Source organism: Pelecanus crispus, chromosome 5 (genome assembly GCF_030463565.1).
Source record: "Pelecanus crispus isolate bPelCri1 chromosome 5, bPelCri1.pri, whole genome shotgun sequence".
Classification (NCBI taxonomy): domain Eukaryota; kingdom Metazoa; phylum Chordata; class Aves; order Pelecaniformes; family Pelecanidae; genus Pelecanus; species Pelecanus crispus.
In genome coordinates, this window is record NC_134647.1 from 81,885,261 (window position 1) to 82,000,927 (window position 115,667).

Below are 115,667 nucleotides of genomic sequence, written 5' to 3' on the forward strand. Positions count from 1 at the left end.
CTTCTCAGCTTCCCCTGCTCTGCCAGGGGCACAAGGAGCTGGGAGGGGGCACAGCCAGGAGAGTTGATCCCAACTGCCCCAAGGGCCATTCCATACCATACGGCGTCATGGGCAGTATGGAAACTGGGGGGGTTGGCCGGGGAGCAGCGATCGCTGCTCGGGAACTGGCTGGGCATCGGTTGGCGGGTGGTGAGCGATTGCATTGGGCATCACTTGCTTCGTGTATCATTATTATTATTATCATTATTATACCGTTACTATTATCATTACTATTTTACTTTATTTCAGTTATTAAACTGTTCTTATCTCAGCCCAGGAGTGTTTCTCACTCTTACTCCTCCGATTTTCTCCCCCATCCCAGCGGGGCAGGGGCAGTGAGCGAGCGGCTGCGTGGTACTGAGCTGCTGCTGGGGCTGAGCCACGACAACGTACTACCTGTTTTAACTTATCCTCTGATGTGGAAATACCGACTAATTAGATATACCGGGGGCTCCCGGCACTTACTGAGCACCGCCGTGAACCCTGCTACCACTGCAGGAGCACCGCGCAGCCCGGCCTCAACAACCCAAGGGAGGAAAACAAGCCACGGGCAAAACAGAACCATCTCTGCAGCTGCTTTCAAAAATTTCAGTTTTCTGCCAAGTGTTTTTAGCTGAAAACTTTCTGACTTTGTGTTTCAGCCAACTGTGAAACTCCCACACACAAAGCCACTTTCTCAATTGTTCTACTGAGGAAAAAAAAAATTAGGAAAAGCGTTGTTTCTGGCTTCCACTTTGTGTGGGTATTTATACCTCTGGAAGTTAGCGCATACTAATATGCCTGAGGAAATTTTTCCCTTTGGTACTTTTTTTCAGTTTGCCTTATACAGACCTTCCTCTGTTCCTTGCTAACTCATTCCCTTTGAAATAAAGTACTCAAAGATTCCCCCACCGCCCCTTCGTTTTGGCCCCTTGAAGTTGCTGCAGCAGCAGAAAATTGTGAAGTTTTTAACTCCAGTAGCCAGTGGGGAAGTTTAAAACACGAAACAAACGGAACTATAAGCAAAAATGAAAGGAAATAGAAAGAAACTTAATAAATGTTTTTATTCTCTTTTGGGGGGGCTGACTCACGGTGTTGGAATGAACGAGGCCAATAACAATAGTAAAATATTTCACTGTCACTCTATTAATAGGACTAGAAAATTTTCAATTCTAGTCCTACCAGACCAGAGCTCTTTGATACATTACTGCTTTTCTGCACTTAAATATGTGAGATTTCTGAAGAAGTTTTAGCATAGTAGCACAAAAATTGCTTAAAGCGCTTGCCAGATGTTAGAAATAACCTTAAATATATAATTATATATAATTTATAGATACATCAATTATGGTTTTGTCTTGCTTAAAATATATAGAATTTTTATGTATCCTATAGTAATACATGCCCATGTGTTATACATACAGATACATTGTATATTTATATTCATATCTATATATATATATTTATATCATATCTATTTGTGTCTGTTTAAGGGGAAGTTACCATAATCTGACCCATAACCTTTAAGAGTATCTTGGAGTCCATCTAAACGTATAGGAAATAACTAAAGATGGTGTCACAGTTATGCAAGTGTCATAGTCGTGGTGAAAATGTCGGAACGCAAGCATTCACCTCCACAGCACTGGTACAGAAGGTTTAGGGTGACTTAATAGAGCCTTTCAACACCTGAAACAAGGTTCTTGGGAAGACAAAGCTTCCTGCGGAGATGCCTGGCAGGAGGATGAGAGACGACAGACATGAACTAAAATGGGAGGTTCTGACTTGACATTAGGCAAAGAGTTTGTGAGTGAAACAGGTTGCCCAGGTACCCAAGAAGTCTCCACACTTGGGGTTTTTCAAAACGCTGAGGAACCTACTCCGAACTCAGTGCAGACCTGCTCTGAGAAGTGGGCTGGACTGGATGCTGGGTCCCATCCAACCCGCATGAGTCTGTGAGTCTGTGACATGCCTGTGTGAAAGCCAGAAGTATAATTTCTTACGCGTATAGATTCCGAAGCATTCCAGACTCTGGACTTTCGAATTTTTTCCCTATAAGTCTGATTTTTGAAATGAGAAAGAAACCCAAAGGATATAGGAGAAACATACTGGAAGTGCCTGGCTGCTGTGGAGGAGAGCTGGCAGATGATCACAGTCACGCCATCACGACAGAGTTGCTGACTGCTGCGCCGCGGTCACTTCCTGTAAACGCGTTCTTCACTACAACCCACCGCCACCCAAAAGCGGTGGTTTAAGCTTTGACGGTGCAGAGGTCCGTGCTAAGGTTCGCAGTTTCAATTCAGAAGTGGCGAAAGAAAGAAAGAAACAGTATATGCCAGGCCTCCATGCAGTTATTGACACCTCTGAGCACTCACACCTTCCACATCTGTTTGTATTTATTGTAACTACCTGTTTGACATAGTTGACCTACCTGAATAACTTCTCTCTCAAGCCAAACGCAACGCCGAAGCATAAAGTTTAAATGAAAAACTAAAGCTCCAGAGATACTCAAGTTAGTGGAGTCTTTAATTACAGGTCGTAAAGAGAACCTCTTTCTGTTAAGCAAGGGTAACGGGTAGCTTTGCTGGTGACTGCTGAAACACATTCCTTAAGACTGGGAGATCCCTCAGCAAAGCTAAGCGTGCTGGCAATTTCAAGTTGCTTTTTCACGGCCAGAGTGTTCCTATACAAAGCTATGATGAATGAAAACCCAGTTACTGTCACGGCGGTTTCTGGTGCCCGGTGATTTATACCTCTAGCAGCACGCATGTAAAATCACGGCTGTGAGCAGCCCACAGGTAACAGCTACAGGCTTCGCGCCTCAGCTGTAGATTTGGAGCGGCCTGGGAACTAGCTGATACTCTTCTACTCTCAGATGATTCACCTCCTTTTACAGATATTAAATTCTGTGGTGTAATTACTAAAAAGTCTTTCACGATCTTCTGGCTCAGAGATGAGTACTCAAATCATCTGGGATTAGGCTATAATTAATTATGAAGAGCATTCCTTACAAGCACATCCGCTTTTATGAATGAACCTAGTTTTTGCAACGGTTTTTGCTCCTCACAGGTATTTGACTTACGGTTGGGCTGAGCAGGCTTTCGTTAGCGGTCCCCTTCCATCGCTGCGCAAGTGGGTCGCTGCGGTATCTGAGAAAGCAGCCTGCCCTCTGCATTGTTCCTAGACACAAGAAACACTGAAGATGTCAGAGTTCTGCTGTAATTGGGCACGGCATAAGCCTCAGGCTCCTGCTACGTCGTTTTTACAGAGGACAATATAATGCTACAGTGCTGAATTGCAGTGTCTAGGATTATCTTCAAACTGTGTTTAAGAAAAATAAGAGCTACAATGTTGCAAGAGGGGATTTAAAACACCACTGGTTTTTTACAAGATGGGAAACGTACAGATTTATTTTATAGCTTTATATAGTTTAAAAATGCTTCTGGAAATAGCTCATGGGACTTCTGTTTGCGAGGACATACAGTATCTCAGAAGCAGCAATACACATATATTCACTGAAGCAGAAGCCAAGCATTGTTTCCATAACCCCGCCCAAAAAACCCTGAAGACCTGCTTTCACTCAGTCATGCAGCTGCGGAGATTGTGCTTTTGCAGAAATTGAAGCGCGGGGGGGATTAAAAGCAGGCTGTTGGGGGTTTTTTTCCCCCCTTCGTGCTCCTTAATTTTTGTCTCGCCCTGCCCCCTGGTGGGAGCAGAGCCCGCGGGCCCGCCGGCGTCACAAAGGCCCGTTTGTACACCGCAACCCCAAATTACACGGCATTTCGTGTACCGCCATCGCTGAAACAGCGCGTGCACAGCTTCACATGGGAAGGATTTCATTAAATACTACGGGGAACGCAATGTCGTTATCATTTAATAAAGGGCTGTGTGCTGATTTATCTAAAAATTAACAAAGCACCTGCAGAATTTTCACAACGTTGCAATAAATACCCTTTCTATTCTAGACAGATACTTAATAGTCACAATTAAATGAGACTGGATAGTAAAAATATATATATAAACATACAATGTTCATTATTCAATGGTGTTTTAGTAAGAGCTCAAGATATAGCATCATCTATAGCATGACAGAAAGTTTATTTACAGATTACATAAATTCCTGGTTTCATTTCTAGAAGGATCAACAAAGATGATAGCACAGACCTGCTGTGGGTTACAGCTTGGGAGTTGAAAAGGTACTTTAGATCCAACAGGTAGGAAGGACAAAAGCAGAATCAAAGGCCTTAAAAATGTGAACACTCGTCACACATTTAGCTGCCGCAGTTCTGCTCTCACTGAATGATTTCCTCTAAGAGTTACAAAACAAGATACTACCAGCACAGACAAATGCTAATTTTAACCTCTTCACCACATTCAGATGCGTTCAGATTATTTTTGACACATCTGTATTGCAGCCTCAATTCCTTCATCCCATTTCGGCGCAAAACACTTCCGTATACCCATCAACTCCCTCAGGCAGCCCGGTCACCCACTGGCATCGCAGCTTTCTCTTGCCCTGAATCCGGGTGCTGCAGACGCTAACGGCTGCGGGCAGCACATTCTGCTCTTCTCTATACTAGGGCTGTAGTGGAGGTGGGGGGAAAAATAAAAATAATCATTCAGCCCCGCTCAGTTCACTGAAGGTTTGAGAGTGAAAACACCAGCACCGCAGCCTCCGAACACACCAGAGCCTTTGGGGCAACAACGTTTGCAAGGGCTCGCTGTCACAATAATGGCAAGAGCAGGGTGTGGCATGGGAGAACGCTCACCTCCCCACGCTCCAGGAACCACCACAGGCCTCTCCATAAACCGGAACAGTCTCAGCGGCAGCCGGAGCCCCGTCCACCTCGCTTTCTGCAGGTGCCTTCATCATCCATCCAAAAAACAAATGGATTCTTACACCCTTCCTTGGTTTCCTGCTGCAGAGAGCAAGAGTTACTTTTTAATGTATATATGTTGGACTGGATGATCTTAAAGGTCTTTTCCAGCCTAAACGATTCTATGATTCTATGTATGCAAGCTGACAGAAAAGCTCAATCCTGTTCTCACTTAGACAATAGAAATCAGAAGTAACTGTAGAGGCATATGTAAGAACAAAACGCTAAAATACCAGAAAATATCAGAAACCAGAGCAGAGGCTTTATGATTTCCATATACACCGTGGCCTGGATTCTCAGCTGGTATAGAGCGGCGCAATTTCCACTGCCTTCGACTTAACCGCTTTGCACTCACCAAGAATCCAGCCACGTCTGACAGTTTTGGGCAACGGGAGGTTAGACGTCGTTGCCTCAGTTGTGAATTTACAGGTTACAATCAGACTGGTCTGTCCTGCAGAGGCATGTGAAAATGCCCCAGGCTACGTGGCACAGCATTACACAACGTCCCCGACTGATCAAAAACCTGGTAAAAAAGGGTAGGTTGCAGATGAAGGCGAATTGCCAGCTGCAGACTAAAACCAGAATGTTTAGAGAACAATTTCTTATGGCTGTGTATTACCACAGGACAACCTTTTCTTTACTTATGCACCCAACCCAGACTAATCTGCGCTCAGGCATTTAGGGATTATTTGTCCTTATGAACGCCAGGTACTGGGGTACACAGGATTGTGCTTTCAGGGCCGTTTGATGGCTTATTTTCATAATGCTCTAACGACACAATTAAAACATGATGAGATCTCCGTTTGGTTAAGTTCAGTTAAATTGCCAAGGGTACAAGTAGGTGCTATAACGTCTAATTAAAAAAGACAGCTCTCACTCTGTTTACATTGAAACACAGAAAGGATTCCAGTTCATCTCCAGTGACTGCAATTGATTTAGTCCCTGATTTATACAAATTCATATTCTAAGTAATTCAGATCAGGACCTGATTCTGCAATGCCTCTTTGCGTCAAACAGGATATACTCAGGTGAATAGCAACACTGATTTTAATATACTAACTGCACACAGGAAATAAGTAAGTAAATAAATAAGCGGGAAGCTTTGCAAGGTGAGAAGGCGTCTTATTTTTTGTGGTACTTCGCCTTATAAAACGCTACCACGCTTCAAGCTGGTTGGTTGGGGCCATCTAGCCCATAAGCCGTTTTCTTGGCGCGCTCAGGGAGGAGGCAGATGGCCAAACCCTGCCTACTCACACACACAGCCCATGCGCCGGAGCAATCGCCCCGAGGCGCGCGTGAGAGCAGAGGCCTGCCCCACCTCTGGGCCACAGAAAGGACCCCTCAGGGGCCAGCCTCAGCGTTACCTTCTGCAGAAGCTGCAGAATGGAAGACCTTCCCACCTAGCAAGCTCTGGGGCTTTTGAGACCTCTTTGTGTAACACCTTGTCCTGGTTTCGGCTGGGATAGAGTTAATTTTCTTCCCAGCAGCAGGCACAGTGCTGTGGTTTGGATTTAGGATGAGAAGAATGCTGATCACACGCTGATGGTTTAGTTGTTGCTCAGCACTGCTTATGCTAGGCAAGGACTTCTCAGCTTCCCATGCTCTGCCAGGGGCACAAGAAGCTGGGAGGGGGCACAGCCAGAAGAGTTGATCCCAACTGCCTAAGGGCCATTCCATACCATCCGGCGTCATGGGCAGTATGGAAACCGGGGGGGTTGGCCGGGGAGCAGCGATTGCTGCTGGGAACTGGCTGGGCATCGGTCGGCGGGTGGTGAGCAATTGCATTGGGCAGCACTTGCTTCGTGTATCATTATTATTATTATCATTATTATACCGTTACTATTATCATTACTATTTTACTTTATTTCAATTATTAAACTGTTCTTATCTCACCCCAGGAGTGTTTCTCACTCTCACTCCTCCCATTCTCTCCCCCATCCCATCGGGGTAGGGGGAGTGAGCGAGCGGCTGCGTGGTGATTAGTTGCTGGCTGGGGCTAAACCGCGACACACCTCTCCTTTTACCTGCTGTGATGCTCCAAAGTTTTTGCCCCAAAGCCCAGGCAGAGTTGGAGCCAATCGAGGGAGGTGGCGAAGGCTTTGGACACAGCTCCCAGGCGTGCTGCTTCACATCTTGGGGCTGCTGACCAGCAGAGCTGACTTCTTTCATCAAACCAAAAGGTAGAGCTGGGAAAAAAAAAAGACAAGTTTTCAAGACACATGGTCCTTAATGGCTTTTCTGTGCCCAAAACTTTCTTTTTCCAACCAACTGGTCTGTCTAATACAAGGTATCACCTCTGCCTATCCATACTAACCAAGCAAAGTTATCTGAATGAAAGAAAACCTCTGGCATTAGAAAACACAGATAATTCCCTTAACAGATAGGACTGGTTGGTACGTGTGTCTTGGCTCTGGCCAGTTTTTGCTTTGGACAGCTCACGATCCCCTTTCACCTAAGCAGGCTGCAGCAAATTCCTTGCGCAACTTGTATCTGTTCCCTTTCACTAACATCGCACAGATAGTTTCTATAGCCTCACAAACTCTTTCCCTCAACCCATACCGGGGAAGAGGGAAATGAACATAAGTAGGAAGATATTTCAGTGATCTCGTAAGAAGTGTGAGGAATTCTATAGAAGAGATTACTTCTACATGATCACTAAATGGCTTCCACACAACCATTAAGTTGTCTGAGCATATTCTCCACAAAGATGTGCTGCTTGGCCGTCCCAGCCATCCCACTGTGATACCATTAGAGGGCTTGCTCTTCTTGCCCAGGAGGCAGCCAGCGTAAGTTACTTGACCTCCCAGGCAAGATTTTAAGCTGCTCAAAGGAAAGCAGCAAAGTACCTCTCACAAATACAGAAAAAAATTTCTGAATATCCCAGCAGTGTTAAGTACAACAGAAACCATCAATACGTGTGTGTGCGCGCGCACAAAAGAGTACCAGCTGTCTGGACAAATAACAGAAAAAACCAAATTCCAGTTGTACAAATTTTAAAAATCCATTTGAGCTCGCATTCTGTAAGGCTGCATCAGACATAACATGTTATACTGCACAAAGTATATTGCAAATATTTGTTTTCGCTATAAAAAGAAACAAACTGTAGCTAATTGAATATCGCACTGCCTCTGGAAAAGAAAACAGAGTAAGAGGGAGGCTGAGGGCTATCTGTACTCAGCCCAGTGACCAGAAACTGTAACTAAGGAACCTACCTTGCTTCTAGCACAGGGCACGGATTTGCTTTTTCATTGCGGTCTGCGGTCTGTGGCTGGGCTCTTGCTCTCCGCAGCCTGACTGGCAGTGCAATTCACCCTCTGGAGAAACTCCCTGCAGAGATTTTGTTGCAACACCTCATGTGGACGGTCAGCTTTTCCATCTCTTCAGACTCCAGTCAAGTGCTTTAAGCGTTAGGACCAAAAAGTGTATGACCCAGTTAGAGAATTAAATATTAATACTTGCGTATTTTCCGTCTCCTAAGCAACTACTCTTCTTTCTTGTTTCAGAAGATCTAAAATACAAACACGTACACGAAAAGATTAAGGCAAAAATACACATTATTATTATTTCCCTCAGAAAGATATGCGCTCTCCCCTCCTTGAGATATTTTTTGCCGTGGCTCGTAACCAGCAGACGCCAGACAGACATCTGCATCCCTTCGTTGGAGAGCTGTGAGGGAACCTGCTGGCTCGTGGTTTTTCCTCGCTCCTCACCACTTTTGTGGCGTTTTGCCCTTTCTTAAACGCGCTTTCACAGAGGCACTGAAAGGGCTAAAACCTCTGACAATACCCGACTCAGTTTTAGTTATTTGCTGAAGCAGGGTAGATAAATAGGACAGATATTTCAAAGAGTGTGACTCCTTCTCTGACGCAATTAAAACAGATCTTAAGCTCGTTAGGCTTACTAAAGCACTGATAGCACAGACCCAGGACACCCGTGCCAAGATGAGCACTCAAGGAACGGGTTTCCAAGCATTCCAAGGCCAAAGGACTGATGAGCTCATTCAATGACCATATATGGACAAAGGAGGCCCAAAGTTCAACCAGCGGACAAGTGAGGAGGACTACTGGAGACCACCGGAGGACCTCCAAAGACCACCAAAGAGGGCGACCATGCCTGCGGATTGGACATTTGCATATGTTAATGACTTCCAGGAAATCTCATGTTGATGTGTACGAATTCTGGGAAATCCCATGAATATGTCCGACCTGATAGTATATAATCTTTGGAAGTTTGCCAAAGCGCTGGAGCACTCGTGGTGGAACGATCCCCAGTGCTGCCCGGCGCTGCAATAGAGGATGCCTGCTTAATAGTAGCTTTGTTGCGATTGAGTTTTATTTCCGGAACTTTCTGAATACTCCGTTTCCTCCTGTGGACAGGTTCGGACTTTGAAGAATGGTATGCGCAAATTTTTGTATCAGCACCACCAGCTTGGCTGAGAGGCTTGGCTGTGCCCTGCTATGGGGTGGCTGGAACTGGCTGGAACCGGCTGGATCCGGCTGGAACCACCTGGAACCAGCTGGAACCGGCTGGAACCATCTGGAACGGGCCGGAACCGGCCTGGGGCAGCCCCCACCTCTCCGCACAGAGGCCGCCCTGCAGCCCCACTGCCGGCACCTCGCCACAGACACCCCGTACGGAGAAACCCAATAAAGAGAAAATTCAGGCTGTTTTCTGGGATCCGATGAAGTGAAACCCGTGCCGCTCTGAGAATGACAAGAGTTTGCTGTTTTTCCTTGATGAAAAGTGCTATTTTTCCCCACTCGCAGAAGGGACTTCTCAGCAGTTGTCTGAAATTTGTGTGATCCCTTATGGTCTGAGCAAGCTGAAATTGAATTCTCCTTAGTGAAATGAGTCACTGCAATCTTCCACTCACATCCGTAATCACATCCATGCCTGGCTAACTGTTTGAGCTGGTCAAAATTACGACGAAAGAAATATACCATCAGCTAAAACGCATTTGCATGAGAGAACTGACTGGATTTTGAGACATAGAGCCGCTCCCAAGAGGCAGCTGTGTTGCCTGTCAGCAGCTAAAGGTCAGCTGAAATTTCCAACCTGGTTCTCCTAAAACATAGCTTTTATCCCAAGAGAGACTGGGAACTGTTGGATTTTTATCTTAATTCAAGATGAAAAAAATTCTTTTTTTTTTAAAAAAAAACAAAGAAGAAAATCACTTGAATGTTTTCCTGGAGGAAAATTCAATTTCCCAACTGCCTTCCTAACTCCTTCGCGCAGTCTCTCTTCACAAAAGCACTTTTACCAAAGCTCTTCCAGCAGGGAACATTTTATGAAAGAGATGTTCATCACCCAAAAGATGCAAAGACAGATCTTAGCCTCTCCCAACGAATAATGTTATTTTCCCCCTCAGATCAGCCAAACAAAAACGTGCTTCAACAGAGCGGCGAACAAGATGGCCATCTGCGTCCTCTGCTTTGCCAGCACGCGCTGCTGGGAAAATGCCTACTGCTCTCTTCACAAAGTGCAGGTTGTTAGCAGGACAATAAAGGATAAGTAAATATGCAAAGATGAGTCTAATTATTTCTTATCTATGACCTATTAATAAGCTAAAAAATAACACCTTGGAATTAATTGTTGAGGATACTCAGTATGCCAAGAGGGGAAAAAAAGGCAGCCTCAGATCAAATTTTTATCTAGAAGTTGCTATACAGAGACAGAATCTTCCTTTTGTGCGCCTACTTCTTAATCTTTGGTAAATTTTTAATACGGTTAGCACATAAGGTCCACAAATTGTCATTAAATCCTCTGATTTTATATTTAGAAGCCCAAAGAATTTCTTCGAAACCAACAACCACCCATTTTTTACTTGAAGCAATGGGAAGTCCATCACCCCTGTCCTCGTTCCTTCTAGTCATTAATACGTCTGACTTACAAAAATTTCCCCTGAAACACCACAGACCGACACTGATATAATCATGTGAGTCAGCTTCTTTACCGCAGCAGGGTTACAAATAGCAACGCTCCTCCTGGCATGGCTGTAGAAATGCAGACCAGCTTCTTAGCGCTCAGGGACAAAGAAGAGGACGCTTCTGCCTGGGCAGAGGCGACAATTTCGAGAAATCATACTTAGAAATCACGCCGATGGCACGTGCCCGCAGAGCTGAGAGCCCTCCGGGAGCCCCCTTTCCCAGTTTCCTTTCCTACCTTCACCATAGGTACCATGATTATTGTTTTTATCTTCCTAGCAGTACAGAAAGTCTCCTGCTGTTGTTCGGTACATTTGTCAGTAGCTTTCCACAGGTTATATTATGTGAAAATCTGGACCTTCATTAAAGTAATGAGGTAACTTTTATACCTGCACTCAATTATAAAAAATACATCTATTTCTAGGAAGTAGTTTATACACCTAGGAGTGATATTATTATTCCTTCACTCCTGTGACTTCTCCAAGAGAGGGGGGAAAAAAAAAATCTTATTTGTACTACAGTACTGATTATATCCCCCTAACAGTGTCTGACTGTGCTAGGCACAGTAAACGCATGAAACAATAAAGTGACTTCCTGCCTCAAAAAGGTTACACTTTAAGCATGCGTGACAACAGATGGAGAAAACCCTGGAGTATTAATATTGCATGCACCAGAAGGGATTATTCTCACCAGGCATGAATTAGACTGCACACTGTTGCTACTTGTACTGAAAGTCCTTGGTCCAATACCACATCTTGCAGGACTGGAGGTAGAATTAGATTTTCTTTCAAAGTCTGCAGATTGAGTGCTCCCTCCCACGCATTTCATTATGCTGCTGTCAAAGTTCATTCTCACTGGAATTGTCATTTTTATTTTGAAAATGCTTTCAGATTGCAAGAGGTTGCAATGGAAAGAATCACTGACACAAATTTGGCATACTTTTCTGTAAGCAGTAGAAGGAAACTCTGCCTGCATTGCAGGCATGACAATCAGCATATCCCACGGGTAAGACTACTTGTTTCCCTTATCTGAAAGCAACACAGAACATAGCCGCACCAACAGTCATCATTTACTTTCGTATCAGCGCACCGGTGGTCAGCAATAGGGGAAAAGGAGAACTTAGTAAAACCCAGCATGTTGTGCTTGAATACGCAGGGTCTGGAGCATTCTGCAGCAAACTGCTGACCTGAAAGTCCAGACGGTTTGTAAGCAGTGCCCTTACAAGCGATTTTCACTCTGACCAAGCCAATTTAAAATCTGTTATGCCTGTCTCTACTGAGAACGGCTTTTGGCATATCTCAAACACGTTGTAGAGTGGTTTTCATTTTTGAAAAGCTTTGTTTCTTCTTCTTCTGCCTAATACATTTGAACTTCCACAGAAGGACTAATCAAACCAAAAGAATATTCTGTCATAGGCTGTGTGTGGACCAGGTGTGCTCCGTTGATGTTGCCGAGAGATTTGTCCCAGTGGATTTGAATTGGGAACATGAAGAGGCCATATGGTAGTAAAGATAATTTACACAGCACCTTTTATCACCAAATATCACAAAGCACCTTGCAAATCACCTACTGTACAGGAAGAATTTCACTCAGAGCTGAAATGCAAGTACCTTTGGGGTAAACCTTGGAAAATACATAATAGCACACAGTAATGCCATGAAACAATTTGTAACCAGTTATAAAGTCATAGCAAACTGAAATCATGAGAGGAACATAGGCAGACAAATTATAGTTACAAACCAGTTGCAATCTGCACAGTTTCACCCTGTAGGTGAAGCAATAATTTGTTAAAACTAGTTCCTTCCTTTTGATAAATGCAACTCTGTTAAAATGATCTGCAGAACCAGACATTGAAAGTAGAACACAAGACTAAGTGGATAACTTAGATTAGTTTTGCAGACTTTCTGTGCATATGTACAGTAAATGTGTATACATCATCTTAATCTCAATGCCCCAAAAGGTGATGTGGCCTAGAAAAGTTATTCTGGTTTTTATATTTGTTATTAGGAGGTAGTGTGGGAGGCTCTGGACAGTTTCTGATACTGTCATGCATATCACTATGTAAGTTAAAATAATCAAGACAAAGCAGTTGTTTCGAAACCAATAAAATTTTCTTTCTATCCATGTTGGAAAAAATGAACAGTAGGAGAAAGAACACATGATAGAGTGCAATATGCACCAGAGTCAGCGAAGAAAACAGTATTTAATTTTCAAATGAAACAACATAAAATTGCTTTAGTGAGGTCTATCACTTGAAAATGTTATCTCCTTTGGTTACCATTCTACTGCTTCCAGACCGATACTTTGTTGCAGCCCAGAATGTGTTTTATCTCCTGTAGGTATATTCATATTATGTTTATGTGCTGTAAGAAGGCAATTCTAAATGCTGCTCAACAAATCAAATTAATATTAAGTAGACGTACAACATAATTTAATTTATGCTGCGTATTTATAGACCTCCCAGAAGAACTTACTACAAAATCATTCACTGCACTTAAAATGCAACTGGAAATGTAGGTTTTAAAGAGATTTTTGAGACGAAGATTTTGAAAGAACGCAGGAAGTTCAGCTGCCAGCTCCTACCTTTTGATTCTCTCTTTCTAAGAATTGCTGTCCACCCACGATAATCCTGGTCACACAAAGTCACAGCAGTCTTAGCATCACATTTATCCTCATAACCTAGCCACAGCGGTCCTTCCTATCCCAGAAAAGATAAAGATGTAAAACCCACGTTACTCATTCTATAGTAAATGACCAGCAGGTCTTGTCCTCATTCCAGCCTTGCAACCTTTTTGTAACCAAGAGCAACACTTTCAGCATAGCCATCTGACAGCTCCAAAACTTTTGTGTATTAAACTAGCTGCTAATTAGGAGCAAAGTGTTTTCTTGGAGCTGTTCAAACCCTTACAATTGACTGTGACAAGATACAGTGTCAGGATATTCCTGTTCGCTCCAAAGGAATATCAGCAGTGACTGTACAGCAGACACACCAATGCGTGGCTGTCTTGAAAATCATGGGTTAGAAAAAGGCACCAAAGATTTCACGAGCAGAAACGCAGATCTCTGAGGGGGAGCAGCACAGCCACGTGCTGAGGTTCTGTCTGCTTAGGCCTGACATGCACCTGATCAGCATTCCTGGAAAATGTGCACCAGCAGTATCACTCCCCAATTATGATGCCCATTTTCACCGTCATGTTTTGTTCACCCTCCTGATTGTAGTACTTCGAATCGGAGGTGCAGAATAGCGTGAAAGCAGCGCACTCAACCCCCAGGAGCAATTTTCTTCTTTTATTTCTAAAGTAAGAGTCATATGCACTAAAAGGATGTGAAAAGACTATTATTACACTACCTTTAAATACGTTTAATGGCACCACATCCTGACTCAGAAATTCCTTTCCTCCAGGCCTATACAAAGTGGAGGTCCTAATTGTGAATGCTTTATTACTGTGTTGATAAATGTACCATATCATTCATTTCTTTTCAGAAGAATTTCACACGGGCCTTTTTTAATATGTTTTAAAGATAAAACTCCAATATATCTATTTAGAAGAGCAATCTTAGCTTCTGTAGTGAAAATAATAATAAGAGCACTTACTGTAGAATCACAGAGTGCTCTGGGTGGGAAGGGACCCTTAGAGCCCACCCAGCCCAGCCCCTGCAGTGCCAGGGACAGCTTTAACCAGCCCAGGGTGCTCAGAGCCCCGTCCAGCCTGGCCTGGGATGTTGCCAGGGATGGGGCCTCCACCGCCTCTCTGGGCAACCTGGGCCGCTGCCTCACCACCCTCAGCGTGAAACATTTCTTCCTTATACCCAGTCTAAATCTGTTCTGCTTTAGTTTAAACCCATCACTCCTTGTCCTGTCACCACAGGCCTTGCTAAAAGCTTGCCCCCCCCTTCCTGCAGCCCCTCTCAGCACTGCCAGGCCGCACTCAGGCCTCCCCGCAGCCCCCTCCTCTCCAGGCTGAGCACCCCCAGCCCCCCCAGCCTGGCCCCGCAGCAGAGGGGCTCCGGCCCTCGGGGCATTTCTGTGGCCTCCCCTGGCCCCGCTCCAGCAGCTCCGTGTCCTTGTGCTGAGGGCCCCGAGCCGGGCGCAGGGCTGCAGGGGGGTCTGCCCAGAGCGGGGCAGAGGGGCAGAATCCCCTCCCTCGCCCCGCTGCCCACGCTGTGGGGATGCAGCCCAGGATGGGGTTGGCTTTCTGGGCTGCCAGCGCACATTGCCGGCTCGTGTCCGGCTTTTCATCCCCCAGCACCCCCAAGTCCTTCTCCGCAGGGCTGCTCTCCATCCCTCCATCCCCCAGCCTGTGCTGATACTGGGGGCTGCCCCGTCCCAGGTGCAGGACCCTGCACTTGGCCTTGTTGCACATCATGAGGGTCACACAGCCCCACCTCTCCAGCTTGGCCAGGTCCCTCTGGATGCCATCTCGTCCTCCTGGTGTGTCAACGGCACCACTCAGCTTGATGTCATCTGCAAACTTGCTGAGGGTGCGCTCGATCCCACTGTCTATGTCATTGATGAAGATGTTAAATAGCACCGGTCCCAGTACGGACCCCTGAGGGACCCCAGATCTTTGAAGTGCTGTATGGATATTAAGCAATTTGTCCCTATTGGCAAGGATTTTAGTTTGCGTTGGACCATAAGTAGCAGCAGGTATCTTACTTCCCTACCTCCCCCCCAAGGTATTTTCCCCTTCCTGTCTTACCGCACATACGCGAGATGAGGGCTTTGCTTCTCTGTCCATGGGAATTCCAGACATCCCTTATTAGCGCTACTGAATGGTTTGAATTTGCTTTTACAAGCCAGAGGAACCCATCAGACATCTATTATTTGTAAGATCTCTCAGGAATGGAAAGGAGAGTCAGCTTTCTTCTGATGCCTGCTCTCTTGCAGTAACACTGAGCTGCCCTGGGTAGGTTTTACAAGGAAATATCCCCTTTTTTTCTAGCTCCAATGCCCTTATTTACTATCACAACTAACAGAACCAGAATAAGCCAGCATCTCGTTTTTTGAAAGTGCTGAGGTAGAAACTCACGATGAGCGCAGTCCCAGGGATGGTGCTTACACAAATACAAGGATAAAAGTTATTGTCTTTAGTTTTTTTCAAAGTAGCCCAGTGAAGCAGGGCTTGACAATTCCTGCTGCTCATAGGAGACCGCCTCCTTTTCAGGTGGCAGGAATTGCAGGCATAAGAGTTGGTTCTGCCTTACAGACTAGGGCCAACTGTGCAACAACTGAGATTTGTAGAGCCAGAGCCTGTCACAGCAGCAACGAGAGTCTGCCGTTCCAGAAAACAGTTGAACTTAAAACGTATTGCGTGTTTTATCCCATCCCACCCAGGACCTCAGAAGCTGGTACAGTCCCAGTTCCTCTTTGCAGCATCTCTTCTTTCTCTAAATGTTCAGTAGTATAAAGTACCCATGTCCTTGAAATTTCAAATTAAACCCCAGGGAGACTGAGTAGTTTGCAGATGTGATGAGCATTAATTCAGTAGTCTCTGTTGGCAGAAGAGCATTCGGCGTTCAAGTGCGTTACAGCCATTTATCTTTTGCTTCTCCAGGAAACTCTTTCTATAAGCTTGTGAGGAGAACATTGTCAACAAACATTAAAATAAAACCACTGGAGCAGCGTGGCAATCCCACTTCCAAATGGTACCAGGGCAGAGGCAAGGCATATCCACAGCAGCTATGAACGTGCTTTGACCTTGTGTTGCTTCACTGTCTTCCCTTCCTATCTCATAACGGGACGTGTTCTGAAAGTGCTCTACCGCATGCTTGCTTCCCCCGGGACCGCATGGCTACCTCCACAGAAGCAATTCTGAAGGCTCGTGTTAAAACCCAGCTCCCTGCTTTTTGTGACCAATACAAACCAGCAGATCTCAAGAAAACAGCCCCTGCACACCCCAGTGATCGTCTTGTCCTTTGCCGATACCAGTAAACAGCGCTCCAGAAAGACACGGGCTGGTATTTTGCCACAGAGACAGCACTTCTTTGTCACGCAAGAAAAAAAGACATTTGTTTCTTAGGTGCCCAAGTCAATAATCTTTGATTCAGACATCAGTTGTTAAGCTTTTCTCTTGACAATCTAACATGCACGTGGCTTGTATTTTCTGTTCTATCCAGAGCTATATTCTGAATTCTGTCTTGGAGGTTGCAGTAGTTACAGATTAGGTTTTGATGACAAGAATTAGGAAGGTATTATTTGTAGAGGGTAGGACTTGCTAGAAGAAGTTATACAGCTGAGGAAAAAATACTAGACTTCTGGGTCTGAAAGGATGAAGCAGAATTGTTTATCTCTGATGCCACACAAAAAAATTTCTGAGCTGATTTATTGCATAGCTTATGAAAGATCAACACGTGTACACAGAACAAAATCATTATTTTCTTTTCTTCTTCGCAGAACCATAAACCTATATTTCAAAAGCCACTGCTGAAGTGGAGGATGAGATGGAAAGGTTGAACTCTGACTCCGTTTTCAAGGGCAGGCCTCTTGCTACTTAACCCAGGAATTTTCTCAGTCTTCTGTTGCATTCTATGCTGCCATCATCTGGTTCTTCTCATAAAACCTGACATTTTCTAAATCTCAGTTGTCTCCAGGCCTGAGTTTTTCTCTGGGCTGGAAGCTTCAATGCTTTTGGTGAAGATATTTCACAGCAATGATTTGTCTTTGTCTAAGGAGCAAGCCTCTCTCTCCAGCCACCACACTCCCAGAATATCTACCCAGCCTCTTGGCCAGGCATCCAGCTCCCTTTGTCGAACTGAGCACTCAAGATAGAGCGAGGATGTTGATTTGTGTGTCTTATCATACTCAGACCTACTATTCTGACTCCAACCCTCCTCAATCATCCACCAGAGATTTCTTGATAGCAAGCCAGTTACATTTAGCATGCCAGCTGCCAAGGTCCTACTATGTCCTCCTAACAAGGGAACGCAGACATCTGGTCATGGAAAACACCTTTCCTCCTACAGTAAATGGGTGTTACCAACTCCTCCAGTGATTAACTTAAATATAAACAGGTTGTTTACTTACTCTGAGGCAAATATTACTTTCTGCCTGGCAGGGCAATGATAAATGGTGAGAGAATCTTTCCAAACGGCTTACACCGATCCAAGGCCACACTGCTTCCAAGAGATCACAACATTCACCTCCTTCCCATTCGACTGGCAACCAGAGTACTGCGTAAGGATTCAGAAGCCTTCACCTGGCTAAAAGTTGGGCTTTTGATGCCTGATAAAACTCTCAGGGAACCATTAAAGCAGTGACACTAATGCAGACATGGTGGAGAACAATACATACAATAAACTTTGCTTCATCCTTAGATTGCAGCGCACCACTCTGCGTCCTCAGGAAAGTCTTTTTTTCTTTTCGCATTCCAGTGCTTGTCTTTTTGTCTACTCTCTGTTCCTCGCAGGAGCCCTCTAGTCTCTGCGCATGCCAGACAGAAGTCTGCTTAGCAAAACATGCTCAGCTGCTTTGTCTTCCTGCCAAAGGATTCACCCAACCTGTTACGTGGGTAAGAAGGACAAGAAAGCAAGGTTGCCTGCCTCTCTGCTGTCCAGCCACACCCCAGTTCCCGCTGCAGGACAGAAAGACGCTACAAAAGAACATTTCTGTTGTACACAAACTGCAAACAAGCAAACACAGCAGCTACCCTCTGCCACACAGCACGTCAATTAATGCGCGCAGTTCTTGACAGGCCACTAATCGATCGCCGTGGGGAGACAACAGCATGGGGCTACTGGGAAACATTCCAATATGCTTTCCTTCATTCTTTTTCCTGAACGATTGCCCAGGAGAGGTAGGTTGGATAAGGCTCTGCTGGAGCTTGGGATGCACATTTTTCAGAGTATGGGAATTACTGCATACAAAGGAGACTTTCAGGCCTATAAATTAGAATCAACAAGTCTTGGGGCAAACCAGAAAAAAAGTGCTTATTTACTTACATAGGGACAGTAAGGAGAGACAAACCTAAAAGGAGAAAAGAAGAAGGGATAATTGGTCTTCGAAACTTTAAGAACGGCTGCTTGGATTTAATCCCCACAGCTGAGTCCTGAGAAATTCTGCAGAATCAAAACTGAAATTAAATAGGGACTTCTTTAATGAACAAAGAAAACACATGGCTAATATTGGATATGCAGAAAGGACCACGTATTCTGCCTGAGTGCCAACTTCAAATGACAGCGTGCTGAAGCTCACAGATTCTCTATTTGCTATTTATTTTTGTATTGACAGAGCAGAGATGGGACAAAGAGGCTGGAGGATGTGACAGTTGAATCAAACCTCCATCCTGAATTCAAACCTGAATTGGACCTGAATCAATACACACAGGTCCTGAGCACCACTGCGTGCCTCCCCTAAAAAGCTTCACTGACCTGAATACGAGATGAATGCCTCCCTCATGCATCCTGGCAGAACCCCTGTTCCCCAGAACCTGAGACACTCAGACCCATTTAGGAACTGGCAGAAATGGAACTGGGCTCCCAAGGCTTGCAAGAAGTCTCGATCCTAAAGAAGCAACACAGAAAACAAATGTGTACCTCTGTAAAAATACTCACATCAGCACAGTTAAATATTGGAGGCTTGAGGAAATACTTTACATACAGTTGTTTGCAGAGTAAATGCAGACAAGTCCTTTATTGGCCCTATATAGAATGGCTGCAATTTATTTCTTACACAGCCAATTTTCCTAGCCTTGACCTGCATAACTTTAGAGTAAGAAGGAAATAGAGAAGCAGCAAATCTTGTAGAAATATGTGCCACATGTTCCCCGCTCATGGATTAAACAAAACAAAGAATGTTTCATTTCATTTTTCAAGCAGGCTCTCTATGTTTCTGGAGAGTGCTGATGCCCTGTGATATCTGAGCAAGATAGCATTAGGACTGTACACACTGTACTCCTCCTTGGTTTCTTAATAAAAGAATAATGAACTCAGTGGTGCAGAAGCAACACAACATGCTACTATGAAGGAGACCTCAAAGCCCACTCAGCTGCTTCACTGGTGTGTATTAAAATTAATGAGTTTCTGCTACAGAAAGAAAGAGGTGTCCTTACATGGGAATGAGATCTGTGATCTTTGTATTGTAGCACAACCACTGAGCAGCACAGAAATCTGCACAGCTCAGTCTCCAATAATAAATTTCTTTTAACAGGAGGGAAGCGAGGACAGACTGAATACACTTGCTACATATATTGAAAGAGGGGATAGGAGAGCTTTTCATTTGCATCTTAAGCACCTTCCCATTAGTAAAGACTGGATTGCTGTTAAAGCTCTCTTTCCCCCCCCCCCCCCCCCCCATTTATATAGCTAACAGAGCAAAAAATTGGCAATATTGAATGCCAGCCAGCACCTGAGGCTGCTAACTCAGCCAATATAGCCACAATACTTAATGGGTCTCAATTACAGAGCCCTTATTTTTGTGCATAGCAACATATATCTGGAGGTCAGCACATTTCATTAATATTTTTGGTTAACACATCCTTCACAGTGGTTTTGAGCTTTTAACACTTCCCCGTTAATGAAGCAAAATTTTGAAGCAGCTATTAGCTTGGTACATAATACAATTTAAAAAATGCTGTTTCATTAAGACAGCTCAGTTTTATCCCAAATTCTTCAAGGCTTCATCCAACTGCAAAGAGGAGTTAATAACACACTGCTACGCTTACATCTCTTTGAAGCTTATTTCCTGCCTCTGAGTTCCAGTGAGGAGCAAAAATGACCAGCATGTTTCATACCTGGAAAGCACGTCAAGTATTTCGTGAGTTCGGCTCACGCCATTTGCTTGGACTGAAATTCTGACTGGAGGACACTGTTACCATAGATTACCTAAATTCCACAGAATAATTGCCCAAATTCTTAAGGAAAATCACTTCCATTTCTTAGGTTTCAACCATAGTATAGAATTACAAGTGGCAAATCATGGTAAAAATCAGAAAACCAGGATCACCTCAAAACTGCTCTGAACTGTCCTATAGGCACCAAATATTCCCATCTTACGGAGGATATTTGATCTCAAACTATTCAGATTTGACATTTATGCACTTTCTGTTCCAGAGTTCATTGCAACCTGTAGAGAGCTCTGAGCCTTTACAGAGCAGAAAAAAGAAAGGAAAAAAAATAAAACGTTGAAGAAGCATCAACAATCCAACCTGCTAACGTGTACAGCTTTCCAAATTTAATTTTTTTAGGTTCCTGTGGCTGTGATTTATACCTAAAAATCTTTGCTATGTCACTGATGTTGAACTCGGTGTTTCCACAGTAAACCTGCCTCAGTCTGTAAACTGATTCTGTTCTAATTTAATCAAGTTCAGCCTATTAATAGTACCATGTAAAGGGCAGTTATTTTGCTTATCTCATTAAAATCCAGAAATTTGCTACACTGCCATGCCATTAAATCCCAGTCAGTGTAGGAGCATTCCATTCGGACTGCATTAGTTCATCATTATTGAAATTTATTTTTTTTTAATCTCCCTAGAGTCAAGCTTTCTCAAAAAAGATACCACATGGAGAAACACGACATCTGAAGGTCAGCCTCTATCACTTCTTTTTGGAAGGAGGTTTTTGGGAAGGTAAGAGAGAAAATGGAAGTTCAAGCGTGTCCCAGAAGACTCCAGAAATGGTTATTTATATGGCGTAAGGAGAGAATGCTCCATTTTGTCACTTCCCTGTTGGTAGCTGGCAAACCTCCCTTTGTGTCTCCCTCCACTCCCCTACTTTTGTAGAAGGGACAAGCCTGAAGTTAAGCTCCAGAGAGTACCTGGGGAATACTCTGATTCTGGGGATATTTGAACCCAAACGCAGGTGATTCCACCTTCCCTAGTTTACCCAAAGCGGAACCCCAGCACTGAGCAATCTGCCGTATATTCAGTAAAACCTCAGGCTGGGCTTTGGCAAAGAGCTGATTTCCTTCCTTCTTCCCTCCTAAAATAGAAAAAGTGCAATTGGATGTGTGGTCTCACAGAAACGTAATTGTTAAGAGACATTTCCACAAGGAACTTCAAGGCCAGACAGAGGCCACGTACACATCAGCAAGGCCTGGGGTTCACTAGAAACAGAGCTGTGGAATGAAACAGTTGGTGCTGGCGACCTGACACCCTCACTCTGCGTATTGCATGGGGGTTTACCTCTGACAAGAACTAATCAGGCCCCATTTGGGGCTGAATGCAGTTGGTGAGCGTTGAATGTGCTCTTGGAACACATCGTCCTCTTCCGTTTCATCCGAAAGAGGTCCAAGACTGCTCCATGAGGTGACTCAAAGCACGCTTAGCAGGGGCAAGCAGATTGGCTACAAAAGCACATTCCTGATCTGAACCAAAGCACTAATCCAGACACACTGTAAATTCTTCTGTATGAGACCCCAACAGCAGAATAGACAGAGGAATAAAATACATTCTGTGCTGTGCCCAGGGATGCACCCCTGAAAAGCGGAATCAGGATGCATCTTCCAAAGTGAGGTGATGCTATGTGAAAGACAAACAGATGGGCAGGCAATTGTTTAAAATTAGAGATAATGGAATGAGGCAATTTAAAGTAATTTTACTCCCTCGAAGAGTAAAATTTACTTTTTAAGTGAATGAGAACAGCTATGCAGCACAAGCCGCAGAGCTAAGCACCAAGAGGAGCGTCTCCTCCAGTGTCTTGGATCTTTCTCCAGTGACATTCGAATGACAGAAAGAAGATCAGGGTTTTTTGCAGGCTTAAGACCTTTGGCACTCTCAGTTTTTCTGTACCTAGTTTTTGTCACACAAAATTAACCGAAGGTATTTTGACATGCCTAAATGGAAATAAAATTATTTTTATTCAGGCAGAAATTAGATATAATAACAAAACTTGAAAGCAATCTTATTTTCAGCACTCTCTGAGAGGCTGGAAGACATTAACAACTGTACATATTTGTTTGGAAACGTTTACAACACACTTAAAAAGCAGGCAACCAAGCCCAGATTTCTAATGCCAGGAATCAAATTCAATCAGAGCGGCGCTTCAGTGTTTCAGACGAAAGTTTGGCAGTACTTTGTGTAGAAAAATGAGGCATAGGAAATGACACAGAGAGGATGGGTCACTTTCATCTAACACAAAATTGAACGATATATTATTAAACATATAATTTAAATTAATTTCAAGAATACTAATCTGAAAGGTGATCCGGTGCCAAATGAAACAGAAATTTTATCCATTGCAGCGGATCAGTTCTTAATGATCAGGGGTGATATTTGCAAATCCGTAAAGACTTCAAGTCAAGTTGTAAATTTGCATTTCAACATCTCCATAAAATACCTCCATTTTAAGGAAGTCTAAGTATGTACAGCTCTTGACTGACTTAGGTGGCACTTCATGAGAACTATGTAGGAAAGTTGAGACTTCACACACTTTACTACTGACTCTCATATCTGACCGGTTGAACAAAAAATAATGAAGCATAAATCCATCAGCTGCCCTGACCTGTTCAGTTGCCGTCCCACCATGCTACTGCTTCTCTGTTCTGGTTAAACTGAGCAATAGTAAAAAAAAAAAATATCTTAACAGAGGAGGAAAGGGCGTTCTTTTGCTTTAAAGCTGGTTTGGGTTAAAATTCAATAGCCGCAAGACTCAAAAGAAAGTAATCAAGGAAGTATCATCACATCTATAATGCTGTGTAGCAATTCTGGGAACAAAATTATCTCTTCAGACAAGCAAAGTTCCTGGTAGTACCACAAATAATAATAAGATAATTTGAAGCTACAGGCTATATGAAGATTAAAGTCTCAATATAAAGTAAAGCCAACGTGGTCTGTGGTCCTTAACATATATCTATGCATCTTTTTGAATGTCCAAAATAAAACCTGTAGAGCACTAACTGCATGTTGCTGTCTTTTGCATCACATAGACCCCGACAATGCTGTCATGAATGAACAAGAAAATTTTAATGTTGTGAAGGAAGGGAGATTTTCTTACCAGTCACAGCCTGGCAGGTACCTCCCTGTTTTTTCCAGTCTTTTCTGAATATTTGTGTAGGTTCATTACATTCCCATCCTGCTTTTAGTGTTACTATTCAGGTATTGGTTTACCCAAATTTGACCAAAACAGCAGACGACCATTAAACCTTTGTGAGTAATGCTTGAACGTGGCACACAGTAGATCTTTATTAAATATATATAGGGGATGCATATAAATTATATAATTCTAATACCATAATTACACTTCTGACCCCCTTTTAAAGGGTGACAGGCCTATAGCAAAAAAATAAATCCCAGGTCTAAGTGTTTAGGCCGGGTGTCACGGCACCGCGCTCGGCAGAGCCCCCAGCCCACGCCGTCCCACAGGCCCCGTGTCACCGCCGCCGAGGAACGATACCGGAGCGATACCGGAGAGATCCCGTGAGAGAGAGAGCCTATCGCACCGGGCCTTGCAAGTGAGCTGCTTAAATACACCTCCTAGAAGCTATTTTATCGAGACCTAATCCAGACTACAGCCAGATACACTACAGACATTCTGGAAAGATTTCCATGTAAAGGGTTCTTTTTAAAGGAAATATTTTGAAAATTACAATATTCGGGTTCCTATGCAACCTAAAGGTGCAAATCTTGCATAAAGGAGTTGATATTCAAGTCAGTGTAGTTAAAGATTCAAAAAATAATCTCCTTTAAAATTACTTCCTCGACAGTATTTAACATATTTTTCTTACATTTTCCTGAAGACAAATAACTAGGGCAATATATACACAAGAAGCAAAGGATTTTTAGGAGTTTTACCTGGCCAAGTGTAGAAAGGGCACCTACAAAATTATATTTTCCAGTTCATTTATGTTTACCTACCCAAAAGATGGGACCATGAGTCAAGAAGGAAGGCTAGGAGGTGGTACCATGACACAGTTCACCAGCCTTTCTGTGATAGTTCAGAGATGCCGGATTCCCCGGCTCCTGAAACTTCCACTGAAGATGGCAACAGCCCCTCACATTCCCGACCTGTTCCCAACCTCCCCGCTTACTTAACTCTTTGTTCCTGATGTACCTGCTTAGAGAAGCAGCTTTTCCAGATTTTTCAATTTGTCTAATATACAACTTCAATATTTGAGACTGCGCATTCTTTTAGCCACGTTCTTTGCAGATTCGATGCAGACGTTCTCTGCATCACGTACGCTGAATCCTGCGCAGCCTGAGGTATGGCCCAGAGAGCCAGTACGGCATCCTGTCAAATACGGAGCCACGTTTCCTTTCGTTCCTCACATACTACTAGGTCGATAAATCAAGGTGTCATGAAACTTGACACGGGAAAATTGAGCAGGTGCCATGAAATTACTGCTTTCAAAGCATTTTTGCATGAAACAAAACATGTATTGATTCCATACCCAATATAGCGCTCTCATTGTATCTCCAAGAAAATTTAGCATTCCTGATCACAGGAGTTCAATTTTAGAATGCATTTGCTGTGATTTTTCCTGAAGATTGTCAACACACTTATTTAATTTTGAATAGTTCATGATATGAAAGTTTATAATTTTTGTTAAAAGCAACCTTTAGCACCGGCCTAGCATTTTTATCTGTCCAGAAATTACAGTAAATCACCACGATCTTTACCTCACCCACCAATTTAGTTAGGCTTTGTCCAGAACAAAGGGCCACAATAAATGCCAAAGTAAGGGCTACACCCGCTTATAAATCACACAGCCCCAAGTCTCTTATTGAGCAAGTTAAATATTTACTAGATCATAACCGGCAAATGATACAAGTGGGCCCCTTAGATGATAACTGATTTATCAGAGGAAAAGTCTTCAGCAAGTATTTCTTAGCCCCACTGTGGACATTTCTAAACTATCTTTTTCCATCTGTTTTTCTTAACCCCACAAAAGAAGGTCAGACTTCACCTGGATGGATAAGTGCGTGAAAAAAGCACAATAACACAGCATCGAAAGGATCTATCATCTCAGACCGTACTTCTTTCAGTCCTCTACCTTGTCGTCATTTGCAAAGCGGTAGTGATAAATGTGACATCAAAATGCAGTCTGACACTTTGGTTTCTGAACATCAAAGACAAAAAAGGTAAGAACCCAATTTCTTAAAATCTCTTTAGGCTGCATACTGCTTTTAAGAAATGTGACTATCAAAATCTGTCTTTCCGTAGTATTTTGATGCTGCTCTCCATTCTGCTTTCCTTACTAAAAAAAAATGCCTGGTTTATACATCTACAATTATGGTGTGGATCTGGATTAGGAGTTCTTCTGCTTTCGTATGTGGAAGGATAGGACAGAGGACTGTTTGTATTAATCCAGCACACCTTCAATGCACGCGTTTGTGCCAGTTCACAGTAGATGAGTATCTATTTCAAAGGTAGGACTACACAGTTCTTAAAATATCTGCGTGACTGTGACTATCGCTGCTCTTGGGAGACAAGGGGAAAACAGGGAAAGAGAGGATAGAAAGACAGGCAAAGACGAAAGGAGAAGGGGATATTGAAATGTAGTTAAATTTAATGCAACTGTTCTAAGCGTGCTTCTGTGACACTGAACAGTATTAGAGAGTGATTTTTGAATACAGAGGAAACACTGTGGTCACCGTGCTCATTTGGCCCTCAGCAGAGCAGCCATGCATAGCAATAATCACAGCTTACACCGCTACACAGATTGCGTGGGTTGGCTTTAATTTAAACCACAACTTTTACTGTCAGAACTAGAACTATTTATTTTAATCTGAGAGCCTAATCAGCCAGTTCTAGTTTAAACATTTTGTATGATCAGGAAAGGCAGCAAAAAGCGTTGTGAGGAGAGCCTTCACTGAGAAACAAGTATAAACAAGACTTTTGCCTTGCTCTGTGCATCTTTGGACATCGGAGCTAGAGCCAGCACGGGATTGCCTTAAACATCCCCCACACTGAGCTGTCTGCTGTCCTATGTGACGATGCCATTATCAGAAGTCGCATTCTCATGAAGCTCATGTTTGACCTAACTTCTCAGTCCCTAACCTCCATAAATTATAACGCCTGCTCAGCTTTTCTCACTCTCAAAATTGGTTATTTCACCTTTCAAACACTCTGGCACCTTAATCTTCTCTTTTAAGTTGCTGAAAACAGATAGTTTCAATCTTCTCTCTCTTGCCTCTCTAAATTATATGCTCAGATTGCCCTTTTATTTCAATCTCTCTCCTTCCAATTTTCTCTGTTGTGTGTTGCCCCTCCCCTCCCTTGCCCCCACCTTGTCTATAGAATTTGCCTGCACAGATGGAGCTTCTTTTAAACACCAGGGCCTTTCCTTTTGCATGAAGGAGAAGACTCCCCTGGCTGTTTACCTTTCTCTCACATGCAATAGTGATGCTCAGAATATTCATTTCACATTGAACTCTCAGAGAAGAAAATTAACCACAGTCATTTTTGCCTGCTTGGTGGTAAATTGCAACCTTGGACATCCGTAGTTCTGGATTTGTTTTGGTAGAGACATTTCTCTGTTTTAGAGAAAGAAGCAGGTGAATTAGGAAGTGGTTTCGAAATTACTAAATTTCTCCTGCGCTTTTTTCTTTCTCACTCATTTAACTATAGCTGTTAGAGTTCATTATTTCATTTAAATAACACACGTAACATAACATATGGGGTTTTTTCCTTAATATGCTTAGTTACAAATTAAAGTTTTCCCAAGCAGATTACCATGGGTTATATATTTCTACCTAGGAATGTAGAATCTCAGTTCCACTATTAATCAGCACACCATGCACATCACGATAAAAACTGAAATTATTACACAAAGGGATCCAAGCACCCTAGGTGAATGGACACAAAGATGAGAAAGGAAAATCAGAGCTGATAAACGTGGTGTGAATGCCTAGGACACTTTGCTGAACTCTGAATTAGCTGTAGGTATGTTTACATGGCAACATTCGGTCAAGAAATGGACATCAGCATTATTCTAGGAAAGCGAAGATGGAACTGTGTACACAGCTGTAGCTAAAAGTGCAAAGAAGCTATATAAAGGCTGAAACTGTGAATAACAGAATGTTAGAATGAGTTTAGAGAAATAATTCGCTCAGATTTGTCTAGCATATTATATGCACTCTGGTCTCTGCATCTATGGAAAGGATTTTGGAGAATTAGAACACTTGGGGAAGGGTAAAAAAAAGACCTTACTCCCTGAAAAACAGAGAATATTAAAAATCACTTATTTTAGAAACAATGCAGAAAGGAGCAGATAGAGTAAGGAAGATGAAAAGCTCCTAATCTGTGTGCACCTCTGTTCAAAAACAAGGAGGCATTTCATGAAAGGTAGAAAATCAAAATAATACTTTTACACTCACTCTGTAATCAAACGGTGGAACCTGTTGCCACAGGAGGCTGTTGAAACCTACAATTCAATAGTAAGAAAGGCATTAAGTGGTTATTTCCAGAATTTTCAAGTACAATTAGGATATCAGCTTTGTAGAAAAATTATTTAATGTTTCTGAATTCAAGCCAATCTTTAATCGCCACAGATCAGGTAAAGTCCATGAGGGAAGAAGGAAGGGCAGGTTATTCCTTAGCTGCCTCCCGTGAGGCTGGCAGGCCTTTGCCAGACTTATCGGTTCTGGGCTGCGCAGCGTTGGCAAAGGGACAACAGACAGACAAAGGTCCGGCTTGGATCCCGTCCAGGATGGCATCCCGGTTTTCCTAGATTTGACAGCAGTCAACAGTCCCATAGAGTTAACGCTCCTGAATGCACATATTAGAGGGGATAAAGAACGTACTTTAACGTAAATATGCAACAGAAATGCTTCAGTTCATGTTAAAATGTTGATTTGATATATTTTCAAAGTCTGTGGACTTTGGCTTGCCCACACACTAGACTTGTTCTAGCCTGCTTCGGGTTTTTTAATACAAAAAAATCAAGAACATTGTTCTGTCAACAGGAAAACCAGCACAGCAGAAAGAGGCTCTGTAGTCAGCAGAGGGGGTCAGCCACCTCCAGAAAGCAAGCCATCTATTTTAGGAATGGCCCAAGTGCCCTCTGGAGATGCCCATCCCCACTGACTGCAGAGGGAATCTAAAGTCTACCCTAGATTTATAGCGAAACTTGTACATGGAATGGGTGGAATGAGACTCTCCCACAAACTTCTAAGCAATATTGGTGCGTTATTAGTTTAATCTCAGGGTGCCTATCTCAACAAAGGACTGCTCTGCTAACTTCCTGTGAGAGGTATTAAGCAGATGCAGGTTAATACATAGTGAAGATTTTCACTGACTTTGGTTTTAAAAACATCACTCATTTTAAAAATGAAAATAAATCCAACCTCAGGCACAGAGGAGGCTGAAATCAAATTCTGGCAGCTTCAGTCCAGCAAATGGCGATTTCTACAGCCTTTTTCCTGAAGAAAGGATGTATAAACTCGTCCCTGTGTTTGCATGCCCCTGTCGGGTGAAGTGTCATGGTAATTTCCTCTCAGAAATCCAGGACCTAGATGAACATAAAGGTTTTCCAGTTTTTCAGCAGTGCTCTAGCGCCATTCCTCTTCCCATTTGTGTCAGAAAAAATAGGGGTTTTTAAATATTCCTGGTGGGACTGTGTCAGAAGTGCACAGAACGTGGCTATATAGAGCAAAAGGCAGAGAGCAAACAGCAGCGCTGTGGTTGCCTGGCACTGTCCGATTAACCTTCAGGCTGGGACTTGTATAAATCAGTCGCAACCAGCTATGCAACTGATAGCAAAGTTTATCTGCACACAGAGCAACAGGAGCCTGTATGATTTCACTAATTTAAGTACTTGGAAGCAGCAAAGAAAAGGCATAATATGTCATGTCGTGAAAGTCGGAGGGTGGAAGGGTTCAAGGGAGGGTAGGAAGGCTGGGTGTTGAGGGGAAGTCTGGACTGACTCAGAGCGACAGCAATAATAGCCTGTTTGACTGCGGTCTATCAGCGCGCGCCATTTCCAGCAGTGCTACATAGCAGGACTCAGTGGCAGTCATCGCAGCTCAACACCTACCCAGCTGTCTCCAGGTGGGATTTTCTGTAACAAAACAGGGTAACTTCACCGAGGCATTTGCACTGGAGTAAACCGGTGCTCACAGAATGCACTCACGACTTAAGACTCAAGAGAGCTGCTTCTATTTGTTTAAAGACACTTCAAGTTTGGAATTCCAGGGGGAATTCACAATCTGCTATGGAAATACAGTGTCAGATTCTCCACTCCTGGGTATTTCCATACATGCCAGCAGACAATGCGATTCCCAGCAAACACTATGAAGGTGTAGTTATAGGGTTTTCTTCTACCGATAGTTTTCTACCTATAGCACCAAACCTTCACTTATTATCATTTTGGAAAGGTTCCCCTTGCTTCTGCTAGAGCCAACACAGTTCTCTTACTCTGTTTAATTCCTGCACACCTTGAAGTACCTTTGTCCATACTGATTCCTGAAGAGATTGCAAGAATCAAGTTTCCCAAAGGCTAGATGGCAAGCAGAAAGTATGAAAGGGAAACCTCTAATGAGCAGCACTCAGCTATTAGTCATTAGCTGGGGAGATTCCCACTCCATCTGTTGACTGAGGATATTTCAACAGGAAGATTACCCAGATCTGATAAGGAATATTCCCAGCATAGGAAGGTCTCATGGTTAACAGATGGTAATAACGTTAGTCTAACATTTAAAGAGTGTCGAGCAGTGCAAACAGGTTCAAAAATATTTGATTATGGATTCATTGTGGTATAAACGAAATAAAAATCAGTGCTGCTATGCTGATAGTTTAATTCTCAAATTCATATATCATTTTCTACTTTGGACAAGCCATGCATTGAATGAAAAAGTCAACATAGACCTCTGGACAAATTAAGTCATGGGAGAAGAGGTCAATTTTTTCCCAGTTTACTTTATTATACCGTACTTACCTTTGGCCTGTAATAAAATCCCTGAAATGAGCATACCATAGCAATTTTCAGGCTGGAAATATAACAAGTATAAGAAAGACTTTGGAGAGATCATTGACACAGCAAGCACTTGACAGGCCTGCCAATGAATGTTCTTATGAAAACAAACACACAGAAGCTACCGCAGAGTTCCCCAACTTCTCAGAATATCTGCTGGGGGACCAGATAGCAAGTGATGGGTGACTTGTCACACCCTATTCCTGCAAAGCAGCCGTTTCTAGCAATTTCATAGTCTATATAAATACACAAATAAAGTGATATAAACCAGTACTTTTTGCTGGTTTCTTTACTTGTTCTTTTCTGGCAGTTGGCACACGAAAGTTACAGAGAAGCATCGCTCCCTCTGCGATATATGAACATAAACAGGATGATAATCAATTCATTCAGTTGATAACCCATTTCCATTTCCTAATCTGGTTTTAAGACAGGGAGATCATAATATCTCAATATTTAAATATGAAACCTGGTCTGTCTAAAGACTGTTACAGAGAGTTGGAATATTTTTACATGTCCATTTACTTGTAACTTCATTTCTGCAGTTCTACTTTCTAATTGAGGCATTTCTGAATGTGCAAAACTGCCATAACATTTTTCCATATACTAGATAAATCTGAGAAACGAGTCAAGAGACCAGCATTTTACATCCTGAACAAAATACCACGCAACTCTCTGGCTGCAGATTGCAGCAAAATAATGAAGACAGCAGCCATGCTCTTTTGGGCGGCCTGAAAATGCTGACTAGAGAACAAAAAAGGCCAGATTTGTAGGATCGTGAATCCCTGCCACAAAAATTACACAAGACCTCTCTTAGGTAGGTTACAGACATCTCTGTCACCATGGCTGCAGCCATAATACCTGACCACTCCCATTTATAGAACAGGATCGACCAACTGAAAGTACATCAGGACGCAGGCTCAGAGATCCTTGCACTTTAACAGCTGCACATGGAGGTGGACACGTGGCCCCTGAGTCCCGTTCTAAAGTTTCTGCTGATGACTGCAGTGGAATTTGGGTGTGAATCCATTCATCTTCCATTCCTCTATCTAGAATGTGATAAGGCCAAGCCAACAATTCAGGCTACAGTTGTGCTTCTTCCTTAAATGCCTTCTTTTCCTTTTTGCTACATTTCCTTTCCCAAAAGGCCATCTCCTGTGGGAATGTCGTGGTTTAGCCCCAGCCAGCAACTAAGCACCACGCAGCCGCTCGCTCACTCCCCCTACCCCCATGGGATGGGGGAGAGAATCGGAGGAGTGAGAGTGAGAAACACTCCTGGGGTGAGATAAGAACAGTTTAATAACTGAAATAAAGTAAAATAGTAATAATAACAATATAATAATAATAGTAATAATAATATCCAAAGCAAGTGATGCCCAATGCAATTGCTCACCACCCGCCGACCGATGCCCAGCCAGTTCCCAGCAGCGATCGCTGCTCCCCGGCCAACCCCCCCAGTTTCCATACTGCCCATGACGCCAGATGGGATGGAATGGCCCTTGGGATCAGCTGTTCTGGCTGTGCCCCCTCCCAGTTTCTTGTGCCCCTGGCAGAGCAGGGGAAGCTGAAAAGTCCTTGACTGGCATAAGCAGTACTCAGCAACAACTAAAAACATCAGCGTGTTATCAACATTCTTCTCCTATTAAATCCAAAACACAGCACTATGCCTGCTACTAGGAAGAAAATTAACTCTATCCCAGCCGAAACCAGGACAGGGAATAAAGAGCTCAAGAAGCAAAATAAAAGAATAACTTTTTGCATTTCATGATGTTTAGAGCACTCATCTTCCTTCACGTTCCCAAACGTATTCCAGCTCACAGCTATTTCAAAGATATATTTGAGATCTGAGCACAAACAGTGCTTTGCTTCTATATTTATGGCAAGATCTTATTTCTTTCTTTGTAAAGATTACAAATGTTTTCCACCTTCAAATAGATGGCAGTACAACTTCCTTCATTCAGAAGAAAGTTTCCACTAGTCTGGAAACAGCTAACATTGAGGAAACAGTAAGCTGGAAAATAGAGCAGCTGTTACGTTAAAGAGAATAAAGTGGGAAAACTAACAGACGTTTGTCTCCAAGCCTGGGTTTGTCCATTAGTTAGAGTTTCGTTGTGATGGCCTCCCAAATGCAAGTACTTGAAGGCTGAGTATATGTCTGCTACACAGACTGGAATGCCAAGTATTTGCAACTTGCTCTAGGTTGCAAATGATGCGAGTCAGTCCTGTTGAAATCATTATAATGTGATGCTAAAGTCAGAGTATTAGGGAAAATCTACCGTGGGGATTATCAGGTGCAGAAAAACCCATTTAGTTCTCCAGGGAAAAAGCCTTCACAAGGAATATGAAGCAGCCAGTGGAAAAAAACCTGAACATGGGTTATGCTCATCCTAGTGGGATCATGCAAACATTTGTGCAAACGACTTCTACTACTTTTTGTATCAGCTTAAGAAGTAGATAAAATCAGTCCCTACATTAAGAGCGAGGGGAAAGGAGAACAGACGTTTTTTCCTGCTAGTGACCCTGGCTGTAACGTCGGTCAAAGACTGCAAAGACACTCGGCCTGTTGTGACTTTTTACCCACAGCAGAGAGGATGAGGTAAAGAGACAGCACTGCACCAGCAAAAGGCACCCTGTGAAGTCTTTGGGGCATCAAGAGACCTTTAAATGCAGTAATGGAAGCAAAACATTGTCACTGAAATGACCTTTACCCTAGCTGACCCATCTCCTCATTAACCCACAGCATACTGACGGGCCTAAGTACAATTCTTAATTGTTTTCGTCAGATTTTTTTTTTCATGTTTCACTGAAAACTGAGAAAAGGCAAAACCACTTCTTTGCAAATGCAGCTTTTGAACAGGCGGCAAGGTGACTCACGATGAATAATGAAAAGCCACGCTAAACACTGCATTCCATTAGAGAAAAGCTCTCCAAAGGGGATGCTCTGCAAGATTCAGCACAGCCTTTATACCAAGAAGCTTGGGACTTAGTACAACTGTAACTCCTCTGACTTCAAAGATACCCAAAGAATTAATTTGGCCCTGTTTGTTTTGGTAATGGCTGACTAGCCGAAAATGAAAGCTAAAAGATTCAGGAAATGCCAGGGTAATCTTATTTCAGTGCCCCTAATGCGGTGAGTGCAGAGCTCCCAGCTGACTGCAGAATAGCCACGATGATGTGTGCGCTGGCTGTCATTTCTCCACGTGCTGCTGCTAGAAAGCAGAGATTTGTCTTCTCCAAAAAACTTCTTGGCAGATACTCCTAATTGCGCTGCAGAGTAATTCAATGTACTGAGGCACATTAATGCAGTTTGTCTTGTATTTGGGCAGGGGGCAAATATATTCCTCTATAGACTTAATCCTTAGCTGCCATTTCCCATGAAGATTCTCTGTCTCAAGGCAACAAGCTTGACCTTGAATCTGCCCAGACAGAACTTGTAATTATATGTCTGAACTACAAATACTTCATTTCTAGGTGCTCTTTGCCTCCTCAGCCCCTGCATAGTAGAGATCACCACGCCCTGGGATTGCTCAGTGGAGTCCAAAAAGAGTCAGCAAATTCCATAAGCGGAATTCCTTATAATGAGGCGAGAAATTTTTCTAATCAATCCTTACATTTTAAGATGTTCTTTTACACAGTGACACAAAAACTAAACTACCTATCTACAAACATATTACTTAAGAATTAGATTTTAGGGATGCTTAAACTAATAATGTATGGCTGCTGTTTTAGGACATGCATTGTGATCCATGCAAAACTGAGCATAAAGATGGACACAGTCTGTCCCCTAAGTGGGATTTTTTGGTTGAATTTCAAGAATTTTTATTTCAAAATAAACACGTTCTTTCCAAGAGTTTCACAGAGTACACAGAAATGACCTTCTCTGAGGTGAGAATTGAATTGCAGTAAGAAGTGATACTTCCCATCTACACAGAGCTTTTCAAGGACTCCCAGGTAGAGGATAGATCCAGGTTGTTTATTATGCCCAGCATAACTCTACAACATCTATCAAAAAAACAGACAATGATATTCAATCTTCCTTACACAGTCGATGATAGGGGGATAGGGATTGTATGCGTGTCGTCAGAAAAATACCCACAAGAAATGTTATTTTAGAAAACTACCCCCAGGAGTCTGTGAACGAGCCTACCTTATGCGTGCCACTGAAAATTACTTCTAGCTTTCCAGTCAATTTTGAGCATTACAAGAGTGATGTTCTTTTGGCCGGCTCCCTCGGTGCAGATGACATGCTAAGCTGTTTGGCCAACCCCTCCTTCAGCCCAAGCTTGCGATATCCCAGCAGGTGCTATAAAGAAATTACATTGCACAGCCAGAACCTTCTTCAACAAATTTGATCTCTACAAATAATTAAAGCTAATTCCCCCGCCACCTCACCCCCAGGAACAAACTGTGCTGTAACTCGGGGGACTAAAGCTCTTTGGAACCTCGTGTTGGTCGACAGTGCCCAGAGCAGCTCAGGAAGAGCAGGCCTGATTCTGTGCATTGCTGACAGAAACCTGAAGTAGCTCTGTCAAGGTTACACATCAGATTGGGGGGACTTAGGCTAGATCTGAGCTGGTGAACAGACACAGAGGATCAGGCTCTACAAACTGAGGATCAGGTTCCATATGACGAAGTCCTAGCCACATCGAGTTGTTAGTATTAATTTCCCTATGCTGCAGGCTGGAAGGATCACAATCAATAACTATCAAGTGTGTGGTAGTACTCACGGCTCTCAGAGCCATGGTATACAAGCGCCTGTGGACACCTCCTCGGCAACATTAGTGTCAACCAGTACAAAAACATGCAGAGGGAATTGCTGATACCCTCAGAAAGAACCATTACCATGTTGGGACTTCAGAAGAGGGCGAACTCTCTCTTACATTAAAATCCCAGCTCAAGCAGTGTCTTTCTGCTCTCACCGAGTTTCATGCAGTCTGATGACTGTCATTGTGTTGTTTCCACACTTAAGCTACTGTCTCAACCCATATTTACGTGCCAGAACACAACCCAGCCCTCTTCATAGCCAGCGCAGACCCTGCCAGGATCTGACGGAACATGTATAGATAGAATCTACCCACCCACAACAGACAGCGGACACCTACAAGCCCTAGCAGGTTCATCCCTGGAGCAAGGCCAGTTTCTGCGCTTCCTTTTTCGGAAGTGCTTCCTTTGCTCCAGCTGAACAAGTAATACTAGATATGCTGCCGGTTACCCTTTCCATGCTCCTCTCCTGCAGACAGTGGTTGGTAGAGGTTTACTCTGTTACTGTTCTTACTGATGCCACACCGCCTCCTGCTCTGTGTCCATCCTGCAACTCAATTTATTTGTCAGAATGAAGTATCAGCTGAGCAAGCCCTGCCTCATTCCTAGCGTGGGAGCTGAACTGCTGATCAAAGCTTTCAAGCTTGGTTATTATATACCTGCTGATGGCCAGACAAAACACCAAACTATAGATCATGAATACTGCTTCTTCAGCAACTTACTTTCTCATGTATCAGTTAACTTTTTCCCAGTGTTCATCACGATCTTTGATCCTCATGGTGTCTTCCCTGTTTAATGTGTTCTTGAGGTTACCTTTATAAAGAAGACCTCTTCCAGAAGTTCAAGCATGATCTATTTGAATGTTTCCAGAGGTGCTAAGGCACATCTGTAAGTTAGTCATTGACATGAAATAGTACCAAAAGTAAAATGAAATCAAACTACTCAAAAGGAAGTAGTGGGTTTCCTGTATAGTTTTCTAATTTTTTTTTTTTTTTTCTAGTCTTAAATACCCCTTCTGGGGTTAATTCTCCCCTCATCTCACTCACTGTCAGTACTACAGCCCAGAGAAATCTCCCACTACCAGATGTGTTTTTCTGCCAATCCGCTATGACTGCTCACCAGAAACATCAGTTTACTTGCATATCATGAGTGTCCAGGAACATGACCCACTATGCCCTACCTTTCCATTAAAGTTTGTAACCTTTCAGGCAGTGAAATGTTCTGTATCTTTCCCAAACTGGAAGGTATTATTAGAAAAAACAATACTATAAATACCATAAAACAGGCTATTGTCTAGAATAATACAGACAGCTGAGTTAAAAAATGGGTTATCTAGTTACAGCTAAAGTTAAGGGAGTGGAAGGCTACGTAAGTCCAGCTAGCTTTGCATGATCTTTGGTCACAGTAAGCACTGAATCATGTTATGTTAAAGTACATTAAAATACGTGTTTTCTAACAGCGCACTTTGCCCAGTATAGATAAGGTCTCTAACAGTGCCTACAAAGCATCACAGATTCAAAGCCAAGCCTTTTATGAAGGCCACTTTTATTTTCTTACTTTATAAGCTCACCGCTGGCACCATCGCCTGCCCAAGTGTTTGTAAAACACCCGGTATGACTGGAGCACAACACGCTTCACCCGTTGTGGAAGACTGCACAGGCTGGGTGCTGTCAGCGGTCCGTTCTCTGAATGGAGGAGGGGGTATTTACGGAGATACGTGCACAAGAGGAATACCTGGATTTGTGGGTTTTACATTCATAGATATGCACTCTCCTGACATGTGCGGGCAGCCAGAGAGAGGTGTTATCATCTTTTCTGCCTAACATTGCGGGTTGTGCTGCACATACGCCATGCAATAATCTATCACCACTGACTACCACTTACCAAGGCAGAAGGAATTCAATACCAACTAGAAGCTCCGTTTTTGACAAGTCACATTTTTCCTTTCAAAAGCCAATAAACAGCCCCTCTGAAAACGAGAGAACTTGTAGTCGCTCCTTGCACAAATAGATGTTTGCTGCACACAGAAACAGACTTCCCGCACTGCTGATGGAGGCAGAGCTCACTGTCCTGGCTCTTCAGAAAACTGCCTGTAAGCGTCGCAAGAGCCGATTGAGCCCTCCTGAAAACCTGCCCCAGTGCGCTGAGCCGGCCACACAAGCGATGCAGTTGTAAAGAGCAGTTGTGCCTGCTGCAGCAAACGCCCTTGTCACAAAGGTTAAACTGAAGCAGTGATACTGCTGCAGTTATAACAGGGATGGTGCTTCTGCCAAGTGGGAGAAGCACTGTTCCTCCCAGGTAGCTCGTCTTCATGCCATCAGGCTGACCCCTAAGGGTCAGGCTGACCCCTAAGGCTGACCTGAATGCAAGGAGACACAGGATTTACCAGAAGCCCTGCTTACTGGCTGCATTTTCTGCTGCGTATCAAAACAGCCAGGGACTTCTGCACAAGCTGTGACTGGGGAGAAATTCGATGGCAACCCCTGGCTCAGCCTCCAGTCTCCCAGGGTGAAAAATGCCACCCCTCATCACCAAACCAAGTGCTGTCATCTGCTAATGCATAACATCAGCCTGGTTGCTGATTCAGAAAGGGCAGCAAGATGAGATCTGAACTACAGCCCTCTGCAAAGATAGCCAGCCTGCAATATTCAAACCGTCTCAGCATGCAAAGAATTGAGAAGTCAGCCAAGCCACACAGAGACATTTTTTGAGAGGTACTACATCACATGAAAGGACCTTTCCTTGGCAAATCCACAGGGGCAGGTTGCATTGTAGCAAATGCAGCTACTGAAAAAGGATGGCAATAGCATAAAGTGATTAGCATAGGAGACCGTTCAAGGGCAAATCACATTCACTAATGATGACTCTAGTATATTAGCCTGCTGCTGGGTCTGCGCCATCCAAAATAATTTGTTAAAAGATGAAGTTATGGAGACTAGTAAGGCACAGCCGCCTCTTGCAACAGAAATAAAATAGAACAGGGACCCCCTTTGAAACAGAGGCAGCTCGTACTTCACGGTGAGCACTTGCTTATGGCTTCCAGGGTTCTCGACAGGAATCAAGGACCTGTTTCAGTTCTCTTCTGGGCTGCAATGGCCTGCATTTTGGTAGCACAATTTTGGCAATATCCCATGATTGCTATGGTTGGTTGCAATTGTTATTTTGCGTGCACATCTGTAAGTCAAAAAGGCTGTTTAAAGTGATTTTTTTCCAATGTTTATTTTACCAAATGACCAACCATCTTTTTAGCTAGATTCTGAATTCAGATCTCATCTAAATGGCTGTGCAAGGAGTAGTCCATGTTCAGCAACGGCACTCCTTCCCTGTGAGCTAGGGAAGTGCTGTTCTCCCCATTTGTCAGATGGGAAGCAGGAAACACACAGCAGAGCAGGGCTGATTTTCCCGATTTACACAAACTCATTCACGCTTCATCTAGGCTCGTGGTAAGACAGTGAGGAGGCACCGTCCTTATACTTACATTTCATTACTCAGACCACCAAACAACTGGCAAATCCAGTCCACATTTGAAAAATCACTGGTTCTGGATTATAAAAGACAGCTTAAAATGTACAAAGTCCCAAAAGGAAGGTGCAAGCAAGTGGACTCAGCAACTGTCACAACAAACATGTTCTGTAAATATGTTCTGTAACTGGTACAGTAGGACTGTAGATGCCTTTATAATACTGACAGCTAACTGCCAAAAACACCGCCTACCTGTGAGAAATAGCGAATTCCGATGTGTTAGATTTTTTTAAAATTTCTTCCAGTAATGTGAAAAGTCAGAAGAAAATTGAAAAAATATCGATAAGAAATCTTTTTAAATTGTCCTATAAGCAGTGTTTTCAATTATTCAGTAAGACTTTTGTTTCTAAATACCTTCAATAATTTTACTTGACTTCATTCATCTAATACTAATTACCAAAAGTGGTAGATGAAGAGTTGACCATAAGCATATTGGTTAGGTATAAATCTTAATTAAATTTAGTTTAAGGAAAGAGTCTTACTCCCACCTGCACTCTTACTTGTGTCTGACAACCACTAGGAAACTTTACCTTCAGAGAAAAACATGGAAATGTTTCATTAAAATTAGAAAGTGTTGTCCGAGATCGTAAGGAAAGCTTAGGTGTTCTCACAACCTGAAAACAGCTCCAGAGAAACTGTGGAAGAGCAAAGAGGGTTTCTGATGGCTGGGGTGGCAGAATGGCTGGGAAAGGGAATAGCAGCCCTGTGTCAGGGATTTGTGATACTCTTATGTCAGTAAATGCCCAAAACAGTACTAACAAGTTTGGCTGACCCTTGGTTAAGCCATTTTTGCACCATCTAATTTGTCACTTTCCTGAGCACGCTAAGAAATTTGTCAGGTTTTGTCACAGGTTTCATCATGTTGCTTTTGCCGCTCCCCTGGCATTATCGTCCATTGATTATAAGGCCAAAGGAATCTGCATTTTTAAATCTGCAGCGATGGAGGCTGCACTCAGACCTTGTTGCATTAACTGCTTAATATCCCTGTTAAAAACCTCCTCTAGCATGCAGAAATTTCAACTTTCAACATCCAGTCACTGAATTTCATTATCATTTTGCTAAAGTAAAAGGCCTTTTATTGTCAAATGTCTGTTTCTTACAAAGTGTTCCTGAAAAACCACTTAACTGTCTCTTTAGTAAGTTAAGCTCCTTTTGCAGAATACAGTTTCTATTAAATCCTCCTATCATTCTTCTCATAACATTCCAGTCAGGTTTTAGCATCCCTCCTGAAACATTGCCAGCAAAATTAGACAATCTATTCCCCACAACAGTTGCACTCATTCCCAAATACAGAGGAACTTTAAATCTCTTTAGAACATTAGGCACTTTAGCTACAGGTTTGCTATCAGAGTTAATAATCATCTGATTATCCACCATGACTCCCAAGATCTCCTCAGCATCATGAGGTTTCAGGGCAGTGCCTTAATCTGAGGAATTTCATCCTTCCTAAACATATGTTTAGTCATCTTTACTTTTTAGCTCCCACAATCTCTGTGTTCTTGAGCTGGCTTTATGTAAATTCGGTTGCTAATGAAGGTATCAATGAAAAGAATATATCTACTCCATTACCTTTCCCAGAAGTAACATCAAATTAGAGTGACAGAATTTATTTCTCATGTATTGGTATTCACTACATCACTTTCCTTTAATGCATTATTAGATCTTCTGTCAGCCTACCCAACACTCTGCCTGGAACTGATGATGTTAGACTGACAAGCCAAAAATTATCTGGGTCATGCTATCTACCTCTTTTAATAGCAATGCACATTTCTCTCAGGAGTTTTAAACTGCGGTATATGCTACAGAATAAATCAATAACTTTTGTTGAAGACTACACTTCTACTTATTGCACTAAAGAATGGTTAAGAAAAAATTATTCCTCTCCATTCAAGAGAGGATGACATCTGCAAAGGAGAGAAACCGCGGCCAAGGCTTTAAGGTTTTGTGAAAGCAGCTATTACTGCCTCCAAATATCACAGCAGTTCAGTTGGAAAGTAACATAGTTTGTTAGAAGTCCCTAGAAACTCTGACAAACTTTAATATGATGTGGTAGATGTATAAACTGTCTCTTGACTGTGTAGCATTACTTGGTTTTCATTTAATGCAGACCTATGAGCACTAATTCTGATTCCTCATGGTGTTGAGGGGGCAGAAAAAACACAAAAAACTAATTTTGGTGTTCATTCAGCTCTTCTTCAAAATGTTGCCGATTTCTTCTCTACTTCTATACCACAAGTTTCTCTTGCAAGGAGTTTTTCTATGGCAATGAGGATAAGTTGTAAGTTGCCAGCATTTTTTATTCTTGCTTAAAGGAACAAAGAAGAAGTTGATATGATTACATTATTTTCCCAGCCAATATATTAACCCTCAAGCAAGAATTGTCTGATCAAGATACCTCACGGTAAGCCATCACCAGTTGAATCAGATGGGTTTACGTTCAGTTGCTTTCAATCGGTTTCTGTTTTGTGGACAAGTGCCACAGATCAAAACACTGAAGAGTACAAAAGGCCACTTGCAGTTTGATTTAACAAGCGTAGTCTTCCTACTGCACAACCGCACATCAAAATCTCAACCACAGTGAATACTGTACTGTTGTTTTAGCTCTAAGCAGTACTGGTTTTGAATTATAATAATCGTAAACCGGTACTGTCATTTACATTATGTCTCTCATACATGTGAGCCTTAAGGAAAAAAAATAAGATTCACTTTCTTAGAACTACAAAACACATAGGGAGCGGTTTGTCATTTCTGAATCGCAGAGGGCCACTGCAAATGTCTATGTGCCACGTGCAGGCATTATTGTCAGAGACAAAATATGAAACGCTGCTAATGAAGAATTCTCACGATATGCAGAAGCCCAAAGGAACAGAGAGATCTTCATCTATTCCTTCATAATGCCTTGCTATTGATATCAGCCTTGCAAACCAGAGTTTGAAAGGAAAAAAACCAAAAGCCTGATTAGGCAAATCTAACTGTTTTGTAATTAAGCAGATTGGAGGCAGATGCCATCAGAGACTCTGTAAAATTCTAACGTGCTGAGATTAACCCAGGCAGATTACTTATTTAGCCTACAGATAAACGACAATGCGTGACAGATCTCAAACCGTTTATTAATCATCCCACATCTACATGGAACAAGATGGCACCTTGTTCATGAATTGTGGTAAACCTTTTCATTACTCAGGAGGATCCAATTATTTAGAATGCTTAAATGACATAATAATTGGATAATCAAAGATGTACAAACCAAAGAATTAAAATAATTCTTATCCCACTTTCATGTCTGAAACCAAGGGTATCTAGATACTAGAGGTAAGTGTGAATTAGAGAGATTAGTCATTGTCTCACCAGCTAGGAATGTTCTTGTAAATCAGACCAAAGCTTGTTGGCTAATCACTCAAAAGATCAAGTAAGTAAATTAAAGGCAAAACTAGATTAACAAATACAACTAAGATGCTCATCTAGGATAATAGATTGTAGGGTTGAATAATTGTCAGATTCGTTCACAGCATGCAGCTAGAAATATATGGGGGGGAAAAACAGAATAGGAAGAGGATCCAAAAGCATTGATTTAGCAGAGGAGGATTTGTGGCAGTCTCTAGTATATTCGCCTTTCGTACCAAATGTTTTTGACAAGCTGTACTACAGATAGCTTTTATCTTCAGGAATTAGAAAATCACAAGTGAATCAGTACTTCCAAGGAAAGGTTAATTAGAGAATTTAAAGTAATTTTCCAGAAAAGAAACAAGAAGAATCAAGAGTCAAGATGTTTTGTTGATTCACATTTCTCTTTGAAAGCTCTGTGTAACCAGAATAAAATCCTGATTGCTTCAGTCATGCTCATGATCTTTCAAAGTCTGTCCTATAGATCTATTGTATTACTCATGTTGTTTTCAAAACTGGCATTTAATTCCACTCACTCAAAGACAGTCCTACACCATAAGCATTATACATAACACAACCTAAGGGACTGGTATGTAAGGAATATTTTCAGAATGTCCTATCAGCACGTAAAACTGCTCTGAGGGTTTCATAACTGCTTAAACTGGGGGATTCAAACTGCAGTCAGTTTTGACTGCAGCCTGTTGGTGCAGACTGTGCACGCTGAGAGCTGTCACCCTGGAGAACAGGACCTTCCTCACCAAACACCGACAGAGGTAGACAGATTTGCTCGGGCTTTATATGATTAATATAGGAGAGGAGAAAGGCTGAGGATTAGGATAATGTCTAGCAGAAGTGGGAGGAGGAGGTGGAAGAGGCTGAGGCTCGCACAAGGCTTTTTGGAAAGCAGACGCTATCAGTTTGGAGAAAGCGCCAGCCGGCAGCTCAGGTGTTGCCGTCAGTTTTGCTGAAGCTGTCATAATGATAAGGCAATTAAGACAAAAGGCTGCAGTTAAAGGAATGAGGGCTTAGAAGAAGAGTTGGTTTTAACCCCCTAGCAGGAGCCGCTGAACAAACTCATTCCAGTACCTGCATCGGCAGTTCTAATTGCTAATTTGCATACGGTAGCACACAACTGGCAGCGTTAGCTCAGCTCCAGACAACCCAGTTAGCACAAGCACGGGACACTCACACAGCTCTGAAAATCCCCGACACACACCTTCACCTATTTTTCAGGACGGGTCCCAATGTCACTATCTGAACGTAGACAAACTAAGCTAAACGTAGCTAAGAATTGTGGTCACGATGTGTAGAAATTGCTCCTTTTCTGATCTATATTGCATTTCTCTAGAATTCATGCACCTATCTTAAAAAATTGTTTTAACCTAGCTTCAGAAAGCCAGCAATTAGCTCTCCCAATAAGGAGATGTTTCTGAAGTTCTCTGAAGCCAAATGCTTGCTACAAAAGCCATTTTCTGCCTCTGTTAAGAACAGGTAACCCTCAAGACATCTCTTAATTGCAGAAGTTGTTCAATTTGTGGTGGTGATGGGGTACTCTTAAAAAATGCAAATTCATTTTTAACTTATTTAATCTACTATGCTACAACCAGTATTCAAAATAGGAACCTGAAATCACAGCCTGTCAGTATTTTTAATTGAGATATTTACAGAATTATGAAATTAATGAGGGGCTAGGGGATAATATAAGAAATATGCCTATATGATTAAAAGGCATGAAGTTCTTTAGATATGAGCAGCACATATGAAATGAAACTGTGTCAACCATGAAATAAATTCCACACTGGTAAAAAGAATCAGTTCAGAATAATAGGACCTTGCTGTAGGACATTTCTTAGGACTGAAGAGAGCTAAGATCCCTCACAGCTGTGTTTAAGCCGACATTTCCTTCAGATAGATCACTGGGTCCCCAAAAGTGCCTTCCTCTGCTAGCTCGAGGTCCAAATTGATGTTATTGAAGTTGTTTGATCTAACTTCAGCTCTTCAGTTTCTGAGCTATAACATTAAACAACTCAACAATAAATCAATGCAACAGTTAATGAGATTTATGGTATAAATTCCAAGCAATACTTATATAAGTGGCTGTCCCCTAAGAGAATCAAGTGTTAACGTGAACATATACTTCATACAATTGGAGAAAGGGTATTTACATAAAGAACATTCTTGTATCGCAGCAGAAAAAAAATATACATGTATAAATAAATTAATTATTAACTTCTCACTGGTGTTTGAAGTGTAGACTGTGTGAAAAGCTGTTGACACTTACACTGACATGTGGTGTTCCTCCAGCGAAAGGACAGATTACTCTGTGTGCTACTCATTCCTTGGTTCTTCTCCCGTTGCTGACAGTCCACTGGAAACTGAGAATATAAAACTTGCCATACAAGTGGTGAGCAGCCACGAGATAATGACAATTTTTTATTACAATCCTGAGCTGCATTAGCCAAAATAAGTAAGAGAACAGACCAACTCAGTTAAAGGATGACAGCAGTTAACTAAAATTGCTGGAGTGTTCTTGATTTTTCCTTCAAACACCAAAATTAATTGTGTCCAATCCAGTGATGATTACAAGCAAGAAATGTGGATTAAGTTTCTAATGCAAACCCCAACTAACTCCATTGGCTCTCAGTCTGACAATACAGCTAGATCCCCTTTACAGGAAGCTATTATAATACTTTGTGAAATAAGAAATTACCTGACAAGCCCCTTTTCCAGATCAACACTATGCATCAAAACCCTCTTAAAAAAGTCATTTCACCTACAGGTTAATGCAGTGGTGTTACTTTCAGATGTAAAAATGTTTTGCTAAAATAGATGATTAAAATAGTATCCAACTCCAGCCTTCGCAGGCCATCAGTCTCCAGGTGCGTTTGGACAGTGAGAAATCTATACAAAGACTATAATGGATGTCCCAACCAACCAAAGGTCCTGCTCATGAGGCTGAAGAGAAATTTGCAAAGACACTTTTCAGAAATTACATCTACTTAAGTAGTACCCCATGAGCTGCAGATTAGCTTGGCTTTCCTGATGTCACTGGGTAAAGAACTTGTTCACAGCTGAGAAGATATGACAAGAAAAGAGTTTTTATATTCCCCAAAATATTCTTTCATACAATTTTCAGCCAGATTATTTTTTGCATTATTCATGGATAGTAATAAAATATTAACCTTTGATCTGCCAGCAGTGTTTGAAAGGCCTATTCAGCCTTCAGGGGGAAGGGGGAGGCAGGGGGAAAGAGGAAAAAAAAGCCTTCCCCACGTTGTGTTAAATAGTCTGTAAAGGCAAATTTATGTTTAACAGCTTCGTTTACCTAACAGCTTACCACCACTTCCCTTTCTTCCTGCTCCTCCCTCCTCTTCCCGTGCTCTTTCCCCCTCCTTTGCATTTTCCAGTAGCCCCCAGTTCCACCTTCCGCCCTCGTCCTTTACCACTCCTGGGCACCCATCCGACTTCTCTGGGCAATGACGTGACTCGCTAGCTCACCACAGCCACCTTTTTGCTTGGTTCGCTCCCTGCCAGCTTAGCGAGCGGATTCAGTGAGCAGCCAGCCAAGGAAGCTGTGGGAATACGTGTCCAAAACTGAGAGAGAGAGAAGCAGGATGCCTCTTCTGGGCACCACACAGCCATTATATCAGTTCAGACTTCTCATGTAATTTCACCCTAAGTGAATACCAAGCAATATCATATCACTCAGAGGACCCGCTTCAGATTCAGGTGAAAAGAAGGAAGATAATATTACCTTTCTGGTAAAAAAATGTAGCTATGAAGCAGGTCTGAAATCCTGACAATCAAAACAAATCTTACAAGAACAATCAAGGAAACCATATTAGACCAGGTTTTTTTGCTCCCAGTTAATAATCACCACTCTAAGGTAAGGGGTTAAGTAAATACACAGCGCTATGAAAAGCAGAAGTGAAATACTTCAATCTGTTGAAAAACAGAAGTCGGTGACATACACCCGCAGGCATCCGGATGACTATTCAGCTTCAGCTGCTTGCGCCGCATCGCTTGGCGCTCCACGCAGCCGGCGGCAGCCGTTCGGTCAGGGTCCCCGTGTTATTCAGATGACCTACCCAGCACTGCAAACGAACAGGGGACAGCTGAAGTCAACAGTTCGAATGACTGACAAGAGTTTTTCCCAGCCACTGCTTCCAAGTAACAAACTCCTCAGCAAAAAAAATAGGTCGTCTTCACGGAAGAAAACAGGCCTGTATTTGCAACAAGACTCACCTGCCATAAATATTCTTATCAGCCTTGCTAACAATAAAGTTTTGCATAATCTTATCACGGTTTTTTTTTTTCCCACTAATACTTGGAAAGGCTTACGCAAAACAAATTGTATGTGGGATATTTTCTGCCCACCCACACCGCAGGATACCGAGTATCTGGAAGCACAGGAAGGATTGCCAGAGTCTGAAGTCATTGTGTTTTCACAGCAGTTTCAAGTTTCAGAAAAATAGCTAAGCATATATGCTTATTATACACGTCAGTATAAGGTCTCTCGTGGTCCCTGGACCGCTGTGGCAAGGCAAGCCCGAGGCCTGCAAGATGGAGGCGCTCCTCAGCAGCTCACTGCCGGAGAGTCGCATTTCCTCCATCTTCTCTCGCTGCTCATCTCCCAGCCAGAACCCCATTCCTCAGCACAGGAAGGACACGGAGCTGCTGGAGCGGGGCCAGGGGAGGCCACAGAAATGCCCCGAGGGCCGGAGCCCCTCTGCTGCGGGGCCAGGCTGGGGGGGCTGGGGGTGCTCAGCCTGGAGAGGAGGGGGCTGCGGGGAGGCCTGAGTGCGGCCTGGCAGTGCTGAGAGGGGCTGCAGGAAGGGGGGGGCAAGCTTTTAGCAAGGCCTGTGGTGACAGGACAAGGAGCGATGGGTTTAAACTAAAGAAGAACAGATTTAGACTGGGTATAAGGAAGAAATGTTTCACGCTGAGGGTGGTGAGGCAGTGGCCCAGGTTGCCCAGAGAGGCGGTGGAGGCCCCATCCCTGGGAACATCCCAGGCCAGGTTGGACGGGGCTCTGAGCACCCTGGGCTGGTTAAAGCTGTCCCTGGCACTGCAGGGGCTGGGCTGGGTGGGCTCTAAGGGTCCCTTCCCACCCAGAGCATTCTGTGATTCTATGATTCCTTCTTACTCCCTAATGCCACCGCTCCTCTCGTCTCCCACTGAGCCTGTTCAGCTCACTGGCATAGCAGGCACTCACGGATTTGGGGGTTGAGGTTTGGGGTTGTTTCTTTTTTCATTACTTTCCTGACAGATTAGCAAATTCAGTTGTTTCACAGAGTAGTCAGAGGAAGGAAAGTGGCTGGAAAATGTGGCTGGAAGTGTGGGCGGAGAAAGCGGCAATCCGTCTTTGCTCTGCTGAGGGCTATCAGATAAGGTCGGTCCCACCTCACAGAGCACCCAAGCCCCAGCGCTCAGGGTAGACCTGGCTCGGGGTAGACCTGGCTACAGGCACGGGCTCGTTCGGCAGCTTCCCAGGGGAGGAGGGCGAGCGCTCTGCCCACGCCTCGGGAGATGGGAATCAACTGATGCAACCTACACAGCCTTCATTCCTCAGCCTGCAAACAAGAGGCTGACCATTAGGGCAACTGGCTGAATGGCTTCACCGCCTCCAGCCTTGTCCCTGCCTCTTCTGCACCGCCCCGCTCCCCAGCTCCGGCTGCAGAGGAAAGATTTTCTCCTCAGGAATTCCTGCTTCAGCTCTGTCTTCTAGACCAAACCATCTATACTTTCAAGGCTTCCACAAGCAGCCCCAGTACTCAGAGAAACCACACCTGGCACTAAGCGTTCACAAAAATATGTCTGCAAGGCCCTAATTTTGCTCTGCAATCCTGCTGAGGCCTATTAGACCCAAACCCCACCATTGTTCTCTTGGTGTTCTCCGAGAGCATCAGAAAACAAAAATCAGAAGAACACGTCATGCAGTTTACCTTGCTATGGACAGCATGGCACCCATGTGGGTTTTGTTACTTTCCTCAGGATTTGGCCCTGGTTAATGTGGTATTTGTTTCGTTTAATGAAACACAACCAAACTACACAATATCTAAAGCTGGTTCTCAGAGCCCTGCTAAAAATTCCCCACACAGTTGGCTGGGTAGGATTTAAAACTCTGCACTATTCTTAGAAGTGTGTATCTACAGCAGTCGGAAAATGCTGGGTTGCAAGCGATGCATTCCACAACATGTTTGAGGCTCTGATCCTGAGTATTTCAGACTCTTTGTGGTTTTATTTACTTCAGTTTACAATTTAAAAAAAAAAAAAAAAAAACCCAAACACAATCCTATTGCTTATCTAGGCACCTGAACACATTCTGTTAAGAATCTCACATTTAATATCACCACAGTAATTACACTTAAACTATTCACTGAAGTGTGATTTTTAAATGAGAGACAACAGAGTTTGTTAAAGCTGCTTTGGAAAGCCTCCCACGTTAGGAGTTTCATCAAAACATTTCCAAAATACATGAGGCCAAGAATTGACAAGTGTCTGGGAACATGAAAGAGGCTACAAAAAAACATGTTTAACTGATTAAAAAATAATGAATAGACTTCGACAAAGTTCACTGTGTAATTTTAGAAAATAGGGGCGAGATGATCTGTATTTAGCACAATAGCATTTACAGCCAGGCTCCACCGTGCGTATAACACATACCTACCACGGAGGAGACGGCGGAGCCTGTGCTGCATTCTGAAACTTCTCTATAATATCAAAAGATATCTGACAAGCAGATTTATTATAAAATATGATTAAAATAACCGATGTTTTAAAAGCAATTGAAGGCAATGACCAACAGCTGTTTCTTTAGTTTGATTTTTAAAGACTTAATATATTCATAGTTATGAATAGCAACAGGAAGGGAGTTGTACCAACACAAACAGAATAGTTCAACGCTTTTCCTCCCAGAGATTCAGGGTGTGTGTCTACTCAAACAAGTAAAGAAGGTAGAATTTAGCTTCGTAAAACTGTACAAAACTGAGATACTCGGATATTGTTTTGCCTCAGTGAGAGGACCCAAGAAATTAGTTATATTAAAAGACCTATCTAGTAGGGAATTACTTCGCCCAAATTGGCCTTCAAGGCAAAATTTTAATCCCTCCTGAGAGCTGGTAGAGGTTTGTTATGAACTTCCTCTAAGATCCTAAAAATGTACACTTTTTGTTATAATTTCTAATATTGTATAATTTGATGGAGGGACATGAGGCTCCCCCCGCCATTTATCACATAACTTTAAGCATACTAACATAATCTGGACTCTGACTAAAGTATAAAAGAAAGCATCTTAAATTATATTCACCTGATAAGGGTCAGGCAATCCCACATGCTAAGCAGGTCATTAGATTAAAGATTTAGTGACCAGCAGAAACTGAGAGGCTAGAAAGCTATAGATGTACGGGCCACAGAAGGAAAACAAGCAATGAGAAAGTCTCCCGTAGACGATGCCACACACACATAGTCTGGTAGTTATACATACCCCTAGATGCAATATTTAAATGTGTACAAGTACCCACAGAGATACCTAACATCTTTACTAATAACTAATAATCTTTATATGTGTATAAAAATATACATTTGCATATATACACATACTCATGTATATAAAATTATATTCTGGGGATAGTTCTTAACTTTGTCTCCCTAGGTTATCCTCACTTTAAAGCTTTTTTCCCTGTTAACACCACACACATTTTTCATGAAACACCTTCCAGTTTAGCTTGGAATTTATGACTTGAAGGATACATGAAATTATGTTATTTATAATATGAAGGAAATCAGGTTAAAGTAAAATAAATTTCATGTGAGAACGCTGCTTCTGGCTAGTATTCTTTCCCTGGACTTCAAGCCCTTTATTTATGGCTAAGTTTTCCATCACTGAGAAGTGTAACTGTCTTAAGCTTTTTAGCCAAAAAAAAAAAAAAAATAGCAGCATGATGAACCCCAGAAGAGTTCCTTAGCTGGATGCATCCTAGACAAAAGCTGTTTGCTGCTTACTGTGCAACATTCATGCACTGTTGACTGAAACAGCTGGAAGTACTTTGCAGACTAACAGTGGAAATGGCCTCCAGAACCAACCTTTGAGTGAGACAAATGAACCTTGTTTCTTTTGGGAAATAACATACAGCTATAAGGAGAAAGTCTCTCTGGGGAAAAAAAAAAAAAAAAAGTGTTTTGGGAGCAACTGCCCAAAGGCTTGAGTTGTCTATTTGTATGCATTTCATCTGGAATAAACAAAAGCTTTTAGGTCTTCAAATTTCTATTTCTTGTTGGTTTATTTTTCACCTTTAAAATGCAAAATCTCAGTTCTAGCTGGAGAAGAGACCATTTCTCAATCAGCTGAGGCATCCCAGACACCAGACCTTCGGGTCAATTGACAGGACGCTGGGGTAGAGATTTTCAATGAGGGACTTTCTATAAAATTTATCTCCTCTCCATTCCTCTGCTGTCAGAGATTCAAGGCTACATGCAGACAGATGCATAGTGGCAGTACATTCGCTCGCTGTAAGAATATAAAATTCACTTTGATACCAAGTCCAAAGCGCCCTTTTCCTGTTTCAAACACAGCTACAGAAGGCAGCTCATCGTGAAGCAAAATAATCAGACTAGTTAAGATGAACAAAATGGTGATTCATGACCTCGGTAACCACTCTTTCCAGAAAGTATAGGCTCTGTTTTCAACTGATAGCGATCTGATCAACTCCATTCATTTCAAACTCACTTTTTCAAGAAGTGAAAGCTTCTTGCTCCTTAGCTTTAATGAGGTGTGTCTTCTTAGAAGCAATTGTTTGCTACTACAATAATCTATAACTCACTGTACATGTGTTACCTTAGGTTAATGGTTTGTTTCAAAAGAAATCCCAGTGCAATGAGTAAGAGTAGAAATGAGGATGCTTTTCTTTGTAGAGCATGGCCAGGGACAGCCGCTACAGTTCTGAGGTGATAGGATTTCTCTATGCCAATACTCTGACTTTGCTCCAGAAATGGACAACAGAACTTGCATTTCCAGCTGCGAAAGTGCTTCTGTGGTCCTACTTCTCGATTTTGGTTCAGGATGTTGCATTCTTCTAAATTCCCACCCATTTTTTTTTTTTAAGACTTCCTAATGCAACTGTTTCACCTTGTTCTTTAGATTCCCATTATTACTCCTACATTAGGTACCCAGTGCAAAATTGAAATGAACAAAGGAAGAAGTGAAGCCAAAAAAAATCCAACCTGTATGACTCATCATGTGATACAACAAACATTTTCTGTATAGCTCAGAGAATCTGTTCTACCAAAAGAAATATATACAGTTGCCAGTTATAGAAACACAGGCTAACACATTATTCTTCCAAAAGCTATCCTTTTTTTTTTTTTTTTTTTTTTTTTTTTTTTTTTTTGCTTAAACTTGCAGAATAGGTAGATGGTTTCCTCTGGGTATATTTCTGGCAGGCAAGTTCTGAAAAACCTTGTTCCAAGAATCCCGTGGACTGAAAACACAGCTGTTCAGATTGGGTGATCGCCCTACAACACCGTGGCTACTCCTATTGGTGAAGCAGGCTTAAGGGGCAGACAAAATGACAGCTGGCCCATTTCTTCTCTTGCACATAAATCCCATTTAGAATAGGATTAAGACAACTAGAAAACAACCTATTGACTGAACAACAAATCCTGCCTAGCAAGGGGATAAATATGATTTAAACAATTTGAAGTGTTTAAAGTGGGCTTTAAATACTTTCTTAATAATGGTCACTTAAAAAGGGAAGCAACATTTTAGAAACCATCTTCAGGTTACTTCAAAATATGGGGGTTTACATTAGGGAAAGACATGTTAAATACTTCTCTGGTCCATAAATATGTAACATCCACAAGTAAGGTTTTTAAAATCATTTAAATAATTTTGGAGTATGAAGTTAGCAAAATATTTTAGACCATAAAAATTCAAAGCAACGCAATCCCATTGATTCTAATTGGACTTGAAATACTGATCTCATTTCTCCACCCATTGAGAATGGAATCCCATTTATATCGGAGTACAGATTCCGGCCCAGAACAGACTTCCTTATTTCTGATGTAATCATTTGCTGCTTTAAATATTTTCAAACATTTTGAGTCCACATATGCACTTAAATTTTAAGATTAACTTCGCAGAAGACAAAGATGAAATAAGTTTGGGGGTTTTTTTCAAAGTATAATAAGGCAGGCTATATAACTTATGAAAGATTAAACAGAAACACTGTCTCTCTATTGGCTTCTGCAGCAAGAATATAATTCAGTGGTTGAACTTATTCTCAAATCCATAAACTGAACGCATTTAAATTCCCATGTAATCTGTCTCTTGATATACCTCAGTACACTTGCCTTTGAAGTTCACATTTGCTTTTATGTGGTAATTTTTTTTAATTTCAGGTGCTGACCATATGAGGCATATATTAATATTAAAAAAAAAAAAAACCCAACAAAAAACCAAACCTTCACTGCGGAATAAAACATGGGGTCTTTGCAAGTTTGAACAAAACCTCAGGGTGGATCACAGTATAAACAAAGCATTAATGCATCCTTAATCCCAGTGTGGAGGGCGATAGTCTGCTTGCGTATGTGGATGAGTGATGACATACTAGGAAGGTGGAAACTGAAATTAAATATCTATTCCTATTGAATTATGAGGATGTAACTTCACCACCAAGTGTTCAATTCTGTAAGATCTCAGAGTTTGCTAGCAATGAGCCTGATTTGCCACCGAGATTCAGGTCACTGTACTGACATGTCAAGTAAAGCCCCTCACCAAATCCTGCTGAGTTTAGTCAGCTCGGTGAATTAGCAGGAAAAAAGCCAAGCATGCTGACCGACTCTCCTGCCCGTGTCCTTACAAAGACTTAAGTTACATGATACTGAGGGTAACAAAGGGATTCCAGATTCACATTACATCTTTATGCTGTTTGAATTCACCTTTGTCTTGATTAGAATTTTTTCCACAACTGGATTTTAATAGAGGCAGTTCCGCTTTTTTTTTTCCCTGGAACTGGATTTTAATAGAGGCAGTTCCACTTCTTTTGCAAGTTTCCTAGACTGATTTTGGAAGGCTGACTCCCACTCGTAATTGGAAAGGTCAAAATGTACGCCATCCCTTAAGGAGTATAATGCTGTTTTCAGCAGAAGTCCACAGCAAAAAAAAAAAAAAAACCTTCAAGTCAGCTGAATGGAAATCCAGCGTGAGAGCCACTGGCATTTTAGACTCAACTTGGTAACACTGAAATGATGATCCTGAAATCCTTACTTAGACAAAGCTCCCCCTGAGTCCCAGATAGCTGACCGGTAATTGCAGAGATTAACGCTTGCATTCAAAGACAGACCTGATCGCTTAAAGTTTATTTTACTTTAGGTTAGCAATTCTAAAACATTCTTGCAGCTATGAATACAGCTTCTCTAAAAATTTAGGAAACTAAATTAAAACCGCCATCTCAAAAAACCCCATGCCATCTGCAGTGCTGACATTACAACAGGTTAAAACACACAGGTGAAATAAGTTTCATAAGAAATAGGAATATTTAACAAGTTCAAAATATCTGTTTATCCCCAGAAGCATACACAAAGGGAAGAAGGAGAAATAGGAACGTAATAAAAGTTTACTTCTACCACAGTCCTGGAAGATTCTGGTTTGGGCATTTAACAGTTAAAGAAGCAATGGCACGCTAACTGAGCACATTAAAACAAAGAGCTGGCAGCTTCTGAAGGAAAAGGGCTTGTGCTCCACTGTTCCAACTTGTCAGTCAACTCATGCCAGCACTCTCCACGTCTGCCTCCTCTACACACCCTCATTACATGTGTCTGTCTGGACTGATCTGCTCATCTGTTCAGGGACTCTCCTGACAAGTCAAAAATTCTGCCGCCTTCTGCTCCGGAATTGGATCATATCAGCTCAGCTTTTTTTGTAGCTCCACCAGGAGGCTTTTTGCTTATGGTCTCATTCCATTTTCCTTCACCACTTGTCTGTTTTTGATTTCTAGAATGGAGGAAGCCGAATTGCTGAAAGAAAGATTCCAGGCCATAACAGTAAGTGCTTATAGTTATAACTCGCTATTTAAAAAAAAAAAAAAAAAGGCTTAGAAGTAGTATTGTGTTATGAGCTACCGTGCATTTTCTGAAGAATGATTTATCCCAGGACAGAGAAAGAGAGACACTTACGTCTGCTTGAAATTCTTACTTTTTAATTCTGGCTTATAAGCTCTTGCTTTAAGACAGCAAAGTTGCCTGTACTGACTTTATTATGGGTTGTATTGCACTTTCTAATTAGATTCAAAGCAGTGAAAGTATGTGTGCAAATCACTACTGGACAGTCTAAAATACATATTACTATCATCACAACTGAATGTTTGCCTGAAGGACAGCAGGTCAAAAGGCAGCTAGAGAATTCCAGAATAAATCAATTTTCCCATTTCACAACAAAACTGAGAGATGAAAGATTTTTGGGTTTGCACTGTGGAATTAAATACAGTTCCTGAATTATTGATGATCTATTGCCAATATTGCTGTCTAAAAAGTAAAAGAGGAGAAGCTTGGATTAAGCAAATTCCTACCTGTCGGTTTTCAGAGAAGAGGAAAAAAAAAAAAAAAGGGCTCCGTGAAGTTTATGCTGAAGACATTAGAAAACATTTTCAGTTTCTCTTCTAAAGGGAAATCTGATTCAAAAGATTTAGTGTTTTAAAGGAACTACTGAGTTATTTTTTAAAAGGAATATAACCTGATGTAACAAAAATGGCTGAATCCAAATTCTCCTCTGATTTGATCTCCACTGAAACCTATTCAGTTACAAAAGAATTAAACCGAAACAAAATTTGGCCCTTTGGGATGAAAGGAAAACTGCAGAAGGATCACTCACTGTCACAGGCAATCTTTAAAAACAAATAATGGGAACAAAAAGGTATTTTTCACACTCTTAGCATGATAGATTAGTTGTGAAACAAACACTACTGGCTGAATAAATGGTGGGCAGAGTTAAAAAATACCTTATTGGCACCAAAATACATGTGAGAAGGCGTAACAGGAAATCTACAGAGGTTGAATAGGTTGGGTTTTCATTTGGTTGGGTTTTAATTATGACACCTGATACAAGCCAACAGGCCCATTTATCGTCTTTACTTGAGACCTGACTCAAGCCCACAATGAGGCAAATTGAAATGTTTTAGAGGGTTTAGAGTACGTTTCTTTGTTTAACTGTAATGGTGTTTGAACCAGACTCATAACCTGGACTTTGTCTCTAGCGTATGGGCTCAAAAGATAAGAAATGTTTTGGCGCTCCAGAGAAGCCCGGGCCTTGCAATGGTTTATGCTTCCCGGTGTCTGGCAGGAGGAATGGGGCAGCACGCTTGCCTGGGGAGGACCCCGACGAACGTGCCGGGGTTAGGGTCCTCTGGCTGCATCTTCGCCTCCAGACAAATACCGGAGAAGTATTTTTATAAGAAACTGCGACAGCTTCCAGTGTCTTGCATTACAGGAAATAGGAAGTCATATTTGGGTTCTAGCCATGACTTCATTTATTACACTTGCTGCATAAAGGAACTATGCTCTCTACTTTCATCAGTTGAGAGCATTTAATTGAAACACTCAGTGTATTTGTTATAACCCACTGCAGAAATGAAGGAGCCTACCTACAGTGAATTTATCATCAGGTTTAAGGATCTGCACTACAAGTTGTCTAAGAAAACCATACGTTACAATTAGAACTGCCAGTTACTCAGTGGCTCTGGGAAGGTTTGTCCCAAGCAACGTATCTGGCAATTTCCAGTGCTACCTACAAGACGTACGTTGGAAAGAATCTAAGAGAGGATAGCAAGGGGCACCCAGGTACTCAGAGCAGTAAACAACTACGCTTCCACTAAAACCTCATTGGTTTCTGTCATTAAATGCCTGGCTCCTTTACAGCATCTGCCTCTCACAGAGCCATGAGGGGTTTTCAAATTCTTTTTCATATCTTCTCTATGTAGCAAAGCAAAAAGGAAAACACTGTCATTATTATTATTATTTTAAGACTTCTATGCTCCCATGGCTCTGAAAAGGAACTGTTTTTCCCTGTTATATAGCTTCCACCTGCTGCTGGCGTATATAGAATATAACAAGGGAAAAATAAAATGCATCCATTTTGTTAGACTGTCGTATCTAAAAATACAAAAGCTTCAGCGTTTGCTGTGGCAAACATGTTGAGACAAAACAGTCAAAGAGGAACCTTAGGCTTAATCCTTTCTCATCAAATCCTCCATTCTATGGGAAAACAAAAATTGTAGAAGATGTGAATTATGGTTAAAGATTTGAATGATGACATTTCTGCAGTCTCATGCCATCAGACTAAAGTGTCCATACCTCTAGATAAGACCCCTCAATAACCAAGCATTACCTCCGGAAAATTATATGAAAACAAAACCATATCAGCTAAAACATTAGCAGCTCCATTGGCCTTGACAGCACGTGGCATCTGCCATGGGACCAAGCAGACCAACATTGGCACCACTGTGGAACACTGACACGAACTAATGGATGTGGCACCCAAGATACCCAGCAAGACACTGCTCTGTAGACATGTTTCCCTTCCTTTCAGATAGATCCAGTTTAGAATATGATTCTTTTCTATGCTCAAAAGTCAGGAAAGATTCCTACAAGTTTCGGTAGGAGTGAAAATTAGGACCAAGGCTCAAGTCTCACCTTGCGCTGATGCACAACAGAGAGGAAGGGATGAAGGTGCTCTTTCAGAAAAAGCAAACCTTGCCCACGTTAACGAGAGCACAGTAAGAGAGGATTAGAGGACTTTTGCCAGCAACGTGGTTATCTACAGGGGTAACGTATGAAGTTTAGTAGAAGCATGGATCTCTTAGCTATCTAGGAATAAACATTTATTCCATTACATGTAGAGTCAAATCTCGTACAGCAAGACGTGATTTGCAGACAAAGCACAGCAGAATGCACTGTAGGAAGTGTCCTAACAGGTTTTAAAAATTATTCTGGCAACACAAGGTTCAAAAAGGTTCCTCATACACCTTCCTTGAATTTAGCTGCTGGCATTAGACTTTCAGCTTTCTTTGACTAGATATGTAAAAGACAATCTATTTCAACCTATTTAATCTGGATAATTGTATAATGGATGTTTATTACCAGCCAGTGAAATTAAAACATGCTAGAACACCAAAGGATACAAGTAGAAAACTTTTAGAGAAAAAATATGGTATGCAAAAGAAACATAGACCTCTAACAAGAGAAACAGGCAAAAGTTTCAGTAATTAATAGGTTCCTTATTACACGGTTAATTTGAAATGCAGTTATTTGTGCCTTTACACTCTGATTTCTTTCTGCACGGTATTTTTGTGTCCCACCTGTCATTTCAGACTGCCCCAACTCTTAGTACACATCTCCACTACTATAAAAAGAATATTTAAGTTGACTTAGAACATTTTTTAATAGTATAAACCAAGTAAAAGTTCATTCTCTGGCTAAGAATCTTATCCAGAACTTTAGTAAAGAGAAAAAGTGGTTTCCTCAAAAATTGTAACAATCTATGAACACAAACTCTTGTCACACTTTGCTCATCTAATGATAGGTTATTTAAAGGCCATTTATACAAGGAAATCAGGAATATTTCCTAATTAAGAAAAGGTGTGAAGGTCAAAGACCAGATGCTATGTCTCCAAAATCAGGACTGGCTGAGTAAAATCCAGCATAGCAGCTCTTAGATAAAGCCTCTAAAAAGGGACATTGCAGAAAAATTACATATTGTAGTGACCCCAAATCAGTAGCTTCAATAACTGTATTAAAGAGCATTGACAAAACTCAAAACCACTACAGAGATGAAAGTAGCATGTATCCTGAGGCAAGATCCCTACCTGCTCTGTGTATTAAAGAGGCAGGCTAACACCATCAAGGAAAAATTGTAAAGTACAGCTGGTGTTTATAGATGGCTACTGCACAGACTGCGAGAGAGAAAAGATCACGGGCACTCATTCACCTCCTAAGCCCCAGCGCACGATCAGCTGTGCTTGGGCAGCCTGTCGTCCTGCCCTCCATCTCCACAAGGCTCGGTGGTTTCTTCTGCTTCCTATCCTTCAACAAAGTGTCCCTATAGCCTGTGGCCCCACCGCTAATTTCTAATTTCCACTTAACAGTGAAGTGATTCAGCCAAGCACACTACAGCTCTTCCTGTTTCCAAATCCCACATCCTAGGGAAACAGTGGAGAACAACTCCCAGCCTTATGCCCAGCACTTCCTTCTTACTGACTTTCTACACTCCTCACACACAGCTGGTTCCTCAGGTGAGCTGAAAGGGCAAGTCTCTTCCTATGTTTGTGCAGAGTACTTAACTCCTTCCTAAACCGTACTTGTCTGAAAACAGACTGGTGAAAAGACTGTCGTGGTTCAGCCCCAGGCAGCAGCTCAGCACCACGCAGCCGTCGCTCACTGCCCTGCCCCGGTGGGATGGGGGAGAGAATCGGAGGAGTGAGAGTGAGGAACACTCCTGGGCTGAGATAAGAACAGTCTAATAATTGAAATAAAGGAAAATAGTAATGATAATAATAACAATATAATAATGATAATAACAATAATAATATCCAAAGCAAGTGCTGCACAATGCAATTGCTCACCACCCGCCGACCGATGCCCAGCCAGTTCCCGAGCAGCGATCGCTGCTCCCCGGCCAACCCCCCCAGTTTCCATACTGCCCATGACGCCATATGGTATGGAATGGCCCTTGGGGCAGTTGGGATCAACTCTTCTGGCTGTGCCCCCTCCCAGCTTCTTGTGCCCCTGGCAGAGCATGGGAAGCTGAAAAGCCCTTGCCTGGCACAAGCAGCACTGAGCAACAACTAAAAACATCAGCGTGTTATCAGCATTCTTCTCCTCCTAAATCCAAACCACAGCGCTGTGCCTGCTACTAGGAAGAAAATTAACTCTATCCCAGCCGAAACCAGGACAAAAACCTATCAGTAATCTCTTCTAATTGAAAGGAAAGGGGGTTAGCTTCCAGTCAGCAAAGACATCTGCACAGGACAACAGATGATTTAATTTACTGCCCTAAAACGTACCAAGAAACAAGTGCAAAAGTTGCCACGTCCAACAACAGGATTTTATAGCATTAAGGCTGACCAAGAGAATAGCCTATTAATACGGCCTGTAAAAGTTAGCTTCCTTGGGCATGATTTCTTTCGCACTGGCTGCTGAGGGCTCAAAGCACTAAATCAGTGTTTGGCCTCATGTAGAGGAGCCACAGGCATACTCCACGTGACAGTAGCTATCCAAAGGCACAAGAGCCTCAAGTGTGGCCAGCGTCCAGAGACTGTTCACCCATTTCCTTTTTTCTATAATCTGTAGCAAAAAGGATGAAGGTGGCACTAAGATAGATCAGCACTACTTGAGGTTTTTCCTTCTAAAGTTCAGCAACAGCCCATTTCATTTAGCGATGTATCACAGCTGCACGGTGTAGACCATGCAGACTCTTCCCTCTCCTAAATGATGTGTGGGCTGCCTCAGGAATTTTGGTCAGGACCCATTGCTAACCTCATTTTGCATGTACGATTGTGCTCAAGCGTTATTTCTTCCTGTTTTCTTCCCCTGCCCTTCCCAACAGTAAATTATTTTTAATTTGCATCATCCCTGCTTCGTGGTCATTAACATGTTTCAACTTACTTCAGAGCAATAGTAATGGAGACTGTACCTGCATAGAACACGAGCTGTTGCTAAGAATTATGCACTGCCTGAGCACCACATAAGCTTTAAAATAAGGCTTTATTTGTATGGATTGATTTCACCCTACTGAACAACACTTAAAACAATTTTTTTAGCAACAAGTAATTTCTCTAAATAGAGTTTTATTGTTCTCTTAATTTGTAGGACAAAAGAAAACTGCAAGAAGAAATTACACAGAAACGTCTAAAAGTGGAAGAGGAAAAAATGAAACACCAACATTTAAAGGTAAGTAAAGTGTTGGATTTATGTAACTAAAGACAGCCTCAAGTTGTTCAGCATGAATAAAGGTTTTGGATTTTGGAATGCAAATCTTCATGCATATAAGTCGTGCTTTTACTGTCAAATTTTCACAGCTTTTGGACTCTTGCCAGGACTCCATTTGACTTTAATAAGCATCACCCTTTGAAAAAAATTACACTCAGGAGCTAATGTTATTTGATCACTTTCATGGCATAAAATGAGATCATAACCAGGAATAACTCACAGCTGAAAATTAAGCCTCACATTTCAGACTGGGTGTGTTCGCTCCTTAATTCCACTACAGGAACCTCACTTGGTACAGGGTGCAGCACAATCATGAGGTCTAATTGCACTTTTTTTCTGGAAAAAAAGCAGCCTATTTTTATTTGGCTATAGCCTTTTGTCAGCTTGTTTAATGACTCTTTGGTAAAATAATACTGTTCCTTTGTATATTTAAAAAAAAAAAAGGCGTAAATGCTGCAAATATTGTCCTGAAATATGGCCTGGTGAGCTCAGGATCTCAAATTCCAAATTACTAACAAACCAAAAGATCTATCTCTGTAGACACTCGAAATTGCAGCGATTTCTACCCACCACCCCCATTCTTTAAACATCTATTGTAGTTTGGCAGTACGTGTCATTTAGGGAGATGAGACAAAAATCTATGCTTCTAGAAATACGCAAGACTTGGTATTTTACATACCCTTTTAATTATGTGAGTGGATAAACAGTTTCAAGAAGAAAGATATGTTGAATGCAATACCAGGAGCGTGGCGCGTCTCCTTGAGCAAATGTGGGAGAAGCACATTTAAAACAGACTCCTCTTCAAAACAGACACCTGATCCTGGGTTTCATCCACCCTCTTCTTTTGTGTCAAGCCAAAAAAATGAGCAGTTACGATCAACTAGTTCACTGAGCCAGGCAAGCCAATGCAAAGGCACCCATGCTTAGGTTTTATTGGAAGGTAGAGAGCCTAAGGACAGACTTGACCAATTGTGTAACATCTTGCCTAAAAGAGAGGGGAATATCTTTTCCAAGTCCTGTAACTAATGAGCAGGAAACATGTGACTGTCTTCCTCCATCTTCATACATGGTTACATGGAGTACTGCAATTTATGTTTCAAGTTTCCATGCCTATAAATTCAGAATGACTCTTCTGCCCTTCTTTTAAGAAGGATAAACTGATCTGTTCTAGACAAGCAGCTAATCCTCACTGCTGCTGCGTGCAAAGTCCTAGGGCAGTTTCCCTACAGATTTAGTACATGCCTTCAGCTAACATTAATAGGTACCACGGCGTTAAAAAGTTAAGAAAACAAAAACCCACCTTGCACTTAATTCTGAAGATGTTTTATACAATTTTACAGAACCGAAAACACTCCCTGAAAAATATTACTGAAATGCTCTTCCTTTGGAGAAGGACAGAGGATGCGATTTGTTTGCCTGTTTTATGAAAAATCATAGAGATATCATACAGAAAAGTTTGTAAATTAAAATCAGTCATTGCATACAAGGTGAATCAAGGATCTGTAGAGGAAACGATTTACTTGGCAAGGGGGGATCAAGCATACGTTTAAATATATATAAAGTATGGTGTATAAATACATACGTATTGTTAGCTATTGCAGCTCCCAAAATGGAGACTACTTTTTCCAGCTGAGTACTAAGACAGGCACCTAATGTCAGATGCAACATTACTATATGAACATCCTCTGCTTGATGCCCTAGAAGCCTTGTGCTTTAACGAACATTTATGCTTCAGACTAATTCAAGCATTTCAATGGAGACAAACACCACAAGAATCTACTGCAGAAATCACTTTAAAACAGATGTAGACTTATAAAATGTTTAGGCACTTCTGTAAATTTTATTGAGGGCTCATTTCCCTAGCGAGCCAGGTTGATTTCACTCATTTATACTTCTACCAGTTACACATGGTGAAATCTAGAGCTCCATGACCTATTCAACGTAACTCGCACCTGTCCCTTAGGAAACTATTGCAGGTTAGTAAATCTCACTGTCATATAGATATTCCTGTTAGCTGGATAGCACTATCCTGTTCCTCATTTTGCCCTTCATTCCTATTTATAACCCTTAGCAACAGGTTTATTAAAAGGTTCTTGTTTTGTTTTGTGGGGTTTTTTTGGTGGGGGTTTAAAACTTCCTTTTTGTAAATAGGAATCTCTGCTCCAGCTTCCCCATGACTTTGTTTGCTGTCCCCAGGCTAACTTCTTACTAGAAAGAGACAGATGAGGTATCATTTCTTAGTTATCCAGTAGAACCATACTGGAGAAGGAATATTTATTCCCTACGCGTGTGCCTCTACCACATGAAGTAGAGAACATGCAGGCAAATACAGACATCCATGTGGATAGGGCTTCATGGAACTGCAAGGGCTAATGGGGGCTGCTAGGGAGGGTTCAAGAGAAATTAAATTAAAAAGATTACATGGCATTTAGTTGGGAGCAGCAGCAAACTATTCTAGGAAAATGCAAAAATAACAATTGTGTTATGCCTGTATTTAGGCAGTTTGTTCTCTTGGGCCTAACCCTATACGTACATGAAGCTTTTGTTGATTTCAATGGGTGTTATCAGTTTCTGAGGTCCACAGTGCCAGCCCCGCTGTAATTCTCATAAGGAATTATAGATTTATTTTTGGAGACAGCAATGCTAGACTAAGTCAGTTCCAGCCAGGATTAAAATCTCACTTTTCTAGGATGCCCTACTTATCATTAAAATCTAAACAGCTTGATTGAAAGGGAGTTAATAACTGTGTTCCCTCCAACTTGAGAAAACAGTATTTTGTGGTCAATAAGAGTTGTGCCAACACCAGACTGCATGCATCTACCAGATCATCAGCCTGGTGAGGCCGCACCTGGAATGCTGTGTCCAGTTTTGGGCCCCTCACTACAAGAAGGACACTGAGGTGCTGGAGCGTGTCCAGAGAAGGGCAGCGGAGCTGGGGCAGGGTCTGGAGCACAGGGCTGGTGGGGAGCGGCTGAGGGAGCTGGGGGTGTTCAGCCTGGAGAAGAGGAGGCTGAGGGGAGACCTGATCGCTCTCTACAGCTGCCTGAAAGGAGGGGGCAGGGAGGGGGTGTTGAGCTCTTCTCCCAAGTAGTTACCGATAGGACGAAAGGAAATGGGCTCAAGCTGCGCCAGGGGAGGTTTAGGTTGGAAATTAGGAAACATTTCTTCACGGAAAGGGTAGTCAAGCATTGGAACAGGCTGCCCAGAGAGGTGGTGGAGTCCCCATCCCTGGAAGTATTTAAAAAACAGGCAGATGTGGCACTTGGGGACATGGTTTAGTCTAGTCTACCCTCGATTGGCTTAGAGTAGACTTGGTAGTGTAGGTTAATGGTTGGACTGGATGATCTTAAAGGTCTTTTCCAACCTAAACGATTCTATGATTCTATCACGTAAACCCGTTCTATTAAAATCTGCATTTATTTCATTTGAGCCTAAGATACCACTGTCAGTAAGTGCTGCCAAGTGATCCTACAGCCAGAGTCAAGCCTCAGGACACCAGTCTTGAGCAGCCCTTGTTTCCCACAGATTTCCTAGGATCCAGTGTTGAGAGACAGAATACTGTCCTGCAGGGCTAAGGCAACTGGAAACATTGCTCCTACATTACACACACACACACAAAAAAAAAAAAAAAAAAAAAAGTACCTTGGAGTGCCACAGAATTCCCAACAAGCCTGTTCTAGCCACAGTTTCTATCACATCATGTATGTCACACATCAAGCAAGTTGAAGATTGCATTTAAGTGCAATCAGGTCCTACATGCACCCTCCTGCATCAGCTGGCCCTCAGTAATAACTCACATAAAGTATACAGTAAACAGAAAAGTGTAGGAAGCAACAGTTTAAGTGACTCAGCACACAGGATGCAGGCAGGGATTCCAACAGCCGCTGCAAGCAGCACTGAGGTTAATGCAGCTTTCTCACCAGCGCTGGGCACAGCTCTGCCTCAAAGCAGCAGTACTCAAAATCCAATTTAATTTTCGGACACATCCTACAATTGACGAAACTATATAGGGAAAAAGCCAAAAAAACCCTAACATGGAAATCAGACAGCTCAAGGAATCTAAATTACAAATGGAAAATTCATGGTTAATCAAAAACCTTCTGTGCATGTGTTTTTTCCCTGTTGAAAGGGTTTTTCCAAGGAGCCCTGAGTCCCACTTCTTCCCCAAGGCAGCAACTGGATTTATATTCCTGAGTTAGACTGAAGAGAGTAAAAAGAGCGCAAGGAAGTTTGCATGGTTTACAACCTCTAGCCTGCAAACATGAACTTATCTCCGTGAATATTTTTTTTTCCACCAGGAATATTTTAGAGAGCTCTGATGACTTTCAGATGCCACCTTTCATCTTGTAAAGCAGCTGCAGGAAGCAATCAGTGCGTACAGCCGTATTTTTCAACACTTGAAAACACAGCCGAGAGATCCACTCACCTGTACACATGCAATACACCCATTTATAAACCACTGCTGCACAGAAAGGGCTCCACAGGCACTAAACAGGTCAGGACCTAAATATGTAAGCCCTGGATTGCCCCGACAACAGCAGTTCTAAATAGGTAGCAGGTCTCCTGAAACACTGACCAGGCATCAGCAACACATGGCCTGCCTTTCCAGTCCCGCTCCTACCCCACACACCCTCACCAGCTGAAATGCAAGTTCACTACCACAATTACCCAAGTTCCTTGTAAACTCCAGACATAGCATTGCATCACTAACTCCCTAGAGATTTCCCCCTACACAACCTTATTTACAGAAACTTTTCACCATTTATACCCCCTCCCAGAATTTATGCAACGTCACGACCCCAGAAATCAGGGCTATTGAAATAAAACTATAGCACTTCTGACTGGGGCCTTTTGCATGAGTCTGTAATATGTGTGCTTTGATATCGCTCTTTTGCTTTGTCGAGGACAAACACACCACCGGACCCACTTATAAATATTAACCTGTTACAGGTAGCAACTGAGATCCTCTACGTATTTGTTGGGTGGACTAATAAAATGGGACATTGACTTAAAACCAAACTCATTAAGAACAATCTCAAGACACAAATGGTTTTTAGCATTTCTTTCAGTGGCACTCACCACTGTCAGGTTGCCTTATGCTAGATACAGCACAAGAATGTGGATCACACCTGTGGCATCAAGACAAATACAGTAAATGATTGAATAGCCTAACTTTTAAAGTACGCTTAATGTCTGTATTTTTCCCCCCATCAGAAAAAGGCCTTGCGAGAAAAATGGCTCTTGGATGGCCTTAGTTCTCTCACTCCAAAAGAGCAAGAAGAAATGCAAAGGCAGAATCAGGAGGACCAACAACGGACTCACGAGCTGGAACAAGACATTTTCAGGTAGGGTAGTAACCCTGCCCTTCTGTCTGGGTTAAAATGGTCCCTTCTTAAAAGTCCTACCTTGTTTTGTAAAAGAGTAAAATGTCAGCAAGGGCTAAACATATGCAGTTTGATACACAGAGTAAAGTTATCTTTGTTATATTTTCTGGTCAGCTAGAAAAAGAGAATGCACAAAGAAAGCTTCCGTGCCATGAATTTTATCAAACTGCACAATAAATATTTTGCAGAGTATTTGATTCTCTAATTCCAGATACCCTTTTCCTGCTATACTCAATAGATGCAAGCTGCACTATACAGGTTTTGCTCCAAGATAGCAATTGTTGAATCAGAATTACAAAATAACAGTAAATAGTTTTAAAAGTTCTTCAGTTTCACTAGGTCCTGCACAGCCTTTAATACCCGACCTCTACCATAACACGGCACTTGAGAACAGCCCAAGCTGCCTAGCCCCATTAGTATCGCTTGCCTTATTTTCACTTATCTTCCATGCTGGCTTGTCCTCAGTTTATTCCCAGAAGCTTGTTATAGCAAAGGCCTTTTTCTACCTTTTATTAGAGATGTTCCTGCAAATCTCGTTGCCTAGTGCCTCCCTACCACATATGGCTAGCATCAGATTGCACAGACATTCTCCCATACGACTCCTTTATTTACTATGGACATGATCCGAGGTGCTTATTAGCTGCAGTTGGCCCTTCCCAAGTACCACAGGGCTCTGTACACAACCAGCTCCTTCCCTGGATCCAGGCATACTGACCGGTACTACCCATTAGCACCCACAGAAAGGATGAAGTGTTCCTGTTTCTTTAGATCCTGGAAAGTTTCATCATCCTTTTTTGAGGCTTCTTCCTCTATTTCAGTTGAATAGCATCTTCCTCCATACTCTCCTCTTCCTCCACTGTCCTCCTACACACACTCTTTTGGCAAAGTTGTCACCAAGATTACCTCTTCCAGTTATCTCCCACCCACTTCCCTCCTTACTCTCTCTCTCCGACACAAACGATAATTCTCTTGGCTGACAGGCAGCAGCCTAGCGCTAGTTTGTCCTATAATTATGCTGACTTCTTGCTTGAAAGCACTTTTCTCAACAGAACAGCTTTTCACGCACCTCTGTGGAATTCTTTGTTGCAGTGGTAGGAGGCAGACAGTGTGCTCTAAAAACACGCCAGCAGGTTGTGATTACGAAGACACGCAAGCGGGGTCCCTACGACACCGTGATCGCCAGGGAAGAGAGCCGTGGGGGGAAGGACTGGCTCGGGAGCAACAGGGAAGCTGTCCTGAGCCAGTAGCTCCCCACCAGCCCACCAGACAGTCAGTCCTTCTCCAAGCACTGGGAGGATAGGCCAAATTTTCAAAGTCCTGTTGACTTTGAGTAAGAGCTGGAGGTTTAGCTGAGATATCCTGTAAGCCCTAAGAAATTTGGTGATGGGAGATCTTTAAAACTACTTTTTTTTTAAGTCTCAGAACCAAGTCAAGAACTGGATTTGGTGCGTGGCTATGTTGGGGGAAGGATGCTTTTATTCTCCTGACATAACCTACATCTGCGCTGTTTCCAGTTCATTTGACGACACCCAAGTAAAGAACAAGCAATGCTATTATAGTGGAGGTCTGTGAATGTCTATGCCACTAAACAGGAAAGCTACTGAACTCCTGACATACTGACTGCCTTAAAAACAGTGAAATATTTTAGCAGGAAGTGTTCTGTATCTCCAGCATCTGCTCTGTCACCTCACAACATACCTTTAGGGTTCTGTGCACCTGAGTTATTGTAACTGAGCTATCTCACAGCAACAGCAGGTCCCTCCTGTCAGATCCCTGGGAAGACGTGGAATGCAGGATTAGGACTTAAAAACCTTCCTACAATACTAGTTCAGAGATTCCAGCAAATAGGGTTGGTTATTTACATACATGATGTCATATCCATGTCTCACAGGGTTTGTAACTACAGTTGTAGAGTCTTTTGACACTGTTTTTGTAATTATTGTCCTGAATTTGCCGTCAGCTCAGTGGCCTTAATTTTTATCCTCAGAGACCAAAACTGAACACACGCAGCGAGCTTTATTTCTTTGAATGCAGCCACATAAACTTTTTTTTTTTAGCATGACTAGAATTTATCGCTATTACAAATAGTAAAACAGTAATCCAACTGGAGCTTCAAACCTGAAAAACTCCTTTAATTCATGTAGGTAAATTAGCACCACAGAGGAACTTTCCCTCCGCTTTAATTCTAGATTGGATCCAAAAATTGACAAGGGGTTATAAATTTTCAAGTTTATCTGAATTAGAAGCTCCCGGGTCTTTTAAAAGATGCGCACAGGCATTTAAAGAAATATTTCTAAATGCATTTGTGCTTTAAAGAAGGAGAAATGAAAGTGCCAAACCCATCATTTGTCCCCAATTGCTTCCTCAAATCACAGCATGGATCCTGGAGTAACATCTCAGACTGTCTCTATTTTTTGATAATTACAAGGACTAGATGCAGATACACTGTGAATAGGAGGACTGCACATTTAGTACTGCATCACACGACCAAGAGCACACGGATTATACCAAGCAAGGCGGAGGTTCCTCAGCTCGTACGCTTGATGTATGCCTGAGCCTGTAACAGCCTAACTATAGAAATGTGCCTGTTACCTTCCCACTAGAATTTTTGCCAGAGATTTGGTTAACATTCAGCATGTACAAAAAAAATCCATTTTAGAATTCCATGCCCATGTAGGTGGGATGCAGGGATGACAGGTTTGTTTTGTTAGGTTGTTCTGGGGTTTGGTTTAGGGTTTTTTTGTTGTTGTTTTTAACTACTTCCTATTTATATGCCTACATCTAGGAGAAATATATTAAGTATGAATTCTTTTCCTACATAGTTCCAAATTCAGTTAATTACAAGCACAAGTAACGTTTGCATATCTAGATGGCTGATATTCTGACCATAAACCAGCAATTTAAATGCTGATGAAAATGAAACGAAGTAAGTTTACTTGCAACTGTAAGCACTACAGCGGAAAAAAACTGCAATAAATGTTTGATTGTAGTTGCTGGCCTTTCTCCTCTTATTAAAACTGTTCTTCTTTTTCCAAGAATATAAGGCTGTTTGTTTTACTATACTTGCTTAACGGAACCTGTGAATAGTTCCTCTTTTATTTTTATATATGCTGCTTTTTCATGGCAATTGATTTTTTCCAAGGCAAACTAAGTATTTCCACAGCCATTTGTTGTCAATACCAGCGTTACCAACCAAACTTTTCCTGCCTGTGACCTTCTCCTGGGAAGCTCCACCAAATTGCTTCCTCTTTAAAATGATTCCCACTTCTTGATGTACATCTGGAATACTTCAGATTTATTTGTAGTGAAATGAATCAGACAAAATACATCAGCATAAAATGAAAAGATTAACTGACAAGAAAAGCGTAACACAAAATGACACACTGTCTTCACTGTTATGATAACAGCTCCACAGGTATAATGCATCCTAGAAAAGAAAATCAGTACAGAAATGCTCCTAATGACATTCCTGAGCCACCCTGAATTAAGAGGACTTAATTCACCATTGCTGAGGTTCTAAAGACAGTTTAGAGGTTTGTAAGGCCTTGATATCAAAGGAAAAAATTTTTATTACTGATACACTTACTCTCATTTGGCAGCTATTATTTTCACGATACACAGAGGACTCAGTTAACATTAGATTTTACAGATGGAGAATGGAGGTGGAAGAACATACCTGGAGTCATGTGGGAACTTCCCTCTGAACTAGAAATTTAAGCACGTTTATTCAAATCAAGCATCTTTTGCTATAAATTATACTTCCTACCACTTCTCAATAACTGTCTAGCAAGGGCCTCTAGAAAAACATCCATGCTGCCTTCCAGATAGCATTACATTTTGCTTAGAGATACTCAGCCCAGTTTCAAACCAGCCAGTAGCGATACAGAAACCTCGTAATACAGAGTTCAGTATGAACGAAGTCCACTAAAAAGCACAAAATATGCACCACGCAGTACTTGCACAGCAGTTTTGCTATGCCATAGATAGCACCCCAGCTAACAAAAGCTTTCTTGACTATATATGTGTGAATTCACACCTTTGACCTGCCCTGTAAATCAGAGATTGCTAAACTGATCATGTAGACACATGTCGTGCAGTAGTAGTAAGATATATTATTGAGAAGCTCAGTAGAATTCTTTCTTCTGGGCATTTGATTATTAAACTTCACTCGATTCATTTGGATTCTGTCCACTCTGATGATTATCCTGCCTGAGTTTTATCGTCAGTTAAAAAAAAAATCTGAATCACTTTAAAGACTTTTTGAATACCCTTAGACCAGTCTTTGTTTCTTTCTGCCAATTGCACTTGTAGGCAGATTATTTCCAGTAGTGGCATGGGCCTTTCCGTTACCCTCCTACATGGGACCGCTGTTTTGAAACATTCTTTACTTGGGTGTCGAATAGAGCTAGTGTATGTCTGCTAATCAGTTAGGATTTGAGCACTTTTTGCTAAAAAGGGAGAGTTCCGCTCTTTGTATCAACAACAAACCAGTGAATAGCGAGTGGCCTGAACCTTGCAGACAAATAGCTGAACGCTCTGGTTACAGACAAAACCAGCATTTACATCGTCTGTCCTATTCACCCTCTTTACGTGGTAGAAGTTAGTGAGCCACGTGAGATGTCCTTGGTCAGGGTACAAGCTGAATGAAGAATTAGGAGTCCCATTTTCTCATTTAATTTTCAGTAAATAGCACTCATTCCTGATGGAATTAGTTGCTAAACAACACACTTAAAAATGCACAAACAACATCACAGGTAACTAAGGTCTATTCGATGGTTTGCAACGTGACACACGAAGGCAGGCTAAGGCTAGCTGGCCTCCAGAGCTGCTAAAGCATTTGACTCACCTCAAAACACGTGAGGACTTGCTAAACTGCCTTTTCCTCTCAGTCCGGTATTCTCCAGGGATGTATCCTCCTACCTGCTTTTCATTCTTAGCCATTTATTTTTCTTCTGGGTGGCAGCGGTGCCAACCCCAGCAGACTAGCTGGTGGCCAGCAGCAGTCAGGCATACTCTGTAGAATTTCTTAATTCTGATACTACTTTGGCAGAGAAACGTCCAATTTAGTATCTCTGCTTCTACGGTTCCTTCTTTCATCCGCCCCTCCACACTACTTATTTTCCCCTCTCAAATAATGAACACTACTCAAGGACAGAAGGACAAATATCCAAAGCACTGATTTGATACAGTAGCGATGTCATACTTCCATTTCTCTACAAAACACAGCAGCACCGTCGAAAGATAGTTTCTTATAATTGCTAGTGTAGCTGCTAGACCCTTTCAAGACAAACTGTGATGTAACTTCATAAAAGTGTCATTGATTTAGAAGTTTCTACAGATTTAAACACACCAGAAAGACTCTGGCCTACCTTTTCAACTGCACAAAGTCAAAAGGACTTTCATTTCTTTGAACTATACAGATTGCATCTTTTAAACATTTCCTTTCAACAAATTCCAGCATGCACACTCACAACATCCTCTGAAAATGAACCATAAAATCTATGTCTATATGCAAGCATGAGTACAAAAGAGATACTTAAGGTCTGGATGCAATTCCCATTACATGGCTGTGAGAATTTTTCCCTAACCCTAGTGAGCACTGAATCAGTCCTCTTAATTACCATATGAAGTGGGTGTTGGTATGGGTGTGAGAGCATATATAAACTTAAATAATACTTTTCTTGATCTCCCAGATAACTACATGCGGTTTATCATCTCTGATCTATTTGGGGTTGTGTTTTCTCTTTCTCTCTCCCCACCCCACCCCCTTTTATTTTTAATACCTATCTAGGATTCTTCCCCCCTCTTCTTCCACCTGTGTGTCTAGGATTGTTTAGAGTTGAGACTGAAATAAACCCATAGTAAATGTTAATGATTCTTCAGTTCATTATGCTTCTATGAGCTTTTAATGATTAATTTTCACATTATGATAATATTGCAATCAAGTCTCATGTAAAAATACAACATTTCAATATATTAGCCAAATACTATTCTGCAAGAAGTGCAGAAATATGGCACGTGGTCATTGCATTAGTTTCTCTTACAGCCCTCCAAATATATTCATCCCACTCATTATAAAATTTTTTAATTTTTAGCACTATAATCAGTACCTTTGAGTAGCGTCCTAAGGGCATCCTGCAGAGCTCAGGTCCAAAACATTAACTGCTTTTAAATATTTTTTTTAGCTTTTACTTTCATCCTGAATGCATTTTTCTTCACATGTCCATTCTGAGGTCTGTGATACCTTTGTGTTTCAAAAAAGAGGATATTCTCACTAGCAGATAAAAGTCCACGAAGTATCCTATTACTGTAGCTTTACAAATCTGAGTTTAAACAGGGGAAGAGCCACAGTGTTATTGAGGCTCCTCAAGCAGTCACACAGAAGGAGATAAATAATGCTCCTCTGCCAGCCTGCATTCAACTTTTCTGGTCTGCTTACTTTAAAGGGAGGACAGGTTTCTATTGTTAATATATTGACTTTGGTGCAGTATCATGGACCCTAGCACATACTACAGAGTACGTCAAAACACAAAACAATTTTTTCTATCAGGGATATAGGCCATCATTATTCTATTTGTAACTTTGGCTCAGATCATCTAATTGTAACTCTATTCCGACTGATCTCTGCAACTAGTGATAAGAGTTGCAGTTGCCTTAAGTCTACAGTCATCAATTTCTGACATGGATTCAAAAACAACTGAAGACATATTTCACTCAAATGTGGAAGATTTTGAGATTTGCTTTTGTTTGTTCCTTTAAGTTAAAAGAAGTTCTTCCAAAAACAAACCCAAAAAGAAAAGGTAGATGAACCAGGAGACTGAAGCTATATGGCACTCACCTACAGTATGAGAGATCCAGTCCAAGTCCCACTTCAGAGTTAAATCTGGACTTGATTCCAGCCCTTCATGGAAAAGTGACTTCCCAACTACTAGGCTAATAAGGCAAATTTCTATCTAAAACCCAACAAATATGTGCTTATGCAGAAAGGAACAGTCTTGACTAGGAAGAGAAAAAAAAATAGGATACAGGACACCTGCTCAAGTCACCACAGAAAAGAATTTGGCTCAGATATTTTACCTTGGAGGTGTGCTTGAACCTGGCATAGCTTTCTCCCTCTCCCACATACACAGAGATTAGATATTTTATCCTGAACCTTTCTGTCTAGAAGCGTTTTGTCAAACATCTTAGTGCTAAGAAAATAAAAACTCTAATTAGGAAAAAGATGCCTTAAACATCGTACTCAGCTTTAACATGCAAGAAACCATATAACACAGATTTAACATGTAACAAAAAGGGGAGGGAAAGGGAGCAGTGACCCCTTTTAAATAATGTAGAAACCTACAGCAGAAGTCAATAGCCCAAATGAAATTTTGACTGCTGAGCTTCAATCTCCCTTTTACATAACAATAAAGGTTTTTTAAGAAAATAGTTAGCCCATCAGCCAAGTCTTAAAAGGCGAGACACTTCTGGTTGGCACTGCTAAAATCTGACAGAGAAAAGGCAATTGCTGAATATCCTGCTGCCTTAGAGAATATCCAAAGTTAGTATATTTGGCATTCATAAGTCTTGTAGTCTTTGTAAAACAAAGCTCTCGCTGACTAGACCTGAGTACAATCAAGGCCCCTCCTCTAATAAATAGACCCTTAAAATTTGTTTCTTAGCACTGGAAATCTCACCTAATTGCAATCTTAGAAAGTGATTGCCATTAGCTCCTGATGCGACATGTATCACACCTACGTGAACCACCCGGTTTTCTCTTGCAAATTCATTGGAAATACTTGAGGGTATTACTTGAGCAAACACTGCAAACATTAACCTTCCCAGCTGCTTCTCCTAGGTGCGTTGAACCAGCGTGTCTTACACGACTGCTGTTCTGCTGAAAAGGAATGTTTTCCAGAAACAAGATTTCAGCACTTTTCCCAGAGAATTAATTACACAAAATGCCAATGAGTGACTAAGGAGGACACATGTATGTCTGTAAAAGCCTTAGTATGCAGCCCCAAAGAGGAGCCCTTAAAACTTACTGCTATTTTTAAGTCTGGGACCAGGCAAAAGCTCTGGTCTGGTCTATCAGGAACGCTACAATAACACCCACCCCACATCAGCAACATCTTGTATTTATAATAAGATTTTTTTCCCCTGAAGAATCAAGCTTCAGGCTGTCAGTCAAGCACCGTTACTCCTGTTTTACCAAAGGAAAGAGTTCTGAAATCCCAGAACCCACGTTCACACATGCAAAAGCATGGAGAACTGTCTTGGCATCTTCGAGCTGAACACACCCCCGCCTCCCTCAGAAGCCCCATCATCATCCTGGGTGTTCGTAAATTCTTCATTCTCAATCCCAGACAGACCGGAAGACAACAAAGCTTCAGACTTCAGTCTCTTGAGCATCCTCCCACTATGCAGGTTGCTTAGTTTTCAAAATCCACATCATAATTATGAAGTTATCACTTCATAAAAGTAGCCTGCAAAGCACATCACTATTGTGATTCTAGCTGTATTAATTTTCATATTAGAAAATCAGTTAAGAGCTGTTTTATCTACAAAAAGTACTTGCAAATGCATTATTTCATGAAAAAAAATCATACCTGTCCTACCCCTCAGAAATAGGAACACAATTTGATTTCCATCGATAGAGGTGGCTCTTCTGGAATTGTAGCTTCTTGTTATAGATTGACTAGAACTTTCCTCCACAGGGGATCTCTCAATTAGTTTGGCTACATATATTAAAATATAGCATACGAGGTGATATACACTAGCCCTTTAAGTACTACCAGTTACATGAACATTCTTCTTTCTTACAACAAAATTATTTGCTTCTTTTATCATGTGTACAAGTACACATACAAAATTGAGAGACAAAGTCATAACCCTGGTGACTGTATACTGGATTCCTACAGCTTAATTACAAGGGAGTAATCACATTTCTTGAGACAATGTAGGAGAGAAAATTTGCTTAGAGATGAGAAAATGCTGTGGAGGCCTATATTCCTTACCTATTCTCTCCTGAAAAATAAGTTAATTTCAGCCACTGTTTTCAAAGTAGGCTCAGAAGGAATCTATGGCAGGTACTTTTTTTTTTTTTTTTTAAAGAAAGAATACTATTTTGTAGTATTTTCTGATGCATGTGAAATTACAAGCTGATCTCATATGAGAGCAAAATTTGTCAGGGTAAGTAGAACCAGCCCCACTAATGCCCATATTCACAACGTACTGAATCTGCAACGTTGCTCTCTGCCTGGTATTAAATCAAAGGGAATTGTGATTGCAGACTGGAGAAGGAAATTGAGGCTCTGGAAAGAGAGGAAATGGAAGTCTCAGCTAAGGAAGAAGCAATTTTAAAGAAACTTAAGTCTGTTGAGAAAACAACAGAAGACATAATAAAGGTTGGTGCCAAATTACTCCAGAAGTAGAATTCATTACTCATTCATCATAATAACCGGGGAAAGGGGAACTAGCTGGATCCCCTGAGTGCTCATGAGCTTTTGTCTAAAGTGACAGTAGTTCAAATACAAGAGGGGTCAAGGTGTTACACTGTTCAAGTGCCCAAATGTCTCCATTTGCTGGCTTATGGGGGCAGGGGAGCAGTTCCTACCATTACTCACCCATAGCACGTCTCAAAAAAATAGCACTGCCACTGCCACCAACCAGCAACTTTGCATCTCAGCCAGAGACAGACACAACAGGTACAGAGGCTGATGCATTCATACTCCCTCCCCCAAAGTCCCTGAGAGAGGTTATAGTGAAACATGACTCGATATTATCAGTCATTAGTCTTTGTCAAAAGGTCATTTTGAGATTTGAAAATCATCTTAAATGGTCTTGAAAATGCAGTGATGAAACAAAACTTCAGTTCTCCAGTTGGTCTTACACCCACTCACTCTCTCTAAAGATACAGAGGGAGACAAGCACAACTGGAAAGCCAAAGTAGAGCCTTTGAAAAATCTTTGAAGCCAACCAGCTTTGGCCACAGTGTGAGGCTGTGTCACTGATTAACACTTTGTGACGTCCCTGTCCTTCCCTGTGTGACTTGGAATCACAGTGGCAAAAAAGACCAGAAAAATTTCACTTTCCCCCTTGCCATGCTCCAAGTGAGCAGGTTCCACTTTCAGCCCCTTCTCACTATGAAGCCATGCACACAAAAAGTTAAAACTATCAGGTAGAGCAAAGCACTGTCTAGTTAACATCTTAAGACTGACTAATCACATTTATCATTAATGGTTCTCTTTCCTAGTCTGTGAAGACTGAAAAAACAGGAGTTGAAAAAGGTATGTTTAGCCAAAAAAAATATTTCTTAAAAGATTCTTGTAGAAGTCGGTGAAAACATACTAAACGCTTTACGGATCTTCTTTATTCAGAGGCAGCAGACTACATATACGCCAGCATACCTGACCTTCCCAAGTATTTCAGGCCTTCTGCACTGAAAAGTACAGCACATGCTGCCACCGATGATGAAGAAAAGAGAAAAGGTACTTCTCTACTTTACTCCTTATTAGTAACTCCAAAAGGTGTCCACATGTGCAAAGACTTGCTATACATTGAATCTAATACACTTTATAAGGGAAGGATAAACATTACAGATACAGGACAACATTGTTCTCACTTAAGCTTCATTGAGTTATCAGCGAGGTCAACAAAACTGAGAGGCAGGACACTGGTGTAAGGTACGTGCCATTGAGAATAAGGATCAAGCGTTTTCAACATTGACACTTCTTTCCAGCACTTTGTTCCTCTACCTGGCGTAACTTTAAGTAGTTCCTCCCTTCATATCATACATTTCACATTTTCTATCCGCACTTACACCTCCTGGGCAGCCAGCAGCTGCCTGGTTATTTCCCAATGACTACAAAGCCTCCTAACCCTTCTGAGGGCCCAAGGCTCTTTAGTCTTGTAGCATGCTGAGCTCTTTCAACTGCTATTGTCCAGCGCAACACCAGGGGCCAAGGCTAAATCTAGCTTTCTCAATCACGTAACAAAAACTGGCTCCTCAACAGCTTATTTTTCCTCACAGAATTAGATCCAAATGACATTTTTTCCCCACTTCAAGTTTTGACAGGATGGAAGGGGGCATTCAAAATGAGAATTCAATATATTGGTTATGTATGTGATAACTTCACGTATTTGATAATTCATCTGACAGTCATTCTCTATCACTCTCAGAACTCTTCTGTAATATTTCTTGCAGCTGCTGCATTATCAGTTTAAGCACTTGTTTCTTTCAACAGCATTGTTTGCCATGGAAATTAAAGTTGAAAAAGACATGAAGACAGGAGAAAACACAGTGTTATCAACAATACCTCTCCCCTCAAAGGAGTTTAAAGAAACAGGAATTAAAGTCTATGACGATGGCCGGAAGTCAGTCTACGCAGTGTTCTCAAATGGCAGCACAACACAAAACGGGGTGGATGAACTTGCTCCTGTTGAGGTGGAGGACCTGCTACGGCAAGCAACTGAAAAAAATTCCCAGTCTCCCACAGAGTATCATGAGCCTGTGTTTTCAAACAAATTTTGCAGGCCAGTTACTCCTCAGAAAGATAAATTAGTCCCTGGACCAAAACTGGAAGACACTCACAGAAGAGAGATGAATGGATTTAGCAATCATCAGACAGAGTTCTCCTCCAAAACGGAGCCCTTTATGCAGCAACGTAAAGAGAATGGGCTTGATCTTCCAAAGGCAATACAGCCAAAGTCTCCCTCTCCAGTACTTTCCCATTCAGAGAAGGAAGTGCACTCTAATCCTGAGAACAGGATGACAAATAACGAAGAAAGAAAAACTTCACGTGAGCAATTAAAACTTCACCAGAATACAAGAGAAAGACATAATGAGACAAGGCTTTTAAGTCCCTGCCATCTCAATGAAAAAAACCCTGCACCTCAAGATGAGGAAGATGTTCAATACAGCGTTGTCCAAGCTGTACCATGTTATGTGGATGATTCGGAACCTGTAACAATGATTTTCATGGGTTATCAGCGCATTGATGATGACGATGCAGAAGCAGACCAAAAGTTGTCACGATACGATGGGGTTATCCGCGCAGAATTAGTCATCATTGATGATGATGATGATGAAGACGACAGCAAATCTGAGAAGCCAGCATATCATCCCATAGGCCACTACAGTCAGGTTTATCAGCCACCGAGCAGGAAAATCACAGAGGTCCCACAGACGAACCCTGCGAGCAGTCTGGGCGCGAGCCTGAACAAGGTACCCCACAAAAATTCCATCTCCCTGCAAGAACAAGAGGAACGCTTAAGCTCACCGACACACCGTGCTCATCTTCAAGGCCAGGTATCTGGAGATGGTACCGAAGATCCCTCGCTAACAGGTAACAGAAAAGGAAAATCATGTCACTGCTGTTTGCTCATGTAGCAAACTGATACTACTCTTATCTGCTAGCAACTGCTCCACGTTACTCTTTGGATTGTTTCATGGACTAATATGCAATTACTAATCACTTCTTTCCTCTTGTTTGTTAACAAATGCCAATCTGCATTTTGGTACTGTTGAATTATTTCATTTTTAGCAATGCACTAGTTACCATATCAAAGTCTGGAAAATAAACTATCGCAGAAAAGCCATTTCTGTAAACCTCAGAGATTGAAAGTGGTTCTCTTCCAAGCGACAATTAAAAGCTCCATTAACGCTACCTCAATTAGCAGAATTAGCTTTCATTTCTACCAGGTAACTAACAGCATTGCTTCTTAACACTGTCTCCTCACTGGAATGTTTTTGTGCCTATCTGCATTCTAACTACTTCCTTGATAATCCAAATTGCTCTTTAAATCAGAAAGACTGTTTAATAACCAGCTTTACTTTGCATTTTTCTGGAATTGGCATTGCCAACCTTGCCTTGACAATGTTTATGCAAGTTTTGCCATTTTTTGGTTATCCTGAGTTACATATTTTTATAGCTTCTGAAAGACAATGAAACAGTTCTTATCACTACATGTGGTTAGTCCATATAGTCCATAGTGCTATTTTTTAACACTTTTTATACTCAAGGTGTCTATTTCTTACTATAAAGTTTTATAATAAAAGGTTGAGAGAACAAGATCTTCCAGAAGCATGGAAAGCTCTTCTTTATGATTTTGTTGCACTTTAAGGCATAAAACTAAACTGCATTCAAGTATATGTACAGAGCAGATTTCAGACAGCGGTCACATTCCACTTCAAGGAAAGAACTCTGTGCTTGAGTTAGAGGAAGATCAGGGGTCCTGATCCCATATTGTCTCCTTGCTCCTCTTCCAGACTATATTCTGAATAATTTTGCAATTTGGCAGCAAAAGGGTGAGTTTGGGCCCTACCTAAAGCTGCACTGACAGCCCAGCATTTCTTTACAGTACAGGTAAAGCCAGGAGAGGGTGGTCATTGGATCACATAAGGAGTTTCAGGTATTTTTGCATCAGTATGCACTGATTGGGAAGAGCTGTTCAGTACGTAATGCTCTCAGTTTATAGGATTACCAACCTTGTGCAGTCATGCACACAACAGCCTGAAATATTCATAGAATCATAGAATCATTTAGGTTGGAAAAGCCCTTTAAGATCACCCAGTCCAACCATTAACCTACACTACCAAGTCCACCACTAAACCAATTCAGGGGAGAGTAGCAATTTCATGTTTCCTGGCTTGGTGGCTGGATTAGTTTTCAATGAAAGTAAAAACTAGGAACCATTAAGGTTGGAAAGGATCTTTAAGATCGTCAGTCCATATTCCAGCAGTGCTGCCCAGCCTTTCTGATGAAAGAGGCCACTGCACGTTTCTATCGCTTGAGAGGACCTTTGAGTCTCTCAGGCACCAATCCTGCCATCTGTGCGCTTCCCTGCGTCCTCCAGGACCAAAGGCTGCTGCCAGCAACTCTTGCGCCAGCAACTAAAAGCCGAAGTAGTTGATACAGGCAAGATAAACCACTCCAGCAACTGCTCCAGCCCCTTCTATTTTGGGGATAGTCCCTTAATTCCCCCATCATATATGTATATGCATATAATGGAGAAGTGACCCTCACCCATCCGCCCGCCCACCCACCCACTGGTTGCTACCGAAACAAGTCATTCATCCCACAGCCTGCTGCGTGGGTGCTCCTGAACGGACCCTGGAAAAGAGGTTTCTGAGAAGTAACTATGAGCTGGCCGCACCTTTTGGGTGGGCCGTATACAGGCCATGAGATGTTAGCTGAGCACCTCTATCTGTAACAATCTTTCCTTATTTTTGCCTCCTGAAAGAAGCATCTGAAACTTCTTCATTTTTCCCTGCCACTCATAGACGCTCTCCAACAATCTGGGTTCTCTCTCTTTTGAGGTTAGTGGAAAACAAACACTGATTTTCAGGGAAGAGGGCAAGTGTAAATGAAGCAAAGACACTTGAGAATCTGTTCCATTAACCTGTATTTGATCTTACCCGTTCACTTACAAGTATTCTGCCAAGGAGAAAACAGCCAATTAGGAAAAAACTGGTCCCAATTAAATTAAAAGCAGTTTAGCAACTGCCTCAAGAATACACCCCAACAGTCAGCACTGCCTCCGAGTGAGTGTCTTAAGTGCCCAGTAGAATTTGGAACTAAGCCATATTCTTTTTTACCCCTCCACCTATTTATTGCCGCTCCCTGAGACATTTTGATCAGTGGAAAAAGCCAGGAAGTGACTCAATTTTTCCCAAGTAGTCCTGTAATCCTACTGTGACTTCTAAAAAGGAAACAAAACCAGGAAAGCCTCTTAAATCTAGAACAATGTATTACACAGAGCTGTTTTAGGGAAATAAATCATTTTCAAAGCAGTCACTGATGCCCAGCCTAGCAGGTTCACCCTAAACACCACCAGTGAAAAGAAGGGAGTCAAAATTAGTTCGTTACTAAAACAACAAACCATACAACAGAAAAAATAATCCTCTCCAAAATGAAAGCTTTGGGAGGCAGTTGCAGCATTTGAACATTGAACAGGCACTGAGGACTCGCTGAAAGAGAACAGAAAGCAAGGAAGCACGGGACAGATGAGGGAGCGGGTCCCGTATGTAACAGTCTTGCTTTGGGAAAGAAATGAACCTTCAGAGCAAGTTACTGAAGAAGTCAGTGATGGCCAAGGACAACTAGGAGGCAGAGGAATTGTTCCATGTGTCAATCTATACAGAGAAATATCAGATTAAATTAGGAGCTTTTAGCATGCCCCCAAACTGACAGAAATGTAGGACATACCTCTTTCCATATGGGAGCAATTTTCCTTTCCCCATGAGCTTGGTGGGGGACCAATATCTCAAAGTATGTGCCCTCAGAAAAACCATACAGAGAGAAGGATGACAATGCTATAATTAGGAAACCAGTGTTTTGCATTATTAGAGCTTATTTTCTGCTTTAAATTTCAGTCAAATGAATTAGTGTGCAAGCGTTTCGAAGACTCAATACTCACCAGGGAAATTACAAGTCCTTGTGGGGGAAAAAAGGCTAAACATAGTGGAAGGAATAAGGAAAGGAAAAACCAAAGCTGAATAGGCAGTAAAACCTACTGACAGTTTGGAACAGGCTCTCATGGGGCACGAAGGTCCAAGGCTTTTGGCAGGTAGCTAGCCTCGATGAGCTAATTTTTTTCCTTACCACTGGAAGCTGTGCAACCTTCAAGAAACACAACAGACACCTAGCTCCATTTGCATTGAAGAAAGTAACGTACAACAAAGCTTTTTAATAGAGAAAGATTCATGCACGCTATCTGCTTCTGTAACGCATAGAGCAAGACAAAACCAGACTGATGGCTGTAAGTGAAGCATCAGACTGATTGTTCTCTCAAACCACAACCAGGACTCGAATACTTCAGAATTCCTCGGCCTGCAAACAGTTCGCAGGGTCTTCGTAAGAGCTAAGCTTAACATCAGTGGCCCTAGGATATAAAGTTACGCTCAGATGCTTCTATGATTTGCAACAACTTCAGCATTCAAAACATACCTGGAGTTGGACATTTGCTGACACGCATAAATCAAGTAAACAGCTGCTTTGACCCTCTGCCTCTCAGTACAGAGATATATGCAGGATGAAGGAACGAGACACGCTATTTTGGGTGACTCGTCAAACTAACAGGTCAGAGGGCTGGAGATTATTCCCACTGCATTCTCAGATCAACTACGTGGCAGGGGGGGGGAGGCTCTTACATATCAAACAGCAGCATTATATTGCTCTTCTAAAAATAACCTTAACATTTAATCATCTGCCCTGCACTGCTGCTTTCAAACGAACCCACATTATACCCAGTTACAGATAATAGCCATACTGATGTTTATACAGATACTAAGTTAATCCATCAGCCTCAAATCAGGAATATGACTAACTCCCACTCTGACTCGCCACACCAGGAAAGTTTTCTGTGAGCATCAACACAAAAGAAAAAGGCTTCCAAACAGTTACGGCTCCCACTGAGGAGTTTAGTTTAAACAAAGAGTTTGTTTAATTTTTCATGCATCCTTTTAATCTGTCAGCATCTAGCCAAGGACAATACCATCTGTCTGCAACACGTTAGTGAAGGTAACAGAAATAATGCAGCTAGAAGAGAGCCGTGCTCATTTTCAAATAGTGATAATGGAGTAATTTCTTAATATACTCGCTTTATTGCAAAATTACCAGAACTAATGCCTTCTACTGATTTCTTTTTATAACACTAAAACAATGCTTATTCTGCTGGATTAACCACCGGAGGTACGTGTATTCTTCATTTATCTAAATGAGATTTAGCAACAGAAGTAGGAAGTTACTCTTGAAATGCAATGGCTTTGTTTGTTTTCTTTTTTCAGCTCTAAGGATGAGAATGGCCAAGCTGGGGAAAAAGGTGATTTAGCAGCTGTAATGACATGGAAGTAAAATGTACTACCCAAAGCAGAATAAAGCTAAGAAGAGTTTCTTCAAGACGCCTTTTCTGGATCATAATGCTTGTCTTGCTCCTCTGTTTTGTGCATCTGGGTTACTTTGCCCTCTGCATAATCCCATGGACTTCAACAGACTTTTAGATTTGACCAACTGCCCCATACACACAGATCACATCCTGGATTTTGCTGAAAGTAGTGGAAAGTTACCCGAGACCATAAATACAGTGTATATCCAAGTATGAAGACATGTGCGTACCTGTTCCCACAATTGGGAAACGCATTGTTGCTATATACACAGAGCAGATAAACACCCATCTCCACGGAACTTCACAGGACACTGTTCCACTTCAAAGTGTGCCAATCTACCCAATTTTGATTGAAAATGCCGTCCCAGCATTTTTCTGGTAAAAGCATTAGTTAATAAAAAACTAAGCATGAGAGATAGGAGCAGGAAGAAATGTAAATATAAAAGGTGGTTTCCAAGCATACCACCTTGGCCAGAATTTAAAGCATTCCTTTTTAAGCAACAGCAAAACAAACCAAAACCAGTAAAGTCAGCATTTAAGTATTTAGCCACCTTCTAGAGCTTCACAGTCCACCCACCCTCCTATTTTACGTATGACAGCATAGCCATCCTCAGACCCTGCTCCCTTCCCCGTGCCACGTACACACTGCCCACCCACAACCTCACGGTCCCATCCCGTGCACAGCCTGACCTCCCAAGCAAGGTTTCACCTCCTGCCTTGCTCAGGAAGCCCCGCTTTTCCAGGAAACTGGTTGCCACACAGGCAGTGCCTGTCCATCAAAAAAAAAAAAAAAAAAAAACAACCAACCAAATACTGCTTAGTGTACAGGTTTCAGCTGGCCAGGGAGCTAAAATTAGTGCAAGCCTCCCACCAGAAATACTGAGTTGCCAGTGGCTCGTCCCACAGCTGCAACAGGAGCTCTGTTATAGGTGCAGCCACTGCCGGGCACAGCTCTCCAGCAAGGCCCAAGGCTCCCACCAAGGAACAGGTTCATTCTTTCCACATGATGCGAGGAGCTAAGGGCCCTTAAAGCAGCCATAAGGTACAATTACAGCTAGAAAAATCACATGCAAGTCCGATTTTTCCAGTACATAGTTCCAAAACTATCCATAGTTCTGGAAAAAAGTGCCTCATAGCACTACATCCTTATATTCAAATCAGTACGATAGCTGTACTTTGCTAGGTCTTAGCCTGGTTTGAATCACTAAACAGGAAAAGCTCAGGTTGTGTTATTCGAGTATAGCTGACTCAAATTGTACACCAGCAAAAAAACAACCGTAACTTTTTTGCTGGTCTTCCTCGTTTCAAAGCAAGAAACTGAAGCTACTACCTCATACTGAGGCACGACGGTAGTGATCAGCTGACTTGTAGCCTCTAAACACTTGGTGGCTCCCAGTCTGAAGTAGGTAATAAACTCAAATTTTAGGACTTGTCGGATGATTACCTGGAGAGTGGAATAGCAGATAAGAACAAATAAATTTAACTATATTACACTTTCTCCATGTCTCTCCTTGGTTTTTTGTTTCTTTTTTTATAGTGGTTTTCTTTCCCTTATGTTTCTTCTGCTATTTTTTGGTTCTGAGAGCAGCAGAGGGAGTTACCTTCAACTTTTTTTTTTCCCCTTATACCTTTTCAAAGGTTCTTACTAAGATACACCAAAAATGAGAGAGTAGAAGAGTAATATGAAGTATGATAGGTATATATAGATATGAAATATCTGGGTATAGGTAGATATAGGTATAGATAGATATGAAGTATGATAGTAAGGAGAGTGATATGAAGTCACGAGCAGTTTTTGCAATAGCGGCAGATTGCTATGGACACTCATCCCCTGCCTTCCCCAGTAATGTGTGCTTTTAAACTTAAATGATCTGGAAAAGAGGGCAAAAATGCTGCTGCCAACATAATATTCAAAGTAGTTTAAAAGAAAGGAGACTGAAGAGACACTTCACAACAGTGAATGTATAGTAAATCTACAGGTGAAATTCACTACTGATACATGGAAAAGTAATGTAGAAAAATAGGAATAACCCTAAGCACACACAGCACAAGAAGTAGCTGTTAAGTTGGTGTTACGCACCTCTTGGCTAGAAAGCAAAACGCCTCATTATTATTTTAGAGTCCTCTGAAAATATCAACTCCACGCTCAGAAGCCATGAAAACAAAGAGAGCTTTAGGACTCATTAGGGAAGGCATGGAAAACAAATCAAAACACAACTGTGGCACAGCACTTCATATTTACAACTTGAGTAGAGTTTGGTCACGCCAACTCTGAAGAGACAAATAGAGAAGGGTAACAAAGATTAGCAGAAGCGCGAAATGGCTAAATACAGCAGCAGTCATACCAGGAAAAAGGCAGTAAAGCACAGATATGAGAGGCCTAGAGAACTGCGATAAAGGCAGGAAGGTAAAAACAAAAATACAGGTCATTAACCGATGGCGTCAAGAAGCAGGCTTAAAACAAAAACAAGAAGCACTTTCTCAGTGACTAATTAAATGGGAGGGCAAAAGCATTAACAGGTTGTGGTTGGGATTTTTGGGGGATTTTTGGTTTGGGTTTTTTTTCTTTTTTAAATGGTTCATTGCACACTTTGTAGATAAAATTTAATCACTACAAAAGTTCACGGTCCAGCTGCAGTTTCTAGCTCAGGACATCCTTGCACAGATTCTGGCAAGGAGATCTTGCTGGAAAGAGAAAATATCACTGCAGTCTCGTTACGCCTCTTGCTCTAAGCACTCACTACTACCACTTCTGGAGACAATACTGGGCTCAGTAGGTCTCTGCTTTGCCATGTGGCAATTCTGGTGTCGCATATATTAAAACTATTCCGTTTGTGCCGGATGAATCTGAACTGTCCCACACTAATACACTAGCTCCGTAGCAGCATGGATATCAGATCATTAATTTGGAGGAACAGAGACACAAAATGGAGCATTCAAGGGTTGTGTGCTTCTGGAAAGCAGGGATGTTCCTCACCTAAGTGCTAGAGCCCAGAGCTTTCCCACATCCCAAGATCAGCAAGAACAGAATTACAAGAAGGCAAATCATCTTTTTCATGTGTCAGTACGGATGCCATGCAAAATTCCAATTCATCATTAAAGCTGAACGATTTCTAAGGTCCAGCAATACAAAAGCCTCTCTGAAACAAAGCCAAAGCCGGCGTCCCTCCTGGTGCGGTCTCATTTGTCCAGGATGACTATCATGGATACCTGGTTCAGCGTGACACAGATGCTCAGCTTTAGTTTGCAATGCATAAAGTCACTTTCACACGGCACGAGGAAGACCCACAGAAGCTATGCAGTGGTTGAATTAGCTCATGCATGAGCTAAAGCAGATGGTATCAAGCGCGCTCTGAAGCGCTCGTCCTGCGCCGACTCTGCTGTGCCACTGCTCCAGGTGAGCAAGTGCAACAGCTCCCCTTCACACACGCCTTGGAGAAGCCGGGATCAGACTGATGTGAGCAAAGGATTCCTCAGAATTACTAGCAGATCATCCCTCTTAACTACCCTTCTGTTCACTTCGAGTCCTTCTTACTTCAGCCGGCACTGATGGTCTAAAATCAGTGAGATATTAACATCTTCATTGAAATGCAGACGATTGCAGTTTTTCCTCGACGACTGCATTTCATCTTAAGTTGTTTGGGAAGGGATGTACCCAGGCAGAGCACAGTTTATACACATGACAAAAGAAAAACAGTCCATAACAGTTCAAACGAGCTGAAGCACAGACACCAAGTAAACACCCATTTCATAAAGTCTACCTGTGTGAACTGGCTTGCATTTAAAGATCGAATTTCTTAATAAAGATTGAGAATTTTTTTTTTGACTAGTTCATCTAGGAACACTTCCTGTTTCGCACATCCTTTACATGTCCCGACCTCCCACTGACAGGTTACAGCAAGCAAGCAACATAAAAATGCTGTTATTTGGACAAGAGCGCCGCGCAGTGTTACAAACCGCGGTGGCAAACGAAAGGCAGGCAACCTCTCCCCAGCCTTCCCAAAACTGGGTAAAGGGAAAACATGGGCATTATTACACCGAATATGAGGTCCCCCCCCCCCATCTTGTGGGTTTTTGACAAAACAGAAAACAGTGTAGCATTTGGCATAAGCAAGAGAAACAAAAACACACCTTCTCTTAGTTCATTCCGCAGCCTGCATGTCGGCTAGCAAAAAAATTGTTTCAAGTAAAGCAAAGTAGCAGTGAATTCCGTTGCATTTGAGCTATTTGCCCTCTGCTGGTTTCATTCAAAACATATGCAAGAAACGTGATTTGCAGTTAACTCAAGAGCAGATGACCAGTATTTGGAAGCTGCACCTTAAAACTCACTCAAACCAGTAAACTACTTGTTGTGAGACTGATCACAAGTTTCTACTTGACTGGGAGTGTTTGCCTGTCTAGAAGAACACAAAAAGAAATATGCTAATGCTGATTTGTCATCGCAAGTTTAATCTGAGAGCAAGAGAGAACGCTGAAACCTTCTCGATCTCTTCTTGTGAAGAAGTTTTCTTGACTTCAGTGGGATTCTTTTATGAAGCAAAGCAATGGGAATTTTCTTCTATACAATATTTTATCATTCAAGAGAAATATATACACAGCAGCCACCAGCGTCTCTAGAACCAAGCTGTCTGTCACATGTTTTCCTGCTGATATCAAACACTTCCATAGACTTTTTTCTTCTTTATTTCAAATAGGTATACCAGAAATTTTGGAAGTCACTAGAATACAATGACACATTGCTTCCTCTTACTAGTCGTGAAGGAAGAGGGCAGGGGTGGTGGTGTGATCAAACATTGTACAAAATTAACAAGTCTCTCCATCAAATAACTTACAGCACTTAAGGCCTCACATAAGAAACTAGGCAATATTGCTAGCACTGGAAAGGAACAAGTTACCCGAAGAGCAACTGACAATTTAGCCAACTTTAAAGCTGTTCAGATGTGGAACAAGGATTTTTTTTTTTTTTTTTTTTAATTCTTGTGGAAAAGAAATTACATTACAGAGAGAAACTGTTTCAACATTCAATTTCAGTAAGAGTTTCTCCAGGAAGCATTTAGATAGTTTTAATTTATAAAACATCATCTACAAAGAAAACAGACAATCAATTTTGCTGCTAGGCAAGACTATTCTTTTCTAGTTTCTATTTGATAGTGTTTTCACCTTAGTAAAAGAGACAAAAACTATTATTAAGATATTTACATTCATGTTTTAAAAACCCTGTGTTCATTGTCACATGCAAATGAAACAACACACAGTACAGCCACTGTATTACAGAAAGAATCTGGCATTGACTTGAATTTAAAAAGCCATCAATTGTGCCTAGGTTAAGAGATTGTCTTCTATAAACTCATGGTATACGAAAGACTCCCCCAAAACTTTAGCACCAGATGAGCCTGTGATTCCCAGGCTTTTGAGATCAGATTTCTCTAAAAAACCCACAAACCCACACAATCAGCCATATACTTCTTGCTCTTCAGCCCGGGTTTTGCTGTATTTCTTCACAGCCCCCTTTCCCAAACTGCACGTGACTTTTCCAGCTTCCAGGAGGAAGGTGGATGATTCGGCTTACACTCACTTGCATTCTGCTGCTGCCGCTGATAAAGGGATTAATCCCAGCTCTATAAATGCTCTTATGGCCAAAGCAGTTACTCGAGCGCCAAAAAAGATCACTGACTACAAACTTCTCGCTTTCTGCATATGACATGTCCCTGCAACGGGCTGCATTGTGGATTTGGGGAGATGGAGGAAGAGACACAGACAGACAGCTTTAGACAGAGAGAACCACTACCTGACCCACATTCACAAGTATTTTGAAGCTGGCCATCAGGCAGTAGAGAGATGTTGCTCTAATAGTGAGGCCTGGCTTGGTGTAGACTATTTCCTATTCTATCCAATACTCCAACACCCGCATTTCCAGGCAGCTTAGTAGCCCTAGGCTGAAGATATATTTTGAAGCGTTAAAACTAAAAATCAATACTTTCCAGTATCAAAAAAGAAGAAGCATGGAAGCAAACTGTTCAGAGCTGCAAAAACCAAATGCAGAGCACTGTACTGCATGGCACATGAAGGGTTCATTTCTGAGATGCCGTTTCAGAGTATCCTTCCAAACTTAGGCAAACCATGAACTGAAAAAGTTACGACAACGTAGTCTCTTTCCACTCCCTGTACCTAGTTCATATATTTAGATAAATCTTTTGTTGACTAAAAAAATGCCCTCCCATATTCTTATAAAGACAGTTCTGTCTCCTAGATATGCCAGCTCAAAGGACTCGCACTTAACTTTAACAGAAGCTGTTTTTCCTAAAGCCAAACCAATTCCTAATATACATTTCGCTCAATAGGACAAATACAACTGCAACATTCCTGAGCAAGTATTTTCACATCCATTTAAGCATAAAGTGGCATAAATCCGTCTTACTCACACAGAAAATTAATTCGGAAGCCACAAGCAACCAAAGACAGCAAAACACAGAAATCCATACACACAGAAAGGCGGTTGTTCTTCAAGTTTTGGATAAGTACAACTGGTTTTAATGCACTTACATTGCAAAGGTGTTTCCTCTTTATGGTTTAGAAGCACTGAGGGGGATGGGACAGAACAGTATTTTGAGTGAGGCAAATGGTGGTTTTACTAAAGGACTAAAGTTCCCAAACCCATATGCTTGTGCAAGCGTACTGCTCTTAGAGCAGAGAGAAGTTTTTTTTGCATTTAACTGCAAAGATAGACAACAGCATTTAGCTTATGCATCAGCCTGCATTTGTGACAGTTATTCACTACATTGGTTTCTTTTTAATGCACAAAGTTGTCATGAGCAGGAAGTTGTCATATCAGGTGCCATTAGACCACTGTGAAGTGAACAGATCTAAGATTCCAGATCAATCTCTCCAGTTTTCCCAATAATATCCACAAAAGGTTTAGAGAACTGACTATCAAAACATTTTCAGCACATCATCTCAGTCTTCTTAACCTACAAGCTTCGATTAAGTTAATTACTGCACTTAAAAAAAGAGACTTTATTCCTTACTCAGGCAAAGACTCCCATTAAAAGTCCCATCAGAAGACAGCTTTTGCAGGACTGCAGCTTCCTTCTATAGCTTTGAATTCGAGTTCTCCCTAACACCGAACATGACGCATGTGGGCTATTATTCCTCAATTACGTCTTCAGGCAGGTGTCGAGGGAAAAGTTGTAATAGAAAGCATGCCTTGCAGGTTTTTCAACTGCACAATACTGTGTCTCAAAATTCTCAATTACTTGTTTCATATTTGGTTGATTGCTGCCAGGAAGGCAGTGAGGAATACCATATTTCCACAGACATAGATGGTTAACACAATCTGTTTAAACAGACGACCCTGCAAGGAAACAGGAAGAAAAGCCATAGAAGCGTCAGTCTTTTTATTGGTTTAAACAAAGAATCATCCCATCTCATAGTAGTTATTTACAAAATTGTGACTTACCTCTGCTTCTGCAGATGTGAGTGACTGCAGTATCTGTACTCTGTCATCCTCTATCACTTCAACTGTTAGTGGGAAGAAAAAGAATAAAAAGTCTGCCCTTAAGAGGAAGGGGGGGTTTCACTTTTATACTGCAGAAGTCTTGATCCTGTGACTAAGTAACTAAGCCTTACACAGCATCAAATTTGAAAAGCACCTGGAAGTCTCATTTGACATTTCATGACCCGTACTATCACGCTCATAGCACAAGTGAAAACTTATTCTGGAGCCGACCTATAAAAAGTAACTTCTGGACATTGAAGTCGCAAAACATTTTGTCTCTTTTGCTAGAGTGAGTCATCAAAACACTGATTTTTGAGCTGAACAAAACATTTGTTTGATCTAAAACCTTTTGCTTTTCATTTTAAGATAACTAGATTTCATTAAGCAGTATTTTCCATTAGCCAACACGAGAACATTCATTGTTCAAACATTTCAGGTTCATTTCGCTATTTCTAGGAAGTAATTACTGCAGTTAAATTTAAATTCACATCTTTTATAATCACTCTTTCTCCATGTGCCGCCTTGCACAGCCTAACTAATCATGCTGCTTCAATTCTGCAGACGTCTCACCTCTGCCTTAGATACAGGTCGTTTCCATGTGCACAGTCATCTCCTCTCAGTGACACCAGCCAGTAAAGCTAAGAATTTCCAATGAATTTACTACATATTGGAGTCAGGATTTCACCTTCATTCCCCTGTTCACTCAAAATTGCAAGTGTTTGTGCTCAAGTTTCTGATCATTTTGTTCATGCCATAACAGCCACTCATATCAGCAATTTGTCACAAGAAAATGCAGACTGAATCTGCATGAATTAACCAGGACTTTACCTACCCACCTGGGATCAAATTCATGGTAAACAGTGATAGATTCTTGGAAAATACTTGCACGTTTCAGTCTACCCTATGAACTGTGGTTTGAGAAATATGAGGCTACTACTTAAAATAGCAGAAAAACAATTTTTCTAGAACATTTTGGTCTTGAAAACTGGTTTAGTCCCATATTAGTTTGTACAGAAGATATGAGACTATTACCCGAGAGTTATTCCCTTTCAGCTTCCAAGTTAGAGGCCAAAGAACACCTCCTGAAATTCAATCCACTCTGTTACATTTTTTTGCACAATCCTTGGCAAGCAAGGTAAAACCAGGAGTTTTCTTGGGTTTGTACCTTTACGTATGAGACAGTAGCTGTGTATCTCCAGAAGAACATCAATACTGACATGCCAAGCTACAAAACCAATCATTGTATAGGTGTCCCATGGGTCTGGTAGGTCGAGTGCTGGTAGATCCATTCCCAAGAACATAGTCACCACTAGTCAGTAAAAACAAGATAAGAATACACTAAGGGTGCTGTGTAGGGGTAATTAAAAAAAATGGTCTCAATACCTTTGGCAATAGGTTTCCCATGAACCGCCTATAACTGCTTGGGGAATGATGTTAAAGGAGTCCATGCAGCTAAAAGCTTTTTTTTTCTGGCAGTGTGAGGGGGAAGGCAGGGAGGAAAGAAGACCACCGAGATAGTCTTCATCCTGCTCAGTGCCCCATCAAATTCCAGACACAGAAGACACTAGCATTTGTGACTCTACCAATAAGACCACAGTCACCACAACATTTGTGTTTAAGCTGCCTGTGGAAACTTGTCACTATTAATAGAATTAAGCCCAGCTTCTGGTTCTGTAAGTGCACTTCACCTCCCCCATTAAATAACATTGAACTATGTTACTGCAAAAACACTATCCTCAAATCTTCCAAGACAAAAAGAAATTGCTCAAGATAAGAACAGGCCCTCATTACAGAGATCTTTCAGATTTGTCTGTAATCTCCTTGGTTTTACATAGTCACTTGTGCTCCCTAAAGGCGTACCGGAGGGCCACTTAAAACTCACACAGAAGATGGCCAGCAAGAAAAAAATCTTCAGAGGCGCCTGGACTGGATGTCCATAGATGTTTTAAACAAGCAATAGCCCAGACAATGAATAAAGTTCCTTGAAATTACTTAAGGGAGTTACAACCATTACTCCTACTCACCAGCCAGTATTCTAGTTGTCGTGCCAGTACTCCAGTGAAACCAGTTAAACAATTGCCTCCTACAAAACAATAAAAAGCATTTTATTGGTTACGTAGTTTGGGGAAGGGGGGGAAATAAATAAATAAACCAAAGAACATTGTTACCTACTTTGAAGACATCTTTTCAATGTAAAAAGAATTTTTAAAGAAACAGGCATATTTAACTCCTGTGGCTGTAACTTAACGAGTTAGTTGTGGGTACCTTGGTGCATGACGAGATGGTCTGAAACCTGCCATAAGCGGCTGAAAGATTGTCAAAGCCATCACGGTACAGCCGAGATAGGGATGAAAACCTGCTTGCTAAATAAACACAGGACATTTTTTTCTTTAATACCATATTTATATAAAGATACAGAAAAAAATACCAAAAAGTTGATAGTTTTATTTATGCTTGTATTAGTAAGTTACAATGGCAGAGCAGCACTGTGTTTAGGCCAGCAGCAGAGGTGACAGGGCCCAGTAAGCCGCCCTGCAGCTGGAAGGAGTCGGTTCTCCTTCACAGCATGAGACACCGACAAGTCTGCCCAGTGTTTGTCCCACCTTTTTGCTGTATTGAGAAATTCTACCAGCTGAAGAGCAGAGAGCAGTATGACTGTAGAAGCTACGCTCCAAGCTCTTCATCCTCAATCCTGCGTCTTCAGGAGAGGCCTATTTTGTAACTCCACTGGTCTCCCCTCTCACCCTACCTGTTCTAATCTTAACCCTAGAACATTTTAACTCAGTTTCCCTAGCTCATACCTCTAACCACATACTTCTACCACCTTTAATTAAGATACTCTCTAGACTTTCCAATTTCTGATATCACCTTGCACCAAATATTATACAGGTGACAGCAACAGATATACAATCTCTATCTATCTAATGTTCCAGACTAAGCTTAATCACTGGATACAGTTACTCAAGTCCAAGTTCATAACAACACTTATTCCCAGCAGGTTTACCATGTTAGTAAGTCAGCCATCCCATCCTCACTCCACTCCCAAATTTAAGTTCTCTAAGGAAATGGGAAGACTGATTTAGTACATAAAGAAACTGTGAGCAAGGCCTTTATTTGGGAGAAAGGAAAGTACTGAAGTTTTTCAATTGTAGTTAAAGGAGGCAACATTCCTCTTCTGTGTTGCTGGGATTTGGAATCAGCCTCCTTAAGGACTGCTTTCACAACAATTTCCTTGGCAATAGCTGTAACTTGTTAGTTATCAGTGGACCTCCTTCACATTCATTTGGTCCAACCTTTACATTTGAGTTAAAACAAAAGCACACACTTACTTGGCTCCATCCTCCTCGGTATATAAAAGGCAATACAAAAGAAATGCTTGTAAGCATGACTGTGGTCAACATAAGCATACGATGCACCTAGAAAAGTTAAGTTTGCTTTTAGAAACTCTACAGCTTTCTTAACACGCCATTAAAATACATTTAACAGATCTACAGTTAAAGATGTTCTTGGTGTCCTCTTTAGACTTTGCTTTTACTAGTAAAGTAGGTGAATTTCTGACCTGTAATTGTTCCATTTTATAAGGTTAAAGAACAGAGATTCAACTTGGTGTGATTTTTATCTATTTCTTCAATCTAGTAGGTTTATAATTCTGCTTACAATAAAGCTAGAAAATACAGCTGGAGATTTGGGGAGATTTTGCCCACCTGAAACCACACCTCCTTTCCAAACAGGAATGAATGAGACCAGACAGGTTTGAAGAATCGTGCAACAATAACACCAATACTAACTGTGGTAATCCAAGCAACAAACATTAGCGCTCCTGAAAATTGAAAAAAATACAAGGCAAACATGAGTAATTTAGCTGCGTATGAATACAGCTTCAAAGACTGTCTAACAGTTTAGTCCGTATGCCTATGGTCAGAATTTACCAGTGATAAGTTTTTAATTATGCGGTTCAGACTACAACTTTATAGCATTTCTCTTGCTAGAGGGCAGAAATATCCATATAAAAGATAATCATACTATGCCCACACAGCACGACAGAGCAGCTCTGGCTACTGCGCATTTCACATGTGCCAGCACAGTCAGTGCATACTGGTGAGAGATGCTGTTCTGTCACCAACTTAGACATCAGAGGATGAAAGGTGGCATTTCTTACAATTTGTTCGACAAAGAATGAGTGATAGTTCTCTCATGGGCCTGCTTTAAAAGCCAGTACCATGACAGAAAAAATTCTCATTAGCTTCAATGACTCTGGACTGCCAGTTGAGGGGTTTCTCATTTCAAATAGAATTAAACCAATAATGCGACTAGAACAAATTAAACCAGAGAGAAAGCTGTAAACAGAAACAAGCTGTAATTATAAATTTAAGAGAAAAGCCAAACGCAGGTTCATTTTCCTGGGCAAAAAGAATCTTATAACTCTGTTCTTGAAATGAAAAATTATTAATAACTTTACTCTGCCTTCACAGTCTCAGATCTTGCTAGCCAACAGTATATACAACATGAGTGCCAGAAAGACAAAAGGAGATACTTACTCTGCAATAGTAAGGAAAAACTTAACTCGTCAGTCTCAGCCAGTCTAGAACTGGAAGACAAAACTAGAAGTCGCAGCTTACCATGAGCCTTGATAAGTCGTGGGGAGCGGGAACCTCCGATATCCTGAGGAAGGCCTGTGACATTGTACATTCCATTGGTGATCAGAGGCTGACGATGATGTTTGTATATTAGTCCACCTGAGCAGTGACATAAAGTGGTTTATTTAAGGCTGATGAAAGCCACTACACTTGTAAGGGTGCCCAACTCCTTATTTATGCAAGCCCTCTTCTGACCACCAAGCATAATCACACAAACTAAAATTTCTGACACACAATATGGTAAGAACCTAAGATGTCATCTAAGCTGTCTTGCATACTTCATGTACAAGAACCAACCCACCCCTCTACAGAAAATAGCTTCCTCCACTACACACACAAGACGTGAAGAATAATCCCCTTTGATGCTAGTGTCCATTTCAAAAAGATGTGGCCAGCTCTCAAGAAACTCACAGTTCCTAGCATCAAGTGGCCGTACAACACACATACATGAGTAGGTTTACTATAACTTCCAAAAGCAAACCAGTGATCCGGAGAGGCAGTAAAGATGACTAGACTAAGCGGCCCAAACTTGGAAACCTTAGTTCAGATAGTAATTCTCAGCTTACGTAAGCCATATCTTTCATAAGGATTACTAACTCATTTAGAGCTGTTCAAAGAAAAGCAACCATATGCAAGTCAAGTTTACCTTCACTGGCTTCCCCATCTGCCAGAAAGATGTAGTAACTGGCATCCAGATTAAATCTCCCTTTATAAGCAGGAAGACGAATACTCCTTCTGAAAGAACACTGAAGAACACCATCCGCAAGCCTCCATGACACATCTTCAAGGGCATTCTGTGAAACAGGAGACATTTAATACCCAGTCTTTTCAGACTGGCAGAGTAATTGGCTTAAAATAATCCTGCAAAAGACAAGAGTATCATTGGTGCACAAAGAACGAACGGCAGCGGTCAGGGTGGGGAAATAAAAATCCCTCGCATACCAGCTTAGAATGTATGTCAGTAAGTCAACACAGCAACATAAGGGTTGGACTTATTACCACCAATTTTTCCAGTTCACAACAATCTCCCCTTCCCTTCCAACCTTTAACCCAAGATATATCGATTGCAACTGCAGACCTAGCAAAGGGACAGAGTAATAATGGGCAAAGGTCCTCAAGAAAGTAAGCTCCCACCACGTGACTTACTTCCTAGTAAATGTTACCTTTGGAAGTCTAAATTTAATTTTTAAAAGTAAAAGCCCAACCAATCTCACCTTAAAGAATTACGGATCCACCTTACTGTTTACAGCTGCTGTGCAAAATAAAAGCATAAAGCAGCAGCATACCCCTCATTACTTCAAACCTACATTTGCGGAAGCGTCTTAGTTGTTTTCAAATGTACCTCTGAATCCAGAACAGGAGGACTTCGTCCCTTCAGACAGGCAGTCCTTACATGAACACGGTGGTCCTCATTAATGCACAGATACGCATCATCACCACCCTGGAGAGTTTAAAAGAAAAATGTATTTATAGCCCAATAAAAACCACTACTGGCAGTCTCCAAAAGCTCTTTGATTTAATATATGCAACAAGACCCGAGACAGATTTCTGTAGCTGTCAAGCTATTATTTCCCAGCTTTCAAACGCTTCAGTATTACAGAGGAACCACATTAAGTCAAACAGATGACACATCATAAAGAATATTATGATTTACACTCCCCCCCTCCCCTCCCAGGGTAACAACCACGTTATCAGAAGTTTCTTTAATTATTTAGAATTTACTAAATTAACTAGACAAGACAGAGATGGATGTTGATGTTATTTAAAAAACCTCTTTAGTTAAAAGTTGGGTTTCCTCATAGCTGTAAAGTCAAAGTACTGTTAAGAACCAAGTGTTCTTGCACTAGAGACATGAATATAAACAGCCTCTCCCCTTTGTGCAACAGTTAGTTTATGGATTATGCATTTGTCAGCAGCATCGTTCCTTCACTTTAACAGCAATTAGAAAAAAGGATCTCTAAACACATTTTAAGATTGAATAGAGTCACTCCTGTACAAACAATGATGAAATGCAAATGGTTTTCAGAAAGCGTAGCAACTCAGCTTCTGACAGGTGAGGTTCTTGGCTAGGTAACAAAGAAAGATTGATCTAATCGGGAATTCCAGTCAGCTACTGTGCAATCAGATAGGTTCGATTCTGCTAAGACAGGTATCCACAGGGAAATTGTATTGCAAATAGTCAGTCCTGAGCTAAAACTGAATATCCACCTATAAAAGGCAACCTTGCTTCAGCACTATGGGAGAGCAGTTACTCTGAGTGACATTAAGCAGCATTTCAGTTTTCCATATGCATTTTTTTGCTAGAGTACCATTCAAACTTTACTAAGATCACAAAAGCAACTAAAAGTAGAATAGGACACTCACCATCCACTGGTCATGGGACAATGCAAATGCTAAGTATCCTTCACTTGGACCACTCATTTCAATAAATACTGAACTCTTCTCTTGTTGGAAGGATAGAAAAAAACAGGAAGCACTTCCAGGATCACAGCTTGAAGGGTTCCTAACGCAGAACTTCATACTTCCACAACCTGATGCATTAAACTAGACAATTAAGTGAACAAACAAGTCATAAGCAACAAGAGTTCCCCTCTTCTTCCTCCCTTTCTACCCAGTTCTAGAAGAAAGCATACAAGGAACAGCAAAGAAATGCCATCTATGTCTACATACCAATCTCTTAACCCATCCCTACAATTACCCCAGGACTAGTAGGTAAAATGATGGCGAGTTCCAAGCTGTACTTTTACTCAAGTTGAATTTTCACTTTAAAGACATTATAATAGAATAACTTTGAAAAGAAAGTAAAAACTTTAGAGAAACTTCCTTTGGTTTAATTTTTAGAGAGGTAATATCAGCTGTAGGATGAGGGGAAAAAAGAAAGGAAGACAAGCTTTTTGTTTCCTTTTTAAACTAGCAACTCCACCGATAACACTATGAGAAAATACATGGATTAGAAGTCACACTTATTCTAGATCAAATAGTGATACTTGCTCAATCCATCCAAGAATCAGTAATGGAAGTCAGTTACATAGATGAACTCATAGAAGGAAGTTTCTGAGCCTACAGTTACTAAATAGGAAGTTATTAGTCAAGACCAGAGCAAGTCTTTTCTCATCTCTTCCCAAGTATGCATAATATTTTCTGACTATTAATTTCTAAATGTTTTATCAACCTTTTGACCCTTGTGTGGCGTGACAACATTTAACCCACACAAGTTCAGGCAACTCAGCGAACACAACTGGGTAGCTGTCTATGTTCCTGGCCTCTGATATCCAAGTTACTCATCCACCATCTCTTGCTTTCTGTCAATAAGCTGTATCAATGTGATTTCTTTAAATTCCATTGATCACAAGCATTAAAGAGCATTTTTTAGGTTTATCATTACTTACTGGTTTTGATAAGTAGGAAACCAAGTGTGAAGTCAGTAGAGCCTCTGATGTTGTGTGCAAGGGTGGTGTTGGGGACGGTGCATTAGGCTGAGAAACAATAGGACCAGGAATCTTCACCCAGAAAGTCTTGTATTTCTTCACAACTGTGGCTCTTAAACACAACACAGAGTCATCAACTACTATGTATCAGTATACATTAACAGGTGATACTTTCAAAAAAAAAAAAAGGAAAGGAAAAGCTTCTATAGTTTGTTCAACTGATTTGCAAAACCCCCACCTTTTTGCAGACCTCTACCATTTTAGGGATTACAGTAGGAAAATATCCGAAATATCGTTGGAAAAATAATTTTGAAGTGTACTACTGCATGCTCTACTGGATATAAGAAACATTCATGCCTGTGGCACAGATTACAACCTCAGCGAAGAGTTGCACGGATTTTATCCATTAGTTCCCAAAAAGCTAGCAGTATAACAGGAGGGTATATACACTATTTTATTAGGTACAAGAACAGAAAAAGATTCTTAACACTGTATATTACAGGCATGAGAAGTGAACAGTTAACCAGAAACACTAAAGAAACCAGTCTCCAAATCCCCTTCTACACTCCCCACAAAAAAATCAAACTAATCATCTTCAAGTTTTCCCTAAAGAAAAAGTGTCTGCATTAACGTAGACTCTGCAGCAAGCAAGAGGTGTCGGCTTTTCAGGCCATTAGTCCAAGGATATTTTTTCAGTTGCTGGCCAATATTTGACACAGAGAATGGTACAAGTTTACCTTATTTGCATTTTAATAAACAAGAACTAATGCTATATTTACTTACAAAAACTGTACACGCTTTGGTGCATCTGCAGGAGCAATCCAATAAACTTTTATGTATTTCTTTTTTGCTTTACTTGTATGACTGACAGCTGAATTCTGAAAACACACACATATGGAACGTTACACAGTGGATATGCACTAAGGAAATTTCAGCTAACACAGTCATCACAGGCTGCAGCTAAATCCTAACTAGACACTGCACTGTTACACTGCACAGACCCAGGCCAACTAGCTTTTCCCCAATCAGTCATAATCAACTCCGATGAAGTCTACCACTGAAATGTATACGTACTAACAAACTTTAAGGCTAAAAGAAACAACTAGAGGTCTCTCTTAATCCAGAAGACTCCAAGTGATGAGACAGAAGTCCCTGCAGCATTTATGCAGAAATGGTGTGATAGCACTCCGGTTTTTGGTAGTAGGAGCATGAAGGGACAGTGCAATGACTGTACAGAGAAAACAGAACTAGTATTCCAGAGGGGGGGGGGGGGGGGGGGGGGAAATAGTCGTCTTGGGGTCAGAGAGTTATTTGCACAAGATAAACAAATCAGATACAGCACTGAACTAAGTCCTCAGAGCACAGAGGGCACAACCCAGACATCCCCACGGCTTTACAGCACTGATGAATGCATTACTTGGATGCCACTGGGGGGGGGGGGGGGCAGGTGGTAAAACTGAAGAGGGAAAAAAAAAAACCACATCTAGGCAGGCTGAGAACTTTGTCCACACCAGCTCAGATGACACTGCACACATTCATGAAGTCCAAGCAGGTTACTGAAACACTAGTCAGAGTTCACATCTCTTGCACATGAGGCAAAATCAATTTATCTAAAACGGATATTGAAGATTGTGATCTAACTTGTTACTAAGAAGGCTCCATTAACAGTAACTGACAGAGCAACACTAAAGATAAGTCTATTCTAGTGCTTGTTTGCCACAATAACTGACCTAAACTTCCCTTGCTGCAAGATATTTTCTCTAACGAGCATGGAAAATTATTGATAACTCTCCTCTTCAAAGCAAATAGAGCATGCCCTCCTCTTTTTAATATTAAGTACAATAACCAGGAATACACCGCATTCATTGTGTACAAGTAAAAATTACGTTATGAATGCTGCATCTTCCTGCAACAGTCAAAAGCCTTCTACCACAGGGATAGTTTAAATGGTACGTATGAATGGTCTGACAGAGTTGCAGTGAGAGATGCCTCGATACTGGAAGTTAGACCAATTTCCCGAGAGACTTACTGAGCTCAAAGAAGATTACATAGCTTAGCTCTGTCCTACCACAGACATGGTCTAGTACAAACACCTCAGTGCCTGATATCCCATTTTAAGACACTAGACTATACCTTGGTACGGCCACATGTCAGAAGCTGAGAAAGTCTCCTGTCAACTAACATGAAAGAACCAACTGCAGGGCTATCCAGGTGTTCTGCATCCCGGGCCTGTATGAAAAATCCTTCAAAATCTGGTCCAGACAGATGAACTGAAGGAAGAAGAAAAATAAAAGGAAGTTGAAATATTCTCCAGAGGAAGAATATAATATTTCAACAATGACCACCAGAAGTTCATTTTACAAGTACTGAATGACTGCTAAATGGATCACCTGAGCAAGATTCAACTGCTTAGAGAGATCCAATACAGCTAGCTGAGGAAAGACATCCTACAACACAAAGAAACAGTAAATTAAACTTTGGCTATAACTGACACAATACCTTCTATGCTGTCCCCTGGTTTAAATTCAGTCCCATTCACTGTAATGGTGTGCTCAGGTGACGGTTGTGGAGAGCTACCGTGACAGGGTATCATGCTAGTGCAGGCTTCTCTTATTTTTCCATTTGGATAGCCATCCACAGATGCACAGAAGCAAATAAACATCCAAACAGCAAAAGCAAGGCCAGGCAGCTCCATCTATATAAAGTAAGAGTTACAGGCAATTAAATACAATTTACAACGTTTACATTACAGCTCACCACTCATCTTTAGAAGAGTGAGTTGAATACTGAAATTTAAAAATATGTTTAAAACAAAAGCATGCACGAGAGGACAGCGTTCCCAGCTGCAGAAGCTAAAAGTAACATGTGCTTCTGATAACTGCCAGACTTTGCAAGAATGTTCACAGATAGCATGTTTCAGGCCATCAAAAGTATAGACAGTAGATGGATCCCTCCATTCACTGGATGGATTATTTCTCTCAGTGCATTTTGACACCACTTTTTAAATTTCTTTTGCTTACGCTTCTATTGTTCTCGCAAAACAAAAAATCATCCAAGTTCCTTAAATATCTGCACAGGACAAATGGATCTTAAAACATGTTTCATTGACGTATAAAGGTCCACAGCACTGAGGAACTACAGAGCTAGTATCAAGCCCACTCTCTTATTAATCATAGCTCCAAGTTGTGCATCATTACAGACTGCCTTTTGTTTCCACAACTCGTGTCTATTTCTTCACATATGACAAATAATTCCCGGGTAACAAGTTCTTCTTTCTGCAGGGAAACTAAAGTTGCCAAATGTCAGAAATAGATCTTATACATGCAAAAGAGTGGAAATTTGGTATACAGATTTAGACAAAGAAATATATGTATGTTTGTTGCAGACAAGCACAAGACTTCCTTTGAACTCTTGGATATTGGACCTCCAGACAATTAGTCAAACAATATAATTGCTTGTCACACTCTCATTAAGGGAACAGTATACATGAAAAACAGGTAGGGCAGTAGGACCAAAGAGCTTAAAACAGTTATATGAACCCCTAATCCTGGCATTCATCATATAACGTCTTGCTCTGCCACAATACCATTTTCAAAAAGGCTGTAATAATTGCTTTGTTACTCAGCAGCGTGCAGGGTTTACAGTTGCATCGTTGTTTAGAGAATGCCTTAGCCAACAAGAAAAAGCATTTGCATGTCCAAAAGGCCAGGAGAACAGAGATAAACTGCCTTTCAAACCTTAGGCACAAGAAGTGGGTTATCAGCTCTAGCGGAACATATACCAGGCAAGTAGGCCTGCCTTCTGGAAAAGCCATGTCCATTTTGCACCAAGTGATAAGAAGTATCAGGTTATGGAGTTCCCTGACAGTACGCATGGACATGAAGATAAGAAAGGCACAGAGCCATTTCAGACTGAACTCCGATACCTAAAAAGCAGTCAAATGAAGACAAGGCATGTCATTAGTCCTACACACTCTCTAGGAGTCATCAATATTAACTTTTCCAAAGTTCTCAGGGCAATGGTACATTTGTACTTCAACATAAGGGCTCCTTGGCAACTTTACACCAGTAAATAGAAGAAAATCAGAGGGGAGAGGGGGCTGAACAGTTACATTTCAGGAACTAGGGGAAAAAAAAAAACCCAAACCAAACACCACTCAACACCTCCTCCCAAATATTCAAGATAACATTATGATAATATCTTTAACTTCTAGTTAAAGTAAACTTTTCCTTCTAGTTCCAATACTTCTCCAAACTGTCACAAACCTACATCAACATGACTTTATTAATAAGTGAAGGAAGCCTATGGGAAGCTAAAAACTAAGGTTCAGTACAATGGTGGCATTAAAGCAGCTTTTATATGTACCAGTGAAATCTTCAAAACAAGTTGCTGCCAGAAGAGATAAGGCTGCATACCGCAGAGACAAGAAAAAGGGCAGGTTTGTATTCTAGTTTAAGTAGCAGAGGATGTGGTATGGATTTAAAATGAAACAAGAAATATTCTTTGGCAGACTCAACTGACTCAAAAGCTGGCAGACGAGAAAGAGGAAGAAGCAGAGATGAAAAGAATGAGAAAGGCCAAAATCTGGAAGTACTGCACTGAAGAGCAATTTTAAAAAACATTTTTTCTTTTTTAAACGGGGTTTTTTTTAAACAGGTTTTTTCTTTTTTAAACAGGGTTAACTGTAAAAGAGCATCTTCTGTCATTTTTAGACATTTTCTCTATGCACGTTCAATGATGAGGGCTAGATCCTATAAAGGATAGTAATTTCCATATTAAAATTTAGCCTTCTTCAAACAATACTTTTTCAGTTGCTTTGAGAAGTCCCTTTCCTCCTTTAATGTGGAAAATACATTGTCACACCCTACATTCTCCACTTACATAGTAAAAGAGGCAGAGAGAAGATGGGAAGCACTCTTACAACATCAATCATTCTGTGGTTAAAGATTCTTTTTGTATTTTTAGGAAAATATCTCCTAAAGTGTTATTGTAGACAAAACAGTACAATAGGTCAACATTCTAGGGAAGTCAAGCTTTAAGAAATTATTCCTGAATTTCAGATTAAAGAACTCTGGACTGTAACTCAAATACCATAGTAAAACCCTTTTTATAACACAGTAGAACTTCATATTTAAAATTTTAGTTTGGAATAGCCAAAAATAGAAGTTTACAGTCACTCACCTGCTGCCCCTAACGTAGCTGGGATCTCACTGTGCCTCCCCACCCACTCTGCGGCGTGCACACACCCCCTCAGCCTTCGGACAAGACTGTTCAGAACAAGCCTCATACAAATCATAACGAGCAAGACAGACAAGGACACAAAACCTGAATATACAGGAAAGAAGAGGGGAAATCCAAGACATGCCCAGAACTTCCTCGTATAAGCAGGTTAAGATGTCTCCTTTAGCTCTAAAAAAGTACCTGTTACAAGAGCATGAAGCAGCCCTCGTGAGTATGACAGTCTGGCCAAGAGAAGGAGAAAGTGAGTTAGTCTGGAAAGCTGAGCACATATCATTAGTGGTTCAAAAGTGAACAATGTTAAAAAGACACCTAAGGAAGATACCTAATTAAACTAACAAATCAGCAATAAGCAATTCTGAGAAGGGACAAGAAAAAGTATCTTTTTACTCAGGCTGAAGATCAATAAGCAATTTAATGCACCCTCAGCCAAGTATGTCCACAGTAGATTGGCTGTTTTGCTAAACAAAAAAACCCAACTAAACAAAGTCAGCCACTGACAAGCAACACATCACTGCTATATGAAACAGTCACCTCTTCTTCTGTAAGATTACATGGTTTCCTCTTTTCTCTGATTAGAGTTCTACAGCCACGATAGCGTTATTTCTCTCCAAGTGATGTTGTCAGGAATGACTGCATTTTTAGACATTTAGCACGTCATACATACCACAATGCAGAAGTTATTTAGAATTAGAGGACTAACTAGCTTCAAAATTTTAACCAATCACACACAGAGGTAAAGGAATCAAAGTTTGTAATAAGTGAACGTACAATACACTGTAGAATATGTGACTTTTGTCTGATATTCCTCTTCGCAGGCAAAACAAAGGAAGATAACTAAATCTCACAACTACACATATAACTACAACCCTGAACAAGAAGTGTTAGGATTAATGGCATGGAAATGATTTGTTAGAGAGATTAGGTTCAGGAAAGCTGAAGTGAGATATGTGAATCATGCTTAACCTCACCACAAAAGAATAAATGCCTTTTAAAGAATAAAGTAAAAATAAAAATAGTTCCCCACCTGTAACAAGAAGGACCCGGGAGACTGATCAAAGCTATCACATCTTACAGAACTGTTACTCACACTATTATTCTAGTCCTCCCAGAAACATGGCTGAATTAAAAAAACACAGTTAGTTTGCATTCAAATAAAGACGAATCAGCAGATGTCTGCAAGATTGTCTTTTCTAGGCAAGAACATAACAAACTGCATCAAAACCTTAAATCACCAAGTATTGCCACTAAAGCTAGATTCAAAATGAGAATCTATGCTAACTGAAGTTTTGAGGTGTGTAAACTGTGGAACAGCCTGCTCTTACCTACACCAGTTGAAAATAGCCCCAGTTTCCACCGTGACTTATTAGAAATTTGTCCTTCTTGACAGATTTTGCTTGCAAGTTGTATTAAAAAGCTTTGGCCATAGCGGCTTATTTATAACCCTTTGAAATACAACAACTCATTGGTGACAGCCTGTGAATTAGCAGTCAAGTTCCCTGTACTAAAGAGGAACAGGAACAACTGACTTCAGGACTGAAGCATGATGATGTTAAAAAGCATAAAAGCTAATTCCTGCAGCATTTTTCAACTGGCAATTCTCCCGTGTTTTTGTTAACTTACTATCGTTCAAACAGCCTGGAAGAACAACAGGGAGTTTAAGGATTTCTGCACTATCCAGTGACTTGTTTTCCAAGATAAATGCTTTACACTGAAATGCTTGTGTCAACCAAGGGCCTGAGAGTACGCATAATCTCCTTCCTCTACCCTGCCTGCACGCCAGCAGCACGCCATGAGGTAGCGTGCACCAGTAAACGCCCCAGTCAAGGTTACAAGGATGTGCTACAGAGCATGCTAGCTCCACAGTCAGAACACAATCACACAGCATCGATTGTTCATTTCACTTCATAGAATCATAGAATCATCTAGGTTGGAAAAGACCTTTAAGATCATCCAGTCCAACCATCTTGTACTATACACAGACTTTTCAATATGCTCTACACTACCAAAGGCAGCATAAGATCCAGCAGTCCTTTCTCTACAGATACAGATACTAGCACTCACCACACCATTACAGTATAAGACAGTTATTCAAACCATTATGTTTCCTACCTTTATTTAGAATGGAAAAATACTTCAATATTCATCAGTTTGAAGCATGACTGCAAATTTGTTATTCCCTCCCCCACCCTCCCTATTCAAATCTTCAGTACAATACATAGCTCGCATCCCCTGGCAGGAAAGAAAGCTTCAGAACAAGTTTGCTCAAAGAAACTTCATCATTACCTGTAATTTGAATGGTGTTTCAAATATCGTATCATTCTTGGGGCAGAGAGGGGGAGGGAGGGAATTCTGTACTTCAAGCCATTTATAATACAGCCCTCTAATTATTAGAAAGCCAAAAAATATGAACTGGCAGTCATCTTCTCATCACCCTTGCCTAACCTGGACAAAATGCTTTAGAAAGAAGTTAAGCTTTGCCAAGGGAGCTGAGTAATCAGAATGTCAATTAACATTTATTTCATATGAAACTTGACTGTAACTGTAAAATTCAATTTCCTACAGAGATTACTCAATACTAACAGCTTACTTGTAATCTGAAGTTTCAGTCAAGCATTTCTTGAGCCATACTACCAAGTTATTTTATATGTTTGCCGGGCAGGTCAGAACTCAAGACAGAAATAGAGCTTTTTGCTAGAGCACCCTTTTTTGGGAACTTACATTGCATACAACCCACCAGAAATTTGGAGGAAAGTCATGTAGAAAAATCAGAACGGGGTCCCAAAGGTACTCCAAGCGTGGCCCGTTATTCCAACAGTAGTGGGACGCAGAACAGTTATTTTAAATAAGAGGCAGCCAAAAAAGCTCACTGAGAACCTACAACAGATATTCCTGAAGAAGTGAACTAGAAACAAGCATTTCAGTAAGTATGAACGGAGATGAAGTAGCTAGCATTCTTCATACTTACGATGGACTGTGACAAGACAAGAACACCTCTCTGATAAGTCAAGCAATTAATGGTTAAAGGCCAAAGAAATTATCTGTGGCTTAACCTCAAGAGATTCTGCCTGGCAAGGCAGATTGCAAAGAGAAATATGGGTTTGCTCCTAACAATAGCTACCAGCTTCTGTAAAGTTTCAATGCAATACAACTACACTTGTCTGAACATTTAGAATTTATCATCCCATTCATTCAGAAGTCATCTCCTTGTCCTCCTAAGGAGGGAGGAAGAAAGAAAAGAAATGGTTGGGAAAAAAAAAAAAAAAAAGTGCTATAATTTAGGAACAGAATCTTTAAAAGCCTGAACCAACCATACCAAAATGTAGTGGGAATCTTATAATGATATTTAGCATACATGGGAATTTATTCTCCTGATTACATCTCATGGTCTTACAGTAACTGAATTTGGATAAATGGAGAGCAGTAAGCTACTCCCTCCTGTGCTGAAAAAACTCCTACAGTCCCTGCAGGTATCAACAGCTAAGAAAGCCCTGGTAGCCTAATTCCTCAAGAGCCCAATGTTCACAGACTAACTCAGGATCTCTTCACAGAAATTATCTTCTTTCAGCTGTTTAACAGAACTTCATTAGCTGCAGAGTATGAAATCTAAAACTAGTTTCAGAGAGGAAGAGGAGATAAGAGGAGAGGCAAGGCAAACACATTGCCAATTCAAAGGCAAAAAATGCTATCATAGCTAAAACTTTTCTCTGAGCACCATCAGACGAGTGCAGGCAGAAAAGGGAAAAAGATATCTAACGGAGAATAAGCTGTATTAACAGGAGGTGTTTGTGCCATGTCTCTTTAGAAATATACTCTTACAAAGCAAAAGCAGGCAGCCTTGCTGCCCAGGAGTCACCTTCCCTCTGAGTTCAGAAAAAGAGCTTGGCTTAACTTCTGCTCATTTAAATGTGATCATATCACAATACCTGGACTGAGCAAGGGCAGAAAACAAGTAGCATTCACATTCACAATAACTCACTACTTTTAAAATACAAACACACACACACACAAGATGACAAAACATACACACCTCAGCCTCTTGGTCTTTCTACCCAGGAAAGATTTAAAGAGAACCTCAAGGCTTGTGTGTTTCAAAACAAGTTTTTGTAACAGTTTAAGCATTGGTACTTACCTTACAGCCAGTCCTTCTGTTACAGTGACCAAGTCCGAGTAAAATTGCCAGTGGTTTTCTACTCATAGTAAGACAACTTATATTACATTGTAACTGCTTCTATTTGACTTGTATCTAACAGTAATAACCTTTATCATACCCAGGATCACAGGAAGTTTGTCTGAAAGAAGAAAGAGCACACACACAAAAAAGGAAACATTTATAAAGGCATTCTTAACATCAGGCACACAATTTATACTGCTTCCCAAGCTAAGCCCATAACACCCTACACTTCAGCTGAAATGCATGAAGTTGTAATGAGGCACTGACCCTGCAGCTTCCTTTGCTTTGTCAGGCATGTACTTCCACAGACCTCAGAGAGTTTCATGTTAAGTAATTATTTTAATTATCTTCTGGTGCAGTTAAGGGGGGAAAAAACAACCCACAAACAAACCACAACTTTTGATACCTTCTTCCTCAAAGCACAAGCTCGTACAAGTTTGCAGCATGATTTTAAAGCTTGTTATGCACTTACTCCCTATCAAAGAGACTCTTTTAGAAGAGGAATAAGCAATCTTACAAAGGAATACAGTAAGTTTGTCTTTTTTTCCCATATATCCCACCAAGAATAAACAAGAGGCAAGGATTTTGCCCTGTTCAGTTGTTTACTTGATTATTTAACTTTCTGTTGGGCAGCTGATCCACATATAATCTTTCAGGCCCCAACCTCGCAAACTTTTATCTATATGAAGAACCCAAAGTCGCAGGCTGACCTAAAACCGACATAGTTTGTTACTCTAACAAGCAAATCCAACTAGAGGATCAGCATGTTTACTGTCACGGTTACCATACAGCCATCTCCTATGCACGTTAATGAAGAAACAAAATAAGAAAGTGATATTCATGTGACATTAAGAAGGAAACAAGGTGCAAGAGGAACACGGTTGGTGCGGCTTCCAGATAAAATAAGGCATAGCTTACCTTTACTTGTTAAGGCAAGCAGGCTTAAGTTTTCTCCAAAGCAATTCAGAAAGGCTTGCACGCAAGGCAGCAGCTACAAGGTGCTTTAAAAGCTTCACCAGATCTTAATTTGCTTCACAGCTGCTGTAGATACTCTAGCCAGCGTATATAGTTTGCAAAAAGCCTGCAGCACAGACACTGAGCACTCACTGGTGCCAGTCCCGCTGAAGCGCGGCGGCAGCTTCCCTAGGCTGGCCCCGCTCCCCGGGGAAGGCGGCGGGCAGCCCGGCCCCCCGTTCTCCGCCCGGGCGTCTCCCACGGCAGCCCCGGCTTTTCTGGCCACGGGGGAGGCGCGGGGGGTGGGCAGCGAGCGGAGCAAGAGGCCGGGGCCCTTCGAAAGGTGGGTGCCCGGTGCGAATCCCCAGAAAAACCGTGGTCCCCTGAAACACGTGAAGGGCACGTAATTCCTCCCAAACCTTGGAGGCGTGGATGAACGTCCTGGGTTTGCAACTGGAGTCTTGCCCCGTGGGTTTTAGGGAGAGATTGTCCTTGTCAAAGCCCGTGGAGCTCGCTGGCGGTGCTATGCGTGGGCCCAAAGGTGTTCAGGCACGCCGGCTGGCAAAATCCGGCCTTTCTTATCAAGAAAGTAAATAAGGACTGGCTGTAACTGGGGGTTTGCAGTTACTTACGCAGGCTTCTCAGAGTTCTGTTTTTCTTTTCTTCCAAGTCCTCAATTGCTCACGAATCAAAGCGGCACAAAGAGGCAATTATTTAATAAAAGTCCAGTGGGAATTTTGCCCTCCCACGGAATAGAAACATTGTGTTTGTGTTAACAAACCCCTTGACTGGAGGGTTCTGGTAATTCGGTTGCTTATTAGTAGCTCTGAGCAGTTCTAGTGATCTCAATACTATTAATTTAGTCATATTTCCTTAAAAAGTACTATCTACTAAAACACAGCAGACTTGCAAATGCTCTGTTAGTGTTCTACTGTTTTCTCAGTTGCTGTAAAAGCAGCATTAACCTTAGAGGTACTCAGTAATAGCATATTATAAGATATATTTTATGTGAAAACCAATAGTGAACTACTTTACCTGATCAGACCAATGCTTTAACTGTTACACTTGTATTATCTTGCTTGTAGAAGTCACCAGGAAGCTGAGATCTCACTAAGTGTACAGCAACTGAGGAAATATAAGGCTTAAAATTAAACATAGATATTTCCCCCTAGGTGGGGAAAAAAACCTATCAAGTTTACAACAGCCATTCATAAAGTCCCCAAAATATGAAAGTTTGATAAAATTGTACGCCCAAGTACATATGTGCTTTGTTAAGTGCTTGTGTGTTTCTAATTAATTTATGCTGATTAAAACCAGCCTTCCTTGCAGATAAGTTATTAGTATGACAAATACTAACATAAATACATTTACAGTATGAAAGCTCTGGTGATCACAGTGACCAATATTCTTGACAATATCTGGACTCATAACTTACACAGATTATAGTAGGAACTAATATCCAAATATTTTTTTAAGGTCTTATTTTAGGGTCTCGGCCCATTGACAGAATGGGGTCTATACTTCTGAAACATTGTTATAAATATAAGAATATATGGCAGTAATTTCCTCATTAAGACCCACAAGGAGAGATGAAAATGCAAGCTACAATCCTGTTGGAAACTGTAATCAGTTTAAGAAAATAAATTCATTTATCTGTGAAAGGTAAAGTGGGTAAGGCAGGGAATACTGTTTTGCTGCTCATTTTATAGCTGCTTTTATTTCAGAAGGTGTTAGCTATTGGCAAAGAGCTATAAAGCAAGAAAACCAGGAAAAAACAATTACTCTTTAACTACTAAGTACAAGTACCCATACTCCTTCTGTGCAGGCAATCATCAATCTGTCTGGAAGGACTCTTTTCAAACATACCAGTCTCCTTAAAAAAAAAAAAAAAAATCAATAGTCCTACAGTGTTAATGAAAGTATTTCTGTGAGAGAGTGCTGCATGCTAATTTAAGTGTCAATATCCAAGTTGTATCCAGGAAATAAAACACATTAGGATATATGAACTATAAAAAGCCTGCAGACACATCTTCTTTGCAAAGTGTACTGCAATTACAGTTCTCCTACTGTGTTCATAATAATTCTGTATTTATTGCAAGTGGAAGTTTCTAGCTTAACCAAATGATCAGGTAGAGACATAGAGGGCTGGGGCTTGGTTTTTAATCTTACTGCAAGCCTGAAGAGAGATAAAGTCCTGTAATCTACTATTGAACTGTGTCAGAGGATGACGACATCAAGAGGCAAACGAACAACATAACATCTAACATGAAAAGAAGCTGATGACTTTTTTTGCATAGTTTGTTACAGTACCTCAAGGAAGTAAGTGAAAGCTTATGATTTTGAAAGCAACAGCAATTTCTTAAAGGAGACTGCGTGCTGAGTATATAAAGGGGAATTCCTGTTGCTTAACAACTGAGGAAACAATTAAGTGAAATATATATAATTTTGGAAATTAAATATTGTGCAGTCCAAGGCATATACTCATAGCTATGCTATTTTTTAATCCCAAACTAATATGGAAAACAATAAGCCATTGAAGCTAGGTCTGAAGAGAACCTCTGTTATTATGTGGTTCCTCATAATCAATTTTCCTCCTAGGTATTAAGCTAACTACACAGCAAAATTGTGGTATTTTATAAGGTCAACCCTTGCTCAAGTTTCACATATGTGTGTGCTAGGCAAATGGTTTCTCTGTGTTACTGGCAAGATTATCATGGTAAAATGTCGCTTGAGTTCAAATCAAGTGATGTGCAAAAAGGCTGCAGCCCTATCAGATTGTTTTGATGATAGATAACTTGGATCTAAGATTTTGTTACTACTCTTTTCTATTTTGATATGTTGACATGTGTTTGAAAACGTGCATTTAGATTTGGCCAAATACATGCAGGAGACTGGTCTTCCTATGAAGATAACATATAGATAAAATACCTGTATTTATTCATCTCCCTCTTGTGTATCCTACACTTAACAAGACTGGACTTCAGCATGTTTCAAGCTTTTCCACGCTATCGTCTTAGCTAAATATGTATTAGGGAAATAATAACAATAGTATTATCTTAGATAGGAAGAATTTTTCCTACCACAGCAATTTGCATATGCTTTTTTCCCCCAAAGAGAAGGGAAGGTTGAGTCATTGAAACAATTCTAACCATCTAAAAGGAAATAAATGATGACAAAAGTCACAATGTAGGATGGCATATTTTTCTCCATAATTAATTAATTCTTTTCCCTTGAGCTTTGGCACTGTTTCATACTTATCTGTTTTACCAACTGACTTACTGTTAACCTACAAACTAGATAAATGTATTCCCCTGGCCTCCAGAAGTATTCTTTTTAAGTATGCTTCTCCTTGGTCTTTATTCTTCTCTACTATCAGCCCTTTCTATTTTCACTATTTTAAAACTTGTTTATGTCACACATAAAAATTCACACTTGGAAACGTATTTATACAAAAATACTTGTTTACCTAGAGGTGAAAGAAAACACGCATTTTACGGCTTTCAGTCAATGACACTAACTAGCCACCTGGTGGCATTAGCCACTAAGTAAAATAAGGTTTTCCACTCGAGCACGCAGAAACCTACTTTCTTTTTGTACCTCTATGCTGACACATCAACAGCTGAAGTATGCACACAATTTCTACCAAACTGTGCATCGACTTTGACTTAAAAAGAATTTTTTTAAAAAAAATACTTCTTTGCTTATCTGAAGTGAAAGAATTAAGTTTGGTTCCCTGATACCAGTTTGAGCCAGGTATATGTGCTATGATACAATGACAACCTGCCACTTTTCTGAGTCTCCCCACTTAATTCAGTGCACAGGACAATTAAATCAATGGATAAAGGACTGCAGTAAAACCATTGTACCCACTCCAAGGGATGTGGGCCATCACTTTATCTGATGCACACTATCAAAGTTTTATCTGATAAAAGTACTGAATTATTAACTTCACTGAGTTTTACATATTTTTCACCATTTCTGTGGTGCTTTTTAAAATTATTGATTTTATTGTATCAGCGAGATGTGATGAGATGCTATTATTCCATTTCACGGTGAGCAAAGAGCTTGCTGGCAAAAGCATTGCCCTGTAAGTGCTTCAGTTTAAGGCACTTTAGACCTGATTACACAATTCGTAATGTGAAACTACAAGATTAATTGAAATCTAGTACTATGCTCTTCCACACGCTGATCTGTTTCTTTGCTAGCCAATCTCAATTCCACCTCTGCCCCACAGCTTTCTTCCTCTTTCCTTTCACTCGGACTAGGAACTAATTTTCCCACTCTTCTTCATCTCATCTCAGAGGTCCTTTCACAGACAACCCATTTCCAGCTTTCCACCTTTTTCTCAGCAGCTCTCAATTTGTCTCCTTCATGGTTTATAAACGCATTCTTTGTTCAGACCTGGTGTGTCCGTGGGTTTTGCGGTTGCTCTGAGTTCGAGCACAGGCAACCGTTCCGCAGCGACGACGCGTGATGCGCAATGCTGTTAGTTGTAGCAACATGCTGCTTAGTATGTGCCCAGTACCCCCGTGGGGGAACCACGGGGTGATGTCTGAGTATGCTCGGTAGGAATGCTTGCAAGGATTTTAGCTCTTTTGCAAGTCTCACCTAAATGCTTGCAGAGACTTTCAAAAGGTAATAAACCAGTCAGTTTATATAATAATAATATATATACATAATATATATATAAAACAATAAACTATAACAGAGCTGGTAAAAGGCATATTCCACATAGGAGAGTTGTGAGAAGAATAAGAGAGAGAAGATTGTTTCATACCAGCTTTCAAGTCCTCTCACTTGAAGAGCACCGGGGAATATCACACGAGGTGTGAAGTGACCCAGTCCAGAGATGCTATGGAAAGCTGCCTCCTGCAGAGCCAGGTTAGCACGTAGTCTCTGTGCAAGCCAGTACCTCCAAGAAAGTTCCAAGCTTCGGGGGAACCTGCTGCACAGCACCTGCAGTGACCCAACAAATACATCGCTGATCTACTCGGAAGGAAAATATCGATACTGCACTGCTGTGTGAGACAGCGATTCCTCCACCAACAAGAACCCAGCTGAAATGGAGAGCCAGTGGTTTGCGCAGAGGTAAGATACTCTAAAAAGCTAGGCAGCAGCAGCGGTTTGCCCCAACATACAGCAGTAATTCCTCGCTCCTGTGAGTTCACGCAGGAGCCGCTGCCCAGTCACGGGCAAGCTACTTCTGATCAGCAATCCTAAGCTCAAGTTCATGACTAACCAAAAGATCTGATGATATCAGTAAGACAAACATTAAGTAAGGACCTTGAATTTCTGGTAGCAGCATTTGGTGATGCTTCAACTGTAAATACTGAATTAGGTGCACTGAGAGCTAAGTAGGAAAAGAAGATTTGCCAGTCTGAATTTTAGCTTTGTAGCATTCTAGTGCGAACCAGCCTTACACCATCTTCCCTGCTCTTCCTGCTCGTGTTTAACTTGGTGGCAGAATGCAAAAACTGGTTGAAAAGAGGTCTGGGACTGAAGGTGATTTGGCAATGAGGAATCAGGAATTTGTTCCCAGGCATGAAGATGAGGAAGAGATGAAAATTGTATTTTAACCAAATGCTTGCTGTAGTCATACACTTGGTGAAACATTCTCCTTCTGCAACATATCACAGTGTGGCAGACTTAAAATTGCTATGGCTTGAATTCTGCAGTCTGCACTGAAAGATTACAAAGTAGGCCCACGGACCTCAGGATTAGCTTTCAGAATACCTCAGGTTATGTGGGGTTAGTACGTAGTTATTTCTTCGCTTAAAAATCAGAAGTCAATTTTATACAACAAACACAAGTCCAATCAGTTGTTTACCATTTGAGCTTAAAGAGCTGTCTGGGTAAGATTTAAGGATTTTTTTTTTTTTAATGGACCAGGAAAATATCAACGGTGTTCTCACTATAGTTTGGTACAGTAGAAAGGCGCATCGTAAAGAAAATGGAGCATGCAAGAGACACTCTTTAAATACTTATTTTTGAGGAGGAAATATAAAACTGAAAGAGCAGATCTGCTTGACAAAACATTACTACAGTTCCTTTAGGAACAGATACTCTGAAGTCTTAAACCTCAGCATATCTCACTAGTGTTAAATGGAACAATTTACGGGCAGATAAAAGTGCTGGTAGTGATTCAGCAAACTGGTGTAACATGTTCTCCTTGTAAACCAGAAATTGCACCAGTACATGTGGATTTATTTCACACTTAACTAAGTTAAATGGCACAAGAATACCATTCTGACACTTAGTTTAAAGTTGTTTGCCAAGTCACCACATTTGCAGAAGATAATTAATATCAAATTCACGTGATGCTGTTAGCTAGAGCACAGTCAAATCTATCTTAAGCAATTATGTGAAAAGCCACATTTAACTATAATAAAATTTTATTTGGATCTCTTTAAAGATAAATGCATTGAATTTTACAGTTTTCTATTGAAAATTAATAGCAGTCTAACTTTATACAGAAGTTAAAGCGGAGAGCATTGATTATTTGAGGCCACACAGTAAAAGAATGGCCAAGCTGGGTTTGCAAACAAACCAAAAATGTTTCTGCAATCCAAAAATTCATGATGACACCACGTTCACCTTCAAAAGGTCAAACTAATGCTGCCAAGTAACTAGAGGAAAGGACATTTATATGTGCAGTAAGAACAAACTGCATAGGCTAGTGTCCTAGCCTCTGCATCTCATTTGATTTCCCACTTACACAGACATTTTTATTCCACCCTAGTATTTATTCCCTGCCTATCAGGCTATTGCAATCTGTTTAGCTATTCAGAAGGGATTAAAAAAAAAAAAATAGGCTACAGGTGATTACTTCAATGGTCTGACCAATATTTTCTCTCAATACTACATTCTAATGTCCAAGGCCATATGTAAATTCCTGCTGAGCACAGCACTTGTTTTCAGCCACTGCGCAGCAAAGATCTAACTCACGCTCTAGGCTGAAGTCTAATAAAATTGCAGAGACACAGATTTAAAGAAAATGAGCTTTCTTTCAAAATCAGGTTTGCATTTCTGGATGAGATCTCCCCATTAGAAAACAAAAGGTACACAGAAGGCTCAACATCTCTGAAAATTCCTATTGTTTGAACAACAGCACAGTGCTAATTCATGAACTAACCCACGCAGGTCATGAGTGTGGGGCATTGAAAAAAACTGTGCTATCACTTCAGATTTTATG

At 41.3% G+C, this 115,667-nt stretch overlaps 2 protein-coding genes across 8 annotated transcripts; one reads left to right on the forward strand and one right to left on the reverse strand.

Annotated features, from left to right (window-relative positions):
- The first annotated feature begins 25,765 nt into the window (after positions 1-25,765).
- Positions 25,766-82,515, forward strand: PALMD (palmdelphin). The gene is made up of 9 exons (XM_009490658.2): positions 25,766-25,824; positions 54,317-54,362; positions 60,180-60,260; positions 65,514-65,644; positions 74,955-75,069; positions 75,918-75,951; positions 76,042-76,152; positions 76,909-78,009; positions 82,452-82,515. Exons 1-9 carry the CDS (start codon positions 25,781-25,783, stop codon positions 82,493-82,495), a joined length of 1,707 nt encoding a protein of 568 aa, XP_009488933.2. The 5' UTR covers positions 25,766-25,780; the 3' UTR covers positions 82,496-82,515.
- Positions 82,516-88,824: 6,309 nt separating this feature from the next.
- On the reverse strand, positions 88,825-109,619 carry FRRS1 (ferric chelate reductase 1). Of its 7 annotated transcripts, XM_075711669.1 has the most exons (18): positions 109,511-109,619; positions 108,895-109,048; positions 107,480-107,639; positions 100,609-100,804; positions 100,243-100,379; positions 98,893-98,987; positions 98,071-98,221; positions 97,046-97,225; positions 96,024-96,122; positions 95,328-95,475; positions 94,664-94,780; positions 93,749-93,864; positions 93,374-93,460; positions 92,310-92,407; positions 92,069-92,127; positions 91,210-91,353; positions 90,006-90,067; positions 88,825-89,900 (listed from the first exon to the last, which is right to left on the reverse strand). In XM_075711669.1, exons 3-18 carry the CDS (start codon positions 107,543-107,545, stop codon positions 89,808-89,810), a joined length of 1,848 nt encoding a protein of 615 aa, XP_075567784.1. In that variant the 5' UTR covers positions 107,546-107,639; positions 108,895-109,048; positions 109,511-109,619; the 3' UTR covers positions 88,825-89,807. The 7 variants fall into 7 exon arrangements, with proteins under 7 accessions (XP_075567784.1, XP_075567786.1, XP_075567783.1 ...); XM_075711671.1 differs by lacking the exons at positions 108,895-109,048; positions 109,511-109,619 and adding an exon at positions 109,108-109,304; XM_075711668.1 differs by lacking the exons at positions 108,895-109,048; positions 109,511-109,619 and adding an exon at positions 108,440-108,696.
- Between the last annotated feature and the right edge of the window lie 6,048 nt (positions 109,620-115,667).

Bases quoted from the DNA above. Each gene is read 5' to 3' on its own strand.
- PALMD (XM_009490658.2), top strand. From the start codon at position 25,781: ATGCAGTCTGACACTTTGGTTTCTGAACATCAAAGACAAAAAAG. The intron at 25,825-54,316 runs GTAAGAACCCAA...TTTGATTTCTAG, and splicing joins GAACATCAAAGACAAAAAAG to AATGGAGGAAGCCGAATTGC. The intron at 75,070-75,917 runs GTTGGTGCCAAA...TCTCTTTCCTAG, and splicing joins CAACAGAAGACATAATAAAG to TCTGTGAAGACTGAAAAAAC.
- FRRS1 (XM_075711669.1), bottom strand. From the start codon at position 107,545: ATGAGTAGAAAACCACTGGCAATTTTACTCGGACTTGGTCACTGTAAC. The intron at 96,123-97,045 runs GTGAGTGTCCTA...TAAACTCTCCAG, and splicing joins TGTCCCATGACCAGTGGATG to GGTGGTGATGATGCGTATCT. The intron at 92,408-93,373 runs GTAAGTGTGTGC...GTGTTTATTTAG, and splicing joins ACCGAGGAGGATGGAGCCAA to CAAGCAGGTTTTCATCCCTA.